At 40.2% G+C, this 102,377-nt stretch overlaps 1 protein-coding gene across 1 annotated transcript; it reads left to right on the forward strand.

Moving 5' to 3' along the window:
• Positions 1-2,410: 2,410 nt before the first annotated feature.
• On the forward strand, positions 2,411-87,078 carry GADL1 (glutamate decarboxylase like 1). Its single transcript, XM_074151054.1, has 15 exons — positions 2,411-2,542; positions 13,220-13,392; positions 14,184-14,310; positions 16,025-16,115; positions 16,704-16,810; positions 18,750-18,865; positions 24,609-24,688; positions 24,804-24,858; positions 28,315-28,431; positions 34,249-34,313; positions 34,574-34,655; positions 42,060-42,259; positions 46,488-46,539; positions 49,627-49,716; positions 84,135-87,078. Exons 1-15 carry the CDS (start codon positions 2,536-2,538, stop codon positions 84,306-84,308), a joined length of 1,536 nt encoding a protein of 511 aa, XP_074007155.1. The 5' UTR covers positions 2,411-2,535; the 3' UTR covers positions 84,309-87,078.
• Positions 87,079-102,377: the final 15,299 nt, after the last annotated feature.

Below are 102,377 nucleotides of genomic sequence, written 5' to 3' on the forward strand. Positions count from 1 at the left end.
TAAATGTAGTTCATTTGACAAGGCCCAGTTTGCCACTCAATTCAGACTACTTCATGTGGCTGCTTGGTCCTTATTACCTTTACCATTTCTCTCTTCTTTGTGTCATTTTCAGATGTGACCCCCTTTTCACAGAAACATACTCGTTTGACTGTCGGCTACTTTTTGCCATCAGTCATTTAGGCAAGTCTTAGTCAATTTAGCATGTGCAATGTTAGCAAGGGATACTACATTTTCTTTCAGACGATCTCAAAAGCCTAAATCATCAATATACACTTACCCAAATGAGCAATCTCATCAAAGAGAGATGGGATTGAATTTAGAGAAGTTTGATTAGACCTGGTCTTCCTAAAACAGACTTGAATTATTTCTATTCCTACATTTGAAATGTTTTTAAATTACATCTGTTATTCCCATTATTATTTGGGGTTCTGATGTTGGCCCATATTTTCCTGTCATTACAATTGCCCTTTTTTTGACTACTGGTATAACATTAGCACCCTTTTGGAATTTCACAAGTATTCCAAAGTTTACTAAAAAAGGTGAAGGAGCCCAAGTATCTATTCTGGGACTGGAAGTAACAGTTATCTAAGTTTACTTGTAAGACAATGGTCATGAATCCTATCTTTCTTAATTACTAGCAGGCTGGAACAGTTCTTCATAGTCCCCTTGAGATCCATCTACTTGTTTCTTTTGTAGCAAAGAAGTACTTACTGAACATATTTACATTTTCCACATGAGCACAAACCCACTTACGAACTACATTCACTGATGGGCCAGTATCACCACTGGGTTTTTTTTAATTCCTAACACACTTAAAATGTCTCATTTGTCTAGCTTTCACAACCACAGATTTTTTTCCTGACTATTAACTTCCCTTATCAATTTTCAGTATTGTAACTTGTAATTTAGATCAACTGTAATTTATACAATATCTTTGTTTTCCATTTTATTTCTGAGTGCCACCTTTGAGCTTTTATGGGAAAGTTACTGCCTTCTGTGATTGCAAAAACATAGTGGTTTGGCTGTTTTATAGATTCTTTAAGAGAGCCCCTTTTTTCAATGTTGTCACCATTTTGCCCTGTCAGTTCCCCTTACTGTTTTTCTCAGTTTCTGGAAATTAGTTCTTTTGAAGCAGCAGAAATATGTAGTTTTAATTGGGGCTGTCCTTCATTTACCCATGAGGAATGCAATCAGGCCATAATCGCTTGCTCCCAGGCAACTACGAACTTTTAATTTAGTGATATCTACCATTTTTATCAACCACAATGAGGTTCACATACTTATCTCATGCAGCATAGGATATCTATTGGGCTACAAAATTACCTCTGCAAGTTGGAGAAGTTATTAATGACTTAGTAGAGGCTGCAGTTGAAGCTAGAAAAGGGCTACATTTGTTTCCTCACGAACAAGGAAAATTAGGTTTTATATAGAATCATAGACTGGTTTGGGTTGGAAGGGACCTTAAGTATCATCTAGTTCCAACCCCCTGCCACGGGCAGGGACACCTCCCACTAGAGCAGGTTGCTCAAAGCCTCATCCAGCCTGGGCTTGAACACCTCCAGGGATGGGCCATCCACAACTTCTCTGGGCAACCTGTTCCAGAGCCTCACCACCCTCACAGTAAAGAATTTCTTCCTAATATCTAATCTAAATTTCCCATCTTCCAGTTTCAAGCCGTTGCCCCTTGTACTATCACTGCATGAACGAGCATTCAATTCATGCCTGAATATTTCACCAGCTTCCAAAAATCTTTGCCAAACTTTAATCAGGACTGAATTTTAATGGAGGACATGAGCTTTAGGGGCCCTTGGTAGTGAATTTTTGGACACTTTCAGATCTTCCTGTGACAACAGCACTAATGCCTTTTGTAAGAAAGGGATGAGCGTTAAGAAGGCCAGTGTGGCACTGAATGGGGCTGGCGTCCTAGGATAAATTGGAGTAAGGAGGTCAGCCACAACTCACTCAGAGGCCTTGAGATAGTCCTTAGTGGCCGGTGGTGCCCGGCCGGGCTTTGCCCACCAGCAGCGAGTGGGCGGGGATGTGCTGCCCCAGCAGCCAGCTGCCTGGCCCTGCCTGCCCCTGTCGCCGCCGCTCACTCCCCGAGAAGGCTTTTAAAGCACCGGGTCTGGCTTTTGAGGCACCCGAAACAAACCCCGCCGCAAGCAGCCGACAGCCACGAATCCCCGACTTGGGGAATAAGGGCAGCTCCCGGGCATTAAAATCACCTTCCTTCACGTATCGCAGTCCCCCCCGCAGCCAGGCAGGGAAACCCTGAGGGCGGCTCCCCGCCTTGCGGTGAGCCCGGCCGTGCCCCGTTACCCCCCTCCCTTCCCCGCCGGCGGAGGCGGCTGGCGGCGGGCCAGCGGCGCCGAGGGTATTAATAGGCGGCCGGGAGGCAGCGGCCGGGCGGCTGCGGGCGTGCGGGGCGAGGGCTGCGGGCTCGGCTCGGCACAGGACGGCTCGACGCGGGAGCGGCCCAGGGCCAGGCCGGGGAGGTGCCTCCGGTCCGCAGCCGGCTCCCACCGCGACGGCGAGATGGAGGGTAAACGGGGCCAGAGCCGCCTTCTCCCTCCCGCCGCGCCTCGGGCGGAGGGGCTCGGGGGAGGGAAGCGCCTCGGTCTCTGACCCCTTCAGGGCTTTTAATCCCTTCCTCCGCCGGCTGGCGGGGGCTCCCGGAGCCTACTCTCCACGGCTACCGGCGGGGAGGAGGGGGACGTCGGGGTCAGCGGAAGGAGGAGGCAGAGGGTCGGTTCGCAGCCGAGGTGCGGGAGGGGCAGGGCTGCCTTGGAGAAGGGCTCCCGCCGGCTCCCAGACTTGCCCGGTAACGTGTGGAGATGAGGAGAGAGGCCTGTAGAAACATCGATCTAATATCTATAACCTCCTTTTGTTAAAGTGTGGCAATTACGTAGCCAGAACAGTTTAATAAGGTACAGAGTTTGCAACAAGTATTATTAAAGCATTGCAGTGCTATATTGTTAAAATATATAGTCTTTAAAGAGTGGTGCCTTTTATTTGTTTAATTTTTTTTTCGGGCGGAATAAAACAGACATGGCAGTATGATGGCTTGCGTTGGAACAAAAGATCTGAGGAAGGAAGAAGTTAATCTTGTTTTATAAATCTCTTATCAAGCTAACTTGTTTACCAGCGTTAACAGGAAGGCCTTGTATCGTTATGTAATGAAAAATAAAAGCTGACCGTATGTTTATGAAAGTTGGCAACATGGAAGTCCGATGGCTGCTACAATAATGAGACTTCTGTAGAAGTGTTGAAAATGAAATGAGGCAAAATTGTGGTATGCCTTGCCTCAGGTATGCCACTATTTGCAAGGTTAAGAAATGAGGAATTCCTTTGTCTTGTGAGAGGAAACTGGTTGCTAAGTCAGAAAATAGTAAAAGTGTTTGCAGATGGCAGTCCTCTCTCCCACAGGGTCAATATTCTGGGTAAGAGTTTCTCCACTTATCCCAAATGTGGAATCTTTTATGAAAACAGTCAAAAAGGCTTGGAATCTAGTATGTTTCTTTTAGTTTTACCCTAAGAATGGATGAAATACTAAAAAAAGGTTTTACTTCTAGCTTGAGAAACTCTCCTAGCTTGTCTCCCAAAAGTTCAGTGTCTCACATTGGTGGGCGGCATTAGCACTCTATCGGTGGAAAATCTCCAAATGGAAATAGTATATTTGAAATTGAGAGAATATAAGAACTCCAGAAACTTAATATTTAAGGACAGTAATTACTTTTTTCTTAATTTGCTGTAAATTGAATGAGCTTTGTAAAGTTACATGACAACTGTAGTATGCAGTAGATATATTCTAGGGTGCACAGTAGCTTAAGGCTGTACCGTACAAGTACCAGCAGCGGTACTGTATGAGAGGCAGCAGCTTCCAAAAGTGATTCCCTTCAGAGGCAGCTTATCTTAATATCCTCTGCCAAAACAACATCAAAGATAAGCTTCTTTTAGTCACTGAGATCCTGGTGTTCCCTTCAGCTGAGTAAGTTTTCTTGTTCAAATATTGTCTCAAGTATGCTACCAAAAGTCTAATTTCCTTCCAAAACCATTGGCTTATGCTGATAAAACAGAATGAGTCCAGTGATAATATCATCCCCACCCTTGTTGCCGCAGGTTTTTCAGTGCCTCTGCCTTCCTTATGAGAAGCATCTATAATTTCTGCCTGCTTTCCTGTCATCAGAAATTCATTAGTCTCCCTGTCCCCTCTTCCTCTCTCTACATTTGGTGATTTGCTGTGTTTTCTGTCTGGTGAATGAACTTCACATCAGGTGAAGGAAGTTGTGCTGCACTGCAGCCTTTGCTGGGGATGTTGATTGTACTCTGGTTATTTGTGGATTTAGGTGATTTAGGATCTGGGAAAGATTTTGCTCGTTATTGAGAGCCACTGGGGAAATGAAGCTCAGGTTCTTGAGGTGGTAAGGTCTTTGCTACCTCCTGAAAGCTTTTTTTCTAGCGAGTGTGCATCCACACTTAAGACCAGATCTTTCTGGGGTGGTTATGTGCAGTCTTTCTCCTTCCAGTACTGGTTTTACGTGCTCTTGGCTGGATCTTGTTACAGTTGTGTGGGAAAACATCTGGGAGACACAGACAGAAGGGCACTCACCTGTTGCAGCAGTAGCATCGTGTTTGCTATGCACAACTGGAGCAGCTGGCAAAGTGGGCCCAGTTGCAGTGAAGACTTGGATGTGTTCCCCAGTGCGCAGTTATTCTTGCAGTGGCTGCTGTGGCTGTGAAGGCAGTGGGAGCAGTTTTGGATGGTGACATTGTTTTTTAAACACCTTTAACGTGTCTGAAAGTGAGCACTTGCGAGGTTCATCTTGCTTGTTGCTAGTTGAGCCTAATTTTTCTCAGACATTGTCACCCCTGTCCACAAGGGCAGTCTTACTGACTGTGCAGGGGTGGGTAAGAGGATTCATTAGGCTATGCCTTCACTAGCAAAATTCCTTGTATGAGTGGAGACCAAGTTGTAGATTCCTACTCCTAGTGACAGAAACGGGTCTTGACTGCATATATCCTTCAGTCATTTGGCATCAGGGTGGCTTTCCAAGGTCGTTTTGGCATAGAGAAAGCCTGGAGAATTCTGTATTTGGAGGAAAAAAAAAAAAGTGAGATGTTCCCTTGTGGGACATAAAGGCTGAGTCTATTAAGCAGAGTCTCAAGCAAGTTACTAGCTCATCAAGTGCAACAAACAGAGTTGTAGCTGGAAATCACAAGAGGAAGGAAGCAGCCAGCATTTATGCAATATGCTGCTTTTTATCTTCTGGCAGGCAGTTTGGTGTGTATATGGTATGTTTGGGGCATTATGTGGTTTGTGTCTGCCAGCAGAGTAGGGAGGGAGATGAGTCGGCGAGCATTTATTTAATGTAAGATGGTGCTGTGTTGCTATCTCAAACAGGTGTAATGTGAAGCGTGGTAAAACGTACTGGAAGTTAGGGTGACTTTATGGCTCTGGTAATGTGATACTCGGGTTAGTATTTTGGTCAGAGCAGAGGGATAGGATCTCTCCTGTGTCATAAATCTATCTGGTAAAAAAGATGTGAGGATCTGTGGTAATACCACTTCAGAGGAAGGGAAACATAGGTTTGCAAGAAATGAAGTTTGCATCAAGTAAAGCCATCTGTGGAGTGCGTTCATTGTGCTTTAAAATTAATAAGAATTTTCTTGGCAGTTAATGAATGTTTAAGAAGCTTAATTTGACATTTGAGAAGCTCAGTAAATAATTTTTCGCTCTTGATTAAGGCATCTTTTAAGCTGTCACTTGTACAACCAAGAATTGTCACTTTTTAATGCATTGGGAGATCTTGTTGCATACTGATTCAGCTATTACTGCCTATTAAACAGTTTAGATTTCATGTGCCTTAATTTCCCCGCCCTTGATTATTTTAAGCAGCCTGCTTCTTTATAAAGACCATTTGTATTCCATACGCGCTTATTGTATGTTCGAGACAGACAAAATGGACACATTGAAATAGATGTCTTTGTATTTCTCTGACTTCCCCCCCGCTCCCTCCCCACAGTTAGATCTGGGGTAGTCAGTCCTAATGCTCATCCCAAATGTTTACAGAAACTACCTCTTCAGGCTTTGCAAAAATCAAAAGTTAAAGATCTCATGGCCTTTTTCGCTTTGTCTCGTGTCACAAACTGTAGAGGTTGTTGGAGGTAGTTGTTTGTAAAGCATTTATAACTCAAGGATGCTCAGCAGGACATGGTAAAATTGGGGCCATTTCCCTCCTTTTTTTTAATCCTCCGATCTGTGCACACAAGTTATCTTATTTTAACATTAATGGGGTTTATATATGTGCAATGAGGGAATAATAAGTTTAAAAGGCAAATGGTTGTTGCTTTGTGGCATGTCAGTGGGGCTTGTTCCTGTTGATGATTATTGTCAGGGCTAGTCTAAGGGTAATAAAAGGTGACTTTCACCTGGTTCAAATTTATGTATGTCCATCTCTATTACTGTTTCTTGAGTATATGTGATCTTGATTTTTTTAAATGAAAAACTTGTCAAGTGTCAGCAAATAGAGGTGTCTTTAAAGAAAAAGCCACTGGACCAGAGGTTTTTCAGTGCCATAAATATGATGAGGAAAGTGGTTCTCAGTGACCAAGGTCTTTTGTCAGCAAAGTAGCAATAACTCTACAAAGTAGCCGGCTAAATCTAGATAATTTGGAAGAGCTTTTGGCTCTAAAGCTTGGATGTCCCTGCCCTTTGCCATGTCTCACCTTATGTAAGCTGAAAAGCCTCATAAATATGATCTTATCCATTGGCAAATGTCAGGGTTTCAATAAGAAAGGTTGTCTCATAAGTGGCTTGGCGTCCCTCGCTAGTTACACTGCAAGACAGCTTATGTCTCATTGAGCTGCTTAAACTCATTTTTCTCAAGCAGGCCTGCTCCATTGTTCAGGGATTACTGAGCCCTTTTGGGGCCAATATATCATGTTAAAAAGCTATTACACCTGGCTGAAGGGGAAAGAGCAAGCAACAAATGCTGTATGTACCAGGTATTTGGTTGCGGTGCTGATGCTGATCTCAAATGACTGATTAAAGTTTTGGCATGGTCAAAAAAACCTCCAAATAAGTTATTCATCATCTGCCTTTCATAGAGGAAAAAAGGAAGACTGGGATCACTGCAGGTGGTGTGGGCTCTGTTTGGGCCTCTTTCAGCTGCCTTGCTGGGGCAGGGAATGCACAGTCTCATTGGTGAACCCTAACATGGATAACATGGTCCAATATGTGCTTCTACCAGGCATCATCCAGGCTGCTGCTCTTGAAAAGGACTACCAGTGTCTTCTGCTGGTACTTGCGACCCAGAAGCTTGACCTCTTGCAGCTCAGGAGTGGTTTCTCAAAACCACGTAGGAAAATCAAGGCAGGTAGTATCTGAAGTGATGGGTCCAGTGCCCTGCCGGGTCCCTCATCTGTGTGACTGGTTTCTGCTGGTGTGACCAGCAACAGTATAATAGTCTGTGCAAGGCAGCTTGCTCCATTTTGAAAGTGGATTGAACTACTTTGCTATACATAACATGCTCATAAATTAAGAATGTCCACGTAAGAACTAGTTCAGCGGACCTAGTGGGCTGGAAAGTTACATCCCGATTTACTATGCTGTAGCTTCCTTGTGTTATAAGGGTATATCTCAGAGCAATGTTCTAGAAATAAGTTAGTGAGCGGTAATTGGAAATCCTTTGTAGGAAACAGAAAATATAGAAGTGTTTATGATGTTAAGAAAAAGCGAGAGGCAAAAAGTTGTTTTGACTGTAACCTGAATGTAGAGGTAAAACTTCCTAAAATGAAGTCTAGCTTTTTCATCTATTTTTACATTTTAGTTTGCATTGAATTCCAGAAAACTCAGTTTTAGTAAATTACTGCTTTCTTAGTTGATTTTTGAAAGACTGGAGTTAAAAATTGTTTTTATATTATGACTAAAAATATAGTTCTTGCATGAAATCACAGGCTGTCATGGACTCTTTTAAATCAAGTTGCAGGACTTCCATTTGAAAGAAAAACCCCAATTGTATTTTCACTTCAATTTTTTCCGTTGGGAAGAAGAGAAGTCTCAGGGATTCTTTATATTCTATGTGGGTCACACATATGCATCACTTCTGTCTGAACTCAGCCTCCTGAAATTGTTAACTTTGCTATCCCATGCACAGTGCCTATGATTGACTTGGATGTTGCAAATATATTCACTTTCCCACAGAAAAAGGAACATTCATTAAATGTTCATTATCAATGTGCACCTTCTAATTAAAATAAAAGCTTCCTACACTGTTGGCAGATGTTAAAAATTAGAGCATGTGAGCTGAGAGAATCTCATTGGGGTCAAGGAGTAGGGATTTCCATTTCATAGTTGGCATTTGCCGTTTCTCAGTTTTGCATCAAGGTGAATTCCAATTCTCCACAGCCTTTCTTCCTAATTGGAAATGTTACAGCATGAATCATTCCTGCAGGTAATTGGTTAGGGCATTGAGAAGTTGTTATTAAATATTAACATCAGTTCCTGAGGTTTGGATGCATAAAAATTCCTGATTCTTGTTTCTTAACTTCTGTATGCTGCTTTTTATTTTTTTATTTTTTTAATTTTTTTTATTTTTTTTTTAGGATATCCTGCCTAGTACTGTTGTGTATAGCAAGCGCTTGACACACAGTGAATGGGCACAACAAGTCACGAGCATTCAACTTATAAGGGTGCCCCCTCAGGTCTCTGGAAACATCTCTGAAAGCAGAACCTCTCTCCTAGCGCAGACCTTGCATTCCCTGTCATCACTGGGGCTCCTCTCCAGATTTATCTTCCTCCTCCCAACCTTTCCTTTTAGAATGGGAAATTCAGGTGTGGGATGGAGAATAGGACCTGTTTGTTGCACTGCGGCTGTTCAGTGCTAGCAGTGTGCTCAAAGAGTCTATTCAGGGGCCTTTGAGCTTGGACACAAGCGCTTTTGTTTTCCTAGTGTCCTGCTCTATAAAGGTCACGTTAGCATTTTCACAGTCAGAGGATTCCTGTGTGTGGGGTCTGTTGCAGACCTTCTGAAGTGAAGGACCCAGCTTGATCCCTGTCTGCAGCCTTGTCTGTAAACCTCCAAAACGGGAGCATGTAGTACAGGGGCAATTGCATGAGCCTGCTTTTTTTCACATGAATGGCTTTCCCAGGATACCAAATCAACTTGTATACTGGATTCTAAGAAACCTGCATTGCCTTTACTTGGCCTGGGAAATCAGTTAACTAACAAACAATGTATTTTGCCTTAAAACTGGGGTGGCTTTACTTCAGTTGTAAACATACAGAAAGAGTGATTAAAGACACAAAAGTGCCTGTAAAGATTATGTATGCCAAGGGACTCAAATAGCTGCATAGTACCAGATAGGTATATGTGTTAATGCTTTGATACGTGATATGGCATCACAGTAATCCATTAAACATGGTGGTGTGGAGCCTTGACACTGAAGTTCTCTTGGTTTTTTTTTTGTTTTTTTTTTTTTGCTGGACACACTGAAAGAAAATACTGAGGTCTTCTGAAAGAGGAACAATGACTAGATCATACAGGATGAGAAGTTTAAAGTTTGTTTCTGATTAATGCTACCAATTATTACTGCATTCATTACAAAGCAGAAATCAACCTTTGGTCAAAGCCAGCCTTTTGCTTTCAATTAAATAGTGGTGCTAGTACAGTGTAAACTGAGCAGGATTTGGCTCTGGCATTCAAGCACAAGCTACTCCTCCACAACCACCCCCTTCTGTTTCTGCCTTTTCCTTGCAAGCAGTAAATCTTTCTGGGCATTTTATTCTACTCTCCCAAATGTTGTCAGAACGTGCCAAGTACAAGGCTCCAGTTTCTTTTTGTCGTGCGAGAATTTAGCAGTGGAAGTTTCTCTATGTTTATGGAAACACAGATGCAGCTTTTAAAATACTTGGTAGTGCTTACATAAAGATATAGAAACATCTGAAAAATGTTTATTTTTCTGTACATAATTTCAGCTCCAATTAATTTGTTTTCTGCTAGGAAAATAATATTGATCATAAAAATGAAATGCTGGTTGGGAATCCTTAGGCTTCTGTAATAGAATATTTCATTCAGGATGAAACGTGAGAATTATGGGCTTGGTTCTGCTGCTGCTGAAGCCAGTGGCTAAATGCCCAATTACCTTCAACTGGAACAGGATGGAGTCTTCTCTTTTGCAGAAGGGTGTCTTAAACAGTCAATAATCCTTCATTTCCCTGTTTGAAGCACTTCCATTTGGAAAAGTTTTAGTGCAGTTTCAAGCCTGGAGCCATTTGGCTGAAATTGCATTTGATATACTTTCTGGAAGTCTGTTTTCTGAGTCTGCTTAGGAGTCTGTTTCTGTATTCTTAAATAGTGACTTGCAAAACCTGGACACCTCTACCTCAGAAAATGTGTATGTTTGGGCCTTGATTTAGCTGCTGATTGTGAAATAGTAGTGCATATTAGTCTCCAGTAATAGTCCAATGGTATGTTTCAAGGCAGAATTTAGGTCAGCAAGTTCAGATTGAAATGGCAAGTGATAACAAAATAAATTATTGAGAAAGTGGTAAATAACTGCAGGGTGTACTATTTCATGAAATATATTGTGGGCGAAGTCCTGAACTCTTCGCCTTACGCAGGTAAATTGCCGTTAAAGTAAAGGCTCTTTTCCCCTCCTTTCTGACACCTCTGCTTTGCCTTGCTGTTTCATAGACTGTGCCTGAGGCCCAAAACAGATGTGTTGGATCTAGGTTTAGGCTATCGTCCATTTTCCAGAGGTCTTCTTTCTCAGGCTCCTGAAAGTGTCCTATGGAGACTGTAAAACTATGCGTAGAGGGGAATAGACGTGCTTCAAATAGGGAACTCCTGTTAGACATGTCACCCAGCCCCCTGAAGACCGAGGTAGAAAAAGTAATGTAAAGTTTTGCTTTTGCTTTTCACAGAATCCCTGGAAGAGATCACTGTAAAGTCATGGAAGTACTAGTATGGCATCTCTGTGCAAAAGTATTAGAAATAGGGCTGGTGGAGTTACCAAAAGAAAGCTTTTGCGCAGCTCTAATTCTAGCAGAGACCTGAGGGGTGGAGCAGAGCAAAAAAAGGAGTTAGTAAGTTCTCTTGCTCTTCTGTTTCTTCTTCCCATAACAAAAGGAAGTATCAGTATCTGTGGTCTGTGGTAGACATTAATCTCCTAATGTTTTTTTCAGATCCTGTCCTCTTTTTCATAGAAACATACACCTTTGACACACATGGAAATGGTAGCATCTCCAGGAGATGGCAAGGCTGAGATATTATTTTTTTAAGGCAGCTGTTTATGCATCAAATAACCAACTCTTAATCCAAAAATAGTCCCTGTTCTGTCTGTCCAAAGACCTAGTGCCTTCCAATTCCTTATTCCTTGTTAATACTTGGAGTTTTAAGTCTTGTAAAGTTGACCTACTAGTTTGTGTTTTCAGAGCGAAAACTCTAAGACTTTTTCAAAGCTGCAATTTTTACAGTGCCTGTGCTGTGGTGTGCTGGGAAGCATGATGAGAATTGACATTTCTGATGTCTGGGATTTTCCCTCTTTGCCTGTTGAAGATAGAGTACTGTTTACCTGCTTGTTCTGTACCTATCGCAGAAGAACACTTATGCCTCTCCTGTAACAATGTACTGAAGGCTAATCTGCTCAGTGAAATTTAGTATACTTCTGCTTTTGATTAAAATTAGCAGTAATTTCAGAAATGCAGAGTGTGAGGGTCTCATTTTTGTCTTTAGTGCTATGGGAAGCCTGAGGTTCCACTTCATGTTAGACTATGATCTTGTTTGTCATATCTGTCCTCATAGGTGAAAGTGAAATGAATGGCTTTTCTGAGCCATCAGTAAATAAAAGCTCATGGGATTGACAGGGTTTCTTTCAATCAATGGACCTCAAATCCCCTACCTGCCTAGACTGTATTCCTGCTGTTCTATATCGTCAGGCACACGAGGGACTGTAATTATGATAAATATGATGAATGTGTCAAACTGCAGTGTCTGGCAGTCTTCTGGAAATTCAGTTCTTTGTTTAGACCTGTGAAAAAGCTGCCTTTCTTCTGTAATTTATAACTGGAGCAAAAAGTAAAGCAGAAGATAAAGTTGTTTCGGGCATAAAGCTTTCTCCTTTGTACATCTTTACTCTTTCATTGTCCTCACTGTAGCTGAAGAAGATGCTCCAAAGCCATGCTGCCTGGCTTCATAGATCTTAGCTATTCTAGGGCAAGATCAATGGACAGGTGCTGTCTGTAACCCAGATAATTTGGATATGGTAGTTACCGCTTCTCCTTTCAGCACTATACTGTTTCAAATGTCTGTTCCCTTGGTATCTCCAAATGTCTCACTTTCGTCTTTATCCTTACATTGATTAAAACTGGAGTCCTGATCTTGCCGTATGAAATCAATACATGAAATGGATACGTGGTTGCTGCTGTTGGCCAGTGTCTTATAAGCATCTTGGGTGTGCTTTCAGAAGTAATGTAAAGAAGGAAGTAGCAATGTGTCCATGGAACACATCAGGAGAGTACTTCTTGTGGATAGGTGAGTGACAAGAAAGAGCATGGTTGAAGTGAACAAACAAGATAATCTGCCCAGCAAATTACTGTAATTAGTGACTGAGGGCACTTAATAGCAGAAGGCGAGAAAGGAGAGAAGTACAGGTGTGTGATACTGACAGCAATGTCAAAAGGTTTTATTTTCATGGAGTTTGGGTCAGTGAAACACTTTGCAGAGGGTGCAGAAGACTCAGAGCAATAGAACTGTCTGGTGGGAAGAAGCAGCATAAAGATCAAGGAAATGAAGCTGGAAATTATTTAATGAAAAAAAGGGGAGCAGGAGGGATGACTTGAAGGGAAACATTTTCAGCTAAGAAAAATGCCTATTATCTTGCACTTTATTTCTGTTTATCCAGCTATATCATATTCTAGGACAGAACTGTATTTTCCTCTGTGTTTGGAAGGTGCCTTGCATGCTTTTGTATGCTACAGAAGGCAGTAGATACAATAGAGTAGGCTATTATTACCTGTATAATAACAATCTAGGTTTGAAGTAACCCATGTTGGGTTTTTTGTCTGTGAAGATTCTTTCACCAAAGAATGTGCATGCGAAAAGTCCATGTGATTTTTTTTTTCTTAAAAAAATTCCATTTTCAGCAATGGAAGAATATTTTTTAGTTTACGATTTAGTTGTCTAGGCCTTGCTCTAATGGTAAGTTATTTATCTTACAGTTGGTAATTGCAAACAGGAGATGCTCCAGAAGAAGAAGAATGCTGTTTTGGTGGATGGGGTTGTCCTAAATGGTCCGATAATGGATGCCAAGGCAGGAGAGAAGTTTGTGGAAGAGGCCTGTAAGATTATAATGGAAGAAGTTATTCAGAAAGCTGATGATGTAACAGAAAAGGTAAAGCAAAAAAATGTTGAGAATTTGTAACAGAGATAGTGAACAGTAATTTTTTCTAAGCTGTATTTTATTGCACTTTAAGTAGCCTCAAAAATGCTTCTAGTCCATGCCTGGCTCTGAAATAAAAAGACAGCCTGCCAAATTAAGAAAGACCATATTATAAAACCTTTCAATAACGTAATTGGCATACATATTTGCCAGAAAATAATGAGTTTTTTTGGTCTCAGAGTACAATGGTCAGTTTCTTTGATATGACAAATGGATGCAGTGTTTTTCTTGTTTGGGGTCAGGCGAGCTACTTCTATTTTCCTCGGGGTCACTAGTATTGGAGGAGGAACAGCACATGTGGTACTGCTGTGAAAGGGCAACGTTATGAGATTTCTATGGGGTTTGCAAAACCTCTGCTTATGGGCTGTGTGGGAAGAGGGGCTGAAAATAAAACATACTTGCCTTTGGGCATGCACTGGTTGTTCCCACTGCTTGGCAGAACAGTATCTGAAAATGCTGTTATTACAAACCCTTAGCTTATGTGACCTGCAGGCCTCTTGCTTTTCTGCCTTCCAGCATTCTCCACTCTGATTTTTATGGTCAAGCAATGCCTGAGACACAATACAGCCAAGATCCCGTGAGACCAGTTTACCAGAGATATTTTCTGGTGGCATGCTGCACTGCAATGGGCAGAGTTGTGAAACCAGTGCTGAATGTGCTGCTTACCTTGTACCTTTATAACCTCTTTCTCTTGGCTAACCTGTTCGCTGCTGGTGTCTCCCTCCCTCCCTCCACATCACTAGGTTTGTGAATGGCAAGCCCCTGAAGCACTGAAGCAGATTCTTGACCTGGAAATGCGGGACACTGGAGAATCTCATCAGAAACTCTTGCAACTCTGCCGGGATGTTATACAATACAGCGTCAAAACCAGTAGGAATGTGATTTCTAGTGAAGTTATTTTGTATGCTAACCTAGGAAGACAGGATAATGTTTACGAAGTTTTGTCACCTTTCAGGGAACTAGGGGTGTGAATGTTTGTTTTCTGCCTGCCTATACAAGTATGCAAACATTTTGCTGTGTTTCAATTGTTTGACTGAATGCTGGTCACCATAGGTTTGACTGAAATATGTAATTGTGGCAAATTAATCAAAAACTAATTCCTGCAATGCCATTGACATTAGTGGTAGATTCTGTCATTTTGAAGTCTTGTGAAAGTCACCTAGATGGGTATGATAAAACAGTCTAGCAGAACAGGCAGGAGAAGGACCTTTGTGTGTGATTTCTGCAGTCTGAGTGGTGAGGAGTGGAGCCACCATCATTGCCCTCATATGTTCTTAGTGATGGTTACCCTACATTTACTATTGCTCTTTTTGAGCAATACTCTTGTAGGGTGTTAATTTGCTGATAGGCAGTAATTCCTGTTCCAGACACTGTGAGAAGAGAGCCTGCAGTGTTTCAGAGACAGTACACCACATCTCTGCAGGATTAGTTCTCTATGGCTAACCTTTCTGCAGCATGTGTAGTATAATTCAGTCTTAGCGAAAAGGGATGAATAACATCTGTTCAGGAAACAGTGCTGTGGATCAGTAGCTCAGGATTTCAGATTTGCCATAGCTCTGGCTGTATTTTGGAAAGTGAGAATTGATATAGTTGTGCGTTTCCAGGGCATATTCCCTGCTACAGTCACGATTGCTACAAAATAAAACCGTAAAATAATTTCGCGAGTGCATACATGCCTTTGAAAACTATGGAAAAGCAGCAATACTGATCTACAGGGGGAGTGCGCTAATAATATGCAGATATAATTACTGAGTTACTGGAGGGTGTTCTGTTTATCTTACTTTTGCAAATTGCCTTCAGATTTTTATCTGTTACACTATGTCACCTTAGAAAGGATATTGTATATAAAAATATGCTGTGCAAATAGTCTTTAATCTAAAGTATAAACATTTATTGAAGCCCCAGATATAATATAAATGGAGCCATACAGTTTACCTGATTTTGCACGTAAAAGCGGTATGCTGTGGATTAAATTTTAGGTGGTGTTCCCACTGCTGAACTGACTTCCTTTTATAGTCAACAATAGTGTAGACTTTTCTCATAATTAGTTATATCTCAGAGTTTCAAGGCAGGTAAACAAATTCTCTGAACTTGTCATTTTAAGTCTGCAGTAAGTTTTTCCAAGCTGTAATACTGCCTCTCTCCATCAATACCAAAGTATTGAGACTTTGGTGGGAGTGTAGGCACAGCCGCCCGGGACTGGCAGGTTGCTGTATTCTACTGCTTAGCAAAATTCGGCTGAGCATCCATCATAGCCTCTCAAGACCACTGTTAAAAGTCACTGTGTGTATTCAGTTGTCAATCCCTTTTCTTTTTTTGATTTCTAAAACTTGTGAACAACCCACACTCATTCAATGCACTACTTATATCTCTCAAACCTTGTTGAGGGACCTGAAAGTGATTATTATATTTATTTTCAAAGGATTGTCTAATCTGAGAAAAGGAAAGTAAATCCAGAAAATACTGAGAGAATGATGGAGTGAATTGTGGTTCGCAGTGATATAGTGTTCAGCTGACAGGGCCTGTTATATATTCACTTTTCATGTATATCCTGTCATTGCTTGCTTTTCATCTGTATTTTCAGGTCATCCAAGATTTTTCAATCAGCTGTACGCTGGAATAGATTATTACTCATTGGTGGCTCGTTTCATTACAGAAGCACTGAACCCAAGTGTGTAAGTGTAGTTCTCTGTTTTCTTGATGACGAATTAGCACGCATTTTGGAATAACAGCTTTCCCCCTTTTTTCTAGTTTGTGAGGTGGGGCTGAAGAGGAGACATCTTTGTTTTTAACACTTTTAAACCTAGACTTTGGTGTTGTTTTTTTTTTTTTAACTTAGTGCATAAAAATGAATTAATCAGATTTACTCAGTTGTTTGTTTCCTTTGAAGGATTCTGCACAGAGTTGAATGCAAATGGTTACCTGTCCACTGTTTACTTGCAAATATAAACCCTAAACAAAGAGTAATTGTTGCTTGCAATAGGTCATTATAGCTGAAATTTAAGCGTGTGACCTACATTAAATGCAAACTCTGATGTATTACTTTGAGAATGGAAGTGTCAATGTGATGCTGTCAGGAACTAATCAGTTGCTCTACTGGGTCAAATCTATAGTGTTTTTAGTTTGGAGTTTTACTGCTGATGGTGGTCAGTTTCTGACAGATTAGAGAAACGTGGAAGAAAAATTTACCTAGTTTTAGCAATATTCTGTGGCACAAGTTCTGTAGTCTTAATACCAATCATGGTGCTTTTATTTTTGTTCAGATATACATATGAAGTATCCCCTGTGTTTCTGTTGGTGGAGGAAGCAGTCATCAAGAAAATGATTGAGTTCATAGGCTGGGAAGAAGGTGATGGCATATTTAATCCAGGTAGGAAGAGTTCAGACTTCAAGCTGAGTCATTATAAATCAACTAATACAGTAATTTTGTGAACATTTGAGTTGTAAAGAATATTTGAAAATGCATGCAAAAATCCAATGACACACATATGTGCAACTATTTCATCCAGGCTTATGCTATGTGTTTCTAGTAATAATTCTGTGAATCCGATCAGTAGGTGAATGAAAGTACTGTGTCCAGTTTTGGGCCCCTTACCACAAAAAAAGACATTGAGGTGCGTGTCCAGAGAAGGGCAACGAAGCTGGTGAGGGGTCTGGAGAGTAAGTCTTATGAGGAGAGGCTGAGGGAGCTGGGGTTGTTCAACCTAGAGAAAAGAAGGCTGAGGGGAGACCTTCTTGCTCTCTACATTGACCTGAAAGGAGGTTGTAGAGAGGTGGGGGTCGGTCTCTTCTCCCAAGTCACAGGCGATAGGACAAGAGGAAATGACCTTAAGTTGTTCCAGGGGAGGTCCAGATTGGATATGAGGAAAAATTTTTACGCTGAAAGGGTTATTAAGCATTGGAATGGGCTGCCCAGGGAAGTGGTTGAGGCACCATCCCTGGAGGTATTCAAAAGATGGGTTGACATAGTGCTTGGTGACATGGTTTAGTGATGGTTTTTTTCAATCAGAGTTAGGTTGGTGGCTGGACTAGATGATCTTAAAGGTCCCTTCCAACCTAGACAATTCTATGATTCTATGAAAACAGTTCTACATTAAATATAATTATGTGGAAATTAATTGTTTGTAACTGATGCCCTTCCTGACCTTATTAACAGCAATATGAACAGCATCATTGGACTGAGTCAAATTGGTTGACAGACAGGGAGCTGATTTATGAGCTTGACACTAGCCAGTGATGCCTGAGGGCACTGATCTGTGTATCCTGCCTATCAACTGTGGGAGCCAGAGTTTATCTTAGTGGGAGTGTCGTGAGCTTAACTCCTTTGAGTTTTAATAGTTTTTTGAAATGTTATGATAAGGCCAACCAAATAAATATTTCTTAAGTTTCTTGATAAGCCACGGTTTTCAAATGTTCTGTAAAGCAGCATTCCAGCCCACTGTATGGATATAATGAAGCATAATAATATTAGTCCACAGATTATTCAGACAACAAATTATTAGGTGAGATGTGAAGCTTTTCTATCTGATTTGGGGGTGAGAAGAGAAATTAAATGAGCAAATGGATTTAACCCCCTCCTCCAAAACCAAAACAAAGTCAGTAATTCTAGCCTACATGTGAGTAGTAGAAAAATAAACTAAAATCCCCCCCTTTTTTTTAAATATATTAATGATATGGATTTTTTTTCATGTCAGATTTGATTTGTGTTTTCAGTAGACTCATTGCTTTTACCGCAGAATTTCTGAAGTAAAACTTACTGAGATACTGTCAAAAGATAAATTAATTGTACCTCTCTGTACTAGTTTTATGTAAGGCTTTTTCTGATTATTTTTCGCTTTTAAGTGAATAAAACCTGCCCAGATCTTACCTTGCAGATCTTCTGATTTCACTCGCTTTTCTTTTTTTTGCCCCTGATGGCCCTATTCTCCCTGTAACACTGTGAGGCCTGGTTGCCCAAAAGGTCTCCTAGAGTCTGTGCAGCTGAGCTTGGTGGGGGCAGCTGAACTGGCACTGCTTCAGAGTAAATAGGAAGGAGCTGCTGCAGGGTGTTCTCTGTCAAGGAGCGCTCTGTTTGGGCACACTTCAGGAAATATCCCCAAAGAGTGTTCAAACGCTCTGTTTCCATGCAGGCTGCAGAGCCCAAAGTTCTTTTGATGTCTGTAGGCTTTTGAGGAGGAAATGAGCTATGATGCATGCTAGGGACTAATTCTATGTTGCTTGCTTCCCCCTCACCCCCCAATAGGTCAAACACTCAGACACAAGACAGCTGCTGGGACTATGGCTAATCTGATATTTGTATGTCTCTGCAGGTGGCTCCGTTTCTAATATGTACGCTATGAACTTAGCAAGATACAGATATTGTCCTGAGATAAAGGAAAAAGGACTTTCAGCTTTGCCAAGACTAGTCCTGTTCACTTCAGAAGAGGTAAAAACAAAACAAAAAAACATTTTTGAACTTTATTTTTTAATGGCTGCAAAATTATATTGTTTGCATATCTGATGGAGGACTGGTACAATAAATTTGTCATCAGTGTATGGTGTGGAATATTGGAGCTATGTGGAGAAGTTCGATGGTAGATTTCCCTGCAGAAGATTCCTTGCTTGCAGAACACAAACACAGATGTTCCTGCTCTTGGAAATTGCTGATATAAGAATAGGTTGTACGTGGGGCAAACCCATAGCAGAATATATGTGGGATGTTGTGGAAGTCTGCAGCGTTTGATTTCCCACAGCATAAAGTCTAGCAGGAATCATAAGTAGGTTTTGGATGTCAAAGTTTTTTTCCTGCAGGCTTAATTTGGAATAAGCTGGGCACTTGTGGACCTGTGAGACAGCTCTCTGCAGCTTCCACTCTGCCCTATGTCTGAGTACAGACTGGCTGTGGTAGAGAACCAAAACCACTCTAAAGCATTTTCGGAAAGCCTGCTGGATCTTTAGACAGTTCTTCTTTAAATAATTGAAAATGTGTGACTAGTGTTAAAGTTTTTGAATGATATCTGTTTAAACTGCCTGTGGAAAGTTGAGTTACATTCATACACTTATTCCAAAGCTAATTTTTTAATAGGCTTTTCTTCTCTAACCTGCAATTTTAAGAGTTTATCATTTGATTAGTACAGAGTTGTTATTAATTCTGACTCCACTGTATAAAGGTCCCAGTGGAAGTGAGAACCTTATTGTAGTAGGGAGTATATAGTTACCAAAATAATTTTAGCTTTAAGTTTATGCTCCAAACAGTTTGCAGTTTAAATAGACAAGAGAGGCTTACTTTGAAGAAGCCTGAGGGATGAAGGCATTGCATAAGTTGTCCAAGACAGCACGTATATTTTGGAACAGAATCCAAATGTCCTAAATAAAGGCATTTTTTTCCAGGCAAAATATATTTAGGTTTTTTCTTTCTGAAAAGTGTGTATATGAAATGACATGCCGGTTCATACTTAATCCATCATGCTACATCTTAAAAAATAGCTAAGGAAGAAAAAATGAGGTTGAAACATTTATGCTTTTGAGATGAAGCGCATAGAATTTTTGTCATGAAGTTGCAAGGTTTCATTTCGAGATTTAAATAAAAAGTACACCCTCTTACTCCAAAATAAACAAGCATTTAATTTAATGACAAAAGAAATTTTATTTGACTCACAGAATAAATTTATTTTGGCATCTTTGCTTCACCAGAATCATCAAAACCATAAAACATACAACTGACCAGGAAAAAACAAATCGGTAAATTATTTGTAAGGCAATGCTTTTGATCTCTAATACTTTGCTTGATTCAGAAAACCATATTGTCTTCTGTACTCAGTAATCACTTGCTGTAAAACTGCCATTTTTAGCAGTTGGGACTATTGCCTAAGATCTCTAGTATTTATTCACAGTTGTGAGGGACGAGATGTGCATATTTATGTATCCTTATTTTAGATCCACTTGTACTGAGTCCAAGTTAACATTACCTTTTAGAAGTTTTAGTTCAGATATATCATATTATTGAGAACGTTTAGTGAATGGCCCACACTGAAAAGAAGTATATAAGTGCTTGTGTCACACACTCTTAATTTTATATTATTTATTTTTATTTTGAGTTGCTTTTTTTGTGATGTTTGTCCTGGAGGACATAGATGTGTTTTGCACTGGTCAAGCAAATGATGAAAAAAATCATCCTGGAAATGGTGTTTTCCTTTGAAATGAATCAGGATAACAGTGTTGGCCTGGAAAAGGCACGAGGCTGTAATGAACAGAGTATCGATAAGGAGTCAAAACACATGGCTGCTTAAGGCGCTTGTGTCGTTTTAGGGCTTGGCTTCAACACTGTGCTCAAATGAAATTATTTTTGCCTTGAGTTGCCAAGTCCCAAAGTTTCAGTCTGACACCTGGCAGACTGAAAGAATTCCTTGCTGTAGAGCAGGGGAATGCACGGACTTGCCAGTGACTTAATTTTATGTGATCTGGAGCTGTGTATTTTTTGCATGTTCTTGGATAATGTGTAGGTGTCTGGTTAACGTATGGCCCACCCAAGATCCTCATATGCTCTGTTTGGCCTTCAGGAACAAAAATGCTCTTTGTTTCTGCAAGTAAAATGCTTAGCTCCTTAAAATTATGGTGATACACAATGAACGATGTTTATGCTACTAGTCTGTAGTTCTCTTGCTGGGCCATTACAGAGTGATTCCTCTTGAGACAGTAGCAGTAGTAGAGAAATTGCTATATTCCACTTTCTTGAGGCGTGATTTGTGGCTCTGTAGGAGCTGAACACAGTTGTAGTTAGCCTACCTTTTTATCACTTTTTGCTATTTGAGTCTCATCTGAACTTTATTCTGACCCAAGAATGTATTGCATTGATCTGAAAGGTAGAAATCTGCTAAATTTGAGGTAACTGAGGGTAGAAGAGGACATGTAAACAGTTGAAACGTGCATGCTGATATGAGCAGTTTTTCAGATGCAATGAAACTAAATTCCTCCCCAGTGCAACTTGATCATGAAAGTAATAAAGTGAGAGAACACAACATTAACTCACCGTGCTGTCCCCTGTTGAAATTACAACAGACAAAAATGAGTAATAAAACAATCTCATAATAGTGTAATTGCTTTATGCAATCATGTTTCTAGGAAACTTTTCAAAATCAAGAAAATACAAATTTATCTTCTGTTTTAATGAGCGCATGGGGAAAGTACTTTGTCTTTGCAAATGTTATTAGGAAAAGAAAACTATGTCTAGCTATAGTTAAAATAGTATGGCAGCACATCTTAAATGCACTATTCCAATTTGATCTTGTGCTCAAAGGCATTCATTTCTTACTACAAATGGCAACAGATTTAATAATGCGTCCAAACAAACAAAACTGCAAAAGACAAGGCAAGAGTCATCTGAACTCACAGTATTTAAACTTGTTATTTAAAATTGTGTATATAATCTAGATACAAATAATACTTTTTTTTAATTTTTTTTTTTTTTAAAGAGAAATATGAAGAAGAGAATTAGTTGGCACTGGAGCTGCTAAATATTCTCTGGTTTATTTTTTTCTTAAAATGCTGTGGTGTAATTTAGCATAATGGCTTTTAGTAATGATAGCAGGGAAAAAAAAAAGAAATTCTTGTCTGTTTTCAATCAATATAATTGAAAGACTACTTTTTTCATCAAAGACAGCATATTCCAATTCTATGTAGCATCATAATTCTTGTCCCTTTTCTGTCCTGCTGAAGACCTGACAATGTTTTCCAAGAGGTGCAGAAGTACCTGTGGAGGTAGCAGCTTGTTTTGTTTTGATATTCCCTTTATTCTTGCCTTTCCCTCTGTTTTTTGGTATAATCTCTCAAAAGAGGCTCAAGCCTCTCTTATCTTTCTCCCAGTCTCCCATAGCATTTTTTATAATAAAATACATGGTTTGGTGACTGCCTGTTTACTAGTATACTGAATTTGCAGGTCTACTGTTTCTCAGTTTGGAGCAATCTTATTATTCCTGGTGATTCATACCTTTCATTTGTATCTAATGGATAGAAATCAGTGGTGGAGGCAACTTGTATTTTAAGTGATTCACTAATCAGTTGAAAACATTTCCAAACTCTACTGAGCAACACACAGCAGCTCTACAATCATTATTACCATTATTGATTTAATTTGATGTAACGTCAGACTAATTATCCACCTATGTATCTTATTATTCTGAAGTATAAATGAATGAGCTCTAAGGCCTCTGTGGATGTGTCATGTTACAAAAATAAGCTTTCTTAAAACTACCCGATAGTATCAGGCAGTGTCTTTGTATGCCTTTATTTTAAAAATAAAGTAGGTGATAGTGGGGGAAACCTTCTTGTCAAAAAGAAAAAGAGCCCTTTGAGATCATCCATCTCATCAAAATAAGCGTGACAGGCTTTAATACCATTAATATATTCATACCCACACATTAAAATGTTGTACATTTTTCATAATTATGTTCTGCAGTAACTGCATTTGTGTGAACTCTCTGGAAGAAAATGGAATTAATTAACCACCTGGCTTCACCTCCTGTATGAAAAGTAACAATTCTAGACATCTTCACGGTTGCTGGAATATGATTATTTTAACTCTTCAGTAATAATGCGAAAAAGAGCCAATTTTATTTTTTGAGAAAAGCAGTGGTAAACCAAGGCTTGGATGATCTTGATTCTGAGAACTGTGTAGTCCTATGAGGTGCTGCATAGTCTCAAAACTGACTCCATTGCTGTGAATGGGTAGGCATTTGGCATGCTGCAGGTTGTTCTCAGTGGTTTTGACATTTAAAAATAACTCCAGATTAAGAAGGTTACTGTATCTTGAGTTCCCAGGATAATCTTGAAGATGGATTAAGCTGAGATCAGCATACTCTTATTCTGGAATAGGACAAAATGTTTTTATGCTAGATTAAGAGCGTCCACCATAGAACAGGTCCTTATAGAAGTTAATGTTGGAAATATGGTAAGATATACCTTGAATATTTTTAAACAAATAGAAACAGAAGAAAAACTTGTAAAAAAAAATATGGATTGTACTGTACACTTGGGTATCCTTCTCACCAGAGCCATTTTGCCACAATCTGATTTAATAAAACACCCATTTCTAACATTGTTTGAGCAGGTGAAGGGGTCTCTTCTTTTACACTCACTTCAAGGTTTCATGCACTAATGCCCTTTATTCAATGCAAAGTGGGCTGTGTATATTTGTAATCATTCAAAAATGCCTCTGTACAAAACCTAGCTAAAATAGTTTGCTGAAACAGTAACTTCATTTTCTGGAAAATGCTGACTGGTCCAGACTCAAACCTTTTGCAAAATCCATATTTATTTAAAGACTTTTGAAGACGTGCTGACGCCCTGTCTAAAGTCTGCTTGCTTTTGTAATGGCTTCTAAGATCCGCATTCAGTTGAACAACCTTGATATCTAAACACCAAGATTTTTGGGTCCTTCTGCAGAGATAGGGCTTTGAAAGCCTTGGAAGTCCCAATTGTACCACAGGGCTTTGGTAAGTAATGGGACTTGATCTCCTTGATCCTATGAACAAAGTTGCTGGATCAGGCCAAGGGTTAGTTTAGCGTAGTATCCTCTTAGGCAGTAGAAAACGGCTGATGTTTAGAGAAAGGATATAGAAAAATCACAAGGATAAAGTGATAGAGGCCTTAGATATATCATAAATACACCCTAATTAAGGATCCATTTTCCAAGGAGTGGTGCTTTTGGAGTTTCAGACCTATAGGTTGCTTCTAGGCTATTGAGTTCAGTAGCCTTTGGACCTTTGTTCTCGTGCATTTCCTGACTCTTACACTTATTGATATTTTTGACTTGGTTCTATTAAAACATTTTGAAACAATTAATTCTTCCCTGATGACACTTCAAAATTTCTATTTTTCATTCTAATGTAGAACCAGCTTTAAAAAAATTGTATGGAACAGAACTTTTTTTTTTTTAAGCTCACTTTTTAAACATTCATGTGCAGATGCACATCTTTTTGTGTCTTATTTTCCCCAGCCTTCAGTGTCTGTCATTAATTGTTAAATAGAAGATGGTCTTGGTGCTGTGTAGCTTTGTCAGTTTACTTTTTGTGTTAGGATATGCTGTTGTCATGACTGTTAGCTTTCAGTGTCACTATTCCCTATACTAAGGAATTTTTCTTTCGTTTTAGTTGCATACTCACTTTTTTTTTTCTTTCCTCTTTCATTTACAGTGTCATTACTCCATGAAGAAGGCAGCCTCCTTCCTGGGTATTGGTACAGAGAATGTTTACTTCATCAAAACAGATGAAAGGTAAGCAAGCAAAAGCCATGGCTGTGCTCTCTGAGGCTTTTTAAAATGCAGTAGTGCTGTACATAACCAACCTATTTGAATGTAACTGAAAAAGTTTTAAATCTGTGTCCCTTAGAGGTAAGATGATACCTGAGGAACTGGAGAAACAAGTCCAGCGGGCCAGGAAAGAGGTGAGAGGGGGAGAGAGAGCATGAAGGAGAGAGGAAGAGTGTATGCAGACTGTGTGCTTGTGTCTGAATGAAAGGAAGGAAAACTGAGTGAAATATTAAAAATAGGGCAGTTAATGTAACAGTGTCTTTCTTACAGGTGCAGTCTTTTTGCCACAAACTTGTGGAACAAGCCAAGACTTTTAGGTTCTACACTTATGAGGGAGAAAAATTCCGCGGGGTATTTACTACTAATGAAAGTCCTGAGTACGACACTGCTCTGAAGTATTTAACTTGTTTCTTCTAGGATCTCTTTTTGCCCTTGATCCTTTTTTCAAATGGGTGCAGTATTTGTTTTCCTTAAATGGTAAATGAAAACTGTAGTTTTTTCAGTTAATTCCATCAGCTATTGTCCTCTACAGTGAGCAAGATCTGTAGCATGGGCCTTAATCTCTAAAACTATGATACATGCTAAAAGTGCTAAATTTGGTCCTTTCTAGCATTGTAGGAAGAGTGCAGAGATGCCATCTTGTGCTTCTTTTTCCCCCAGGAACTTTACCAAGTAGGAAGTCAAAGGCCAGCATTTGGAAATGGACTCACGTGTGTATTTTGACAACATTAACATAGATTCCCACAATCTGTAAGACAGCACTTGCTATAGTCAACATAATTTACTTTAGAGAGCTTGGAGGACTGAATGTGAATTCTAAGACACGGAGCATCTTCTTTTTGCTTGGTTAGCTAACCTTATTTCTCACTTCCAGTTTGTCCATCAGAGCAGTAGGATTCAGATCTCAGCCCTTAGTCCACAATCTGTGAATACCAAGCAATTAGTGTAATGTCCATGGTGTGGATGATGCCTACTGTGGAATCCTGCCTTGAGAAACTTACTTTTGTGGCTGATAGAAAAGCCAAGGCAGTGCTGTCCTGTCATGCACTGGCATGGCCACACCAGGTTTCACTAAGATCTGATTGAGATATATCATCTGCCAAACAACCATCTCTTCTTTGAGTTTCATGCTAGATAGAGTAATTATTGATACTTGGTTGCCCTAAGGACCTAGCAAACTCTCTTGCTTGTCTCTTTCTGTGCTTCACATTATCTGTGGAAGACAACCTGTACTTGCTCATTTGAGCAAGCTGGGTGGGGGAAGGACTGAAGTAAAATAGAGCAAGAGGAAGCAGGCTGACAGGAGAACGAGCTCTTTGCTCTTACAAAAACAGAATTCTTATTTGTTTATGTAATAATGAATGTAATGGTTCTTTGAAAGAAATCCTCTGGTGTTTATGATTTTTATTTTATAAAAAGGTCAACCTCGGTATGGTGCTCTGCAATTTAAAAACTAATGTTCTGTATTATAAAGCTTGGCATACTGAAGAACACTATTTCACTTGCATTTTAATGGAAGTTACAGGTATATTGGAAGGTTTTGATTTCAAACTCTGATTTCATCAGAGCTTCAGTAAGTGTGTCTGTCCTTGATAAAGCGCTACTTTACAACTTTTATAGAAAGACACTTCAGTGAATTACAGTAAATAATCTAATGACTCTAGACAACAGAGGATGTATTAGCTAGTGATAGGAGCACAAAATGATCACTGACTATGATAGCAAGAATCTTAGGCCTCTTTAGAGAATTTAGTCAGGAAGATTTATTTAACTATATTGTTAATAAGAACAAAAATATAATTCCCTTCTTTGCAGGAGAAATTTAATGGTAACAATCTTTGGAATTTGTGGAGATCCTAGACTTGTCCCCATATTCAGTCATGTTATCTACTGCCAGATGGGGGACCTTTGACTTCGATATAGCTGTGGGAGAAAATTGATGAGAAAGCTAACAGAAACTAGGTGCAGCAAATACATCCTTGTGTCACTTGCAAGCGTTTTGTACTTGAGCTTCTGGCTGGTTTGTAAGTTTGACTGACTTTTGTGGTAGGTTGTACTGGGAATGAATGACTAAGAAGAGAGTTATAAGCTGGTAATTCTTTGTGAATGTATGGGATTAATTTAAATTCACTCCAAGGTTACTTTTCACTGCTGTAGCAATTTGTAAAGAAATTTAAAAATACAAATAAATCATAATTATGAACCATTCTAACAGTCTTCTATACTGTTAAAGAAGTATAAAACTGTCAGAGTGTAAACGTGAATCAAGCCTGTCTCTGTAGTTGGGTGTTCAAAAGTGGCAACACTTTTTTTTTTTTTTTTTTAAATAAGAGAGATCAGATTTCAGCTGAAGTGAAGATACATAAAACTCATGTGTAGAGTTTGATTTTTCAGCTGATGTCTGATTCAGTGAAGCTACATTGAGTTATATCAGCAGAGAGACTTGCATCATCTGAGAGACTTAATTCATGGCAAATGAACTCCAGGGATCCCAGATTGTACAATTTAATACAACTTTTACTGCCTTTTCAGTAACTGCGTTGACATGCTGTGGGCCAGATGATGAAACGTGTAGAGGAGTTCCTTCAGCATGTATTTACCAGGAAGTGAGACCACACAGTCATTGCTCAGGCTGATACCCTTAATTTCGTGGAGTTGTTACAGACTCCACCAATTCTTTTCATTGTTTCAGTTTCTGCTCCTAAGTAGGCACAGGCACATACATCCACAGGGGTACATGACCTAGTCTGTGTATAACCTAGTCTGCTATTGTAATTGCACCCCTGGTATTAGTTGGATGGGAAAGCAATGAGCAAAGCCACTGAAACCAAAATGGATGGCTTGTGAAGATTGTCTGATTCTGCAACCTGATGATAGTTTTCCTTATCCCACCTGTCTAACTTTAAAACTGATATTTCCAGTGGTCTCTCTCCTGATGCTTAGTTCCTGTCTACAGCCCTTCCTATTTTCTAAACAGGAGTAGGAGAAAGAGAATAGCACGTTGCTGTAGACTAGGCATTGGGGTCAGATAGCGATGACTGTCCCAGTGGCTGTATGTGCTTGGGCAGTGCTGCCTAAGGCAGATCATGTTCCCTGACTAAAGGTTCCTCTTCACTGGGCAGAGAATAGGGGCATTGTATAGACGACGCAGGTGGAACCCCTAGAGGGATGAACCCTTTGCTTGCATGAGCAGCCTGCTGGCTGAGTTAGTAGCTTTATTTTTTATTCGACAGCAAATATGGTAGTAAAATGTAGAAGACTGAGAAATGAAAATCAGTGTGTAGAGAAAGATGTCAAATATCTGGTATGTTTTGATCGTGACAAAACTAGCATCTGTCAAAACAGTCTGAAACTGGTGAAATCTGCCCTGGGAGGATGGTGTTAACTGGAAATGGAAAATGCTGCTTTTTTTAATTTTTTTTTTTAAAGTCAGCACTTTTAAATGCAGTACCTTCTGCTGGGAAACTAAAATGTAGACTGTCACATCTTTGTTCTGTATTCCTAGTCCTTTTTATATTTTAGCTTTGCAGATATACTGGAGGAAATGAGCAGTGCAAATGATAATTTTTTTTTTTCAAATCTTATTGCAGGGGTCAGCACCATTTCTTGTCTGTGCTACAGCAGGCACAACAGTGCTGGGAGCATTTGATCCTCTGGATAAAATTGCCGATATATGTGAAAAGCATGGCCTCTGGCTTCATGTTGATGTGAGTTTGTATACTGTATAGTTTTGTTTAGCATTGCTTTTTTATAACTGCAATTTTTCTTTGACTGTTGATATTTCTCTGTAGGGACTAAGTTGGGTTCTAATAACTTTTTTTTGCATAGAGAACAGAAATACTTTCTGATTTGTCTCTGTTCTATGTGTTGAAAACCAGCAAATAATTTGGTTGTGACAAGCAGTCAAAGCTATTTTTCCATTGGCAGGTTATATTTCAATGATTTCAAAATCAATTTCTTCTTCCTTCTTACTACCTCCTAAAAATGCTTCAAGGGTGATTATATACAATAATAACTTCAGATTCACTCCACATTCTGTTGGAGAGTGGACACATTAGAATTGTGGTATATGGTTCATATAGGTTAAAATAAAGGTGTATTTCTGACTCAACCAGTCGTAAATTATTCTGTTTCATATTTACAGGTTTGAGTTTCTTGTAGATCTCCTTAAGTTTTCCTAAATTGTTCAGGAATTTTTCTTTTCTCATTTCTTTATAATTTTAGGTTTGGATATTAAAATCCAGTCATGAACCTTTTTGGAATAATCATTGAGCCTTTTTATTACCTGAAAGAGTTAGCTGTAAATGTATTTTTCTAAAACTTGGTCTCTTCATGTTTTCTGAAATTGCATTCTCTTTATAATTGCAATGCCACAAATCCAGAATGGCTAAACTAAAAGCCATGGAGCAATGGAGATTTTTAGACCTGCTCTAAATATTTCAAGTGTTTGTTTAATGTTGAGTATTTAAAGAAAAATCACGTAGGCAGGGATGTGTGTTTCAAATAAATGACTCAGACATTAATAAATAAAGTCGCTGTATGTGTGAGTCAAAAGTTTTCTTATTGACTTGGAGGCAAAGATGCAGAATTTAGCCCTAGTATTTAAAGTGTCTGCAAAGCCTCCTCATGGCTGTGTGCTGGTGAGAGCAATGCAGCAGATTTTCAGCAGAAGTGGAGCATTCATATGTAGGTGCTGGTCTCTTGTATGTCTGAATATAGTTGATGGAAAGAGGGATGTATTCAGAATCTGTGTTGGATCTTGGGTGAGTTGAATAGACATGACTGGAGCCATCTCCAATGGCTGCAGGAGGACAATAGGTAGTCTCCTAACCTCCCTGTAGCTGAATAACTAAAGTTAGGTGGGATGAGCCTGGACCATATTCTGAACTGTACTTCATAGGCAGTTGATAGTATTTTGTAAATAATTAACTTTCGTCTTCCAGCTTTGCCTCATGTTAAGCTGAGGTAAAAATATCAGTGAATATCTTAAAGTAAATTTTCTGTTTGAACAGTGGCTGTAGTTGTCAGATGTTAATTGATTCCTAGCAGAAGGACAAAGGTACAGTAATAAATTGCATTTATAGTCTGGAAGACCAATTGTTCTGTTAAGATGTGATTCAGGTTATGAACCTCTCAAGAGTTCTTGGGAGTTCTGTCAGTATTTTTTTCCATCTTTCTTTTCTCCCTCTATGAAGAGTTGAGTGGATGGCTGTTTCTTATTTTTTGTCTATAGTTTCTAGCTGTATTTATATGAGAACAGCATATAGGGAAGAGACTGAAAGCTTTCCACATAAGTGTTATCAGGCATACATGTATATACAAATGTGCTATGGTAAAATGAGCAGACTGTAATTCGTGTGACCTTTTTTCACTCACAGCGCCATTAGAAGTAGGTTTACTAGAATAATATGTGAAAATTTACAGTGAGACCAGGCATCTGCCATTCAGAAATAGTGTACAAGAAACATAGTTAAGAGTTGGATTTTTTCTTTGTGTTTAAGCAAGCCTATTGCTTTCTAGCCTTATAGGCAAGAATATAATATTTTTGAAAGCTTTGAGGATTTACGTTCCTCTGAAAGGCTTGGCTTCTTGTTGAATGATTTACACATTATGCAGTCTGAGTTACAGCAAGTGAGTACTGCCGGTTGGGCCAGCTGTAACTTTGTAGAAAAAAAGACACAGTACAATCAAAACAAAGATTGAAAATGGGAAGTTCTGTCTAATTTAGGAATTTTCCTATATTGTTGATGGGAATCAGGATTATCTACTGCAAATGGTCTCAAGAGCTGTTTATAAGAATATCTTATATGAATGTCAGTGGTGTTGTTCCCAGATTTGCAGTGATGTATCTCATTTCAGAATATTTTCTGATCCTGAACATTGATATATTTGCCTTAGGGAGACTCTTTTCATTAAATATGAAATGATAAAGCTCATGATTCTTAGGGAGGGCAAATGGGAGAACATCAACATAAAATCAGTGGGCTTCGGGAAGATAAATTTCAATGAAGTCAGAAATAGTAGATAAGCTCTCACATGGAGACAAACCCAAAGACGAAAAGGGACTTAAGGAAAAAGTTGTTTTAAGAAGATAATACCAGCAAGCCCAAACTGTCTTTCCAGTCAAGCCATTCAACAGCCTAAGTGCAGAGGCTATAGCCAGGCTTATTTTGTGCACGTTATAGTAGTCATGCCCACGTTCCAGTTGCTTATTGCATTCTATCATACATCTATGATGCCTTTCTTAATGACTCATTTTGCATCATCAATATGCACTCAAGCTTGAGCACTTATGTATGTCATGTATTGTGTTCATGTAGCTTTAAATACTATGTATGAGTACTTCTCCCCTGCTGGGCCTTACTTTGACTTTTTTATTCCTATGGCTAGACCAGTACAGAAAATGAGGTTTGACCTATTAGCCTGTGCTTAGGTAGGTAGTTTAATCGCACTGCAAACGCTGTGATTCCCATTGTTCAGCTGTAAGTGGTTCGTTGCATATGAAACACAGTCATTTTCTCATACCTAGTTACCATTACATTGCATGGGATGCAGTTATAATAATTAACTTTGTGTTTTGAGCTACGTTGCTCTCAGCTGGATTTGTCATAAACAAAGTGTGTCAATCTAGTTTGATCAATCTACCTCCCTTCTCTAGTCTCACGGATGGAGGAGAAGCAGTTAAATTTATTGTGTCTTGGCAATATCTCATCTGAAAGCCAGAGAAGCGCTGCCAAGCTGCAGCTGTGGTAGTCAGTGAAAATCTGGCTGGAAAATTTTACCCAGAGAGCAGTTACCAGTGGTTCACTGCTGAAAGGGGAGAAAATTTTGAGTAGGATTCCACGAAGGTCTATTCTAGGTTAGAAGTTATCTGGGTATTTTCATTATTAACTGGAGATGAAAAAGAATATGCTGACTAAATTTGAAGATGGCATAAAACTGCAAAGAGGCAGTGGGAGGACAGGATTAGAAATCAAAGAGATCTTGACAGTTTGGAGAAAAAAGTGGAAAAACTAGGCTACAGTTCAATAAAGGCAGAACTCTAAGTTTTAAAGCTGTAATAATCAACTGCACAAACACAGGCTGGGGATTGTTGGCTAGACAGCAGATCTTCAGAAAAAGATCTGGGCCTTGCAGTACATCACAAATCAGCAATTGTAAGCCTTTTCAGAGAGAGTTAAATCTCTTTCAGAATTGAATAAAGAAGATACATAAAATAATGGTCTCTTTCTGCTTGGTGCTCCATCTGCTTTATCTAGATTGTGTCCAAATAAAAAAGCTGTGCTTCAAGAAGGTTAAGGACCTAGAGGAGAAAGATAAGTAAAAAGTAGAGCAGTGAGGATAAACAGAACCATACCCAGAAATTATGACCAATGAGGAAAGATTGGAAGCACTCACGTTGTTTAAAGTATAAAAGACAAACAGACAATACTTAATATTCTACAGATGATTTAAAAGCTGCTGCAAAAAGAAAAGGAATAATCTGTTCCCCTGACCACGGCAGATATGACAAGAGGTAACACTGTTTAGGACTGACATTTTAAATCCTTAGTGTCGTTATTGTTAAATGCAAATTAAGTGGTTAAGCTGTGCAGCTTCAATCATTAGAGGTGTTTAAAAACAGACAAAGCCAGTGATACACAGTCGTCTTAAGTGCCTTCTTGTTCCTTTTTGGTTTTTGCCAGCCCTAGATCCCTAAGTGCTTGGTCTTTGAACGGGGTAAAGAGGCATGGAACACAAATTCATCTTGCAGTACTGTGGCTCAAGGAGAAATTGAAAGGTGGTGGAAATGCCTGGACATCTAGTAATACCATTCCAAATACAGACACCTTTGGATGTGAATTTCATAAAGATTTATTGTATTTCAGTGAGTTGCTTATGAATTATGAAAATCACAGAATAACTTAGTGACTTGAATTTATTTAATTATCGAATGAGAGGAGTAAAATTTGTCTATGAATAGGAAATTTGGTTTGATTGTTTTCCCATAACATGGCAAATTTGGTCTAGCTGGAGAGACCCAGTTTCAAGTAATGGTTCTGCCACAGGATTACCGTGAAGTTTGAGGCAAATAATTTCCTACCTTAGGTCCCACCTGTAGATCGAGCAGCAGCCCTTTCCTCAGCAAGGATGTTATGAGCGTGACAACATAAAATATGATGTGGTGCGTTAATGTACTGCATTAATGAGAATGATGTGTTAAGACAAGTTATTAACCTTTCATTTCCTTTGTGAGCCTTTGATTCCTGTCTCCCAGATCTTATTCCTAATGTATGGCCTATGAAGCAAATACTGATGCTAAATTCATAGATCAGCTATCACACCTGTTTCTTTCAAGAAAAAAAGAACAAAAACCAAATAAGTGTGTATTCTCCATGCTTAGGTCAGGAATCTTTCCATTGTGATTCTTTTTTCTTTTTTTTTTTTTCTTCTTCATTAACCCAAATATATTAATCTTTTTTTGAAATAAGCTGAGTCCAAATGTTTTGTGGACTGATGCCTCCTGTGCATCTCTGAGGAGCCTTGCTTACTTCACAGGGAATTTGCTTAAGTGGATTCTGCCTGCATGAACATTGAAAATCCTTTTTTTCCTATTTAATAATAATTTCTTAAATGCACTGCATGACATGTCTACTGTTTGCATGTTCTCCCCACCTCTCCCCTGGAGAATCCTGAGAACAGTATTCTCAAACAATACTGTTGTTTGAGAACTGAAGATTCCCAGCACCTGGTGGGTGAAATCTGATCCTTGCAGAATTCATGAATGAGGATCACCTTCCCGAACTCCAGTTGCCCAGAAATTAAACTTGTGTAATAAAGGCTTGTTGTCTGGGTTCCTTCTATAGTCTATGGAGAGAGACATCTGCAAAAGGTGTCACCCAAAGACAGGTATCTAAATAGATGATACTCAGTAAGTGAGTTCAGTAGAGAGCTCCTCACTACAAAGAAGTAACTCGAAGACTCTTAGATGACCTGAAGGGGATGTGGTGAGTCTTACTCCATTTTAACATTAGTTGGATTGCTGGTAACAGATTCCTACTCACTGTCTTCTCTTTTCCTATCCAAACTGTGTGGAAAATCTGACTAGAGATTATCATTCTCTACTGTTTCCCTTGTGAATGTCTCGGAAAGGACACAGCTAGCAGGAAGAAGATATGCAAAAGGGGGCTTTCTGCTCTCACTGCTTAGGTTTAGGCTGGGGGAAAGGAAGCACCTCTGATTTAGTATCAGGAACGGGTCTGGTTATGCAAGGGCACTTCAGTTCATCTTCTTGCTTACTGAGAAGGGACAGTGTAGTCTGTGGCTCACAGAGGAGCTGATAGTTTGTGCCACTATTTTAGGCATAGCCCCAGGCTGCCATCTTTATTTCGGTAGATGATACTAAAGGCAAAATTTAGCCCACTGACTGTGTAGTAAACTAAACTTTAAATGAGATAAAACATCTTCAGAAATTAATAGTTGAAACATTATCAATAGAACTTTATACAAATAATATTGTCTTGGCTCTATACATGTTCCAACAGGCTTCTTGGGGTGGCTCAGCTTTGATATCGAGGAAGCATTGCAGACTTCTTCATGGCATCCACAGGTAAGTCAGTTTAGTTCATGGGCACATTTACCAGAGACTGAGGTGGAAGTTGCGTGGCCTGTTGGCCTCCATGAGAGCTGCATTTTACAAAATACATATTACTAGTAATTAGAGAGATACCTGAATCTATGGGGGTTTGGGTGAAAAAAAAGGGAAGTCCAATTTGTCTGCTTGGATTTTGTTGGCTGTGTTTGATTCTCTAGTACCCATGATTATAGGTACAATTTCCACCTCCCTACCTCCATTTATAAATTTTGCAGGGCTGATTCTGTCGCCTGGAATCCCCATAAAATGCTGTTGGCAGGAATCCAGTGCTGTGCTCTTCTGGTGAAAGACAACTCTGTAAGTCCTCCTGTCTTTTTTTTTTTTTTTTTTTTTCCTTTTAACATGATAGGCTGCCATTGCTGTAATATGGAAGTGGAAATAATTAGAAAACAATCGCAAGTCAGATTTACTATACTGCAGTGCAAAGGCTGAGTAATATTATTTTGAATTTCACCACAAAATTAATAAAGGGTGAATAAGAGAGCAAGGTCAAACCTATCCAAGTCACTGTACTCACCAGTCATCAAACTTCACTAGCAAGAGCACCAGCTGCAAACTTCTGTACCTGATTTGCATTCAGAGTTGAATATTTTGTCACCTGGGTCTGCAGCACTTAAACACCGAGCTTGTCAAAGTCCTCAGAATAGCTGTCATCCATTGGGACTGCAGCAGCACTGCATCTCCCTTTAAAGTACGCAGAGCGCCTTTTCGCATCCCCTTACGCAGGTGCACCAGAGTGGAAACGCAGAGGGATAGGAGCTGGAGCACATGCAGAAAAGGTGCTGAGCCTTCTTTCCTCACTCTACTAGTTCTTCCTTATCACCAGGGTGACTTAGGCTTTCCAAAAGCCGTGACTAATTAAAAGGTCTAGCAAGCAAACAAGAGAGCTCTAATTTCAAGTGGCACAAAAGTGAGACGAGTGTGCAATGTGGTAGAAGTCTCTGCTTATACCTTTGTGGAATTCTATCTTAATGAGAAAAACAGTAAGAGGTCAATTATTTCAAGCCCCATTTCAAACTCAGCCTGCTAAAATTTATGCCCGTTGTCCACCACCAGGAGTGAGTTTTAGCTTATGCTTCATAGGTTATGAATGACTGAACATCATGAAGATATTGGAGCCCCTGAGGTTTGCATCACTATTTTGTGGCCATAAATCACTTTTATAAATCTCTGTCAAAACAGCTGATAGTTTCTATTCAGCTGCTGGTCCTTAGCGATCTATGTAATTGGTTACTAACTTCTGGTAGTAAGAACTGATGAGGACCAGAGAATGTAGATGCTAATCAGTGGTCTCTTGGAGCTGATTGCTCCAAGTCAGGGGTGAGACATGGCAGGACAGCAAGGAGAAGTGTGCCTTCTCATTTCCTTAGACTAGTGTCTGTGGGATTAAAGAGGATTAGACTCCAGGACTACCCGTCCATCACTTTATCTTTATTCCAGGATGAAAAACAAGCAGAATGAAGTTATTGACTAAGATTAATGTGGTGTCTTAATTGCAGGCTTGGGAAGAATTCAGTGCTATATTTTTAACTAATTAGGCCCAGTACCTAGATAATAGCCCCAGGTAATGATTAGGCTACTTGGGCTGCATAGTGGAAATTTTTCAGGAAGAAAGAGGAAAGAAATGGAGAGCGATGAAATATTCTAGCTGTCCTGGCATTTAGAGTCACTTTACAAACTCTGTTCCAACTTCAGGGCTCTGGCAGCCTTTCTGTTTTCTCCTTCCATTGAGTGTAATGTCTGGTAGAGCAATCCTATTCCACTTCAAAATCACAGCCAGGCAATGTTGTGCGGGAAATACTTGTAGAGCTGAATCCCAGGCTGTTGAAGAGTGAAAACATAAGTATTACTGATCATACAATCAGATCTTATTGTACAGTGAGACACGTTCTGGGAAGTAGAAGATTTCTCTGCATAGGGAGGAGAGGGTATTTTACTTTGTCTTTAATTCCTGGAAAATTGGCACTTAAATATTTTGTGTATGTGCCAGCGCAGTCTTTATATGCAAACAGAAGCACATACAAATTTGAGTACTTTCTTATCAGCTTTTTTAAAGTGTTGGAATATAAATCTTTAAGAAAAAAGGTCAAATGCATATTTAAGACACTTTGGCAGAAAGGCCTTGCTTCACTTTGATCCTCTCCATACCAGATCTGGAGCAGGCAGCTGGACCCGGTTTTCCATTAAAAATGCTATTTTGATACCAGTAAGAGTATGGAAGAGTACATGTATTGGTTCCTCACTTTGGAACTTGTTCCACTGCTCCTAAATTACATAAATACTCATGGCTGCAGATGAAGCACACGTTTATATGTGAATATAATTCCTTCACGCTGTGGTTAGGATGCTTCAGTGGGAGCTGGATCCTGAGGTGGGACCTGGAAAAGTTTGGCACACGATGCTGTGCTAGTGAGTGTGCAAGGAACCTCAGGTAGTTTCTGAAGTGGTGAATTCTGCAAGAAATCATCAGCAAAATGTCAAGCATAGGTGTTAAGTCCCATTTATGAATCAAGCCCTAGCTCCCTTTGACGGATTAAGGAAGTTTCTCTAGCCTGTCTTCCCATTTGCTTTGGGGTCCATTTGGACTTCCTCAGGATTAGGGTTAGGTGATTATAAGTGGACAAATGAAAAGATTATCAGGCATTGGAACAGGGAGGGTTGAATCACCATCCCTGGAGGTATTTAAAAGGCATGTAGATGTGGTGCTAGGGACATGGTTTAGTGGTGAACTTGGCAGTGTTAGGTCTATGGTCGAACTCAATGATGTTAAAGGTCTTTTCCAACCTAAATGATTCTGCGATTCTATAAATAGACTTCTTCAGTATTTTATATATATATAGGTATAGATTATTTAACAAGCTCAAGCTTTGTATTTTACTTTATGTATGAAAAGATAAGCTTTAGAAGGAATCATCCATTTCTGATGTAGTGATAACACCCTGATTTCCCAATAGCAAAAGTAATAGTTACTGGTTTTGTCTGGTTTGGGTTTTTTTGCCACATGTGATCAATAAAGCTTCCTGGTTTAGTAATGTTAATAGGCTTAAGGCATTGCAGCTAGGTTATTAGAATGAAACATTGTATTTAAATATTTTGCTAGACAGATTTTTTTTTTTTTTTAAAAGAAGGAATAAACTGCAGTGAGATGCCAATAAAAGAGTGTCTTTCAGACTTAGTAAAACAAAATTGGAATGATTTCCAAAGAAGGTAGAGATAGAATAGAGAAATGCATGTTTGACTTGATTAGAAGGGAGAAGCATTTTCACTAAAGGGAAAGAGAGATTGGTTAATCCTCTGTAAAAACTCAGATCAATTACAGCAGTTCTTCAGTGCTTAAAGCACTCAAGAAATGCACAGGTATCCATTTTTCACTGCCGTAGTCTGAGTAACTTTCATCACTTTTGTAATGAGATGGACTTAGTCAGAAAACACTTGTATTGCCGTGGTGTGGATGGCAGTGACTGTTTAAACACAAAGCTAGATGGACCGATATTCTCAAAACATTAGTGAATCAACTCTGTTCTTATGTGTTCTTAAAATGCTATGAATCAGTCTTGGGTTGTACATACTCCTTTAGGACCACAGAGCTACTCTGATTTGTCCTTGCTATCCATATACATGTGAATATTATCACCATATAGAAACCAATGTTTAACACCGATGCCGAAGTTCTACGACTCATTCAAGTGTAGCACTAGATTAGGTAATTAGTAATCAATTCTAAGCAATGACCAGAATTTTTACTTATTAGTTAAAAATGAAGTCTCAAAGAATGTAGCTAATGAAGTCCCAGCTTAGCACAGGATATAATCGATTGAGGTGATGATGGTAGCCATCTACAGTGTAATCTCTTCTTCATCATTAGCCGTATCACAAAGATATTTACTTCACTGATTTCTTTCCAGGGCAGCTGCAGGAAATACTCTGTTCCCATTGCTTTCTGCTTGGGGTTAGCACAAGTGAGAGCTCCTTCTCAACTCTTGAAATGAACTACAGGGGTGAACTTTTGCACAGCACTGCTTTTGAGACTTTTCAAGTACACCATTCAAGAGACTGTCCTTATTGCTTCAGATGAGGCAAATCAGGAAGATGTTTGTCTTGGGGAAAAAGATGTTTTGTTAATGAAAATGAACTTCACTTTTAACTAGCAGTTGAAATGAAAAGAGATCAGAAGGCTTGCTGTAGGTGCGTTCAATGAGAAAAAATATGTTGAGTTATGAAACTGGAACTCATATATTGATTTCGGTATCAATAATTATTCATTTATTTGCCATTAAATAGAACACACAGCAACTATACATAGAAGTCATGGAAACCAAAGGCTATTTGAAACTTCATAGAGGACTGGGGCCCCTATGAAAATTTGCTTCCCTATTTCCATTTGCTAAACTTTAACAGCCCCAGCGTAAGGCAGAATACTACCATTAGTCTCTGTACAAAGGGTAGAAAGATAAAAGATGCTGAAGAAAGGATCTCAAACTTGCCAAATGGGGCAGTTATAATGAAATTTTTGAATTCTTCTGAACAGATGGGGCAACTCAGTTACTGTGTGGAAAACTGTTGGGGTCTTCCTGGGGCTGAGAATGTTGAGTTATAAAGCATAATTTTTCTTTTATTTTTCTTTTCTTTCTACTTTTTCTTCATTTGACTAGGAAAACTGAGATGACTTTTTGTGTCCTCAGCTTGTTTGAGTCTATTACTTTTGAGACAGCAGTGATCAAGGAGTAACTGCTTTCTTGAGCATAAAATTTATCTTGGATTTTTTTTGCCTCTTCTGTTGCTCTCCCTGCCCAAATTCTGTTCTGCAATGTTCCCTTTCTCTTTCCTTCTCCACTTTGCTTCTTGCATTGGTCTGGCACATTTCTTTCTTTCTCACAAAGATTTTTGTTTCTTCTCCTGTCTGCTCTGGTGACATGCTGGAGGGTGTCACCGTACTTGCTTCTGGAGATTGACAGTAGGCAATATTTTTATCAGGATTTCTTGAGCATGTTGCATTATTTGTAAGATAAGCAGATGGAAAAGGATGATCAAGCCAGCACGTCTTGTCAGCTTTGGATGCAGCAGGAGAGTAGGACAGTACCTACATTTTTTCTTTTTTTTTTTTTTTTTTTTTTTTAATGAAATACGTTCCCAGGAATTTGAGTTCACTCAGAGATATTGAACTATTTGTCCTTGTTACATTTTCACTCTGGAGCATTTGTTTTTAAACTACAAAACTCTGCAGCTGTACTGTGATCTTAAGTGAACTTCTCAGTCTTTCTGTAATATTACCAACTGAGTTTAGGTTTCTTGTGACAAACAAAAGTTATTATTTCTCAGGCAACAGGCATGAGGGGAACTAATATCCTGTGATATCCTCTATTGTGCAGCTGTATTACATTCTGATAAGGCAGAAGATAGTCCCATGTTGATCAACCCTGCTGTACACTCACTGCAGAAACACTGTGCAAAATTTTAAAGCCAGTAAGAGACAAAGCAATTCTTTATATATTTATTTCTAGAAATAAAAATTTGTGGATGTTGCTGCCTTTTTTTAAAAAAAAAGCCATGACTAGTAAACTTGTATTTCCCCTGAAAATCAAGGTATGGAGATCTAAATGAGTAGGGCAGAATGGCTTGACAAACGGACTCCTGTTCCTGTTGTGCAGCTGCTAGCCAGAGAACACAAAGCTGTACAAAAACTGTAAAGGATGGATGCTTCGGTGCTTGACTTTTCTTTGGTTTCCAATGTCGTCATCTTACCTTTCTTTTTCGGAGAAAGTTGGAAAGTAGGTGTGAGAGTCTTATATACTGCAAAAAATCTGTGCCCAGCATTGGCTTTCCAGCTACAGCTACCATGTGCTGCAGCAGCACATTATCACTGATTACTGCAGAGGGAGAGCAGCCACTGCCCCTTTTTTACCCAAGCTGACACATAAATTATCTTCACATGGCTGAATGTGCTGGTCCTGTGGCTAAAGAATTCAGATTGAATTTGCTGTCCGTTTTGCAAGCCAACAGTATTACAATGGGATTGTCAAACCCCTATGGAGGTTGTGGAAGAACCTTTGGTATTCTTCTCCTTTTGTGCTTGACGAATAGGTGCGTGGGTTGGTTTTTTGGTTTGTTTTGTTATTTGTATTGATGGAGGTAATTGAAAAAGCTAGGAGACAGGGAGACTTATTCTGCCAGTGGATTATTTCTCCATTGGCTTTTTTGCCTCGACCTTTTTTTTTTTTCTATTTTACTACCAGTTCCAAAGTTACCAGTAGTGTATAGGAATGTAGATCAAGAGTTGCACCTCTATTTTGGGAATATGACACTTTGATTAGGAGTGTTGTCAGACCCTGTCTGCCATTTTAAAGTCAGACTTGCAGCAGATGCAGAGAAAAGGATGAAATGTGAAATGCTTTCTCAGTTGGTTCAAATTGAAGAGTGATGTTGAATTGGAAAATGAATTGGGCTCTTTGAGATACTGTTTAGCAACTTCTGTCACGCTGTCCACTTCTGTTCCTTGGTCTGTTCTGCATTGAAGACTTCTGGTTCAACTGTCACTGAAATACATGTTTGCAGATCTGAATCAGATGCTGTAGCCATGTTTTTAACCTCATCTGAATGTATATTCTAGTACTGTCTTACAGATTGTGGTTTATCTTTATTACCTACTCTTAATGTCATGGACAAATCTACAACCTTTTCTGTCTCCTGGGCTCCGTGTAGGGCCGCCCTCATCTCTGCTCTTTTAACCTGCTTTCTGTCAGCTCTTCTCTACTTCACAGTATTACAGAGCATACTTCGATATTTCATTCTTCAGCCAATGGCCAGTCCTATGCCTCTTCTCTTCCCCTGCACCTTTAAGTCTATAACAGCCACTGTGCATTCTGTTTCCCAGCTTTGTTCTTCGCTGGAACTTGCCACATTACTTGTTTATCTTTGTCTGTTTTCTGCTGCTCATCTCTGCCCAGGCAGTCTGTCAGAAGTTGGAGGCTGGAGACTGCTGAATAAAAATAATTTCATTAACACACCATAATTGGAATATGCTAAAGTACCTTTTCTGAGGTTTATTTTCAAATGTAAAAATTGTCTGAACTGTGAAAAGAGACGAAAATTGGGATTGTATTAATCTCCTTATGGTGTTTCCATTCAAACAGTCAGATCCTAAATCCTAGTGACTTTATTTTCTGGTAAGGTCTAAACATTTATTTCTTGGGGCTAAAATCTTCCCTACCTGCAACTAACTGTGTGATATATGAAGTTCTTTGTTTGACAAAGAATGACTGGATTGAACCATTTGTGAACATGTAGGAAGCTCCTCAGGGGCTGTCCTTCCTATCTATAGACTGGGGCAGGGGACATAAGCTTATCCTTCTCCTCCCCCTTTCCCACCCATGTATGTCTTTGGGCAACTGTTTCTGTGGTACCCCCTCCCATGGTTTCTTGAGATCAGAGTCAGAATTCCTCTTCAGCCTGCAACTCTTCAGGGACATTATGAAGAAAATATTAAAAAAAGTTTCCTTGTTGTCAGTGCTGACTTCACTGGGTTCAGGTTCATCCAGGCTTCTTAAACCACACTGTAATATTTGGATAGTTTCCAGCATATCCAGTTCTGTTTCACTAAGCAGTTGGTACAGACAGGAAAAAAAAAAAAAGCTTTGGTTTGTGAAGATAAGGAGGTTTCAAAATGCTTGTCAGCAATGTAAGTCTCTACTGTGTTTCTAATAGGGCCTCCTGAAGAACTGTTACTCTGCCAAGGCTGCGTACCTGTTCCAGCAGGACAAGTTCTACGATGTCAGCTATGACACCGGTGACAAGTCCATTCAGTGCAGCAGGCGTCCAGATGCGTTCAAGTTCTGGCTGATGTGGAAAGCACTGGGAACCACAGGCCTCGAGGAGAGAGTGAACAGGGCCCTGGCTTTGGCTAGGTACTGCCTCGCAACTCTGAATATGCCTAGTCTGTTTAATTGACTGAAATGTTGACACTGCTGATACACCATCTCTGGAACAGACCACATTGTTACTTGTTCCCCCCTCTCCTTTTGTTTGTGTATAATAAGAGGAACTAATAGCAATTATAATTAGTTTTATTACATTTGCTACAATATTTAATAGTAATTATTACTTTTAGGAATAACCATTGTGCCCTGCAAGAAGTGAATTAGCCATTCTTCTGTTCACCTCATTCCTCATGACTGAGGAAACACAGAAAGCTGATGATGTGGGGAAATTTGTATGAGGACACTATTAATGTTAGGATGTAGTAGAGATATATAAAGGCATATTGTTCTGAGATACTGCTTTTTTGTTTCTCCACAACTTTGTTGAAGTTCTTAATGCTTATAATGTGTTCTGTCAGGGACTGAAGCACCTTTTTCTTGTGATCTTCCTCTCACGCACACTGTTCAATTTGACATAGTTTTTGGTCTTGCAGCACTGAGTTTCACAAGTGAATTCTGCAAAATCCTTTCTAGAAGGTGTTTCTAAAGTGATAGTAATGTCTCAATTTCTGGGAAGAAACTTCCATTCACAGGTTGTTTTGTTTTCTGATAGAAGAAATAGTATTGAAATAATGGCCCATTAAAAGCAATTCACTTGAAGTATCATATTTATTCAGAATTTATATAAGTTAAACCACCTATTCCTGGGCTAGCTAAACACTACCAGAAGTCAAATCATTAATATTTAAAAACATCCACCTGTATCATATCACCATTTTTGATATGAACTACCAAGTTGAAAAGAATTGAACGTTTACTCCAGTGAAAATTAAAGGAGTAGTCTCACTTTACCTTTTCTTTAAGTGACTTCATTAAAAATATGCATTAAATAAACCCAGAGTGGATTAGAAAGGAATAAAAAGAAAGAAGCAAACCCAGAAAAGCTCAAATGATCTGTGGCTTTTTTCTCTATTTCAATTCTTTAAAGTCACTCATTGTTTAGCTGGTTAAATGTTCCTTAATAACTTCTGGTTAAATTGCACCTTGTTTTTGTTCTGAAGCATTATACTGCTCTGTGTCTGTACAGAGTAAGTAATTCATTCCACTATCAGTAGGAGAATTCGGCCTTATCAAGGTCACTGGCCAAGGTCGTTTGACTGAGTGTAGTGATTAATGACCTTTCTGGGATCGATGTCTTCTTTGAATGTTAGGATTCAGCTGGTAACGCTTCTAAGGAGTGACTGTTTTTTGTGGGTTGGGTTCCCCCCCCCCCCCCTTTAAGAAGAAATTTAATTCTTAGTCATTATCTGATGAAGTACATTCTTTACAGTAGCTGCATTGCTCTCTTGAGTCTGCATGGACATGGGCACTCTGCAGCTGAGCCATCAGGTTTGCTGGGCTCTCTGCCAGGTTTCCCAACCACTCAACAGCTGTGCAGCCTTTCTCCTCATTTGTTACAGTAGATTTTACTTCGATGTTGCAAAGGTAGTATTTCATCGTTCCTAAACACAGACCTGGATTAATTCTCGAACTAGTCCACTGACTATAGAATTTAAGGTTTTAGGGTAATTTTAGGCATGTATTTCTGTTGCATCAAACTTTGGTTATTGGCTATTCCATTAATTTCTTCTTGTTCTGGAGATTAATCATGTTTTCGGTGTATTAGATATCCCAGGAACATTGTGACGCTACCTATTTGGAAAGACTTATTTTTAAAACGCCTACAGAAGAGCATCCTGCTGATCACTTTGGAAAATTATTTTCTGGGTTTTTTTTCCAAATTATTTTTGATACAGGGATGTTGCTTTATGAAGTACACTAAAAAGAAAATAGAAGTAAGCTGCTTTTAGAATACAACTATAACCACCTCTGCGTGTTAAGCTTCAGCATCTTTGCAGTTTTTCTGCCTGATTCCTCTTCTGACACCCACTCTTAGCAGACATATGTCTACTTTCACTGCAGATCTCCACCCCTCATTTTCTGCAAGGCTTAATCATAGCAAATACCACTTCTTTGTGCACTCCAATACTCACTGAGACTCAAGCCCTTCTGATGTTCTACAACCATGACATGATAATGGAACTCCACTGTCAACTGTGGAAAGATGCAGAGTAAATTGCTCCACTGCCATCAAATGATCCTGGCAAGATAAATCATGGGTGATGGATTTTCTAATGGCTGCCTTCTTCGACAATTGGCAGTGTAGTTAAGAACTTGATTAACAGTGTTGTGAGCTTGACCAACATCAGATTCCTATGTCAGATGGTGGTATAAAAAACAGGCACTTGTGGTAAGAGGGAAGAGTATTAAGTGTTGTAAAATAGCTCTAACAAGTCTAAACCGAAAAAAAAAAAGTTTTCATACATAGATCTTAAACAGATATTAAAAAAATAAATAGAGGGCCACTGTCTTGTGAATAGCCTGCTGATTTTGCTGAAGTTTGGCACAGAATTTTATGCTGAATTTTGAATTTTTTGCTGAATTTTATTCAGAAAATTCAGAAATTCTTGCTGAATTTTATAGTGCAGACATGTATCTTCTAATCAACAGGACAAAAGCAATGAGCTTCTTTTACTTAAGACAATTCCCCTACAGAAACAGGTTCCCCCAAACCCACTCACATGATATCTAGCCTCCTACTTACCTTTCAGTGTACCTCTCTTTCAACCTAAACAGTAGTTTGGGCACAAACATCCAGGTTGACAAACAAATGCACGCATTAGGATCTAAATATTCATGGCAGAAAAGACCCAGAACCTCAACATGTTATTGTGAAACATCTCAATGGTGCACAGTGTGACACAACTCATGGAGTGTTGTGGGAACTGGCTCTACCACAGCAACCATTTTGCGAAGATGTGTGCTGAGAGGTAATGAGTCACGCGTGCAGTACTTGTTAATGATAAACAGTGTGACAATTCCCCATGCTCTGTTTTGAAAAATGCATGCCATCTAGGGTATTGTTTACTGCCTCCCCAGCCAACCTGCTTCTGAAGCACATCTGCCAAATAGCAGGCGTTGCAGATACAACTGTGCTAGAGGTGTCCCTGCAGGGACAGGTTTCAGGCATGTGGATAGGACCAAGGGGGGTTATTTTGACAATACTTTTCTTCCTCAAGTAGTGGATAAAAGAATTATTTGTGTGATGACCGGTAATGCAGCTGCAGGCAGGAAAATGCCAAATAAATGCAACAAAAGAACAGATCTGTACACGATCAGTAGTTTAACTGTCTCAGTTTTATTCCTTTTAGACAGCAAAATCTTTGTGTAGAAGACTAAAATTCTGTTAAAACGGAAAAGCTATGTGTATTTGAGGTGATTTCTTTGGAGTTTTCTTTGGGGCTTTGAGGGGGAGGAATAAATAGAAGTCCCAGCTATGTCAAAGTGTCCTCTTTGCTTCAGAATTCCTGTGTGGTGTGTGCCATGGCAAAGTTGAGGTCATGTTTTAAAAACTTTTATAAATTGAAGCTATTTGAATCCAAAGTTTTGATTCAAACCCATCTTCCCATTGAAGGCTTCTGTGTTTTTCATATTGACAGTGAAAGAGAAAAGAAATACTTATTTTAATGCATTGTTGGCATAGGATGCCCAGGGATCATTGTGCATCAGCAGTGACTCACTGAATGGAAATGTGCACTGTTGTGTACAGTGTGGAACAAGGACAGTACTGGGAAAATTGCTGGCCTTGAAGCAATTAAATTCTTTTAAATTCTGGGAAACTTTTAAATTCTGGGCTAAGCTAAGAGGTCCCTGTGACAATAGTAGTGCAAGAGATATCAGTGTGACCATGAAATAGCATGGCAGCACAGCATCAGTACTTGAGAAAAAGGAGATGGAGGCATTAATTTGTAGAGAGCAAAATCACTGGAAATTTGCATTGGGAAAGTTCACAGCCTAATGTAAATAGGATCAATTTGTGCCATGTGGCTCCACTGAAAATCTGTGCCCGAGGACAGAATTTGGCCTCTCCTTAGTGCTTCTTGGCTGGATGTAGCCTTCATTTGTTTCCACGAACTGATAGCTACTGCATTTTCACAGCAGGTAGAAATGAGGTTTAACATTGTGGTTTCTTTAGGGGAAAAAAATCCAAGAAAAAAAAGAAAAAAAAAAAAAAAGGAAAAGAGGCATATACATGTCCAAGAACTTTGTTGTTGTTGTTGTTTTCTCTATGTATTGTTTTGTTCTGTGCTTTAAACCCCTGCATTTTTAATTACAGATATTTAGTGGAGGAAATCAAGAAAAGAGATGGATTTCAGCTTCTTTTGGAGGTAAGTGAAAATGGAACTGAATTGTTGTTGTTATTGGGGGGGTGTCGATTGATTTTGTTCTTTTTAGTCAATTGCCAATTTGTATTTGAAGTATGTCATTTCATAAGTTTATGTATTAGAGATACACAGATATGATAGAACACACATAACCTGCTCTGTATTCCCTACCATCAGTCTACCTGTTTTCCTAGCATCTGGGCCTGTATTGCTTCAGGGTAATAGATGGAGTACTTTTCTGTGAAAGTGAAGATTCTGGCTGCAAAAAAGCAGTGCTTGCCAGACTTATGGATAAGATTGTGTGCTGGGTGGAAGAATATTTTGATCCTAAAAATGGACTTTTCATCATTAAAGTCCATGTTTGTTTTCTTTAATTCTGTTTCTACGCTTGACTTCCTAAAAACTGCTCAAGAGTTGTGTTTTTCACTCATTTTTTCTAAACCTGGCAGCTTATTACCTGTCGGTGAGCTTGCTTGGGGGAGAGTGAGTAAGGGGAGCAGAGGTGAAGCGCTCTTTTTCCATCTATCCTCAGCTCTTTGGTTAATAAGCCTAGTATCTGGGGATGTTGCAAAGACCTGTCATTTTTGGAAAAACTTTCTGCATTGTTGGAAGAGTACGTGGTGGATATGCAGTGTGGGGAGGAAGAGAACACAGGAAGGAGGAAGGGAAATGCCGTAAATGCCACACATGGAGATGGATAAACCACAATGCCACAGATTTGGTTTACACTTGCTGATACCATGAGCATTCCAGATTAGGCTAGAAGATATATGAAATATAAAAAATATTTTATGCTATTAATGGAATATAAACTTTTCCCTTTAATTTTGAAAACTGCTAATTTGAAAGTGCATACTGGGAAAATTTACTCGGAGTGCAGATTTTTGGGCCAGCAGCACATGATGGGTTTACTAAAGTAGCAAGTCTGTTGAAAGCTCTCTATCTTTTGTTATTGTAGAGGTTAGCAGAGAGCCCAGATCTACTATAGATGTGAAAGCTGTTGGTGAGAGCAGAGGCTGCTGTCTAGTTCCTGCAGGAACAGGATACGTGGATTAAAAGTGGGAGTGGAGGGAGTGCTGTAGTATGGGCTACGAGAAGGAAGTTGAGCAAGGGTTAAGAAGAGGTTTTCAGGAGTGCAGGGGGACAAGCAGTTAGAATTCAAAGACTGCTGGGACGCAGCCTGGCCCAGTTATGCGAGCCCTTTCAGAAAGGAAGTTGGACTTTGGACAAGAAGCTGAGGAAGGTGATCTTCTGATACATGCAGTGCAGGAGAGTCCTATAATGAGAATTGCTCTATGGCCTGGAAATGCTGCTCATGCTTGAGTCATCTTGAACTCTTCTGTGGTATAATTGCTTACGTGCTTGGATAAGAGCTGTGACAAGATAACCAAAAATAGAGTGAAGCATGGCTGGGGGTAGTTAAGTTTTTCTAGGGTGAATGGTATTTTCAGAGGAGGTTGATGTATTTGATGTGTGAAAGGAAACTGAGATAATCAAGAAGGCAATATAGGCAATGACAACATAGTAATATATGCCATCTGTCTAGTCCTGCCATCTGATTTTAAACAGTTTTAAAATAAACCCTGTAACAGCAAGCTAGTGCTTGCGCTCATGAGGAAGCTGCTGCCTTTTCAGGGTCTGTGTTTATGTGTGTACTCAGTGCACGCTCTTTGGGGAAAGAAATGGGATGTTAAGAGCTGAGCTTTATTTCATTCAGTGGCAGCAGGTGGCAGGTTTGCAGCTCTGTTCCTGCTGACAACGATATTCTTCTTGATGATTAAATTGTATTTAATGCATTCTTTGAAGCGAGGCGGAAAATGATATGAGCAGTTCTCAGTGCCCTTTCATGAAAGAACACGTCTCAGCTGGTGGGCTCTCCTCATTCAGGAGACTGCCTGGGATTGTAATAGCAGCCACTCACAGTGGGGCAAAGAGATGGTGTGACCCAGCTACCAAGCTCCCTTTTAACTGCTTTTTTTTTTTTCCTTTCAGTCAGTACTAATGAGGATGGCGTGTGGGAGGGGAGAGGGGTGTGTGAGTTTATAATCCGTGTTATAATCTAGACCCCAGTTAAATACTGTGTTGCAAATAATGTAGGTGAAGATTGACTGAGTGGTTTTATGGGTAGTGTTGGATGGGATTAGATGGCACGTCTACTCCCCATGCTATTGCTATCTGTTCAGGTAAAAAAAACAAAATCATTCCAAATTAGCAGGAAATGTAGAGACATCCTGTACTGGTCTGCTGGGAACATTTTCTCTATCGTATATGAAACAGAAACCTCATAAGCACAAAATGCCTTATTTTATAATGCATGGTGAAAAGCCATTCTTGTTGGGAGTCTTGCAGCTAACTCTCTGCTGAGTTTAAGGGCAAAATTTCTCTGGAGGGAAGCACAGATGTGGAGTCTCAGTCTTTGCTCAAAAGACCTGCTTAGATATTGTACAAGATGTATCCAGGATATACCACATACCCTGCAAGGTGTCCTGAGATTCTTATAGAATGTGGAAATTGAGAAAGCCAGCGTTAACTCCAGCACTGTGCAATGTGCTGTATGACACATGATATAAAATGAGATTGGCATTGTTCAGTAAAAAAATGCCTGGGTGTGCAAGTGTAAAACGGTAACAAAAATTGAGTTTATTTTGTGTAAAATGCATTATGGGAAATTTCCATTTAAAAAAACAATAAAAAGAAAATGTGTTTTTCTCTTTAAAGTTGCTTTAATTTTGAAATCTGTAAGTTACCTCTCTATGCCTCTCTTACGCATTTTCCTAACCAAAGTTTTCAGCGAGCAAAGCAGAGTTAAATATGTATATAGGAAGAAGGAATGAAAAAGGAACCCCTACAGGTTTCCTTTTTATGGCAGCAGGAAGAGAAGTGGATGATACAAAAACTATTTATAGTTTCAAAAAAGGGAAACAAAAAGTGAGTTGGAGAAGGAAGTTTTAATGAAAAGAGTATAAACTCAATGGCTTCCCCACTGCCTCCCCCCCCCCAAAAATAAAGCAGAACGCTTCGACAAGCTATGTTATATATTCCTGTCCCATTTATTACATCTCATAAGCAATCACTTGTTCTCTTGTTTAGCCGGAGTATGCAAATGTTTGCTTTTGGTACATTCCACCAAGCTTAAGAAAAATGGAAGATGGACCCGAATTTTGGCAGAAGCTACACCAGGTGAGTGTCACGTGAACAGTGTTATCTGTAGCTCACTGATTTATCTGTGTCAGATAGGCATGTGAAATAGTCCTTGGCTTTGCTCACCTCTAACCTATCAGTAGAGTGGGGGTTTAATCCTTAAATATATGTTGGTAGGATTTAAGTTTGTTCTCTGTTCAGACAAGGCTAATTATTTTTTTTGTTAATCTAAGATTCGGGCATTTACAGGTACTCAGCTTACTGTCAGAGCTGTTAGCAACCGGCAGACTGAGAGAAGAGGAACAGTGTTGCCTGCATCTCTTGTCTAGACAGAATATTCATTACCTGTTTCAGACACTTAAGGCTGTCCTTGGAACTTGTCTTGCATTATCTATGATAATCTCTGATAATGCAGGTGAGGAAGTGCTTAAGAATACATTTCTGGTGTTAAACAACCTATAAATGACAACAGGAATACAATGGGAAAAACTTAATTGGTAAACATTTTGGTAACTCTTTACCATCCTGGCAGAAAATCATGAACAACTTCAACATTTTAATGCTGCTTTTTTAAAGTTCCTACTGAGGAATCAGTATTTAAGACTTAATTAAGAAGCCAATAGGCACTGTGGTGGTGTATTTTACTGAATAAGCTATTCTGTGAGGAATTGAATTTAATTCATTGTTTGCTCCTCTCTGTAGCTGCTTTGGTGTTCTGCATTTATTTTTTTCCTAGAATTTGCTACTAGAAATTTAAACTAGAATCTAGATGAGTATACCATCTGCATGCAGATGGTATACGTACTATATATACATGCTGTACATACTATATATACACATGCATACTTCCTATAATGTCTGCTCTCCTTTAAGCAGCTTTCCTTTCACAGGAATTGCTTTTAATTTATGCTGGATGCTGGTGTCTTTAGGGTGAGGTGGTCTTTAACCCTGTCTGTATTGTTTTGGAAGGAATAGTTAACTTTTGCAGTACAAAGCCATGCATAGCCATAGTGTGAATACAAGGACTTTGCATTTATCATGCTTTCACAAAGCGTGGATGGGTTATGATCCTTTCATATGGGGCTTCCCTTCCTCTCATTAGAGTGGAAGGCCTACACACACACCCCCACATCACCCCCATACCTCCCCTTCCTCACACCACCCCCCCACCTGTAGAAGAGCTCCCCTATCCATGGAGGAGTGAGCATTCGGAAAGGAGCAATGGGAAGGCATAGAAGAAATAATGCTGCAGCTGCCACCTTTTGATTGATGTGTGCTACGGAAGGGACTGAGGAAGGGAAGGGTGAAGCACAACGAATGGCTTTGAGCACCTATGTTGTGAGAGGCTTGTTGAGTGTAACTTACTGGTTCTTTGCTCTGCTGCCTTATGGTGCTTCTAGTCCAGGTGGGGAATAGGTGCTGGGCTATATTTTATGTACTGATATAGGCAGACTGATGCTGGAAATGCAGATTTCCTAGCCAGTGTTTTGTGGGAGAGAACTTGGAGGGAAAGGAACTTGTGTTTTCATTTTTTCCTCAAGAACTGAGCACCGCTGCAGATCTCAACCACTCCTTTAATGGGCAAGGTGACATTTTCTTGTTTGTTACACTTCCTCTGATGAAGCACTAAGAAACCCAAAATCCTAAAGCATAACCTATTTCCCTCTTCCACACAAAAGCCCCCCCAGAAATCTACCAGGAAAGAGACCAAGACTCCCTAGCAAAGTAAGGCACTGAATTGCACAAATTTTTCTCCCGGAGGACATAACAAATGATGATTGTTGTTTGTGTTGCTTTAGGCACTACTGGGAAGTTTTTGGACACTACAGAAATGAGCCTGTTAACAAACTAAAGCATGTTATTTCACCTCCCTGATTCTTTACAGGGACAGGTCTGGAGTTAGGTGCAGCACTGGGTGACAAAAAATAAGACTGACTTGAATTTTCCAGCTAATGTCAATTTGTTCTAACCAATGCTGATGCAAACAGCATAGTCATTGTATTAGTATTACATTAATCAGTACAAATATATGGCTAGGCAAGAAGGAATACCTCCTGATCAGCAAGGTGTTAGTGATAAGAAGATGAAGACTGGAGAGGTTGTTGTGTTGTGCCATTGATGGACAGATGGAGATGTGTACAATTTCTTGACTGTAAGTGCTTCCTGAATATTCCCATCATTTCACTAAAATGAGCGTTAAAATGCTTTAATTCATAATTTGTCTTTTCACACAACATTTTGACATTACAGTTATACCATTTATCCAGAAATCAATCTTCCTTTTTGTTGACCTGCATTTCTGACAATAATTAAGGAAATGTATGTCTTAAAAATCCCTTGAGCAAGTAATTGATTTTATTCAACTGCTTGTTCAGCAATATGGTTGAGAATAACATGCTGTCTTCTAAGGTTAGTTAGGTGAGTTTTAGTGCTGGTGAAAGTTGATAAGCAAATAGCATAGTCTTATGCAAAATAACCTTGAAGTTTTTCTGCTGTACTGGCTCTTCAGCTTCCATGGCCCACTTTATGTGGAAATGTGTCAGGGCTGACTGGATTGCAGTGTGACACCTGATTCTGATGTCAGTCTTCTAGCTGTCCTACATAAACTGTGTCTCTCAGAAGGGTTTTTTTTCCTCCTTTTTTTTTTTTTTTTTTTTTTTTTTTTTGGTAGGCTATTTGTTTTACATTCTAGGGCCTTAGACTTCAGGTATAAAATTTGTCCTCTTCAGAGCCTCCAACATGCAAACCAGAAGGATGGATTTGGGACAGTCACTAGCTGGTCATTTGACTCATCACCTGAACACCTTAGGGAAAGAAAAACAACATGGTAGTGGGGAAGTAAAGAACAGCATAAATGGTATATTACTCCATTACCCAGTGAAACCGGGAATTCTGTGCACATCCTCAGTCTTACAACACTTTCATCTTTGGGGATTACAGCAGGATTTGGCTATGTGGCGAAACTGGTTCTATAGGCAGTACAGCAGGGCTTTGGATGCGGTGGGGTGATGTATGATACTCCATGCCCTGAACATTTTGCGGTGCTCTGAGTGCATAGCAGATGGCATAACCCATAAAGGAACCTGCGACGTAAGGTATTTTTCAGTGACACTTATCACAAGTAAGTGAAGAGGGATTTCTTCTTTTAGAAACCATAGCAATGGGCACTCTGTGGTAATTGGGGAGCTGCTGTTACATTCAACTAGAAATATCTGTAAGTGGTGTTATTTTGCCATTGCAAACTGGGGGCAGTTGTCTCTGACCTGGAACTGACATAATTGACAGGATGAAGGAACAATTGCTTTGCTAGTACTGTATGTGCCCCCTAGTGGTATTTTTTCTCCTCTTCCTCTTGTGACATTGTGAGATTTACTTTGTTTACTGATGATGGCCAGTGTATCACAGAGTCACAATGAGTTTAAATAGAAATTACAACTCAGAAATGGAAGTGAGGGAAGAAGTAAAAAAAAATTAAGCCCAGACCATTCAAATTCTCATATTTTTTCCATATCTACAAATATCTATACATATTCTTACTTGTAACAATCTTCTCTTTAGAAAATCAAAGGTCAGCTTTCTCAGCTCACGGTGGAGTCTCCCAGATGATGCAGAATTAGCTGATTGTTAGTAATACTGTCTCTGGAAAGCCTTCTGGTAGCACAGAGGGTGCCAGGGCGCAAGGAAGGGTGTGAAGAGATATATCTGAAACTATCGCCATCCTGTTGCTAACCCAGCCAACCATGCCTTGTGCATTCTGGGTCAGCTTGTAGTCTGCTCACACTCAGTGAGGTCCAGAAGACTAAGGAGGAAACACAGAAGAAACCATCTTTAACAGAGCCCTCTTCCTGCAGGAGCCTGGCTCTGCTGAAGGATCCTGGAGTGTAACTGTAGGTAGACTATTGTATATTGAGTACTGCTTAGTAAAAAAAGGGCTAGTGGTGTATTGCTAAGTACCACTTTAGACCTCAAATTTAGGGTTAAAAAAGTGTGAGGAGGTTCCTGGTAGGTCTTTCATGCTTTACTAAACTTTGTCTGGTCTGTAGCTCTGAACAACATATGCTGGATATCAGATTTCCAATGGTTCAGAAAAGCTTTTATACACAGTTGTTAGTTCCAATTACTCAAAATTCTAGCATCTTATCTCAGACTTCACTTGTGTGGTGGGCTTGGGGTTGTTCTTTTTGTTGTTGTTGTTTTATTTGCTTCTTGCCCTTTTGTGGATTTTTGACCAAATAATACAAAATTTATTAGCTGTATTAGACAGCTCAGGATACAATTTGATACTAAAACCTATAAAGCTTGGAATGTTTCTCTCCCCCTTTGTAAAAGGTAACCTTATTCCTGCCTTCCCCCCCTACGTAAGAGAAGACTATAGCTGTCTGCTATATGAATGCATATTTGTAAAATAGCCTGTCATGCTGACTGGTGTTGTGATACATTTATATAATGAGCGGTTCCGTATCAAAGCAGAAATGTAAGGAGGTTGAAGTGGTGTTGCCTTGGCAACCTCTGAATCTTGTGGTCTTTGTGGTATAAATCAAACACTAATCAGGGACCCGATTCAGCATTCTTTATGTATTCAAAATACATATTGACTATGGTACAAGGTTTGAATAGGAAGGGAAAACAAGACCTCCAATTGGTTATGTTAATAATGTTTGCCCTCTATATTTTGGAACAAGAGAAAAATGACATGGATTATAACAACAGGTTTATGCACAGGAAAGGTCCCCAACATCTCACTGCAAGTGTATTTCCGCTTGGGATTCGTGTGCAAAATCTTGTTATTTGAATGCCCGGCATCCTTGTATACTATAGTTTGATTTTTTCTTACACTTGAATAAGGAAACAATTAAACAATATTGTAATGTGTGTGATTGAAGAGTAATGGTAGAGACTCACTTCTGTGAACTTTGCTTACATGAGTAATTTTTATAGTCACAAGTAGCCTACTGACTCTAGCATCTAGCCCTGACACGAGTTTCTGTGGAGGGCCACATCAAACAACTGGAAAATCGATGGTAAGATTTACACAGAAGTATATGGGAGTTAGATTGGCTAAATCATTGTGACTGACAGATCTAGAGCTATTCATCAGTCATTTGTGAGTACTGTATGTTAATCTAATTGTTTCTGATCCCATGTGCTCTCTTGTTGCATTGAAATAATGTAATCATGTAGAAATGCTTTGGGAAAGAACAGAAAGAAAAAGAGTGGGTCAAGTTCTGGGTTTTTTTTGCCAATGTGAGGATTGTTGAGAGATGGTACCATCCCTTAACCTTTTTGATTTCTCTCAAAGCAACCTACAAATCTGTTGTGGACTTCAAGAAACAAAAATCTGCAAGTAGAAGAGATTGTTTTGGCAAGTCTAAAAAAAAAAAGACTTTCCAGGGGCATGGATTTTCATTTCAGGGAATCACATGGGGACCTCCAAAGGAGTTGTCTGAAGAAATTTTGTTTGTCAGGGAAATCCTCAGGATCAACAAACGCTTCAGATTCATCCTGTATAACTTGAGGCACTTGTCCAGGGAAGCTACTTGAGGAATTGGCACAGTTCCCCTCCATCTTTAAAAGGGAGAAGGAGAAGGGAAACTCTCAGATCATGACTCAGGCAACCTAAAGGCAGAACCACCCTTGGGAAAGACTTGTCTGGCTTCATTATTCAGGAAGAGAACCTTAGGGATGCCAGGATTCTACCTCGGCCGTCTTAGTTCATAAACGCAAAGAGCCCAACATGGTATCCCGAGTGTGCTGTGTTCTGATTTAGACCTCTATTTTTATGGGCTTCTGGAGGGAAGAGCTGCAAAATTGCCTCCGAATTCAATGGGCCCAGCTGAATTCTCAGTATTGTGTTCAAGGGGGGCAGAAATGCAGCATTCTTGGAGAGTTGAGAGCAGGAGGCCAGGTGGAGGCAGGGCTGCAGGCAAGGACCTTAGGGGAGAGAGGCACAATAAGCCCTGAAACCACAGAATGAGTAATACAATCATAACCAGGACTTACTTTGTAATGTGACCATTTCTCAGCAGAGGATGGTGCTCAGAAATTTAATAATACAATAAGCAATCACTTGTTAAAGTAACAACATCTCTTATTTTGTAACTAATAGTACATAATATACAGCAGCAGATGAATAAAATCTTTGTAGTCTAGCTGCATATAAATGACTGTTATTGTTAAGCAGTGATCTGAACTCTGATAAATGAGAAGGAACAGTACAGTGGAATATAATAGTAGAGGAAAATTATAGCAGTGTTTCAGTACCTTGTTAATGAGGGATTTGCACACTTTCCCTTTTAATGTATTTTCTTCAGCAGTTTTATATAACTCATCAGTACAAAAGAGTCTGTAGCTGTTAATTAAAAAAGATATTTAGCATGACTTTGTTTTAAATGTCTCCTCCATAGATCTGAGTTGTAAGAACACAAAAATAACATGCCTTTTTAAAAAATTTCTGCACATTTAAAAATATCTGCACATAACTGGATTTTATGTCTTTGTTCTCTGTTATAATTATTCTTGCATGAGTACTGAAACAGTAGTGCTAGGCTAAGGGGCCAAATTCACTGTTAAAGTCTCCATCAGGAGAAGTAAAGATCAGTCCATTTTACATTGATGATGTCCATCTCACCTTAGCATTACCCCCAGGTACTAGCAACACTTCAGTATATATTCTACATTATTGAGGTTGTACACCTGCTTAACTTTCAGCCACATCTAATGGTTTGTGAGGCTGACCTGATCTTGTGCTTACTCTTTCATGGGATGACTGGCATATCAGGTGTGTGTGTGGGAATAGAAAAGAGGTATAGTTGTATGACTGTATTGTAACCTACAGTAGATGTAAGAAGACAAGGCAAAGATGTGAGCTGCTTCCAGCCCATGCTTTCTGTAATAGTCCTAAGTGATATTTAGTGATATTTTAGCAGTTCAGGATATGTTAATTGTAGAGATTTCTGTTCTAGCTCTGCTTCGCCCCTCTTCCAGACTGGCTTTTCAGAATTGGGTAGTACCAGTTTGGCTCCAGTTAAAAGCAGCTCTATTAATGCAGAAATCTTTACTTATTTTAGGTCAGTGGTACTGTTTCAATTGAGGCAAATAGGGAAGAATCAACATCACCAAATTACCTTCTACTTCCTTTTAACCATCTAAGTTCTGTCTAGACTATTTCTATTCTATCCCTCAGTCCCTTCCCAGGTTTATAATACCAAGTGATATCTTGAACTGTTGATATTTACATCCCATCTAATAATAATAACACATCTGGCATCAAAACATCTCTATTGTAAGAGCAGCGTTACACAGCTGCTAAAACTACCCCTTCCTTCTCAGAACAAAGAGAAGAAGCCCAAATGGCTTTGCTGCTGTATGGTTTGCTAGATGAGAGTGCAGGGCAACTTTTGTCAGGAACTTAACATTGAGCTGTGCGTGTTCAGGGCCCACTGGGGATTGAGGTCTATCGATCCCTAGTGCTTGGCCTATGGAATCGATCGAAGCTGTTGGGAGGGAGTCTGCTGCAGCTTCATATGTTACATTTGGGCTGAACAAGGATTTCATCTTCCCTGAGCCACCTGCAGAGCAAGATTGCTCAGATCTCCAGAGGTGAAGTAGGTTTCACACTAGTTGTTTCTTGCTTGAAATCCTTTTAAGGATAATGGAGGGTCCAATAATTTCTCCGTGTGGTAATACATATAATGGCATGAAATGAAACTGGGGGAATAGACAAAGTGGAGAAAAATATTGTGAGGAAATAAAATCATGGGAGACTGACAGATTTAAAGTAAAGGACCCAAATCTTCCAGGGAGATCAATGCAAGATGTATTTTCATCAGAGTACATAATGCTCTTTGAAGGTACCTTAGCTAGCTCAGGATACTGGGAGTGGTATGGCCACACGTAAGTATGGTACTTAATTCAGGTTAAAAACTATCTCACTAGGACTAGTTAGTTAACATGAGTGTTCTTTCAGGACACAAGCAAATCACCTATAACTGAGGGGTGTGTTTTGCGTGGATATACTCCCTTCTTACAGGGGACGTGTAAGTTCCACTTGTCCAATGTATTAAAAATTTTGCGTACTGCCTCACTAAAACCTGAGGGTCTTTCTAGCTTTCAGTTCAGATATAGAAAATAAACAAGCAGATTTCAAACCTTTGCACTGTTAAAAGCTTCATGCATAACAAATCTTTCTGTTTACATATAGGAAACATCTAAAAAACCTTATTTTCTAACTGAAAGATCACAGAAACAGAGGCCATGGGAATTCAGTGGGACTGTGTTCTCCACTTTATTGCCACAGATTCAATTGACTAAAGGGTGCTTAGGCCCTGCATAAGCACTTCTCGCTATTTCTGTATGAACAAAGGCAGTGCTATTTAATTTGTATGCCTTTCAAATAGATACAGCATGTCACCCAGAGCAGTAGACATTTTGCATCATTGTTACAAGTCTCACAGATTGTAGAAGGACCAAAAGGGTAAAACTAAACCCCTTTTCTTTTCTGGAAAAGTGAATTTTTGGGAGGCATTAAGTGGAAGTTGGCACAGTTCATGTAAATTAAGCAGGCAGTTGGTGACATACCTCAGAAAATCATTCCCTGTGTTTCTGAAGACTTAAAAAGGTAAGATGCCTAAGTGCTCCTAATTTGGAGATAATGGTCATCTTGATTAAAGTGTTATACTAGGGTAAAATTGAAGCATTGGAATGGTGTATCCTACTATGAATGACTGAGGTAGAAAAGAAAAATAATGATCATTGCTGTGAACACAGGAACAATGAATAATTTAACATTTTCTGTTGTTATTATCCTGTCCTTATGCTAATAGGCAAAACCAGATAATCTGAAAACTAAGTCAACTCTGTGACATTTATTAAGAGCAAGCATTAAACTATTTTCAGAGTATAGGAAGCCACGGGGAATTTACATTGAATCTGCCCTACCAGTTAACCCTTGTTACCTATTTGAAAGGCAGGTAAATTAATGATGAATTACCAATATTTGACAGATAAAGAAAATAAGGAAAAAAGGCATGGATGTTAGTTTCTATTGCCTGGGTTTTTTTGCATTAGGAGTATGTAAACATGTCATCCTTATTTGTACCTCTTGTCATTTCCAAATAGCATAATAAAATTAAGCACTTTTTATTTGGAGTCGTGAGGTCACACAGAACAGTATTGCATTTTTGTTCATTACTGCTGTAGAAATTAAAAATTATGTACTGTGCAATGCTATACTGTGACACTTTTCAGAATTGTTCATAGGCACTTTTTGAATATAAAATTGTGTGAGTGTTCATGCATACACATGTATATCATTTTGTATTGTGTAAAAGAATTATTCTTGAAAAGGGAGAGGATGGAATAAGGCATAGTATTATTGAAGTATCTAGATTCTTAGAAAAACTTGTTAACAGAATCACAGAACAGTTGAGGCTGGGAGGGACCTCTGGAGATCATCTTGTCCAACCCCCCTGCTTAAGCAGGGACATCTAGATTTGGTTGCCCAGGACCGTGTCCAGATGGCTTTTGAATATCTCCAAGGATGGAGACTCCACAACCTCTCTGGGCAGCCTGTTCCAGTGCTCAATCACCCTCACCATGAAAAAGTGGTTCCTGATGTTTAGAGGGAACCTCCTGTTGTGTTTCAGTTGGTGCCTATTGCCTCTGGTCCTGTCACTGGGCACCACTGGAAAGACCCTGGGTCTGTCTTCTTTACATCCTCCCTTCAGGTATTTGTATACATCGATAAGATCCCTCTATCAGTCTTTTCTAGGCTGAACAGTCCCGGCTCTCTCAGTATTTCCTCACAGGAGAGATGCTCCGGTCCCTTAATAGTTTTCATGGCCTTTCATTGGACTCTCTCCAGTATGTCCATGTCTCTTGTACTGGGGAGCCCAGGACTGGACACAGTACTCCAGATGTGGCCTCACCAGTGCTGAGTGGAGGGGAAGAATCATCTCTCTTAGCCTGCTGGCAGTGCTTTGCCTGATGCAGCCCAGGCTACACTAGCCTTCTTTAAAGCAAGGACACACTGCTGGCTCATGTTCAATTTTGTATCCACCATGCCCTCTACGTCCTTTTCTGCCTAGCTGCTTTCTAACTGGGTGTGCTCCCAGAATTTATTGGTGCAGGGTGTTGTTTCTCCCCAGGTGCAGGATTTGGCATTTCCCTTTGAACTTCTTCAGCCTCTATTGCCTGCATATTCCAGTTTCTCTTAAACATGGCCAACGTTTTTGCTATCTTAATAGTCTTTGGCTATTTCTAGGAAAAAACAAACAAAACCTACAAAAGTAAACACAACCTTATCCCTCGTAAATACACACTTTCCAAAAAATGGTGACGTCTAAATCTATGGTTTATTCTTTGGCAAAAATACAGGTTGCATTCTTACCCTATTTACAGTCAAATATTTTCCATTCTAAGCTATGGCAAATTGCTGTAGTCCTGATGTATTTTGTTGGTTTCAGCTAGTGCATCCAGATTCCTGACTACATCATATTTGTTTGCCCAAACAGCATGTATTTTCCTTTGCTTAAATAGGACTAATTATTCTTCCTTTCCTTTTCTTCATTTTGGAGTTAGAACATATTGACTAATATTTTAAATGCCTGTGCCTGCCTGTGAAGAGAACTGCTTTTAATAGGAAAGCAGAGTTTGAAGACACTCAACACAGTTAATTTAGCTCTGGTTGACCCTATTGACTGTGTTCTCATAAAGCAGCGCTGTGCTCCTGCATATCTGTGCACCTCGTCATTATGCTCTCTCAGTGCCATATACACATTAATAACCAATGATGGAAGAAAAAAAAAGTTTGAGTTACAGGCTGAACAGTTACAGGCTGAACTCCAAAACTCCAAACTACAGCTTTTCTGAAAGTGTCATAGATCATGTTTAATAGCCTGTGGATCAAAATGAAACCCAATATACATCACAGGGGAACTCAATAATTGAAGCATCCCAGGAATGTCTAAGTATTGGAGTCTTGAGGTCACTAGAAGCTTCGTTCTGTGCTCAGTTTTTACCTGAATAAAAGCTGTCTCCTCCCCCCGTCATCTTGTCTTTTTGTAACAAATGGTAATCATATTTTAATGCACTGACTTAAATTATTTTATCTGGCGTTTGGGGGAAACAATGCACTCCCTTTTCTTCCCCTTCCACCACCTAATTTTCTGTGAAATGAGAAAAACAGTCATTTAGAGGATTAACATTTCAAAGTGTCTCCAGTATGCTGGACTCACGGCTATCTCCTCCCTGTGCTAGCTGTCTGCAGAATGGTCCCACAGGGGCACTGAACATCTTCTCTGGGTCTGTGAAGCTGGTCTGCACGCCAGCTCTGAATTTACTCCTTTCATGTGAGAAGCCCAGAGGGCTCTCTGAGGGATCCTAACCGGTCCCTCGGTGATGAGAATGCAATAATTTGCAACCCTGGGGCTGCACAGGTGGATTGTGTGGGTATGCGGACTATATCTGTATAGTCTTGTCTCAGGAAAACAGCAGTTACAGTAGGATTTTGTGGGCTTGGTGCTCTGTGGTTTGCAGAGGGGATAAATTCTATTCCTTTGTGAAGGAGATGTAAGGAAGGTTGACTTTTGTAGCATCCTACTGACAGAAAAAGAAAACTTGCAATGAAACTGTAGAAAGCCTGGCCAGATTTGAGGCCCTTGGGCCTTTCTTGAGGTGTGATCATGGGGCTCCTGTACCAGAGCTGCATCACATGATTGTAGCAGAAATGGGCTTGTGTGGGATGTGCTGGATGATACGGAGCCCTCAGGGTTAGAGGCAGCAAGGCAGCTGTGCGGCCCAGATAAGTCCCATCCCATGATGGTGCACCTTCAAGACCATCATTGTTTCACCACATTGTTTCACATTGTGCCTGTAAGCTGCTTCTAGAGCTGCCCTTCCTGCAGCTGTGTGAGCTGTGTCTCCCCATCCCTGTGTGGATTTTGGTATGCAGTTCAGAGGATCAGGAGTTTTGTCTTTTCTGATATACAGCAGGAGTTTGAACTGAAGGGGCTTGATGACTGAGGAATGCAAATGAGGGAATAACATGATTTTTAGGTGAACTCTGGCAGTGAACATTTTAGGGTGCACTAGGGATTGATGAGGTGATTGCCCAGCAGAGCCTCTGGCTTGATAGGTATATGGTTATATATGTTCCTCAACCTTGCTAATACTTGATATTTTAGTGCTGAAGGATATATGTAGGATGAAAGGAATGTCTTCCCCTCCCATTGGTCCTTTGCATAGAATGAATGTCATTGAGAGTGAAAGCAAAGAATGTGACCAAACAAAAATTATTTTCAGCAGTTGTTTAATTGTTAGTGCATGATTTTTCTTGCTTTTGTGTACAGCAAAACTGCAATGTGGAATGGAAGCCACCACTTCTTGGTTGGCACCTTTTTAATTGCAGCTTCTCCCTCTGCAAGGATGTGGTAACAGGAGTGTCTCTGAATGCTTTAAATATTGTAGGAAGGTACTTGAGTATCAGAAATTACAGGTGGGCTAAATGACAATCTCATGAATGAAAATGAGTGCTAGTGTGGTCTGTTGGTGGTGGCCTTTTAAAGGAACCCTTTCTGTGCTACAAAATAAAGTTTCCTTCTAGTTGCAAATCTTTCTGGTGGCATCATGACAATTCTGCCCTGCCAGCTGATACCTACTGTGGTTTCCGAATGAACCAAGTGTTTTCTAGCATAGTGTTGGTTTTGGCATGTTTAATAAATAACAGCAATGAATTAGCTGTAGTGCAATAATAGTGATTACAAAATAAATAGCTCAGTGATAATTTTTGTCATTTTATAGGGAATTGGACAGAAGGAAAATAAAATCTTTGAGTTTCACCCTTAATTAATGGACCCCTACAGCATGAGTTACTATGTATTGATGAAAAACAAGATAAGATATCTTTCTGCCTTATCAGCCAGAAAATAAAAGCTGCTTAACAGTATAAGCCTTTATGTTACCTCAGGGAAAAGGTAAACTTCCACTATACTCTGAAACATGGGTGACAATTTCAACACTGCTTTAGCCTATCTGGGGAAATGTTTTATGGTATTTGTTATATCAGGTATAAGTGGGGAGCTCCCGTGTCATGTGAAGTTGTGAAGGATATAGGCATTAGGACATATGCAATGTTTCTAGAAAAGAAGGACAAACATACCTGAGTTACAAATATTTGATTAAAGAATTGTTTAGTGTCTGTTTTAGGGTATGAATGAAATGTTTATGGCTTTACACTTCTGTTTATGTTGGGCAGCTTATATAGATTTCGTGGAAGAGTGGTAGTGCATGGCATTGTGATGATGAATGCTGCAATGAAAACTTCTCTTGTGTGCATAAGCGACTATTTCAAGAACAAAAGAAATTGTCGAGACATCTTGGTGTGTTTTGTTGTTTGTTTCTTTGTTTACTGGGTTTTTTTCCATTGTCCTTACTTTGTTCCTGGTAGTCCAAAAGAGGCATTTTTTTGGGGGCACCAGAGTAGGACTGGAAGTACCATAGAGGAAAGCACGCTCTCTGCCGCAGAAGAGTGGTGAAGCTGTTGCACTTTCCCTGCCATTTACCTCTTTCTCTGCCTTTCCCCTCTGCTTTCTGCAGCAGCAGCTCTTTACCAGTACAGCTTACTCTCTAAACAGACCATGTGTGCTGGGAGAGATGCGTCTGGACAGGGGATGCAATTTCTTTCCCCTTTCCCTCTTTTGGGCAGACCAGATGAGGCAGCTGCAGTTAGTCCAGAGATCTGTGGGAAGGCATCAGCTGGCTTTACCTTTTTCCCTTGAAAGTACACTTGAACTGAATTGTGCCTGCCGAGCAGGAATGTATTAGCCATTGTTTAACATGCTTTAGGTTGCTGCATGTGACTTATAAAAAAACTAATTTACATGTTGGTAGCTGATTTGCATCTAGCCATAAAACTGAAGTTTATGATCAAAAAGAACTTAAGGACGGAAGGAATTACCTGGCCACCTCTGTATCTTGGGGATTTTTCTCTGGGTAGTGGTAACTTCTGTATAAGTACATCTTCTAGAAAGGCTTCTATTCTTGACTGTAAAATATTAAAGAATGGTAAAGCTACTGTTTTCCTTGGCATCTTCTTTCAATGGCTAATTAGCCTTCCTGCATGAAAGGAGATTGATTGAGAAGGGAGGAAAAAGGTGGAGAAAAAATACCTTTCCACACTAAAATAGCCTTCTCTACTGTGTTTCCCCCTTTTCACATGTTCATAAGCTATCAAGTCACCTCTCTTTCTTTTATTTGTAAACTAAATAGATTCACATCTTTAAGTCTTCATTAGCCATTGAATCATTTCTGTGGCTGTCATCAGCATTCTTCCAGTTTTTCATTACTGTTTTTAAAAAAAAAAACCCAAACCAAACATCTGAACTATGCATTGTTTCCAGCACCTGAGTTTCCCCTACTGCCTGTGGAGGTAAAATTGCCTCCTTGATGCCTGTGTGCTTATTTATAGTATTGTGGATCATGTTAACTTTTTTCTTCTACTGTATTTCTTTGGGAGCTCAACCTAATGAGACTTTGTGAAGTATATGAATTGTGATGATGAATGCTGCAATGAAAACTTCTCTTGTGTGCATAAGCGACTATTTCAAGAACAAAAGAAATTGTCGAGACATCTTGGGGTGTTTTGTTGTTTGTTTCTTTGTTTGTTGGGTTTTTTTCCATTGGCCAATGGAAAACAGACTAATGTTCCAGATCAACCAGTGGTCCTAGGATCTGGGGATCTGTGTCTAAGAGCAGCCCTGACTGTTTTAAAGCATCCACGTAAATGATCCACATAAATTACAAAACTTTGTAGTCTGTCTCTTGACAGAACTTTTTAAAGCTGATTTTGGCTCTGATGTAGGGTGAAAAGAATTGCAGAGAACTCAGTTTCTTGCCAGGAAGGATTCTTGGTTTCTGTTGTGTGACCTGGAAGCTCATATGAATTTGAGTTTGTTGTTGACTGCTAAAGTCTTTTCAAAGTCACTGTTTTTAGGATAGTCATCCATTCTCCGCTGTGTTTTGTTGGTTTTTTTTTTTTTTCCCTCCTTGCACAACTTACCTTTCAGCTGTATTAAAAAGCGATTGCTGGAGTAGGTTTGAGCACTCCAGGTCTGTCTTCCTCTGTTTTCTTCCTTTGTGAGCCTCTGACTTGCAAATGGTATCAGCTGCCATTTATTGACTTCCAGAAAACCAACAATGGGGATTAACATCAAGGCTAATCCTGATCTCTGTGGAGCCTCACGAGCAGCAGCATTTGATTGATGCTCTATTTACTACATGTGGAGATATGCTAGTTATTCAAATCTTGCTTAGTTTTGCTTTATTGCTATTGTGTGGTCCTAATTTTTTTGTGCTGTTGCTGTGTGAATTGTTCCTGCTATTTTTCATCTAAATGGCTTGTGTTAGGCTTTCTTATTAATGCTCTAAGTGCAAGTAAATCATCAAGAAAACTTGTAATATCAGCAAAATAATGAAGGCAAGCTGACCCAAAAAGATGGTATTTGGCAAATATATAAATGTAACTGAATGCAGATGACTCAATTTTAAATCAGTTTCTATCAGTTTTAAAATGGCTATATATTCTCTCCTTTTCATTCATTATAAATTAAATCCAGTACAAGTGTTTCTTTTTTTTTTAACTTTATGTTCATATTGGCTTAAGCATCCTTATTTCACTAGGTCCATCTCCTTACCACTTCTAATACTGGTGCTTGTTTTCTGAAATGTCCATGATATCCCCAAAATTATCCAAAGATTCAGTGAGCCTTTTTTAATGTTGGGTACAAGCCATCCAAGCCTGTAGATCTAAAAATTTGCCTTAAGTAGATCTTTAACATCCCAATAAATGCTGATGGCTCAGAAAGTTCATCAAGTTTGTAGTAGGAATCCCTCCATGCAGAAATTGAAAGCTCATTGAACACTTCTGCCTTGCCTGCATTTTTAATGATTGACCATAGCTAGGGCTTCACTCATCACTAATGTACATACCAAAGTGTTTCTTCTGTCCTTAGTCCTGTCACTCAAGGTTTTCTTTTCCTTCTGATAAATTTTCTCCATGTCACATTTGTATTGATTGCTATCTGAACCATTTCCCCCTTTCAACTTGTTAAATATTGCTTTACTATCTTCACTTTGCCAATAAACCAGGATGGGCTTTTAGATAAAGCTATCTTCTTTCTTGATTGAAGGATTGCAGCTTTTGGCTATCTAATGTCTTCTTAAAGAGCTTCAAGATTTCATCTGTATTTTCCACCTGAAGTTTTTTGGAAATTAAGTCTTTTGAAGCACCCTTTGTGATTGGAATAATCCTTTTCTTTGGCTGCAGTGAGTATAGTCAGGTTGTGATCAGTTCACAGAGGGAAGTGCTGATTTATAGGCCAGTGATTAATTTCTCTTTGCCACGATATGGTTGGAAATGAAGATGTATCATACTGGGTGCATGCCACCCCTGCTGGTGAGCTGGGACAGGATGCATCGCTGTGCCAAATGGATTGTTATACAAGATGGAGACTGTCTGGATGTGCTCGGTCAGTGTGCGTGATAATGGGATGCAGAGACTGGGGAAAGGAGGGCAGTCACAGCCAGTGCTGGGTATCCGTGTGTAGCTTGAATAGCTGCTTGAATGATGCTTCACTTCAGTTAATGCCATGCAATTTTCTGCAGAGACCCTGGAAGTAGCATCTGTGCTTGTGAATCAGGTTCGTTTTTGCAAAGGTAGCTATGAGGTAGTTGTGTTGACCTGGAGGGCTCATGGCTCAAGCTGCCAAAGCACTCTGCTGGAATTGGCTGGGGATGGTGGTTAATACCTGGCTGTAGGACCTGCTCTGTGTGCCTACCTCTGGGAACCATGGATGGGAAATCTGCAGTGCCAGTACCTATGTCAGGGCTCAGAGCTGGGGTCCAGCCGAATGAAAAGCAGCACGTACCTTTGGGGATTACACCTGCAACATTTTCCAACTGAGGTTTTTAAGCCGTAGCTAGTAGTAAAGGCAGGTGACCATTGGGGGGCACCAGAACAACAGTAATGTGTTGGAGCTGCTAATTAGTGCACACACTGTTAATGTCTATTTGCTGCAGTCAGGAAAAAAACCCTATGTTTGAGGAGGGGAGGAAATTTCTTCCAGTTCTTAAATCAACATATTTTCCTCAGTAATACTGCCAGCTCTGTTTTGAAGGCATGAGCTGTTAAAGAGTAAACTATAGCAAGCACGAATTATCTCCTACTTTTCAGGCAGCAGTATCTTTTCCTTGATTTTTTTTTTTTTTTTTAATCCTTTGTATAAAACGATGTATTGCTTACAAGACTTAGACTATAAAGTTATTTTGAATAAGATATTTTGAATAATCATTACTGAGAGGTCAGTGTCTAATAAAATACGAAACGGTGCTTGTAAAGATTTTGCAGTTCTCTCTCTACTAGACATTTGAGTGTCCTATATGGTGTCTGAATCCAGTAATGCTTGAGGATTTAGTATACAGTTTTAACAGCAGTTGAGTGTTGGGGTTTGTTTTGTGGTTGTGTTTTTTTTTTTTTTCCCCCTGAGTGGCAATTCAGCTGATGATTTGAACTTCAGGCATAAAGACATCCCTTCTGGCTAGTCCCTCTGTGAGGAATTGAGCTTGGGTAGATATTGTGTAACAGTGACTATAGGCTACTGGTAAATCATGGTGCTAAAGTATCTTTGCTTGCTCCTTGACTTGGCCTCACAAGGATTAGCAGGAGCATGCCTGCCTTTATTGTGGGGAAAAGTAGTATTTTTCCATTTAAGAAGGCTCTTCTGCTGTCTACAGGCAAAGGCTTCTTCCGCATGTGTCTTCTGTAACTTCCTGAAATTCCTCCTGCTGATCTTTGATGAAAATTTACACTATTGTTAGTTAATATTGAAGGTATGACCCTGTTTCAGTGAAGATGTGTTTTCTGTTTTGTTTCAGCCTTTTTGAGTTCCTCAGTGTGAACACGCTGAGTTCCTGTGTGTTGAGTCACAGCATGCTTTCTGAAAGGCAGGGCTACTTGCTTGGGCAGTGCTATTGGAAAGCATTGTACAATTTATCTGGAGTCACCCAAAAAGATCATACCCTAAAGGCAAAGATTATAACGCAGAGCTGTCAAGAACTTTCATCCCCAATGGTATTAGTTGTCTTCCTTTGTCCAGTTGTCTTAGTGATTTACCGGTCTTGAAGTTCCTGTCGCGTGGGTCAATGTTCAGCCACAATCAGGGTGTGAGTTTTTGTTATAACAAAACCCACAATCCATTTTTGTAAGTGAAAAATTTTCCGCATAGTATTTCTGACAATCTTGACAAAAAGTCAGACAACAATGAAATGAATGCAGCATTTCAACATCTGGAAATGACACAGAGACTTGATAAAAGGAGTCCCTGCCTGAAACCATGTTGCTTTTTCTCACTGTGTAATTTGGCCTGAGAAAGATACTAGTTCACTATGCAGGTCTTGCTTTCTTTATATCCCTAAACCATCAGACTCACAGCACTAGTAGAAAATGGTGTCATTATGAAACATCTGATTTCGTCAGGTAGCTGGGGACATCTGGAAACTCCCACTTTTTCAAGTTCACTAAGCTTATCTGAGGTCTTCTAAAACTGATGAAAAGAACTGTTAATCCTACTGCTGCTTAACTTCAAATCGGGAAGCCTCTCCTTAAATTTGTGCAGTACCTTAATTCATACACTAGATGGTGATCAAAAGCAGCCCAAGTTGTGTGCTTTCTTTTGCTTCCCAAAGTCACAGTTGACCGTGGAAAATGAAAGCACATGAGATTGACCATTTTTCCTGCCAAGTTTTTAAACTTTTTTCTCTGTCCCTGAATCATTAATCTTTTTAGCAGAATCCTCTTAAAGATTAAGGTAGAACCAAAAGTCTTTAGTGGTGCTGCTAAATTCATATATCCTGTTGGAACTGATTTTTAAATCAGTTGTTTGATAAACGTAGGAAGTACTTCTGTCTCTGTGATCATGAAATATTCATAAAATATCCCATAACTTCAAGCTGGGGTTAGTGTTGTTGCCCCAATATAGGAATTCAAATATACCAGTTCTTAAAATAGTTGCTGCAGACTGAAACCCAGTCTTTGAATGTAGAAATTGCTTATTGGTGGTTAATACAGGGTAGTAATAGAGAAGGGGGAGCACTACTCTGAAAATATGATTATGGATTTTTATAAGATTAAAAACAAACCAAGGAGAAACCATTTCTGTACTGCCCACCCCAAAATTATAAAAGCTGCTCTAATCCTGTACCTTGGGAAATCTATTGGCTTCGGAGGGAAAGATTGCAAGATGTATTTTGAATTCTGTAACTGGAAAAAATGAATTCCACTGAAGAGAATCAGTTAAAAATATTCCTTTTCCTAAAAAATCAAAGTATAATTTTCAGGAATCGGGGCTGATAGATGGACATGGGGAAAGCTAATACAATAATGTGTAGAGCCAATGATAGGCAGAAAATATCAAAGGTGCAGTGTTTAGATCGTAGAAGGGGAATTTACAGCACACTGGACTTCTCTATAGCCATTATGGGCTAATAGCGTAATTCAAATAAAAAGTTGAAAGGAGGAGGGTGTCACGTAGATAGTCTTAATAGCATATCTGTAAGAAAGGCAGCAGAAGCCTATCTCAGGACTAGTGCTCTGAGCCACTGTTGTGCATACATCCTTCTTCTGGCGTGGTTAAAAGCTGGTGGAACCAGCCCTCTTGTGAGAAGTAGTCCCACAATGGATGATAAAAGATACAGTGCTGTGGAGCCACCTTCACTTGTGGAGAGATGGAGGAGATCTGATGGTGCATGGAGCAATGGCATGCCTTAAATTAGGCTTAAATTGAGAGTCCTCTTTTTCTCTTCCTGAGCAGAACATAGGCACTCAATGCTGCAGCCTTATCCCAGAAGCTGGATAGAGAGATTCCCCTGGGCAATAACCTCAAATTAAATATTTGTAACTTATTGCGACTTCTGCGAGGCAGGCAGCGAAGGCACAGATTGTCACTGTTTAGGAAGCTGGGTAACAATAAGTATCCACTCACAGGCAATTATAGGGTTAAAAACAGCAAAAGGAAATTTGATGCAGCTACAACATGTTTTACACTGGTGATCCGTGTAGCAATGAGGAAATGCATGGAAAAGCAAGATTCCAGACAACTGAGTTGATGATATGATTCATACACTTACTTTTTAACTCAGCACTCAGCCTGGTTATAATGAGAATCATCTGAAGGAAGTAAAATGACAACAGTTTGAAGCTTGGCGGAGGGCAGTAGCCCGTAGCCATGCTAGATGTAGAGATGTGGAGAGTCAATTGCTCTGTGGCATGTTGGAGAGATGGACGTCATGTACTCAGTGGAGTTTTTTCTTTGACTTGTTTTTTTGTGTTTTTTGGAGAAGTCCACTGCAAGTCTGGCTTTTGTTCTAAATTGGTCCTACACAGCTACATGTATACACTTGCTCACATGTAACATATGCATGCGAATAATCTATGTGTACATGAAAAATGGATCTTTGCATACATATATAGCCAGCTTGGCAGCAGTGCACCAAAGGGATTTGTGTGCACTAAATTCTTAAAAACTGGCTCTGAAGGGAAATAGCATCAAGACAGCTGAGTCACACCCTTAGTATGGTGTTAGCACGTATTCTCACAACTGTTCTTGGTTAAAGATGGCTCTTCCTCAAACAGAATCAGAACTGCAAATCTCACATTGTCTCATTCTGTGCATTTTAAGGTTTTGAACTCAGAGAACTTAACATATGATAGGATAATGAGGTAAAAGCATATGTATATTTAATCCTAGTCTAAAGTTCCATTTCAAATTCATGCCAGATGAAGCCAGAGGAACCTCCACTCTGAAGGTAGAGTTTTCTAATGATCAGTATGCATGTGCAGGACCAATGGGATGCTCCTGGTATCAAATGCAAATGAGTTCTTATATATAGAAAACGATTCAAAGCACATGTCCCCACAGTTTCAGTGAAAATTGTCAACCACAGAAAAGACTTCAAAGCAGTGGCAATTCAGAACAACGTCAGAAGGTGGCTGAAGTAGAGTACTTGGAGTACTGCATCTAGCTCTGGGGCCCCCAAAATAAGAAGGACATGGACCTGTTGGAGCGAGTCCAGAGGAGGGCCACAAAAATGATCAGGAAGAAAGTCTTTGCTGTGAGGGTGGTGAGACACTGGAACAGGTTGCCCAGGGAAATTGTGGATGCCCCATCTCTGGAAGTGTTCAATGCCAGGCTGGATGGGGCTTTGAGCAACCTGGTCTAGTGGAAGGTGTCCCTGTTTTAAATGTCTTTGGTTTGAGATAAACTGCCTGTGTAGACTTCATCTTACCTTGCTTTAGCCATGTAAAACTTAGGCAGAGGTCTTCCACTAGAAGCCCATGGAGACAGAGAGAAGATTTTCCAAATTGAGCCCATCTGTCTTAGATGCCTACTCTAGGATGAGGTGAATTACTCTCTGGAGGTGCTTCATTTTCTCTGTTAATTAAAGGCAAAGCCTAAATGACTAGCTTAGGCTAAATGTCCAACTTTTAGACTACCAAAATGATGGCAATCATTTTGCAACCCCCCTCCTGCTCACTGGATCGCTAACGTACCTGAGCGATGTCTAGTTTTGGCTAGAGTTGTGGGTAAGAGCTTGGTTGTTATTTCCTTTCTGCATGCCTCAGTTCCTTCCAGAGATTAAGACGGAGTTGATAATATTTTCTCCTATCTATGAAGTACACTGAAATTTGGGGAATGGAAAGCACTGTAAAACTCCAAAATAGGAGAAATTCTGCACTTATACTTAGGAGTATGACCCTTTTCTCCTCTCCCTTTTCTCCTCTCCCTTTTCTCCTCTCCCTTTTCTCCTCTCCCTTTTCTCCTCTCCCTTTTCTCCTCTCCCTTTTCTCCTCTCCCTTTTCTCCTCTCCCTTTTCTCCTCTCCCTTTTCTCCTCTCCCTTTTCTCCTCTCCCTTTTCTCCTCTCCCTTTTCTCCTCTCCCTTTTCTCCTCTCCCTTTTCTCCTCTCCCTTTTCTCCTCTCCCTTTTCTCCTCTCCCTTTTCTTTTCCCTGACAGCAGCTACTTACTGATTTGTGTCCTGACTCCTTACCTGCCTAGTGCATGAATGGATGGATGTGGCTTTAGGAGTATAAAGTTTTTAAGACAAATGAGAAAGTTTAAAAAATGGTGTAGCTCAAACATAGCTTTTGATTCCCTAGCTATGCTGGTTCTAGCAGGAGAATGGAAGGAAGGTCTACAGCAACATGAAGGAAGAACCCAATGAAATGTACAATAATATAGTCATGGTAGAGAAAAATAAGTATTTCCACCCCCAGATATTTAATTTTATTGGAAAGTATATGATTTAATTATCAAAGTACAGTAATTATGACCCATGCAATACTAATGACTATTGGCAACAAGGCTCATGAGGACACACAATCTAATTAGCTTTAATGGGATGGATTTAATAATACATTGGATTAACATCTGTTAGAACCAAGTATCAAGATTTATTGTTCTCTGAATAAATATTGACCTCTTGCTCTCAGGTCAATGAATCTCAAGCTTGCCTTTGTTTAAATGAGTATCCACTTATTAGGTTAGGACTCTTCTGTTTCCTATCACCAACTTCAATAGGAGAAGGGAGCTGCACTTCCCTCCTGCTGCATCAAACACTTCTTCAAGAAATAGCAAGAAAAAAATATGGTGCCTAAATTCTTTGTCCTTTCTTCACATAATACTACTCTTCCTTATTGTTGCTTGATATGTAGAAATTTCAGGTATGTTCAGAAAAAATCAATTACTAGTAATGCCAGAGAAAAAGTGTAGCTTGCATCATCTGCTCAATTAAGCAGTCTTTATATTTTGTGTAATGTTGTGAATGGTGTCAGAAATATTTGTGGGACTGAGTGGGGGGAAGTCTTGCTCCTTCATGTATACTGAGATACAAAGTTTTCTCTAGGACTTCAGATTTCATTTAGTGCCTCAGATATTTAAGCACAGATTCCTTTCTAACTGTAGGCGTCTCGAGAGGATCAAGACGGAATATGTTTCTTTTTCTTGCCTACAAGGGAGGAATTTCTTGTTACCCTCCAAAGGGGTCAGTATGGTCGGAAATATCTACAAGTCTTACAAAATTTCTTATAACCAAGAAAAGTTCCTCTAAAAGCAATAGAAGATACTTGAGACTGATATCTATTCAGCAGATATTTAGACCTGTCTTTCAAATTTAATAGAGTTATAAGAAAAAATGTGTTAGTCTACTGCAGGTGAATTCAGCTATAAAACTCCCAGTGACTTCAATGGCAGACTTCTGTAGGTGAATGTTGATTAATGTAGAGAATCTTTTCTGGAGCCCCTGATCAATCGGAGACTTTATAAATTTTGTAGTAAGATTATTTGTATTTATTGAATTCTGTTCAACCTTTTCAATAAAGTGAAATCTAGCAGGCTTCAATGGACGAGTTTCATATAGGAGATCATAACTGCTTTCAGAGATCAAAAAGATTGTTCTTGTGCATGCACCCTCTCTCTCTTTCACTGGTGTGAAAGCCTGACAAAAATGTGCAAGTTTTCACCTTTTTTCACCCTGCTGTTCTTTTGCTTCTAATTGTACAATTTTTACCTTTTTGGTGTGATTTATAGGTAGCTAAAGGAAATTGTGGCATTTGGCATGGTCCACAGTGAATACCTGGTCAGACTGGCAAAAGAATAAGGTTCTCAAATCAATTTGGTGTACAGGATTAGAGGATTTAATCTGTGCCTCTGAATACTAAGCCGTATCAGTAGGGGTGTAGGCTAGGCCCAAGGTTAGCAAATTTTTAATTCCATGTAGTTCTTTTGAGATAAGTATATTGTTACTACAAGAGGGATGCCAAATTTTGAACCCAGTGTGGCTTTCCCCCTCCAACTGCTCTTAAATTATCTAGGGATTGACTGCAGTCTACTTCCATTTAGCTAAGACTTTTATTAATCATAATTACCTGTATTTTGGTTCTTTAGTTTGCAAATACTTGTAGGTGCAGATCATTATTTTCTCTTCACTTTCCACCTTTGCAGATTGCAAGAAAATTTTGGAAATTTTGAAACCCTAGGGATCCTGGTTGGTTCTTTCAGTTTCCTGCTTGCCTGTGTGTTTAAGCACAGAGGTTTGTAACATATCTTGCATTTAAGTTGTGGGTTAAAAAAAAAAAAGAAAAAAAACAACAAAGGAAAACATGCTCACTGGGGATGAGGAGAGGAGGAAAGCTGAGCTGAAACGACCATTGTCCTGGGACAAGATGTACATGAGGAAAGTGGTGTTGACTTTGATTGGGCTCCATGTGGAACGGTTTGTTAGCCTTTATTTCATGTCCAGATCGGGCTTTAAATAAATGAGTCTCAGGCAAAACAATTGTAATAATTGACAGTTATTGGTCCTATAATTCACTGGGTGGAGGGGGAAAAGGAGTAATTTTCTTTGTAAAATTGGGTGATCAGGTCAGACAGCAACCTTGCTTTTCTAGTAGCAGTCTGGGTCCTGGTGGACACCATCATTTCATCTCCCCCAAGAGATTGTAAGCAGCCTCTGAGAAGGTCATTATGATATTTTTAAAGAAGAAAAAAAAAAGACAAAAAAGATGTCTTGTTTTGTTTTAATACTCATTTTTTCTTTAGATCTGGTTAAAAAATATGAACAAAGACATATTAGTGTTCTTTAATCCTTACTGTAATGCAAATACAGAAGGTGCTGTTACCTTATGCCAGAAGCTTGACTTGTGCAAGTAGTAAATAAGATCCTAACAGCTGGGAATCGTTCCAAGTTTCTGAAGTGACATTGTGTTTTCTACACCAGAAGTGTGTCGAGTTTTTGAATTTGTGTCACCGTATAATGTAATCTTCCTATTGTAAAGTGCTCCTCCCAGCCCCAGACATTCACATTGTGCTGTGATTTCTCTTTTCCCCCAGTGGAGTAGAACAGAAGCTCATCCCTATGCATACAAACTAAAAAGGATATTTTTTTTTTAGTTACTCTTACTTTCAAGATGGCAAGCTACCCTTTCATCCTGGATGGAGAAGGGGAGCTTGTCTTTGGCAGGGTTGAAAGACTGGAAAACCTAGTCTCTCAAATGGGAACTTAACAAAATGTTGCACAGAAGAACCTTGTGTATGCTGTGAAGGCTCTGAAAATAATTGTTTTTATAAAACCAATAGCACTCAACTCTTGTTTAAACAGATCAGAATGCTGGATTCATAGCATTTTGTGCTAGCCTTTGGAGTTTTCTTAATGCCTACACTTTCCACATGGCTTGTTAATAAGACCTCGGTAAAGCAACACAGAAATGACAGAAAAAAAAAATAATAAGAAATCCAAGTGAATTGTCTTGAAAAGCTGCGCGTGCTCAGACAGAAGACAACATGGGACTGTGCACCTGGAAAACTGTGTTGTTCACTAATGTATGTTTTGCATGTAAGTGAAAACATACACAAACTTCCTTAAGAGCTGATTCTGTTCTGGCTCCTCCTTTTCAGAGGCAAATACCATTAGTGTAAAAGCCTTTGTCTGAAGGCTATTTTTTATTGCGTAAAGAAGTCATTTAAGGCAATCAAAATGTGAAGCCCGCCCGCCATCTCCTATTGGTCAGGTCAGTGATTTGTGGGGTTCATTAATGTGTCTTCTGGCAAAAAGCAACAGGTGAGAAAATGATGTGCAAGATATGGTAGCGTAGATGTACTGCACAGCCCTGAGCTGAAGGTGCACGGAGAGTGTCAGTACCAGGACAGAAATACAGCAGCATCTCTTCTCCTTTGATATGTTAGTTGCTCCAAAGAATGTGGAAGTGGTTACTGCTATTTTGACAAATGTGCTTATTTCTCCTTTTGTTGCCTGGTGTGGCACAAGGGGAACACTGGCGCAATAGTGTACGGCAATAATTTATTAGTGGTTTAGGGATGTGGGCCCAGAACAAATTCTAGACAAAAGAAAAACATGTTTGGGTTTTACAGAGTGCCTTGGCTACAAGAACAAAGCTGTGATTGGGTGTGCAAATATTTGGTATTTCGATTGTCCCGGTTGGGGTGACAGCTGATAAATGGTCTGAGTTTGTTTTTAATTATCACCAAAAGGGAAAAAGCCTGTTGTTTTAAAGCCAGCAACTGATGTTGCAGCAAAAGGCAAGAAAAGATGTTTAACAGTGAAGGGGATACTTTCTCAGTGTTATAATATGTTGAAAGCACTATTACTTCCAAATATTTGTAGTATTTAGCTAGTTTTATGAATACAACCAACCAAAGAAAGTGTTTTGTTCACTTGTATTGCATCCAGTGGTCAACACGAAAATGCCAGCTACTGTTCTTACTTATTGGTATCATTGATGTCAAAGTTATCTTCTGCAGCCACTCTGTGAAATGCAGCAGATATGTTGCAACAGATGTCTGTGAGACCTATTTGGCACAGAAATTATTTCATATATATCATACTAGCATACAGAGCACCCTCGAGATATCTGGGCTGATTACAATAGATGTATGAACACATAGAGACTTCACTGCCCTGAAGAGTTATATGCCTTCTCTGAAGGGAAAAAGAAACATGTTACCCAAAAGAGATGGAGTGATTTGTCCAAACAGCCTCTGGCGGGGTTATGGACCAGTCCTATTTGTTGAGTCTGTATCCAGTACTTCAACCACTGTGCTATCATTTAAACAAGGTAAGAAACAATACTGTGAAGACCCACTGAAATTAATAGTCCATATGTAAAAGTTTAAATTTGTGTCCAAATACTTCACTGAATTGTTTACTTTTTTGGTGGCAATTGCTGTACTATAGTTGTTTTCTTATGAATATACATGAATCCGAACTGGTAATTTCTAGCAGGAACCGTAACTTGTCAGACTTTGAATAGCCAATAAATTGCCTTTTAAATCACAATCACGAAATTCCAAATGAAAATTTCCCCCTTCTGGGAGAGCCAAAACAGATATTTGTGGTCAGATGAGAGAGACTGTTCTGTATAAACTTGTATTCCATTGCAAGGAATAATTGAGGCAAGAACACAAAATGTGTTTTCCATTTTTGTGAAATCATGAGAATGTGATCTTTCCATTTTGTCAAAAGGGCAACTTTTTTTGTCTTCCAGCTACAAATCTTCAGCCAATTTCTAGTGCAGTATTCAGTACCTCGGAAAATTTCATCAAGGCTGTATTTGAAGACGAGAAATAGTTTGAGCTGTTAATACGCTCCCGTCCTTCCGACACTGTCTAGCCTGCTTTTGTGGATGCCTAGAAAGGTTATTGATTTACTGCAAGTGTGGCTTGCTCCAGTAAAAGCTGAAGGCTGTTTGCAAACTGCCACCTGAAACAGACACATAAGGAGGAAATTTAGATAATTGCATTCTGCTTCCATTGAAGTCTGCGGCAATTTTGAAATGAATTTCAGGAGGAGCAGAATGGGGTCCGGTGACTGGGAGTCGCTGCTGCCAGCAGCTGGAATAGCTCGTCAGTGTTATGTTGCATAGATGCTCAGTAACCTGTGAACTGTTCAAAAGATTTGGAAAAAATGTTTCTGATAGCAGTTGCCAGCATTAACACCAGTTTTTATAGGCATTCTGACTTTGTAGTACTTGCTGGGCTAGCACGTTTAGAGTCATCCACGCTACTCAAAGCTGTTCACATGAGATTTCCAGCCAGATTTTGCCAACAGAACAGGCGGTCCCACGAATTTTCTCATACTTTCTGTCTTTTCTAGGGGCTGAAAATTCTACAGATATTTCAGTTAAGCAGCGTCAGCACTTTTGATCCTACATATTTATGGTTGTACAAATAATGAATTTTTTGGTTTGGCCATTGAATTAAGAAGCTGGAATAAATTCTTGGGTTTTGTTGACCAGAAAGATTTTTTGTTTTCAGACAAGCTAAAATGAAGCAATTTGCTTAGTTTCAGTTTTCTCAGTCCTTTTCTATTGGCTGCAATAAAAATGGGTCAATTTCCAATTGAATTTAAGTTTTAATTGAAAACAGTGTTTTGAAACAAAGAATAAAAATATTTTTGTCTCAAAAATTCAGAAAACCTTTAGGCTTTTCTGGTTTCTTTATTTTTCTGGCTAATGCTATCTTTCCACTTGAGCTGTTTGTCAAATTCATAGATTTCCCCCCTCCCCCCCCCCCCCCCCAGGCAATATATTTTCATAAATTCATTGCTCAGCAGAATATTTTTACCCAGCATTGTTATCAATTTGCAAATCATTCCTGTTGCCTTCATGTTAAAATATAAAAAAAAATACAGAATGTTGCTTTTAAAGAGTATAGCCTCTAGCCTACAGTTTAGAAAAGCTCTTGTGATATGTCAAGAGCTGGTATGACTAGACCAATACAACTAGAGTCTGTGAGGATGACAGCAGTGCAGGTAGCATTCAGGTAACAGAAGTACAGTGTCAGAGGCTTAGAAAATAATTTGTGATGGGACAGTTTGAAAATACTGTATTAGGTCTAAAATGAGAACCCTTACAGATTAAGGGAGGGCATGGAGAAAGAAATTTATAACCAATGTCGGTCATAGTCTTCCATCATCAGCAAGCTATTCTGCAGTTGTCCAAACTGAGCTTTCTTGCACTTTCAGCGTATCTGTTAATTGCGATTGTCAGAGACAACATTAGAGCAGAAAAATAAGAGGCTAATTAAAACCAGTAGGTGCTTTTTTTCTTTATTTCAGCAAGAAGAACAAGGTAGCGTACTTGATGGGAAATTCTGCTTCTGTTTAGGACGACTTATTTGGCTATCCATAAGCAGCAGCGTTAGTGCAGTTGGGGCTGGGGACTCAGTGCATTTACCTCATATGAGCAAAACAGGTACATTACTCTTTTCTGTCCCTTGTCATCAGAAAACATCAGCTATTTTGGACTAAGTATAGGACTTGAACTATAAGTTGTTAATGGTGGAGTATGAATTTCAGAAGTTAATAGGATTGTCTGATTTGAAAAAGCTAGACACGTTTATTATTATGATTTTTTTTTTTTTTGGTGCAGTTAGAATAAACTTTTACAAAACAATTCTAATTACAAATGTCTATACTGTTCAACAGGAGGCATCTTACAGTGAATGAATTCCAAAACATAATACTGTGCCATGACTAATGGGGTGGGAACATCACCTATTTAACAGAGCTGCTCTGGAAATGTCACTTTACACAAGAAAGCCATGTGCTAGGAAGTTTTTCTTAGCTTAAGAACCAGGCTTACATAGCTTGACTATGAAGAGAATGGTTTCAGAGGCCTTGCTAGCTGGAAGAAGAAATTATCTCAAATAGCTGTTTCAACAAGTCCTCTGAAAGGACTTTAAATGTCCAAACTTGGGAACTAGCTCTTGGAGGCACTAGGTACATGCTTCTGCTGCTGCTGATGTGCTCAACTCTATTGATGAGTCAGTCTTTAATGGTGGTTGCTGAAGCGTGTTATGCAGTCAGAGCCTGAGCTTGGTGGAAATTCTTGCAGTGTTGGAGAAACTTTCATTGAATGCCACTGACAAGTCTGTTAGGGGGAACACAGTGGTTTTTAAGGTATTTCTGTGTGGTATGATTGTGCAGAACTACTATTCTCAAGGATGCTTGAGATATGGAGAGGGAGATATATTGCTTTCCTGATCCTCCTGGTGCACTAAATACTTTAGCTGTAGTGTCCAAGCTGGTCTTGGCTACTTATCATGCTGCTCTGTGTGTGTGTACGTGCTGGGAAAGAACATTGGCATCTTCTTTGTGAATATATATGAGGTTCAGCTGTAGTCTGGTCTCTTGATAGAAACAGCATAAACTTCAGGGCTAAAACTTCCTGTTGTTTGTAGTGTGGCTGAGTGCTGACTGAGAGTGGGAGAAGATATTATCCTGTCACCCAGGTAGATGGAGAAGGAGCTAAACCGATATGTAATTTTTGCTCTAGTTTTAAAAAATCTCCTATTAATATTAAGGGACGCATGAGATGTTACAGCCTCTAGGTAAGTCTGCACCATGAGACTGATGCACACATCAGTCCTCAGGCAATGCAGTCCCTGGGGCTCTGGTTGCACAGTGCACAGCTCTGCTGCAGGATGGCCTTCCATGCACTGCACCTCCTCCCCACCTTCAAAGGTGGAAGAAGGGCATGTCTGATAGCTATTAAGCTGCTGAAGTGAATGTTTGAAATAATAATCTCCAACATGGATTGGCAGGGGAGGCCAGTGGTGGGAAGGGAGAGGTGGAGGGAGCAAAGGAGAGAAGAGGACCTCAGTTTTAGGATACATTGCACTTAAAATTCTGAGATTGTCCCACTGACGGGCCACATAAAGAATTAGATTTACAATTTGAAGTAAGTTCCTTAGTAAAATAATTGGACTGGTGAAGCAATCTCACTCTCACTAAATTGCTTTCCGAGGACCCTATCCTGAATGAGGCTGTGCAGGTCTTTCTCGTATTTGAGCATCCTCCAGTCACATTGACTTGAGTGGGAATTAAACACATTGAACTCCTCACTAGGCAATTAGCTCCTTATAGGTCTAATTTTTCTGCTGCAAAGTGGTACCAGCCTTTACTTTCAGTTAGCAGTCATACCCTATGCTCCTCAAGTCCAGGCCTTAGCATGCATGTATCATTTAATGGTTCTTTTGTGAGACACGTACTTAAGCATTTGTGCATATATTTTTTTCCATACTGCTTTCTGTGCATAGGATCCATGATAGTTTTGTAACACTGACAGCATCACGTTAGCAAATAGAACATGCAAAATACTTGATGGAAAATGTTTCAAAAAATAATTCTGTCAAAAGCCCATAAAACAGGTTTATGTTTTGTTTCTTTTAAGTAGGAAGTGTTTGTTTTGCCTTCAAAAAGGAATGGGTGCACTCCAAATTAAAAGAACAACTTCATTAGCATGAGATAACAAAAGTGAGATTTTTCTACCCCTTTCCTTTCCATGAGAGAAGACCTACTGAAATGTAGTATATTTACAGTCCTCAAATTACTGAAGCTCTAAGTGTTTTTCCTTTCATGGTCTCCATTTGTGCTACTGCACATTTTGGGATGATGGATTATGGAGCACTGGGTGTTGAGATGAAGAGAATCAATAGTGTGATACAAAAAAATGAAATAACTCTGATGGGACATCAATAAAGGCTAAAAGTTGCCATAGGGATTTGAATCTTAAGGAAGAGCTTGAGATAGTATATTAAGAAGAATTCACTTCTCCCCTTGCTCTTGTAGTGTCTTTATACCATGAGCAGAAGTCACTTGGGGGTTTTTGTCAAGTACAGGGGTGGAGAAATTTTTTCTTTTCTTATGTATGTGGTGCCCAGCTCAATGCCTCCTGAACGCAATGTCTTCTGAGCATTGTCACAGTGTCATTGCTATCTCAGCCCATAGCTGGCATGAATAAAAATGGAAGAGTAAAGCTCTTAGAAGCCTTGTGTGCTGTTAAAGGGTTCAACACATAAAAACTGTAGGAAAAGTAGAATAATTTTTATCACGCCTAAGTTAAGAAAACTTAAAAAATTTAAAAACAAGGTTGAGAGAATACTGTTTAAGAGAACGTGTGTTGCAGGTCCATACATTAGCATGCATAACCAGGAGTGTTCCCATTTGTCTCCACCACTGGCAAATTGTGCAAGACCAATTATGAGGCCCAGGTTTTGAACAGTAGAGCATTCAGTGATTTGTTAGGATGCAGTTTGGAATATCTGATCTGAAGCAGAGAAGATCATTTGCTGAGTAACATACTTTTCAGGATGAAGGTGGCTGTCTCATGCGAAATAGCTACCTGTCTGCCTGTCCTGGAGTAGAACTCCAGTGCTTGTTTGGGTTTTTTTTCTTGAGTATGGACTAAATGAGGTTAGTCTGAAGTAATTCTGAGCTATAAAACAAGAAATTTGAGGAATCCTTGAATCATTTGCTAGGCAGACGTAAACCCAGGTAGGTGATGGTATAAGGATATATTTCATAGGATCATAGAATTGTCCAGGTTGGAAAAGACCCTTGGGATCGAGCGCAACCATCAACCCGGCTCTACAAAGTTCTACCCTACATCATATCCCCCAACACTGCATCTAAACGACTCTTATACACATTCAGGGATGGTGAGTCAACCACCTCCCTGGGCAGCCTATTCCAGTGTCTGACCACTCTTCCCGTGAAGAGTTGTTTCCTAATGTCCAGTCTAAACCTACCCTGTTGCAGCTTGAAGCCATTCCCTCTTGTTCTATCACTAATTACCTGTGAGAAGAGACCAGCACCAACCTCTCTACAATGTCCTTTCAAGTAGTTGTAGAGAGTGATGAGGTCTCCCCTCAGTCTCCTCTTCCTCAAACCAAACAGTCCCAGCTCCCTCAGTTGCTCTTCGTAAGATTGGTGCTCCAGGCCCTTCACCAGCTTCGTTGCCCTCCTCTGCACTCGCTCCAGCACCTCGATATCTCTCTTGTATTGAGGTGCCCAGAACTGGACAAAATACTCAAGGTGTGGCCTCACCGGTGCTGAATACAGGGGGACAATCACCTCCCTACTTCTGCTGGTCACGCTATTTCTAATACAAGCCAGAATACCATTGGCTTTCTTGGCCACCTGGGCACACTGCCGGCTCATATTCAGCCGCTTGTCAGCTAGAATCCCCAGATCCTTTTCTGCCAGGCAGCTCTCCAGCCACACTTCCCCAAGCCTGTAGCAATGGATAGGGTTGTTGTGGCCCAAGTGCAGGACCTGGCACTTGGCCTTGTTGAAGCTCATATCTGTTTCTAAATGATGTATGCATTGCAGATGGACAGCAGAACTGTGTTTTCACTGGTAGCTTTCATTAGGATCTTTATGCAGGAGGCACACCTGGAGCTCCACATTAGATTTTATGGGAAAACGTGCTATTGAACGTGACTGAAGGTATCACAGTGTGCCTCTTAACATGCTCTTACTCAGAATTACCTGAGTGTTCCTGTCCTCATCGTTATCTTCTTGTTTCCCAAATGTTTATCAGAACTACTTTGACAACTTGTTTCTCATTTTTTGCTTGCTGCAATATGCAAACCCCCAAAATTCTGGTTGCACATTGCATTCTGAAAGGATATTAATTGCTTTCATGTGCATAATTCATACTGATGTCACTGTCTGGACTTTAATTAGAATTCAGACTCTATCACTCTCATAGTTTAAAAAACAAACACTAAATAAACCACATAGCTTTGTCACAAAGATAAACCAAAATCAGAGAGGCAAATTAAATTAGAACCATAAACACTCCTCCTGTAAATTCAATATACATCTTGAAACAATGGTAATTTAGACATTTACCACTAAGCAAATATGTGAAAGCTAGGCTGTTAGTGTTGAAAACTTCAGCTGTTTCTATCTAAGTAAACTGTATGGGACTTGCCTACTGAAATGTGCCATATGAAAATAAAAGTATTAAGGCAAGGTTGGCATCATCATTTTTCTTTTGCAGATCAGGTGATAGTTTCTGGCGCTAACTTTTAGAGCTGAAATAAATTAATGCAGAAACCAAGGTTAGGTTATACACCTATTTGCTTAGTTCAAAGTCAAACTATCACAAAAGGAAGGAAAGGAATGTGCTGTTCTGAAATACATTAATGTTATTAGTAATATATTAAAATGCAACACATTTTAAATAATACTGCTTTTGTCAAAATACTTGTTTATGTTGAATTCTGTCTTTGAAGGAAGTATTTAATCCAGCAATGCATTTAAGCTTATGACTGATTTCAAGCATGAGAACACAGAACTACTCACATGCTTAAAATTAAGCACAAGATTAATTGGACAAGGTTAATAGCTCTGCTGGGGTGAGATCAAGTGTTCAGCTATAAGGACCTGACTCTGCCAATCTTACTCATGGGGTCTTTTTCTGCAGTGAGACACCTGTGAGATTTCATCCCATTCAACACAAGAGTGGTGTGGCCAAATGGTACTTACACCTTAAATCTTAAGCTCCAGGGTCAGGCCTTTGCCCTTAGTATTGCATCGCACTGACTTCTTTGGCAGCTTAAGTTTCACAGGGGTTCAACAGAGAATGTCCTCTAAGGAAAGCTGCTTTGCAGATATGGCGGGAGAAGGGCCATCAAGGTGAGTAGCCAGGCTCAGCTTAGCACAAGGAGCGAAACCCTGCCTTTTACCGGCTGCAGTAGCTGTTTTTCCTGAGTTCAAACTTTTGATCTAAATCAGGAAGACTAGGGACCTTAACCCAAGCTTTCCCATGCCACAGATGAGTGCGCCGAGTAGCAGGCTTTTCAGGGTTTTAGGTCTTGGTCTGGTTCTTCAAGGAGTCCCAGAACCTGAGGGTCTCAATGCACAGGCCGCCTCTAAACCTGCAGGTCTGACCTTTAATATTTCTTGGGGAAGATTCTGGGGAGGCAGGCAAGGGGTACAAAACTCAGACACTTCAAAAAAGCTTTTTAAGTCCAAAATACAGTTTCTTCCAAAATCTGCTGTATTTCTGAGTGTGACATAACCCTTTTTTGTCTCGACTTTTAGGTTGCTCCTATAATTAAAGAAAGGATGATGAAGAAGGGCAGCATGATGCTTGGGTACCAGCCTCACCGGGGCAAAGTCAACTTCTTCCGCCAGGTGGTGATCAGCCCACAAGTTAGTCGAGAGGACATGGACTTCTTGCTGGATGAAATTGAACTGCTTGCTAAGGACTTGTAGCTGTAGCTCCATAGGACCAGGTGCTGCTCATGTGTGACACTTATGAAGAGAGAATGGCAGCAGCATTCTGGTGCTAATTTGTGAAAGGTAGTTAAAAGCTTGACATATAGCTTTGAATGATGTTGAGAGCTTTTCAGGTAGAACACCCCTTTGCACGAAAGTATTCTCTGATGGGGGCTGAGAGTGGCCAGGGACAGGCCAGTGCTTGCAGCACCACTGCTGCCATTCTGGGAAGCGTTTCCTTGAGAAGGGAGCACTTCTGAAAATGGTGTCTATGTCCCAGGGAGGGCAGCTATTTATGGGGTGCCTGTGCACAGTGTACCTCAACTGGTCACTTGCATATGCAGGCAATACTCCTCTGAAGTTACTGTTAGGAGTAGATTTAGCTTGGCAGGCTTTAAAATGCTAGTTAATACTCTGTCTACTGTCAATATTTTAGTTTGGTATGTGTTTAAGGGTAGAGGCCTGGTTGGGAATTACACTGATAAGACTGGAAATTGTGAACTTATATGAAGAGTTCCTCAAGGCCCCTCACTCAGTGGATTGCCCAGGTTTTCTGCTGTGAGCACAGGCAGACAGTAAGACGGGGGTCTGATGGGGTTGTGCAGTCACCATCCTGGGAGGTTTGCAGGACCCGCCCACGCAAAGCCCTGAGCAACCAGTATTGACCATGCCTTGAGCGGGTTGAACTAGATGAGCTGCTGAGGTCCTTTCCAACCTAACTGGTTTTGTGATTCTATGAAATACAATCATTGGGCCCAGTCAGTATTTGCCGATGTTGCCCACCCAAAATATCACCACCACTTTAGCAGAGCTGAGAATACTGGAATAGCACTTAGAACTTCTTACCTCTTTGTTAACAGGAGTTACCTATCGTTTCTGAATGGCTGTTCACCTTCCTCTGTTTTTAAAGCATAAAGATTTATTTAGCAGCTTTTAGATGCACTTTAAAATTACAACAAAGAAAAAAATTACCTGAAAGAAGTGTATTTTTTATGCATGGTGAATATATATTAAGAATATAGCAAAATGACTTATTTGTCATGTATTTTCCTAGAGATTTGAGATGACTTGTTCTTATGTTATCAAAGTATAATTTATATTTTGGCACTGAAATTAAGGTGGTGGTGATCAGAGAAAGCCTGCCTCTGATTTTAGATATGAATAGTCTCAACATTTTTGATCAATCTTAAGTTGCAAAATTAAGTTCTAAACTTTGTGTTAAGAATTACAGTATACTTTTGATGTGTGTTTATTCTATAAAATGACCTATTTTATAAAGATAGAAATGTATGTATTGGGGTGAAGTTCTTGCAGCAAACCAATGGAAATAACCATGTCTTTCACCTTGTAATCAACACCTACTTAATAACGTTTGATGTTTGTTCCTTATTCTGGTGGCACTGACCAATGTGAACCTTTCTGCTATAATGTTTTCTGTCCTGCTGAAAGCTGTCATTAAACACAATGCTTTCTTGTTTTCATTTCCTACATTGTACTAGGATCCAACATTGCATGACATTCCTACTTCCAATCTCCAGGATGATGGTATGGAAAGTTTAACAAGGTCATGATTACCAAGGAGGTGACACTATCAAAGCAGTAGATAGGAGCAAGAGTCACCCTGCAGCACTTGGCAGATGCCTTTAACAGTGTCCTGGAAATGAATATTCTTGTGCTACTATAGTAAGCCAATGGGCTTTAAGCCAAACCCCACATTGATATTAATATAAAAATGAATATCACAATGTGGCCCCTGGATTCTGCCCAGATTACTTTATCATTTATTGCCTTGTGCTTCTGGCTATACCAGCTATCCCGATCTTGGAAAGCCCCTGACTATATTCAGGGCCTATAAGGCTTTCGCCTCCCAGCCACTCTGGGTTGAGTGGAGAGGACGCAAGGGATGCTGGACGGATGGGATGACTTTGCTGTTGCTTCTGAGTTAGATGGGTCTGTTACCCCTTCTCTTTCTCTATTTTGACCTTGAAGGGAAAGACAGAATACAGTGTCAGGATGTTTTGATTATGATCCAGATTCTTGGTGAGTACTTGATCTTTGATTCAGGGGAAGCTATGTCACCTTCCGTCAGCTAAGAATTAGGTCCATGGTGTTTTGTGACACTGCTACTATCAAAAAAGAATTACTGTCTTGTTTCTCATCATGTTGTTAGTGCATTTCTCTGTTTCCAGATACTGTGACACTTATGGCACATGTCAGACGGAAGTAACACAGTCCCTTTCTGTAGCAGTAGTGGCCATAGTATTTTTAAATGAGAGCAAAATTGAACTTTTCTTATGTTTGCAGAAAATAGGTCTTCAATAAACAGGTACACTGATTTCTTCAAAGGTATAGGTTAACCTTCCAGTGTGATGTGAGTACCTTATCTAATCTCCATATATTTTCTATTACTTCTGACCCTTTATCATGTCCCAGGTGCGCAATATGATGGTCTAATTTCAGAATTAATGTCATTTTCTCATAGTTGCCTATTTAGGACTGGTATGTACAAAATGTCTATTTTGTAGCTGGTGATTTTAATAAAAAGTGAAGTAAATGACACCCTTATAAATACAGGCTGTGTTTGTCATTTGTCAATCTAAAATCACGGAGATGTATATAAGGAAGGCACCCATGAGTTCTCCACCTGGAGAAACAACAAACTGCCAGCACAGCTTTAAAGAGTGAAACCTAGTTTAACTTTACTTCAGGATGGTTTTTCTGTGTGCTGTGCCCATATAATCTTTAATAAATGTCTTGGATGAAAATGTGTCACAGTTTATCTTACTCTTGCTTTCAAATGCAGAAGTTAAATTGTTTTTGCAGAAACGGCAGTTTTATTTATTTTTTTACTTGTCTAACTAGATGGGATTAACCCATGAGCTCCCTCTTCTAGTTACTGACAAGCATCATCTCTCAGGATGCTAAACCAAGTGCTGAAAGTAGGGAGGTATAAATCAGTGTAGAAACTGATCCATTGCCTGTTTGTAATTATTTTTGTCTACTTCTAGTAATCTTTTTTCAATAGGCAATGAAGGAAATATTAAGAAGGGATGCTGAGGCAGTTTTTACTCTCAGTTGTGTGGATGCATCTTGTGAGAACCTTGAGCATTTTGTACTGGATCCATGTACAAAATCACTCACAAATCATCGTGCCTGGAACAAGCAGTCCTTGTCTCAGGACTTCTAGTATGATTTTCCATGGTAGATTCATACAAATCAATAGGGTCTGGTTATGTATGATTTTAATGCTTCTAACTCCCACTGATTTAAGTGGAAGCCCTTACTGGATCAGACCCTGAGTTTTATCGCTGGGATCTTTCATTTCAACACCAGCAGTTTGGCACTCAGAACATCTCAGTTTATCTACTTAAGGTTTGTGCCTAGAGATTCAGATTTATCTTTATTTCTGTGAGACTGAATTGAAACTTATTTTACTTGTATCCTTCAGTGATGCATTAAGATGCTTTTCAAGTATCATTTGACCCTTAAAGGACAAGAAATGTCCTTAAGAAAAGCCTGGTAGAACTGGTAGAGCTGTATTCCCAGAATGCCAGGTAAGAGCTTGTAAAAACCTGTTATGTGCCTGAGGCTTCCTCATACACGCAGATCACAGCATTAGTTCATGCTCAAATAATTTTTATTTTTAAATCCTTGGGTAGCATGATTTGGTTTACAAAACTGATACGAAATGTTGAAGGCAGAGAAGAATAATTCAGAAATACTAAATGCTAAGTCTGCTTTCTCCTATTATGTCACACATGAGCTCTATGACAAGCCAAGGGTAAGCTGGAAGTGTCATTTAAGTCCCCTGTTTTTGATAGTGCCAAATCTGCCCAGACTCTCTCCCCTGGTGGCTACTTCCATGACCTTTCAGCAGGCGAGTGAAGTATGTTCATCCTGGAAATGGGTTGTAGGTAAGGCCCACTCACACACCTGCCCTCCTTCCTGTGGCATAATTGGTAAATAGTGATAAATCATTTGAGCTTATAAACACTGTGTCTAGTACAGTAACTGCTAAATATCGCTACTATTAGATCCTGAAATAATGCAATTGCACATATTCATTATGTCTTAATTGCACATGCTAATTGCAGGTTAGATGCAATCAAAGCAGCACTGCCTGGCAAATGCACTGTGCAAACCACGAGAAACCCTGGTGGAGGGGTTTTCTTTCTTTAAATTGAATCTACTCTCCCACAATTACATGTTTTTGCTTCAGATGTACAATTAGATGTTATTACTCTAATTCTGTAACTGCACAATAATCAACCAAAAATTACTTTGAGAAGCAAAACAAAACAAGGAAATTTGCACAGCAAGAGGTACAATAAAGAGAACGTCAAAGGTTTCCAGGCAAACCCACAGAAGGAAACAATGGTCGTGTGAACAATTAACCTCTGCTAAATGTAATGTGTGTGCGTTAATGCACCACATAGCTGTGCTGCAGGGGTCGAGCGCTGAAGCAGCACCCATCATGGAGTCGTCAGAGAACTTGCATATACCCTGACACTGCAGCAGTCTGTCCCCAAATAGCATGGTCCGTCCAATGATCCTAGAAAAGCCCTTTCTGAAGTCAGGACACTTTGTAGTACAGTAATGGGTTTTGTATGTATCGGGGTAAAGTTTGTTTTAAAGCAGTCTCAATAATAAGAGGGATACTGAAAACGTCCAACAGAGATGATTGCTTTAAGCCTTAGTAGGTCATGTATAACTTAAATACAACTGATCACATTTTTTAAATTCACTAAAAAAAACCCGTAAAATCTTTATTTTGTGAAAGATAAAGCCAAATAATAGAAAGTGAAGGACATAGACCCTTAATAGTTCTGTCATCCAAACAGAACATCTGTGTTTGAAGCAATTTCTTTCCTGTAAGTAACTTGGAGGGCGTTAATTTCTACAGAGCTATTTAAAATTGGAAAGTATGATGAAAGCACTTGCCATGAAATAGCAGAGGCCAATGGAAAATAACATCTGCCTTTGGGACTGTGCAGTTTATATTGTCCTTTACACAACACTGTCCAAGAAACTTTCACCCAGCTTGTCATTCTGGGAAATGACTTCTTAAACTGGCAGGCATTGGCACTGGCAGCTGCAGCTTTATACATCTGGCCCCTTTTGAGCCAGGTGATACGGATTTTTATTCTTGCTGTTTTCTGTGCCCTCTTTCATGCCTGGACATTTTTTCAGAGGAAGATTTTCAGTATTTGGCACTGTAGGAAAAACGTCAGAGTAGCAAAAGGAGGAAGATTGAAAGCTGAAGCAAAAACAGTGTTCAGGTTGGTATCTTGGAGTGACATTTTGCCTTCTTTTTTTCAGTAATGGATTTGCCCAGGTGTTCAAATGATGATCACGTTGCGCTTGCCAGAACTACGATAACAGGAACATCATGGCTTCACCGTGCACTGTACAACGTGGGAGACCAACTGGGCCATGGGAAACTAAATAAGACAAAGGATAAGAGAAAGAAATGTAACTTGTCCTGTTTTATAGAAGAATGATGCACAAGGAACTTAAAACTTCTATTTTTTGTGAAAACTTGCACTGTGGATTTAGAAAAATTGTTGAAGGAGTCTCTAACGGGAGATAGTGGTGAGTGAAAAACGGGACATAGCGTGATATGGGCTTAGCAGAGGGAAGTGGTGCTAGGTTAACCAGAGAGCTTGCTGGGAAAAAAAGTATTTTCTAGGCTGGACTCTGACAGTATTTGGTGTGGTATCATTTGGGAAAACCTACATAAGATGGGAAGCAGAAAAGAAAATGTAAGGTGGGCAGGATTGTCTAGTGAAAGACAAAAATGAGGAGGAAAGAAAGAAAGATACCACCCAAGTACTGGTATTGATTCTGGGCTAATGTAGCTTCATATTCTCATCACTAACCCTTTCAGAAAAGTTAGTCATATATTAATGAAGTTTACTGATGAAGCTTGGTTAGAAGTTTCAGAGTTTGACACACATGAAGAACTAGGTGATTTTAAGAGCTCATGGCAGGGGAGACTCAGTCAAACAAAGTGCAAAATCTTTGGGGACTTGCAAAAAGCTTCAAGAATTTTTTGGTTAGAGGTAGGATGTACTAAATGCTTGGGAAACAGGAAATTGTGGGGATAAATACAATGATGGCCTAAATAACAGTGTATGAGCTAAGCTTAAATGCCATATAAATAAAGTCAGCCAGCCAAGAAATTTGGTGGTAAACATCAAAGCAGGTCTTCTGGAGACAGGCAGCAAGGAAACCCTAGCTGGATGGCAGCCTTGGTGGCCAGTCCAGACATCTATCCCCCAGCTCTGTTGTCTCACGCTGCGAGCAGTGAACAGTGAGAATATTGATTGGTTTTACTGAGCCAAAGAGCAGCGCTGTCTAGTCGTGTGCTCCATCTACTGGTGTGTCCTCTGGTAACCGACCTGTGCCACACACAGGATGTCTCTTTCAAGGAGCACTCCAGGACATCTTGCATGTGGCACAGAAGGGAAGTAAAACTAAAACTTTTTGGGATTTTTCAGACAAAAATGATTTGTCAGAAAATGTTGCTTTGGTTTAGGTGATCTCCTCTGAAAACATTTGATTTTAATGGACTTTAGGGAAATACATGCAGACCTGTGATCATTTCTTGCCATCCTGCCTAAATAATGACGGGAATGTGTTTCCATGCTGTGTAACCCATGATGACACTGGTGGGTTTGGGGCATCCAAGCTTAGCAACGGGGAGCTCAGGGGGCTGTAAAAAATGCACTTCCCTGACTCTGAGCCCCTCAGCTGAGCAGCAATTTCTTACTCTTGCTCTTTACCAAGGTTAAAAAATGGAGTCAAGAGCATACAAGCCACTTCTAAGCTGTACGGCCTCAGGGTGCTGAGTTTCCAGACTTGATTTTATTCTGAAGCAATCCAAATGTCTGGGGGTTTTTGTATATTTTCCTTTCCAAGAGAAGGATCGATGTTCTATGGTGAGTTATGAAAGAGGATGTCCTGCCCCCGTGCCCCAGCACAATTTGGAATTTCCCATAGAACAAAATTTCCAGCTTCTTGACCACCCTGAACTCAGACCTTTGGAGACATAGACTGAACATAGAATTGCAACCCCTGTGGCAGGAAAGGATCTCAAGATGTTATCAAGACTATATGACCTGCATCGTAAGATCGGGTCAGTGATACCAGGGAACTAGTGTCTAACCTTTGCCTAGACTATAATTCATGATCAAAATTGCTGCAGCCTTCCCTTGAGAGTTTCTTAATGGATAATCTATGTTTTCCCTGCTGTGCTTGATTCATCCACCATGATTAGGGCCAACGCATATTTTTCATCCTTGCAACTTCTACATCTTCAAAGGCTGATTATTTTATTGCTCCTTAATTATCTTCTTTTTCTAGTTCTGAATTACAGTAATTCCTCCCACGTTTCCTCAGAGGCCATATTTCTAAGTCTTCTGATTATTCTGCTGCCCAAAACAAGACAAAGCAGTCCTCTGAAACCTTGCCAGGGTTTCAAAGAGGAGCAGGATCACTTTGTACATCTCTCAGCCACTGCTGCTTCTTATACGTCACAGTACGATGTTCACCTTCTTTTGTAACAGCAAGATGCTATTGAATCTTGTCAGATTTGTGATCTATTCTGAGCACTAGAGCTTCTTTGGTCAACTGCTCTACATGGCTTTTCCCCATGAGGTATCTGTATACTTAATTACTCCTCCCACTAAAGAGGATCATGCTTTCTCATCAAGCACAGCATAGTTAGCTGGTCAAAGGAGGTAATTGTCCCACTCTACACTGCACTGGTGCACCCCCCACCTCAAGTACTGTGTGGATTACTGTGTGCAGTTTTTGGCACCTCATTATAAGAAGGACATCAAACTATTGGAGTGTGTGCACAGGAGGGCGACCAAGGTGGTGAAAGGCATCTTTCTCAAAGGCCATCTTGCTCAAAGGCAAGACTTAAGAGGAGTGGCTGAGGTCACTTGGATTGTTCGTCTTGGAGAAGAGAAGGTTGAGGGATGTCCTCATTGCAGTCTACAACTTCCTCAAGGTGGGCAGTGGAGGAAGAGGTGCTGATCTCTCTGGTCACCAGCAGCAGGACACGAGAAAATGGGATGAAGCTGCATCTGGGGAAGTTCAGACTGGACATTGGGAAAAAGTGCTTGTTTTGGTACAGAGCCATGGTGTGCGTTTGGATTTGGAGCCAGACATGTACTCCCATTTTATGCAGGAGAGTCACAGTAGTCAAAGACAAGTATGAATGGGTCTGGGGTTGTGAGGATGAATTTCATCCAAATCAATCAGGCTAAAAGAATATGACATATCTATGTGTTTTCCACACTGGCTTATCCAGTGCTGGTTTGAGAATTAAATCTTTTATTGCCTGATTGTAGGTAGAGAGAAGACTGATAGACCCAAATGAGTACTAAACATTTTGGCCCTTCCAGCCACCCTTCTTTTCAGTTGTGCAGTTCTTCCTGAAGGGATTTATTTTCTGGTTGGTTTGTTTTGGGTTTTTTTATGGTTTTCTTCATAAAAATACCCTCAGTATTTAGTTTGTTTGGTTTCTTTAGAACTGGAAGACAAAGATGGTGCTCTGATCCTGGAGTACTGAGCCTGATGGACTCAGTACAATCACGCAGGAGATATTTGCATAGGACATTAAAAAAAAAAGAGCTCCTTCCCCTTGCCCGATTAAGAGCCCTTCCCCCATAATTATTGTCTTAATGAAAGCACTACATACAGCTCACACTACCTATAATTTCATTTTAATTACTCCTTGAAGACAATTAAAGCCACTATTCAAAAATGCAATTCTTACCATAAAGTATGGCAAAATGGAGTGACAAGCGTACACAAGTTATTCATCAGAGCATTTAATAGCCTCAAGTTAATAATTTTATTATTTCCAAGAAGTGTGTTTCAAACAAGAAACATGGTGCTAGGATCGTGAGAGGAATCATTTGCTCTATAGCACTTAGAGATTTCAATTGCTAATGTACTGGCTGCACATATAGAAAAGGAGATGAAAAAGATCAACATCATCATTTGACCTGTCTGATCCTGTATCCAAAGCTTATTTCATGCATTTGTCCATGACATAAATTTCCATCTCTACTGCAAGCTGATAAGGTTGATAAGCTGATAAGGTGCAAAAATGCAGAGCTCCAGCCTGGCCAACCCACGTGGAAATCAAGACTTACCAAGGATTGTCAAAATGCTCAGGCAAAAATTTCTTTGTAAAAATTCATTGTATTTCTTGCTAGGATTTTTGAACCTGATACTCTGTATCATTAGCAGCAATGTGAAAACATGCAAAGAAAAGAACCACCACTCGTTAAGCTAGTCTATGAGCACTTTCCATATGTTGGTGGGAAAAGCACATTGTTTGTACTAAACATCTTGCCTATAATCCATAGTTGTCACAGGTCAAAGAACTGAAGTCAAACCTATTGACTTCAGCAGTGTTACAGCAGGGCAGGGGGATGGACTTAATCATAGAGTCATAGAATCTTAGAATGGTTCAGGTTGGAAGACACCTTAAAGATCATTGAGTTCCAACCCCCCTGCCATGGGCAGGGACACCTCCCACTAGACCAGGTTGCTCAAAGCCCCATCCAACCTGGCCTTGAACACCTCCAGGGATGGGGCAGCCACAACTTCTCTGGGCAACCTGTTCCAGTGCCTCACCACCCTCGCAGTAAAGAATTTCTTCCTGATATCTAATCTAAATCTCCTCTCTTTCAGTTTAAAACCATTAGCCCTCATCCTATCACTACACTCCCTGATAAAGAGTCCCTCCGCATCTCTTCTGTAGGTCCGCTTTAGGTACTCCGAGGTCACTATAAGGTCCATTTGCTCCCTGTGTTCAGGTTCCCTCATCGCTCCCCCCAGGGAAGGGCCTGCCCTGCCTTAGGAGTCAGTTTTAGGCTAAGCTGCTGATGTGGTGAATGTGGCGAGACCCTGCTCCATCGCTCACTCTCAAGAGAGTTTTCCTGAGAATGTTTTACACTGAAAAGTGAGCCACCTTCTGCCAAAATGTTTTCCTCTAGAGCTAATAGAACCAAATTAGACTCTTCCCCAGATCAGGAATGAATTTTGTCTGGTTGTGTGTCATGGATATAATAAACAGTTTATACTTGGGCAAAGTCTGTGTTTAAGTATGGCTGAATCCTGTTTGGTTTACTGTGATTAACCTAAACAATTTATAAATGGATGAGGCAAGTTAATTTAAATTCTTTCTTCCATTTCCTATGGCTTTGTTAAGGTTAGGTTCTTAAAGCAACCATCTCAGAAATTATTTCAAGACAAGAAAATTAATGTTAACATTCCTACATTAAAATGAAATTGCCTTTTATTTTTCCTTTTTTTTTTTTTCCTTATTTAATAAGGCTTAGATATCCTTTCCAGAAGTAGTCAGGCTAAACAACCTGCTGCTTAATGGGAGATGCCATTAATACCTTAAAACATGGGAGCATTTCACTATGCCATTCAAAGCATTACAAAAAAAAATTTCAGTCTAATCCCCTGCAAATTGCTTCTGCAAACTCCTCCTCAGCGGTGAGGCTGAAGTGTCGGTGATGTCATGTTACAGAAATGTTGTTCCTGCTTCTCACATGGGGATTAGATGAGCAAAAGGAGTTGTAGCCAAAGCACATGAGCAAGTCCGTGTAGAAGTGTACAAGGCTTAACAATTGGAAAATGAAAAATCCTGGTATGAGATCTATGTCCTGTTCAAAACCTTTTAGCTAATTAATTAAAGGTATGACCTACTTTCTTCTGCCTCCAGCCACTGGGTGGCTGATGGAAAGTGAGTATCTCAGCTGAAGAGAATCAATACTCTGGCTTTAATTTCACCAAAGGAGGAAACCTTACCTTTCCAGCAATAAGGTTGAATTCAAGTATCAGCAGTTACCATCTTTCACGTGCTAAGTGCCTCTCTTCAGGATGGACTGTTCCTGTCTATGCTGTCTGTTAACCCATGTGCTGCAAGTTATAATTCTTGGTGGCAGCACGTTGTAGCTGCTTTTCTTGGTGATGTGAACAGACGAGCTTTGTATTTTCTTTTACCAGAGCCTTTCTCTGAGAGCCTTTAGTTCAGTTTTGTTGGCTCAAGGATGAAACACTGGTTTTGTCATTCCAGATATTCATATAACCTGTATAAAATGTTCTGCTCTTTCAAAAAAATAGTGGTTTACTTTATATGATTCTCAAGCAATCGTTGCAATGATGCACTGAAAGAGCCCAGATTAGGCCTTGTATTTTCATCTCAATCTCTGAAGCAACAACCCGTGGCACTTCTGAGTCCGGGGAGGCATTTCTTATATATTGTCAAATGATACATTCCCAATTTAATATCAATATTTTTATAATCTTATTTTAGTGGGTAGTCATATCATAGACAGCTTTGCTAGATGAGTGTAGAGATCCTCTCAGCATTCACATACATGTATAAGGAAGTCAGTAAATAAAAAACAGCCTTTCAAAGCTAAACATTTGCAGCCACAGACAGACAGATGTTTATCTCAGAAGTTTATCCTGTCTTCTGTTTGACAACTAGAAAGACAGTTTTCACCTTCAAGCAAAAGCAGGAATTAGATGCAATCAATATCTTCTGTAAAACATTTTCTAACCTTAAATGGTCTCCTGCAAGGTTGAAGCGTGAAGACCCTGGCACGTTTCTAACAGAAGGAAGTCTATTTCTAGAGCTCTTTGTGGGAGATGGAAAGTACCAGGTTTGGGCTTTGTTTGGGGGGGTGGTGAGGTGTTCCGCTTCTATCGCTCACCATACAGCTCTGATAAGGCATCCTGCATCTCACGTTGGTTTAGCTCATCCTAAAATAAAGCCCTCCCCTAAAACCCACATGCAGGCAGCTGGTGCTGAGGCACAATGTGAAAACCAGGATATTTCAAAGGTGCTTACGTCATGCTGGCAGGCGAGTGAGCTGTGCACTACAGAAACCCCCGCTGCAGCAGGGCTGTAAATGTTGTAGGGGTGTTTTCATTCCTGGCTCAGGGTGTGGGATTCATGGGGGGTGGTGAGAGTCGAAGGTGAAGCAGGGGGTGGGTAGTGCGAGTCACTTGTGTGGATGAAAAACAGTGGATGCCAGGTGGGGACAATGTGGTCATTCTTTCCTTCTGGAAGCTAAGGGGACAGCGCTGGTCTGGGGAGCCTCGTGCAACCACTCAGGCTGGAGCAGAAAGCCAGTGAGCCTGGTCTGCAACCTTCCCGCCATCTCCATGCAAGTTTGTTAGAAACACGTATGATGTGTATTTCTTTTGGGCTTTGCTTCTTCTGCATCACTTCTGACCTAAATAAGCAAAGTGGTGGTGTATCAAACAGATATACGCAATGGGTTTACTGGGGCGCTGTTTCCAGAGGAGAGCAGATCCCTGGGGTCAGGATGGTCCCTGTTGGGGAGAGGAGGGGACTGGAGTGGAAAGGGATGCAGCAAGAAGGACACAGTTCCAGCTGAGCAGAAGCGATGGTGAGGTGCCCTTTGGGCAGTCATGTAAGGCTGAGCTCAATGCTTAAAACCTGCTATCTCATGCAGGTCTTGTTCTGAAACACAAATACCGTGAGTTGCTTTTATGAGAGAAAGACCAGTGCCCTGATCCGAAAATGGAGGAAGGAGGGAGGGCACTCTGCAGCCCCCCTCCAGGCACCTGAAGGTGCCTGGGAGGAGGAGAGGAACTGCAGGGAGAGGAAGGTGGCAGCCTGGGCTTGAAGCCACAGATGGGTGAAAAAAGAGAGTGGGTGGATTGCTTTTTGTTTCTTTTCCACAGGAAAAGCTTGCTGCAGCAGAGGGAGGGAGTGTTTTCAGCTGTGAGTGGTCCCGTGTGGACACACATAAGGTGAATAACCTGGGAAGAAGTGGCAGGGATCTTTGCTCTACCTGCTTTCACATGGCAGCACATTTACAAACCAGGCATTTCAGCAGTGAGTGTTTCATCATGCAAGCTTGATCAGGTTGCCATTTTATTTTTTAAGAACTTAGCTGCATAAATGCAACTGTCTGAAGAGATTGGTCTATCACCATTATAACTGAGCAAATCACTCACAGCAAATAATTTATGAACTGCCTTTTGCCTTTGCCTCTTCATGAAATGATTAGATGGTGCTCAAATCATTCATTAGTCAAGAGTTTTAAATATATTTCCTGGGTTCAGTCCTCCCAGGAACCTCACAGTTTGGCAATGTTTCAACAAACCTCTGACTTTGTCCTCAGCTTTCTGCCCATGAGCAAGGCCTTTCAGCTGCTGGAGGTCAAAAACAGGTGAGAGCTGCCAATATATCAAGGCATTGTGAGGAAACAGGGTCCATAAAGCCAGACTGGGACACCATGGGCTCAGGCCAACTGGGTCTCGCTGTAACCCAGTAGGACACAGGTTCCTGGAAAAACCCCACCAAAATCCTCCAGTGAGGTGTACCACTTATATCAACCCAGGACGAGACAGGAATTTTTGGCACGCCCCAGCAAGATCTTTCTGAAAACACACATGGTGTTCACTCACTTGCATGAATGTTTGCCAAGTAATAAGCAGCATGAGCACAGCCAAACTGCATTCAGTAACAACAAGCAGACAGTCTGGAACAGAATTTGCTCCATTTTACTTGTGGTCAGAGGGAAAAATTGCCACAGGCAGCATTTTGTTAAAAACATAATGTCAAAAAAAAAAAGCAAACGAGAGAGAGAGAGACAGAGGTAAGGATCAGGAAATAAATTAATCAGTGTTCCTCTGGAAGGGAAGAAAGCCCTTGGGTCCAAGCACAGCTGGCTTGATGAGAGGACAATATTGCAGGTGCTCTACATGTGGCTCAGTTTGTATCCAGGAGCATTCAGAGTAAGGATGTCTTAATGCCTTTCTTTTTCTCACACCCCTGCCCCCAGGAGCTGCGTCATGATTTTTTTTCCTCTTCTTTTATTTTTCATGTATGTTGCAGTAGCAGTTGGGAATACCCCAGAATGGGGTGAAACGCCAATTGTGCTGGGAATTGTGTGAACTGGTAGCATGGAGGCATTCTGCTATGAGAAGCTTTGCCACCCAGTTTAGACCATTGCTTAGTTGAGTAGCAAACACAGGGGTTGCTTGCATTGCACAGGTGGAGCCTCCTTGCTATGTATCCTGGTGACAAAATGGTGCTTGACATACTAATTTAGAGCTGCTCACAGAAGGATGTTGAATACCATATGCAGGATAAAAAAGGTGGGCAAAAGACTTCATTGAAAAAATATTAAAAGCATATAGTGTGCTTTATTTCAAGGATATTGTGTACTTTATTTCACAACTGAAAGGTCTCTGGAGTTTGCCTGCTACAGTTTCTTAATACACTTTATATTTCTTTTTTGCAACACTTGTTTGCCTTGTTAGGCCAAAAGATTTTGCCTTTGAGCCAATGTAAAGAGGATGTCAGGGCCTGAAGAGTTTTGCCAATATGTGGCCAGTGGTGGGGAGTGGTGAGGAGTGGCCACTGCCACCAGTGTGCCAGCAGATGCTGGGGCTGACTGCAGTGATGCTAGGCTTGTCTAGGGCTCAGCAGGGTGCTGCTGGACACTACAGAGGTGTGGGCAGTGAGGCTTGGCATGTCCATAGGGAAGCTGAGGGCTGTTTTGTACCTGTTTTTTGATGAAGGAATGGCCAAGAAGGGAAAAACCGCACCGTTAATGCTTGCTGGGGAGGGGGAGACCGTGGAGCATCCCACCACCCCTCAATGTCAGAGCAACTATAGCAAGGCTGGTGCTGGCGCTGCGGGAGGTCCTGTCCTGACCCTTCCCCACTGCACCCTTGGCAGCAGCCCTGCAGCAAGGCTCCCTGCAGGCCCCTCGTGCTGTCCCCAGGCAGCTGGTTTCAGCTGGCTGAGGAGCATCCTCTGCAGCTTGATTTATAGTCTGGTAATACAGGGCAGCGGGTATCTGGCTTAAAGGAAGAGCTGGTCACCTGCAGCTGTCTGCCGAGGGGTGGGGGTGGGGACACCTAGGCAGGGTCTGCTTCACAAAGCCCCTCTTTGCCAATTTTAGACTAGAGATGGCCATTGTGCTTTGGACCACACCTAACATCCATCGTGTGTTGCTCTGTTCAGAGCACCAGGTGCCCAGAGAGGCTGTGAAATCATTTTAGCCTTGAAGATACTCAAAATTCAACAAGGTCTTGAGCAACCTGCTCTAAGCTGCCTGTTTAGAACAGGAGCCTGGACCAGATGACCCGTGAGCCTGCTAGCCTCAGTTATTCTGCAATTCTGCTTGACTCATGAATGAAGACCCCACTTAGAAGGTTCAAAAGGAGATACTCATGCAGCCAAGCTGAGCTCTGGTGCAGGTTTTGGCATCAAATGACATACCCTGAAAAAAAATGGTGATGCCTGGAGAGCCTCAGATGCCTACATCAGGCACTGGTGGACTGCATCCTATTTAAAGGCTTAGATTCAACTTAAGTCCCCCTCAAGGCAATTTAACCGGGTGGAAGAGGGAGGTATCTCGCTCTTTGTTTATGTGGTGTTTGTGTTCTGCATGTGTTCCATGGGAGAGGTATCAGCTTAAAAAGGTGAAAACTTGAAGGGGAGAGCAGTAGCTGTAAGGCACAAGCACATTAATCATACACTTCGCAGTGACACAGATTTAGTGGGCTGTCTTCTGGCTCACTTTAATACCAGCACCAAACCGACTGAGGTTTAACTAAGGCCTTATTTGCACTGAGAAATGAGCAACCTAAAAGTAGGAGAGCGTCAGCTGTGAACCCTCTTCTCCCTCCCCTCCCCTGAGACTAGTGAGGGTTTTACAGTGCAGGGGCTAATGGGCCTGCAAGTTTGCGTACCTGCTAGTGCTGGCCTGCTGAAAGGCAGGGTGGAGACTGGGGGAAGGAGTCATTAGCAAAGCAAGACGCATGCAAAGGCCACTGGACACACTCAGCATGACAGTCAGGCACAACTACCTGAAAGGAGGGTGTAGCGAGGTGGGGGTTGGTCTCTTCTCCCAAATTACAGGCAATAGGACAAGAAGAAATGGCCTCAAGTTGTGCCAGGGGAGGTTTAGATTGGATATTAGGAGAAATTTCTTCACCAAAAGGGTTATCAAGCATTGGAACAGGTTGCCCAGGGGAGGTGGTTGAGTGTCCATCCTTGGATGTATTTAAAAGACGGGTAGATTTGGTGCTGAGGGACATGATTTAGTGGCAACTTGGCAGTGCTGGGTTAATGGTTGGGCTTGAGGATCTTAAATGTCTCTTCCAACCAAAACGACCCAATGATTCTATGATTCATTTTAGGAAGAGCCCTCTCCCTATTCTGGATGCTCCAAAGATGAAAGATGAACTTGAGTTGGTGTTATTTTATTTGCTCCAATAAACATTTGATTTATACAAAACAAAACAGACAAAAAAAACAAAACCCAAACTGTTTACAAAGAAAGTTAAGTGTTCGAAACATTTGATATACAAGAGTATATAATTGTTCACATTCCTATTTCATACATGATGTACAGGTGAAATATTCCTTTAAAAGAATAGAAATTTTCCTTTACATGTAAGTAGTGAAAAAAACCCCAACCATAAAAAATGTCAGTATTGTCAGGAACTACCGGATGCCATTCCTTGACCTTCAGCGTGGATGGAAGAGAAAGGGGTCGTGACACTCCCTCTCCCCCCTCTCTGGGCAGCCGAGGCAGTGTCACGTCGCTAGAGGGCAGCGGGCCCCGCCGCCGCCACCAGCTCCGCTCCCCGCTCTCCTGCTTTTTACAAAAAAACCCCAACTCCCCCGCCAGCCCCCCTATAAAATTTGACATCGTATGCTCTGAATTCCACTGTAGCTGTTGAGGCTTTGCCCCGTTTGGTTTAAATATTTCTGAGTAGTTTGGTTAGAATGAAAAAAGCGGATACAAAACCATTTCAAATAAAATATTTGACATCATAAATCTTAACTCCTATTTGAATAAGCATGATTCCTATTGACTTACACGGCAATGTCTTCTAGAGATATGTTTATGTGTCAAAGGTGTTTAATAAATGGTGCCCGATACATCTGTACAGGACTGGTTTGTGCTGGCTGAATTTGTAATTTCCAAGGCCAGTTTACATGCCGTGGGGAAGAAAAAAGTGGAAAAATCACTGCAAAAGTCCTGAAGACAAAATTGTTAGCACTTACTAAACACATTGCTGTCACTTATATAGGCCCAGTGTATGTCAACCTTCTTAAACATTTTGGAAAACTGAAAGACTGTAAGCAATGTCTGAGGAATCTTTTGGGGATAAAACGTCTTTCTTGGGTTTTAGGTTTTTTTTTCTGTTAATTGCTGGTTTGCTGAGGGCAGCCCTATATGCTAGCAGCGCTGAGGGCAGGATATACCATTAACCTAATGCTACAGAGCTTTCCCTCACCTCCAAGGTCCTTTTGCAAAAATAAAGGCACTGGCTATTGTCTCTTACTTTCCTCTAGAAACCATGGAACAGTCAGACTGTGGTGTCTCAAGCAATTAGACATGCTGTACAGGGGAAAAAAAAAAAAAAAAGTTTGTTCTTACAGCAACACAATCAAGGTAAAAGGAAGGAAAAAAAATGTTAGTACTGCCTGCACTTAGAACGCGCAGCAAATATAAAACATCTGCTTGGATTATTGCTGGCCCTCTCTTGTTTTGTATGGTTTGGGGGTGGGGATGGGAGGAGGGGAAAACTCATTCTGCTGATATTTTGCAACCTGCTTGCAAGCAGCATGAATTCAAAGCAATAAACATATAATGTCAGTGACCTCTCTATTGAAACCCATGTGTGGGAGGGACCACACCTCCTCGCACTCCTCTTCGGGGACACTGTGGGGATGTTGGGGTTAAGGTGAGAGGGCAAAGGCATCCCTGAACCTTGCAAAACGTGCTGCAGACAGGACCGCTCAGGTACAACTGCAAAGCCAAACTGGCCTGTCTGCTCGGAAACTGCTCGGGCCACTGTGCACTGCAGGGCCACAGCCGGCTGGTTACAGCACATGCTTGGAGAGCCATCTTCTTATCGCATATTATTCCTAACTCTTTTGGCAGAGCGCTTAGTGCACAATTGCTGATGTCGTGCTACGCCAGTCTCCCCAGGCTCCTTCCCTAAGGGGGAGGGATCTCTAAT

Source organism: Numenius arquata, chromosome 7, assembly GCF_964106895.1.
Source record: "Numenius arquata chromosome 7, bNumArq3.hap1.1, whole genome shotgun sequence".
In the NCBI taxonomy this organism is placed as follows: Eukaryota; Metazoa; Chordata; class Aves; order Charadriiformes; family Scolopacidae; genus Numenius; species Numenius arquata.

Bases quoted from the DNA above. Each gene is read 5' to 3' on its own strand.
- GADL1 (XM_074151054.1), top strand. The intron at 16,811-18,749 runs GTAGGAAGAGTT...ATGTCTCTGCAG, and splicing joins TGATGGCATATTTAATCCAG to GTGGCTCCGTTTCTAATATG. The intron at 28,432-34,248 runs GTGAGTTTGTAT...ATGTTCCAACAG, and splicing joins GCCTCTGGCTTCATGTTGAT to GCTTCTTGGGGTGGCTCAGC.